The 142,213-nt window shown below is 44.0% G+C and overlaps 7 protein-coding genes and 1 non-coding gene across 10 annotated transcripts; 3 read left to right on the forward strand and 5 right to left on the reverse strand.

Annotated features, from left to right (window-relative positions):
• Nucleotides 1-15,122: 15,122 nt before the first annotated feature.
• Nucleotides 15,123-41,159, forward strand: LOC114705422 (NFKB activating protein). Its single transcript, XM_028887318.2, has 9 exons — nucleotides 15,123-15,651; nucleotides 19,079-19,159; nucleotides 25,661-25,731; nucleotides 25,912-26,052; nucleotides 27,401-27,464; nucleotides 32,943-33,052; nucleotides 33,141-33,216; nucleotides 34,565-34,714; nucleotides 38,079-41,159. The coding sequence occupies exons 1-9, from the start codon at nucleotides 15,272-15,274 to the stop codon at nucleotides 38,251-38,253; spliced, it is 1,248 nt and encodes a 415-aa protein (XP_028743151.1). The 5' UTR covers nucleotides 15,123-15,271; the 3' UTR covers nucleotides 38,254-41,159.
• Nucleotides 41,115-66,967, reverse strand: Akap14 (A-kinase anchoring protein 14). Of its 3 annotated transcripts, none has more exons than XM_028887315.2 (6): nucleotides 66,754-66,967; nucleotides 52,599-53,487; nucleotides 52,417-52,508; nucleotides 48,768-48,971; nucleotides 42,004-42,056; nucleotides 41,115-41,315 (listed from the first exon to the last, which is right to left on the reverse strand). In XM_028887315.2, the coding sequence occupies exons 2-6, from the start codon at nucleotides 53,479-53,481 to the stop codon at nucleotides 41,222-41,224; spliced, it is 1,326 nt and encodes a 441-aa protein (XP_028743148.1). In that variant the 5' UTR covers nucleotides 53,482-53,487; nucleotides 66,754-66,967; the 3' UTR covers nucleotides 41,115-41,221. The 3 variants fall into 3 exon arrangements, with proteins under 3 accessions (XP_028743148.1, XP_028743149.1, XP_037055351.1); XM_028887316.2 differs by lacking the exon at nucleotides 66,754-66,967 and adding an exon at nucleotides 62,555-62,581; XM_037199456.1 differs by lacking the exon at nucleotides 66,754-66,967 and adding an exon at nucleotides 61,789-62,387.
• Nucleotides 66,968-67,068: 101 nt separating this feature from the next.
• On the forward strand, nucleotides 67,069-71,300 carry LOC114705442 (protein argonaute-4-like). Its single transcript, XM_028887335.2, is given in 4 exon segments — nucleotides 67,069-67,603; nucleotides 68,103-68,335; nucleotides 68,376-68,805; nucleotides 68,808-71,300. Coding segments are annotated over 4 exon segments (2,583 nt in total). The 5' UTR covers nucleotides 67,069-67,089; the 3' UTR covers nucleotides 70,214-71,300.
• Nucleotides 71,301-72,605: 1,305 nt separating this feature from the next.
• On the reverse strand, nucleotides 72,606-75,803 carry Ndufa1 (NADH:ubiquinone oxidoreductase subunit A1). The gene is made up of 3 exons (XM_028887332.1): nucleotides 75,562-75,803; nucleotides 73,664-73,753; nucleotides 72,606-72,751 (listed from the first exon to the last, which is right to left on the reverse strand). The coding sequence occupies exons 1-3, from the start codon at nucleotides 75,661-75,663 to the stop codon at nucleotides 72,731-72,733; spliced, it is 213 nt and encodes a 70-aa protein (XP_028743165.1). The 5' UTR covers nucleotides 75,664-75,803; the 3' UTR covers nucleotides 72,606-72,730.
• Nucleotides 75,797-77,035, forward strand: Rnf113a (ring finger protein 113A). The gene has a single exon (XM_028887331.2). The coding sequence runs from the start codon at nucleotides 75,957-75,959 to the stop codon at nucleotides 76,983-76,985; it is 1,029 nt and encodes a 342-aa protein (XP_028743164.1). The 5' UTR covers nucleotides 75,797-75,956; the 3' UTR covers nucleotides 76,986-77,035.
• A 20,085-nt stretch (nucleotides 77,036-97,120) lies between these two features.
• On the reverse strand, nucleotides 97,121-98,882 carry LOC114705425. The gene is made up of 3 exons (XM_028887320.2): nucleotides 98,377-98,882; nucleotides 97,783-98,113; nucleotides 97,121-97,522 (listed from the first exon to the last, which is right to left on the reverse strand). The coding sequence occupies exons 1-3, from the start codon at nucleotides 98,873-98,875 to the stop codon at nucleotides 97,447-97,449; spliced, it is 906 nt and encodes a 301-aa protein (XP_028743153.2). The 5' UTR covers nucleotides 98,876-98,882; the 3' UTR covers nucleotides 97,121-97,446.
• Nucleotides 98,883-103,840: 4,958 nt separating this feature from the next.
• On the reverse strand, nucleotides 103,841-103,944 carry LOC114705446. Its single transcript, XR_003736389.1, has one exon. It is a non-coding gene; the product is annotated as a U6 spliceosomal RNA (small nuclear RNA).
• A 2,597-nt stretch (nucleotides 103,945-106,541) lies between these two features.
• Nucleotides 106,542-111,584, reverse strand: LOC119086662 (rhox homeobox family member 1-like). Its single transcript, XM_037199188.1, has 4 exons — nucleotides 111,421-111,584; nucleotides 110,795-111,242; nucleotides 108,327-108,372; nucleotides 106,542-106,743 (listed from the first exon to the last, which is right to left on the reverse strand). The coding sequence occupies exons 1-4, from the start codon at nucleotides 111,575-111,577 to the stop codon at nucleotides 106,693-106,695; spliced, it is 702 nt and encodes a 233-aa protein (XP_037055083.1). The 5' UTR covers nucleotides 111,578-111,584; the 3' UTR covers nucleotides 106,542-106,692.
• Between the last annotated feature and the right edge of the window lie 30,629 nt (nucleotides 111,585-142,213).

The following is a 142,213-nucleotide window of genomic DNA, read 5'->3' on the forward strand; positions in this document are numbered from 1 at the left end:
TAGCTGGGTGTGGTGGCAGATACCTGTCTTAGCAACTCTTCAGGCTACTGAACCAGAGTTGAATCATTCCTTCCAGCTCCAAGATTCTCAGGGTTCAAACTCAGAATTGGCAGCAGGCACCTTTATCCATATCTTGCCGGCACTTAAAAAAAATCTGTTTGAAAGTTTTACACATTGTGTGTATGTGCCTGCATGTGTGTTCTGAGTGGTGGAGACAAGATGGTCAGAGGACAACCTGTAAGAATTTGCTCTCTCTTCCTACCTTGTGGATCCTGGGTATTCAATTCACATTGTGAAATCTGACACCAGTCCCGTTTACCTGCCGAGATATCTTACCATCCCTTAAAACAAATCTTTTTGTAAAATACTATTTTACTTATTTAGTGTGTGTATGTACATTCATGCATGTGGGGGAGGGGGCTAGATGGGCCAGATGACTCCCTGACAGATTTAACTCCATTTTTCCATCTGTACTTTAGGGTACAAATGTCCTATTTGTGGCGGGCACCTTTATCCAATGAATCATCCCCTCAACAGCCTGTCCTCCCAGCATCCACCACTTTTTCATCTGTGTGTGTGTGTGTGTGTGTGTGTGTGTGTGTGTGTGTGTGTGTGGTGTATTTGTGTGTGAGAAGCAGAAGTCAGGTAGGCACGCTCCTTCCTTCCACTAGGTAGTTCACGGGGATGTGTTGACTTTTTGGCCCACCTGTGCAGATCTTGTCTGCTGGACCTGGCATCTGAGGACCTGAAAGAATGGGGTGGACTACAGTCTAACGGTGTAAATGATCTTACTTCAGTTTCAGGGTACTTTCGTACATAAATGTAACAAAGAATGCAATGATCCAAGTAAGATTCCTGAGTTCAGAAAACCATGATCAGAAAAACATGTAAATAAATCAGAGTAAGCACATACTTAAATAGTAACAGAGCAGCCCTTTCCCAGAACTTTCTCAGGACGGACCAATTTAAACACAATGCCTGGCATGTACTGTAGATTATATTTGGGAATGCACAAAAGCAAGGCAGAAGGCCCTGTCCAGAATCAGGGTATACTGAGGACAGCACTCAGCATATCTTTTCACCAGATTGGGTTTTACAGCTATGATCTGACATCCAATAAAAGTAAACGTATGCCTGGCGGTGGTGGCACACGCCTTTAATCCCAGCACTCGGGAGGCAGAGGCAGGCAGATCTCTGTGAGTTCGAGGCCATCCTGTTCTACCAAGTGAGTTCCAGGAAAGGCGCAAAGCTACACAGAGAAACCCTGTCTCGAAAAACCAAAAAAAAAAAGTAAACGTGTTATAAATTGAACGTAAATGTTTGTCACAGGAGGCATGAAGTCACGTCCAAGAACAGTCCAGGGAACAAAATGCACCCGAGGTAAAAGGCCCTCTGCCGTTTTCCCCGGAGCCTCTCTCATAGTTCCCCAAGGCACTGTCCACCGTGCGTCATTCTTCTGATGGTATTCAGATAAGATGGAGTTCAGATCACTAGGCTTAGTGGCAGGGCCTTTACCTGCTGAGTCTGAGTCATCTCATTAGCCCCCACACTTGTTTAAAGTACTTTAAAAACCATATTTTTGTTGGCGGTGTGTGTGTGTGTGTGTGTGTGTGTGTGTGTGTGTGTGTGTGTGTCTGTGTGTCCGTATGTCTGTGTGTCCTGGTGCCCAGGAGTAAGGTTAGAGGACAGGCTTCTTCCACACTGTAGGCCCTGGGAATGGAACTCAGATAGTCAGATTTAGCAGCAGGCGCTTTTGCTATCCTGATCCATCTCTCCTGACCTATTGCATCTAACATCATTTTGTAAAACATTAGTTGGGGTCTATGCATATGCCCTTGAGATTAGAAGACATCCTTCCAGAGTTTCTATTCCCGTTCCATCACCTGGTCCCCAGAGACATGATTCAGATCGTCAGGCACGGCAGAGGGCAAACTTAAAATATTTTTAGATATATTTAATTTTATGTGTATGAAGGTTTGCATGCATGTAAGTCTGTGCACCATGTACATGCCTGGTGCCTGGAGAGGTAATGATAGTTGTGAATCACCATGTGGGCTCTTGGAATAGAACCCAGGTCCTCTGCAACAGAGGCAAGTACTCTAAGCCCCAGAGCCATCTCTCCATCCCTAATCTGTTTTCAAACTTAGTTTTTAAAGTCTAGGCATGGTGGTATACACCTTTAATCAGAGGCAGAGGCAGGGGGAATCTCTGTGAGTTCAAGGCCAGCCTGGTCTACATAGTAAGTTCTGGTATAGCCAGGGCTATCTATGTAGATAGATCCTGTCTCAAAAAAAGTGAAGTTAATTTTTATGTAGCGCGCGCGTGTGTGTGTGTGTGTGTGTGTGTGTGTGTGTGTGTGTGTGTGTGTGTGTTCCTGAGGGGCACAGGGAGGGGAAAGTGTGATGACACTCACCAGAGTTGACTCTCTCCTTCAGTCAGAGGGATCCTGGGGATTGAACTCTGGTTTTCAGGCTTGTTAGCAAGCACCTTTACCTGATGAGACATCTTGCTGGCTCCTTTGTTTTCCTTTCTTTCTCTTTTCTGTTTCCATTTTCTTATTTCTTTTCTTTTCTTTTTTTTTAAAAGATTTATTTATTATATATACAGTGTTCTGCTTGCATGTATGCCTGCAGGCCAGAAGAAGGTGCCAGATCTTATTACAGATGGTTGTGAGCCACCATGTGGTTGCTGGGAATCGAACTCAGGACCTCTGGAAGAGCAGTCGGTGCTCTTAACCTCTGAGCCACCGCTCCAGCCCCTCCATTTTCTTTTCTTTCTTTTTTTGTGAGCTGAGACCGAACCCAGGACCTTGTGCTTGCTAGTCAAGCACTCTACCACTGAGCTAAATCCCCAACCCTCCATTTTCTTTTGTTGTTACTTTTTGGACAAGGGCTCACTCTATAGCCCAGCCTGGCCTCAAACTCATGGCAGTCCTCCTGCCTCGGATTTCCAGTTGCTATGATTATAGGTGTGATCTACCACAGTAAGTTCAGTTTTCCCATTGAAAATGCTCTTTTAAAATTTCCCGGTCATCAAGACTAGGTAGGTTACTCCCAAATAAGCTGCTGGCCAAAGGGGTCACATGCAAATCCCCTAACAACCCAGGCTGTTGCCAAGACAATAGGTTGCTCTCCACAAACTGACAGCCAGGCCCCATTGCTAAAGACAACACACATATACAACTCATTGAACATGGAGAGGTTGAGTTGGTGCTGACATAGAACACCCACCCCTATGTTGTGATGTCTTTGATACAGGAAAGTTCTCTACAGGCTACCAAGAGAGAAATGTAAACACCAACCAGCCACAAAACCTTTGACTTACAATACTGTTCTGCCCGAAAAATATGCTTGGGCAACGGTATCACAAAGCTTGTGGAAGAAACCAACCAATGTATGATTTGACTTAAAGCCCCCTCCACAAGATAGAAACCTGACACTATTTGGGTGACCAAGAACAAGAGATAGCCCACAGACCTCAGATAAAACCAAACACTACTGGCCTTTTAAAAAGTGATAACATGATGCCTAAGGATGTTCTGCCATACTCATAGATCAGTGCCTTGTTCATCTGTCATCCGAGCAGACAGGAAGAGGTGCAGAGGCCACAGCCAGATGTTGGAGAGAGAGAGAGAGAGAGAGAGAGAGAGAGAGAGAGAGAGAGAGAGAGAGAGACAGAGACAGAGAGAGACAGAGACAGAGAGAGACAGAGAGAGACACACAGACACACAGACACTTTGGAACACACAGCTTTAAATGGGATGTCTCCCCACAGAGCTCAGGGAACCCCACAGAGGAGGCAGAAAGAGTCTAAGAACCAGAGGGTATGGAGGACACCAGGAGATCAAGGCCCTCTGAATCAACTGAGCAAATCTCATATGAAGACACACAGCCTGAGGCAGCATGCATAGGGCCTGCCTGGGTCTGTACTGGGTCCTCTGTGTATATATTATAGCTTTCAGTTTAGTCACTTTTATGGGACTCCTGGGTGTATGAACCAGTGGGTCTCTGACTCTTGTGCCTTCTCTTGGGCCCCCTTCCTTCCGTTGGTTTGCCTTGTCCAGCCTTGATGTGACAGTTTTTGTTTTATTTTATATTTTATTTTGTTATGTTTTTGTTGGTATCTCTTTGAAGCCTGTTCTTCTCTAGTGAGATACACAAAGGCAGTGGACCTGGATGGGAGGGGAGGTACTGGAACTAGTGGAAGGGGGTGAAATCTGTGATTAGACTATATTGTATGAGAAAAGAATCTATTTTCATTAAAAGGGGGAAATTCCTGGTCATATATAGTTGTTTATGCCTTTAATACTAGCACCAGGTAGGCAGAGGCAGGTGGGTATCTTTGAGTTTGAAGCCAGCCTGATCTACATAGTGAGTTCCAGGCCAGTTAGGGCTATGTAATGTTATCCTATCTCAAAAACAAACAAACAAACAAACAAACAAGAAAAGGAAGAAAATTTTTCCAAAAAAGTCTCATTCCAAGTTGGGAGACATGAACAAACACGTACTCACTGCAGGTAAGAACTGGCAACAGCCCAAAGGATACCATCAAAGTCCAACTTTGGGCTTATCCAAAGAGTTTTATTGGGGTTACTCACAGCATCAGAAATGACTCAGACAGCTATGTCACCAGTCTGTGTGGTAAGGGAGGGGCTTAGTGTATCTGGTCAGTTTCAGGGACTTTCTACAGCTTTTGCATTGCTTACTTCCTGAATTAACTGAGTTTCTTTGCAGGATGGAATGTTTCAATTCCTTTAGAACAGTGGTTCTAATGCTGCAACTCTAAAGGTTCCTCATGTTGGGATGATCCCCAACAATAAAATTATTTTCAATGCTACTTCCTAACTGTAATTTTGCTACTGTTATGAATTGTATATCTGATATGCAACCTCTGTAAAAGGGTCATGTGGCCCCAAAAGGGATCAAGGTCCACTTGTTGAGAACTGCTGTTTTAGAACATCCTGTGATTTAATGAGCTTCCATCCAGAATGGAAGGTTTTAATCTTAGAGGAGTCTGCTACACAAAACGTAGTTCCACATCATCCTGGTTTGGGCCTTTGACCTCTGACTAATTTTTTTTCATAGAACAAACATAAGGTTCACTCTTCCCATTTAACATTTCATACAACTTTCTCTTATATTTCAAAGTGTGATGAGTTACTGCTAGACCTGATATGTAATTTCCATTGCAAGTCTATGTGCCTTTAAAAATCCAAATTAGAGCTGGGCTGACAATGCTCCTACAAGAGCCATATACTATATGTAACAAAACTTCAAAATCAGGTGTGTTAGTCCTGGCTCTCTAGAGTAACAGAACTTATAGAATAAATCACTATATATAGAAAGGGGATTTGTTGTAGAATATTACTTTAAAGTGTGTTACTTTTGTTTATGTTGCATTTGTTTAACTCTGTGAAGCTGTGCCTGACTAAAACACCTGATGGTTTAATACAGATCTGAATGGCCAATAGCAAGGCAGAAGAAAGGATAGGTGGGGCTGGCAGGCAGAGATAACATATAGAAGGAGAAATCTGGGAAGAGGGATTGAAAAAGCAGCCAGAGAAGGAGGAGGGCTCCAGGGGCCAGCCACCCAGCTACACTCACAGCAAGCCACAGTAAGAGTAAGATACAGAAGTAAGAGAATGGGAAAAGCCCAGAGGCAAAAGGTAGATGGGATAAGTTAAGGAAAGCTGGCTAGAAACTAAGCCACTTACACCGGGCGGGCATTTGTAATTAAGAATAAGCCTCCATGTGTAAATTTATTTGGGAGTTGGGTGGTGGGCTCCCCAACAAGAGTAAAAGAGTAAAACAACAAAGGGATTTATTAGATGACTTACAGGTTACAGTTTATCTAATCGAACAATGGCTGGCTGTGAATAGAAAGCCCAAGAATCCCATAGTTGCTCAGTCCATGATGCTCGATGTCTCAGCTGGTCTTCAGTAGACACTGGAATCCTGAAGGAGAGGGCTCTAATGCCAGTGAAGGAATGGACTTGCCAGCAAGGTGAGGGCAAGCAGGCAAAGGGCAAAAAGTTTCCTTCTTCCACATCCTCATGTAGGCTTCCAGCAGAAGGTGTGGCCCAAATTAAAAGTGTCTCTTTCCACCTTAAGACCCAGGTTATCATTATTGTTTGTTTTTTGGAGACAGGATTTCTCTGTTTAGCCTTGGCTGTCCTGGAACTCACTCTGTAGATCAGGTTCGTCTCGAACTCACAGAGATCTTACTGTCTCTGCTCCTGAGTGTTGGGATTAAAAGAATGCGCCACAACCACCCCTCAAGACCCAGATTGAAGGTGTGTTTCTTCCTACCTCAAGATTCAGATTAGACATGAATCTTCCTACTTCAGATTAAGCAAAATTCCCTCACTGGTGTTCCCTCCATTTTTGGATTTGAGTCCATTCCCGATGTAGTCAGGGTAACAACCAAGAATAGCCATTACACCAGGTAAGAAGCCCCCTTTTGAGTTATTGGTGAGGGGAGTCCCAGAGACTCTTCAAACATTATAGGCTATTGCTGTTGCTCTTTGTTGCCTCTCAGAAGTTGAAGGTAAGTCCTTATTTTGAAGACACCATATACCAGACAAGGACCTGGAGGATCCAAGCTGGATCTGACCTGAAAGCTTCCCCCATGAAGATTAGTATTTGTGATACTAGAAGGTGCCATGCAAGCTTCTGGACCAACCAATAGTCATATCCTGCTATAACACCTATGAACTTCAACATCAACCAGCATAGAATGATATCCCTAATGGTGCAGTAGGGGCATGAATATCCATCCTGGAAGTAACCAACAGCTCTCTAATTGGCTGCACCCTGTCTGGCTGCCTTTGAGGCTGGCTTGTCATTTTTTTTTTGTTTGTTTGTTTTTAGTTTGATTTCTGCCTGCCTTGCAACTTTATCCCCTTCTTCATTCCACCCCACAACTATTTTGTTTATCCATTTCTTCCTTATGTTTCCATTCATCCCCAGACTCCTTTACAAATTAAGGCCTACTCAACAAGAGGTAAATGATGCCTGGTATTAGAAACCTTGCCAACCCAGGACAGTTAGGTCATTGATCTTTGCAGATAACCCACAACCACCACGTTACTAAACCAGCATAATTTTTAACTGCATTCTAAATATTTATCCTTGTACCCATAAATACAAGTGTAACTGTCACCTCTCAAAGAAACCTATCTTTGCAAGGATAGAGACCATCACAGAAAATCAAATTGGCGGTGTTGTTCCTACAGCTGCTCAATGAAATATGTTCTGTATTCATCACCAAGAAAAATCCTGTGGTGCCCAGGACCAACTGATCCATCTGCAACCCAACTCTTGCACCTAAGCTTCAGGGAACATGGAGGAAGTGGGGCAGGAAGATTGTAAGAACTAGAGAAGCAGGAAGTCTTCTCTCAGATTGCATCCCCTAGAAATGTCAGGGGCTGGATAGATGATGGTTGCTCTTCCAGAGGTCCAGAGTTCAGTTCCCGGCAGCCATCTATAATGAGCTCTGGTGCCCTCTTCTGGCGGGCAGGAATACAAGCAGACAGGACACTGTATACATAATAAGTAAATCTTAAAAAAAAATTAATTAGGCCGGGCAGTGGTGGCGCACGCCTTTAATCCCAGCACTTGGGAGGCAGAGGCAGGCGGATCTCTGTGAGTTTGAGGCCAGCCTGGGCTACCAAGTGAGTCCCAGGAAAGGCGCAAAACTACATAGAGAAACCCTGTCTCGAAAAAACCAAAATAAACAAATAAATAAATAAATAAATAAATAAATAAAAAATAAAATAGAATAAAAAATAAAATTAATTAAAAAAATGTCAGTGAAACTATGAAGTCTCAGCTACATGGCTACTTAAGCAAGACCTGAATAAGGAGGACACCAACAGAGATAATGGTAAAGTGGAGGAATTCCTGCTGAGTTCCTGGCTTGGCTTCAGAGAGCAGCACCTAGCCCTAATCCTTCCTTTGTTCAACCTTTTGTTTCTCTTATCACCCTATGTGAATCTTGTCTGAGAGTCAAGGATCAGAAAGTCCCCCAAGGATCAAAGGCCTATGCAAAAGTTGGTCCAGGAAACTCAGAAAACCGAGGTACCTGATAATTCAAGTAATTTGCACCTAGCATTTGGTCTCTGGGAGCTCCTTTAAGGTTGCTTTGGAGGTACGGAAATTGACTCTCTAAACTGTAAAAAAGAGTAAATAAATATGCCCTGGGTGAAGGGAAAAGGGCTTCAGTCCTTCGAGGCTGGACCCCCCTGCAGCCGTCAAGAGGCTAAAGACATTCTTAAGGTGCCTCTGAGTCTTTATTTATGGATCCTCATGAACCCACACACCCGTGTCACAACATAGAGCAACAGTAACATGAAAGGGGGAAATCACAAGAAGCTACAACCATAGACAAAGATCTGCAGGCAACTGAGTGTGGGGTATTTACCCACCAACCCCACAGTTCCCCAGAGTGCTCTTGAGTGAGAGTAGCAGGAAGTATTAGATAGAAGGATTTAGATTGTGGAGATAAACAGAAAATACAGGATAGCCTTGAGAGGGCCTGAAACCTATTCCAATGAGCCCTGACTGTCTCTGCCCTAAGGTATTTATAGAAACAAAAGACCTCCCCCAGCACAGCCAAGTGCAGACCATCTCAGACACCTGCACTCAGGCCCGTGGTCCAATCATCCTCACACTTAACATTTACACTTTTTTACAAATTCACATATAACATATGCTTATTTATATACTTATTTACTTATATCGTTAAGGAAACTCTATAAGACTGACTTAGTAAAGGTACTTTGGACTTACATCATGGCCATTTATTACATATTTTTACTCCTTACAAGCTTATTACTACATGTCTTAAAGAAATTCTATCGATCTATTTTACACACATACTATTAAGCAAACTAGGGCTAACAATAGCATATACTTCTTACAAGCTTATATTCTTTAGCATATATCTAACTTAGCAAACACCTAAAGATTTCTTTTCTTTCTTTTTCTTTTTTTGGTTTTCTCTGTGTGAGACAGGGTTTCTCTGTGTAGCTTTGCGCCTCTTTTCCTGGGACTCACTTGGTAGCCCAGGCTGGCCTCGAACTCACAGAGATCCGCCTGGCTCTGCCTCCCGAGTGCTGGGATTAAAGGCATGTACCACCACCGCCCAGCTACCTAAAGATTTCTTAACACTTAGAGATTTAACTTTTTCTAACAAGACAGAATAATTTTCTACTTCTTACTCTTTTTTTTTTAGATTTTTTTTAAAGGTTTATTTATATGTATACAGAAGATGGCACCAGATCTCATTACAGATGGTTGTGAGCCACCATGTGGGTGCTGGGAATTGAACTCAGGACCTCTGGAAGAACAGCCAGTGCTCTTAACCTCTGAGCCATCTCTCCAGCCCTACTTCTTACTCTTAATTATCATCACTATCTCTATTAGAAAGATTCTCTAAACTAGACAGGAAGTACACAAATTATTTCTAAAGTTCAGAGCTTATTCTGAAAGTTCTTGAGACACTAGAGTTTAGTTCTTTAATGGCTCTCTTAACTCTGGGACTTAGTGACTTCTGTTGCTATGCATTTCAGATGTTTTATAACTCTAATAAAAGCTATGTCAGTTTACAGCAAACCCAAACAAAAGAAAAGAGAAGAGAAGAGAAGAAAAACCTTGTAAGGAATATCCTGTTTCTGAATTATCTAGGGGGCAACTCAGCAGTCAATTTCCCAACAGGAGAAGATAGTTGTCTAAATTGGAGTGGGGTTCCAGACCTGCAGCTTTCAGCAGGTCTGAAAACATTGCTGAAACTTAGTTACAATTGTCTCAAACTCCTCAGCAGTCTGGAAGCCTGTTTATTCTTCTACTATCCCCAGAGTGCAAGATGGAACCTTAATATCAAGAGCTTTGTTTTAGCTGCTTTTTACATTCATCACCAAACTCTGATACAATTTTCCCTCTTCTTAATTATTTTAAAGCTGTATTTGGCATGAGCTCTTTTAACAATGCTGGTGTTTCTGATAAATTATTATTAGTCCAATATTTTCACCAAAACTGCTACTATTCAAAGGAGTCAAGAACACAGATGTTCTTTCATGTTTCACTTCACTATCTTCTGAACCCTTGATGTTATTGTTAGCAGCTGTTATATTTAGCATTGATTTCTTTTTTTAAAGATTTATTTATTTATTATGTACACAGAAGTGGACACCAGATCTCATTACAGATGGTTGTGAGCCACCATGTGGTTGCTGGGAATTGAACTCAGGACCTCTGGAAGAACAGCCAGTGCTCTTAACCACTGAGCCATCTCTGCAGCCCCGCATTGATTTCTTATAAGGAATTTTCAGGTGAAGCAACTCTATTTTGTAAGACAGCTAGATTTTCTGAAGTTTGTTCCCATCTGTAAAGCAGTCATTTCTTTTTGAATGTCTGTTTCCTTATTCTCCTTATTAGATTTGCAAAGGAATCATTCATTGCAGGTTGTTTGTTCAAAAGGCCAAGAACATTTTTTGCCCTAAGTTTCTTCATATCTAAAACAATGTCCAGTTTATGGACTGCTTCCCCTTGTTTTAAGGATTTTAAAGTGGCTTGTTTGCTCTTATAGGTAGCTATTTGTCATCCAACTACCGTAAATGCTTTGCACAGCTATTAGGATAAATAAGGCATTTTCTCAAGGAGCTGGTAAAGCCAAAAAGTGGCATAGCTCCGAGTTTTGTATTCTTACAGTCTTTCCTTGGAAGTAATATTCAAGGACTCTAGATGATTTTCCTCCTTCGTATTCTTTTAAAAGCTGTATTTTAAGTTTACTATGAATATCTTTTTGAGCTGAAGTGTTTTCAATGTCGCCACCTTTAGTGGAAAAACTACCCTTCCCAGAATGCATTTCTCATCAGCTCACTATTATGAGCTAGTTTATGGACTCCATTTCCCACTGTTCTTTCCGGGTCTGAAAGTCAACTTCTAATTCTCTGTTACTGGGCTTGCTTTCAAAGTTTTCTCTTTTGCAACGGGAGATTTCAACTAAGCATTTTATGTTTTCAATTACGGGACATTGGGAGATAGAAAGACCAACTTTTCCCAAAATTTCTGAACTTTATAAATTTTTTGGCTTCTTACACCTGCATTTTTGCATCAGGGAGAAATCACTTTCTCCTGCTGCTTGCACTTAGTATTTTAGCTGTCCCCAGGCCAAAAGCTTCCATAGGTGTAACACAAATTTTTAGAAGGTCTTATTAATAAAAACAAACCCAGTGCCAGTTATTGGGGTGAATGCTGGAAGATCAGAACCAGCCACAGCTAACCTCACCTCACCAATTCCTCAGCTGATCCTGTTTCCTCAAACTGGAAGCCTCTGTGTCCTCATCCAGAATGGATCTCAGCTGAACTACTGCTCAAAAGCCTAAAAACTTAACCAGGCTCTAGTTCCTGGTCCTCACGTCTTATATACTTTTCTGCTTCCTGCCATCACTTCCTGGGATTAAAGGTGTGTGTCACCATGCCTGGCACTTTCCAGTGTGGCCTTGAAATCAGAGATCTGGATGGATCTCTCCTCCAGAAGGCTAGGATTAAAAGTATGTGCTACCACTGCCTGACCTCTCTTTAATATAGTGGCTGTTCTGTTCTCTGACCACCAAATAAGTTTATTGGGGTACACAATATATCAACCACATTTCCCCTTTTTGGTCTAAAAATTTAAAAAGCTTATAACTAATACAAGAAAAACTATATCCAATAAGTATATACAATATATACAGTCAAGAATTACATTAACAATGTCTAGTCCATTAATATTTGACAGCTTTAGACAAAAACTCCATTATATATATTAACAATGTCTAGTTCATTAACATTTGACAAATTCAGACAAAATTTTCATTACTTATCCTATTTAAAACAAGTAGTTCCTTTTAAAAAGTAGATTCAATAATCTCCCTTTTATTTTATATCCATATACTTTTTTTGAGTAGATCCAAAAATCCACCTTTTCTGTATTTTCCTTTTTCAGAGTAGATTCAGAGTAGATTCAATGATCTGCCCTTTTCTATATCTTTCTTTTTCTTTTAAACAAACCCTGTATCTAATTTCCTTTGTTTAGCTTTTTTTTTAACCATTAACAATTAACTTGTAACGAACCATTGGTAAACAATAACAATTATCCATGAGCCATTGAACGACCAAAAAACACCCACCCCACCTCTTGAGAATGCAGGCATCGTTTTCTTAAAATTACTTACTGCTTTCTGGGGGTGAAGACATCTTTAGGGGATCCTAAAAAGAATTTTTTTGGGTTCATTGTCAAGTCCTGGGAGAGGTAGCTGTATCATTTGTTGTTTAGTCTCTGCATAATGGGAAAATGTAGGGCTTGTTTCAAGTCCTTGTTCAAATAGTCTGTCAGGCTGGATCATCTCAGCTAGCCATCTTGAAATTGTCCTGAGCAGTTTGTAGTCCAAAGCCGATCTTTCTGTGGTGTTAATCAGTTTAATGGCTTTACCATAGTCCATGTGGAATCCTGTCATCCTTTTGAAGATTTCAAAGTTGCTGTTAGGTGTGGTCATGGTTCCCTGTAGAATTTTGTGTGTGTGTGTGTGTGTGTGTGTCTCCTCTGTGGTTTGGAACAATCACAGTGTGATAAATGTCTGTCTCTCGGAACCACGAACGTTCTTCCCTAGAAGAGAATTTCTCCCCACCATTTGTCTTGCTAAACTTTCCCACCCTGACCTTTGCCGATGCTTTCTTGTAACACAATGGTCCTGGCAATTTTACTCTGAACAAGCAGCAGTCAACAGTTTGTCCCAGGTAGCAGCATCACCGCAGTCACCAACACGATGAGAAGCAGCCAGCAACTCGGAGCAGCAGATGCTGCCTCCATGGTCCCACTGCCACTGTTTGTGGCTGGGCCCCGGCCAAAGCTTCTCCTTAGCAAGCCTCCTAGACTGGCCTCAAACTTGGGATCCTCCTGCCTCTGCCTCCTTCAGTAAATCCAACCAGTGTGCGTCACCACAGGTGGAAACATGTAGTTCAGGTCTGAGCTGGGGCCCACAAGGCCCCAGGCAAGTAGCTTTTTCCCCGAATTCGTACCACAAATGTTGGGTGCCAGATGTACTTTCAGTTCATTTTTTCCTTTTCTCTCAAGGATAAAATAAAAACATATATATATATATTCCATTGCAACACTGGACATATCCCTTTTTTCCACTGGCAGAACCTAATGTAACACTTTCACCAAAAACTCTGTATAAAACTATTATTATTTTCCTTTGTCTTTAGTCCCTGTTCAAGGAGCCATTCTGCAGGGTATTTACCCACCAACCCCACAGTTCCCCAGAGTGCTCTTGAGTGAGAGCAGCAGGAAATATTAGATAGAAGGATTTAGATTGTGGAGATAAACAGATAGAAAATACAGGATAGCCTGGAACCAATTCCAACAAGGCCTGACTGTGTCTGTCCTAAGGTATTTATAGAAACACCAAGGGTGGAGCAAAAGACCTCAGCACAGCCAAGTGCAGACCATCTCAGACACCTGCACTTAGGCCCATAGTCCAATCATCCTCTCTATGCAGACCTGCTGGGTAAAGCCACTAGGAACCTGAAAATGGTCACCCACAACTGAGTAATGCTGAGAGCTACGAGAAATAGTCTTCCCCAAGTTAATTATCTAATACCAAGTGGCCTGCCCAGAAATATACATACAGGTAATAATATATGCACTGAGTAGGTAATTGAAACAGGGCTCCAGACCTTAGTAGGCCCCGAGACCTTAGCACAAGTGACTCCATGACAGACGTACCATTCAGGCTGTAAAACTCAGCATGAAGACAGTACCACCTGTCAAAACAAAAGACCTAATCCATCAAAGTACATAGTTCTGGGAAAGTCTCTAAATGAACTAACCTTGTCTTTTGGCTTCTGTAGTTCCATTTCTGGCTAACTGTTCTTGTTAACTGAATTTGTTTGTTCTTAAAAGCTCACCCTGAGAAAGTCTTGGTGCTAAACTGAGATCCCGAACACCCAGTGTATTTGCTGGTCGTCTAATAAAGACTTTCTATTGGCTGAAATGCATGTACAAGCAGTCTTCTCTGTTGAATACTCAACAACAGTTAAACAGTTATATTTACATACTTAGGAATATATATATGTATGTATATATATAGATATATAAAACAATATATATATATATATAAAACAACAATTTAAGAGAGCAAGGAGGAGGCATATGGGAAGGGTTAGAGGAAATGATGTAATCATATTTCAAAAGAGATTTTAAAAACCTAATCAAAATTAGCATTTGGATGCTCTTTCACTTAAAAATAGTACTTAATAAATACAATTATGGATCATTTACCATATAGTGCTGGGCTAGTGTATGATGGACTAATTTAAGGGGCTGACAAATTCGTTTTGTGGGACCCTGGTAGAGATGGGTTGCTGGAAGCTAAGTTCTAAGATTTTCCTCTGGGCTACTAGTTTAATCGGAGTGTTAACCGACTGAAGTTATCAGAATGCATGCCTTCTAAGCAAACTGGACAACAAGGATCTTAGATTAAAGCTTAACCCTAATAGCGATAAACCCTCTTTAGTTTGTTGTTGTTGTTGTTTTCCGAGTCAGGGTTTCTCTGTGTAGCTTTGCACCTTTCCTGGAACTTACTCTGTAGCCCAGGCTGGCCTCGAACTCACAGAGATCTGCCTGCCTCTGCCTCCCGATTTCTGAGATTAAAGGCATGCACCACCAGCGCCCGGCGATAAACCCTCTTTAGTTAAGCATTTCAAAGAAAAAAGGAGCGGTGTGTGTGTGTGTGTGTGGGTGGGTGGGAGGTGTGTGGCTGTGGCTGTGGTTGTGTTTGTGTTATAATACACACGTAGATTCATAAGTTCACACCATACAGGCAAATATAATCGCACAGGAAGCCCATTGAGAATTGGCAGTGTTGTTCATACAGCTACTCAGTGATTCATCGTAACTTTCCTTCAGGTTTTAGAGTTACAGACTCAGCAAAGGGTTAGTGTTCGTGTAGTTTAGCTTTCAGAAACCTCACTAGGAACTGTATGTGTCCGTGCTCCAGTTTCCTGACCGGCTTCTATATACTAATACACACATCCCTTCCTGTTGGCTGCAAGGAGCCTGGGTCCAGGGGAAGGGGTTTACCGTCGTACCCGGAACTGCTTCCAAGATTTTTTTTTTTCTGGTTTGATAAACGCTGCAGGCTCCCGGACCCTAGGCATCCTAGACCCTTGGGGGCCGCGAGAGCGCCCCCTTGTTCCGCCCCTTGGCGGATTCAGCTTCCACCACCATGGCTCCTGTGTCAGGCTCGCGTAGCCCTGAACGGGAGGCCTCCGGGGGAAAACGTCGCAGTTCGTCGAGGAGCCCTAAACCCAGCAAATCTTCCCGCTCCCCGCGGGGTCGCCGCTCTCGCTCGCGCTCTTGTTCTCGTTTCGGTGACCGGAATGGGCTCAGCCATTCGCTCAGTGGCTTCAGCCAAAGCTCTCGAAATCAATCTTATCGCTCCCGCTCTCGATCGCGTTCTCGAGAGCGGCCCTCTGCGCAGCGGAGTGCCCCTTTTGCTTCTGCATCCTCGTCTGCCTATTATGGCGGCTACTCGCGCCCCTACGGGGGCGACAAGCCATGGCCAAGCCTGCTGGACAAGGAGAGAGAGGAGAGTCTGCGGCAGAAGTGAGTGAGATCGCCGCACCCTCTTGGACGAGTCCGCCTGCCTTTGAGTCCGGCTTGTCGTTCATTGTTTCTGTTTGTATTTCGCTTCCCACCCGCCTCGCACCTTTTTCATCCTTTTCTTCAATCCACCCCACGACCTTTTTATTTATCCTTTTCTAACTTATATTTTCATTCATCCCCAGACTCCTTCATAAAGTACCCTGTTTTCCCACCACCCACTCCCCCCCTCCTGTCTTTGCAGGCAGATATCGCTAAGAGCCTCAGCTCTATTGTATTTCCTTGGTTGCGTCATTATCCGTGAGCTTGTTTTATTCTACACTAAACCGAACTTGTGGAGGTGGAGGTCCTATTTCATCGATCACAGAATTAGTAGTGCCTGCCTCTTGGGAAGCATGCGACGGTTGCTTGTTGCATGAAGGAACAGATAAGTTGGAGATAACAGGATATGTCAGTGGGAAAGTTTTGCAGGGAATTGGAAAGGATTGTAATTAGGATCTGTATTGCATAGGAGGAAACCTTCCTCTATGCAAGATGATTAGATGAATGTAAGAAAAATGCTCTGCCAAGCTGTAGGTGGGGCTACATTAAGGAAGAGTTTTGTAAAGTGGTCCCAGCCATCTTGACCATGAAAAACAAACGCAGGAATGAGATCAGATCTCCTCTAATGGAGTTCTTAGTTTAAAAGACGCACAGACCTGTAGTTGCAACAGCTGTGAGACTCTGGAGGGAAGTCAGATCAGTGTCGTCTTCATTTACATAGCAAGTTTAAGGCCATCCTGCTATACATGAGACCATGTCTCAAAAAATAGTTAAATTAAAAAAAGCTGGGCATGATGGTTCACTCCTTTGATTCTAGATTCAGAAAGCCGAGGCAGAATTGTCGCAATTAGGCCAGCCTGAACTACCGAATAAATTTAAGGTCAGCCTGAGGGAAAGTGAGACTTTGAGAGAGAGGCTTATATTACTCCATTAGTCATCTAATATTTATGAAGTTTATTATGTTTGTTAAACGTTATGTCTTAGGCATTGTACTAGGCTTTGTACCATGTGTTTAAAAAGGATAAAACTTGAAGCATTACAGGCATGGAGGGGCAAGTTAACTTTCCAACTGTTGAATTGTTTTCATGATTTTTTTTTCTTCCAGCAGGGGAGGAAATAAAGTATAATTATAAAAAGGGCAGGCTTCACAATTACTCTGCCTGAGTTTGAAGGCGTTGTTTTGTCGTGAAGCAGGGTAGTTTGGGGCAAGTTAGTGGACCTCTCCGAGCTTCACTTCTTCACCATTAAAAAAGGAGAAGCCAGAGTTGTAACTCAGTGGAAGGGTACTTGCCTAGCAAACCTGAGGCCTTGGTTGGATCAGTACTCCAGAAAGGCTTGAGGGAAATTAGGAACAAGGCTTTTAAGGTTGTAATAACTTCCATAAGTGCATGGGAACAGAAACGGTAAGACAGTTCTGAATTGTTAGAGACTTACCTATCCAATTTAAATTGTTCATCGTGGTATAGTACCCACAGAGTATGACAGTCAAAAAGCAAATAGTGAGCCATGAGTTTTGTGAGGTCGTGTCTCTAATCCCAACATCTGAGAAAGGGTCAGAACCATCAGGAGTTGAAGGCTAGCTAGACCCTGCTACATGAGATCCAGTCTCAAAAAGAGGTGGAGAGGATTTACTGGAATGTTATAATTGCTATGATGAAATTTGCACTTGTACTTTTAGACGATATGAAGTTTATTGTGTCTATTAAACATTATGTCTTAGGCACAGTGCTAGGCTTTGTACTGAATGTTTAAAAATGAGAAATTTTAAAGCCTTACAGGAGCAACAGGTTTGAGACTGTTTATGTTCTTTGTGATTGGGCAGGCATTTTCCCCCAGCAGTTATAAACAGATGTATCCCTTTTTAAATTATCTTTTTAATCAAATAAAACACCCTCTAAGTCTGGCTCTGTGTAGTTACAGATACCTTTCCCCATGATTAAAGAAGTTAAAAGAAAAATCAAGCCCATTATATTTCTTTTGTAATTGTTATGCTTTAAAAAAAACTGTGAGTTTTAAGCCACTATACTTTAAGGAATAAGGATTTCAGGCTTCCCCCCTTCAAATAATTATTTTTATTTTATTTATTTTTTTCAGGGGGCAGTTGAGACAAGGTCCCTCTCTAGCTGTGCTAGAACTTACTATGTAGACCAAGCTGGCCTCAAACAGAGAGAGAGATCTGCCTGTCTTTGCCTCCCAAGTGCTGGGACTGAAGGGATAAACCACCATACCTGGTGTTATTTTTATTATATTTTTAATTATGTGTATGCATGTATGTCTGTGTATGGATATGTACATGTGAGCATAGATGCCTTGGGAGACCAGAAGCATCAGATCTCCTGGAGCTGGAATTAAGGCAGCTGAGAGCCAACCGTCTTGGACGCTGGGAATCAAACTCCAGACCTCTGCAGGAACAGTATGTGCTCTTAACCACTGGGCCATGTCTCCAGCCCGGAGTTTGTATTATAAGTTTATGAGTAGTAGTAAGTATTAAAGCAGAATTAGTGACATATGTAAAATGAAAAAAAAGTGTCCTCCCCAAAGTAGAGAATGTACTCCTTCTCCAAAAAGGATCTAAAAGAAAAACTGGTAATAAACCTTAATAAGGACAGTTTTTGTCAAAGAAATATTTTCTTCCTTTTCAGAATCCCCTTTATTTTCATTTCATGTTTATCTTCTTCACTAATTCCTAGGTTCCTGAAAACTGAAAGTTTGACCAAATCAAAAGATTTCCCTACCTTTATAAATATACATAAACAAATGAATTTATTTTTAAATATAATACTTCCTTAGCCCGGCAGTGGTGGCACACACACCTTTAGTCCCAGTACTCAGGAGGCAGAGGCTGGCGTTCAAGGCCAGCCTGGTCTACAGAGTGAGATCCAGGACAGGCTCCAAAGCTACACAGAGAAACCCTGTCTCGAAAAACCAAAAACCAAAACCCAAACCACTCCTCCCCAAAACCTTTCTGTTACACTTGACAGTTAAATGGGTAGTTAGAAGCATGCCACACATTCAGCAAAAGGGATACCCTTGACAGTCTGTCTGATTGCCATTTCTTCCACTGCTACTGAGGCACTCTGTAGTTTATGCAAGTTTATGATACTATCAGAACATCAAATCCTACCTAATGAGTTTATATTTAAACCAAGTTTTTATTAATTTTTCAAATATATAGATAAATCCAGGTGTTCCTGTAGCCCCAGCTTCTTGGAAGGCTGGATCTCTTGAGCCCAGGAGTTCAAGGCCAGCCTAGGCAACATGGTAAGAGCCTGTCTCAAAGATATATGGGGAAAATAATACTAGAAGACTTGATTCCTGTTGAGTTTTATTATATGTTTAAGAAACAGTTCACCCATTGAGTTATAATTTAAATATTTATCTCTTTCAGGAGATTAAGTGAAAGAGAGAGAATTGGAGAATTGGGAGCTCCTGAAGTTTGGGGACTTTCTCCAAAGAATCCTGAACCAGAGTAAGTGATTTAAACATATCATTTTACAATGTTAATAGCATTTGTTTAAATCCTGGTCTGCAGTCAAAAATTTTTTAATTATATTTTCTCACATTTTATTTATTTGTACATGTATGTATGTGCACAGGTGGAGGTCAGAGGACAACTTTCAGGAGTCGGTTCTCTCCTTCCACCATGTAGGTCCCAGGGATTGAACTCAGGTCATCAGGCTTAGCAGCAAGCACCTTTACCTACTGATCCATCTCGCCAGCCCTACTGTCAAAATTTTTAAGTGAAGAGCTTCAAGTACTTACCAGATTTTTTGATTTCTTATGATTTGTGCTATTTTACCCTTTATATTAAAAAAACATGAAACATGGGTAATGATTACAGATACTGCTAGTAGATTTTAGCACATTCATTGTATGTGGGGGTTTGTTTTGTTTTGTATTGTATTTGAGACATGGTCTCATTCTGTAATACAGGCTATTTGGAACCCACTGTGTAACAACCAAGGCAGGACTCCAACTCACAGCAATCCTCCTGCCTTAGCCCCCTGAATGCTGGAATTACTTGCATAGATCACCATGCCCAGCTTAATTGCTATCTTTAAATTATAACTCTTGAAGCACTAATTTCCTACTCAGAAAGATTCATTATATTTTATATTATGTTTGTATTATTTTTTCATTTTTTTGAACTAACTCACTATCAGACTGCTAGGTATTAGTATAAGTGATAAAATAGAGGTAATTTGCTAAGAAAGAAGGCTCTTTTGAGGGTGGAAATGGGCTAAAAAATTAGTGTATATTAGTGATTGTCTACCTTACTTTTAAAATTTACATTTCTCTCTCTTTCTCACTTACTCACTGTGTGTGTGTGTGTGTGTGTGTGTGTGTGTGTGTGTGTTTTGTACATGTCCTCACTTATCACATGTGGAGGTCAGAGAACAACTTGGATGGATTGGTTTTCTTCTTCCATCATGTGCATTCCAGGAGATATAATTCAAGTTGTTAGGATTGGCATTTAGTGCTCCCTCCTGCTAAGGCATCTTGCTAGTCCAGTGCCTTATTTTTTGAGAGTTTTTCAATGAACCTGGTGCTGATCCAGTGAGCTTGATTGATTGACCAGTAAGCCCTAGGGACCCTCTTGTCTCTGTGTCTCCAAATGCTGGAATTACAGGTGAGTGCCAGCCCACCCATCATTTTTCTGTGGCTGCTGGGGATCTGAACTCAGGTCCTTGTGCTTGATCAACTGAGCCACCTCTCTGGCCCCTAAATTAAAAAAAGTTCTGAGCCGGGCGGTGGTGGCGCACGCCTTTAATCCCAGCACTCGGGAGGCAGAGCCAGGCGGATCTCTGTGAGTTCGAGGCCAGCCTGGACTACCAAGCGAGTTCCAGGAAAGGCGCAAAGCTACACAGAGAAACCCTGTCTCGAAAAACCAAAAAAAAAAAAAACCAAAAAAAAAAAAAAAGTTCATAAGACATAACATTGTTTATTGCCCACAATGCCTGCCCCATGCGTCCCTTTGTTCCCCTAAACAGTTTCATTTCTTCTTTCATTTTACACATACACACATGCTTTTATGTGACTATATGAAATCCGAGAACCACAAATTGAATAAAACATGAAATTTGTATTCCTGAGACTGGCTTAATTTACTCAATAGGATTATTTCCTATTGCATCCATTTTCCTATACATGATGTAACCCCAGTCTTCTTTTTGGCTGAAAATGTTTCTACTGTGCACATACACTACATCTTTAAGTCTATTCCTCTGTTGTTGATACCTAGTTTGACCCCATAACTGAGCTACTGTGAATAGTCTGCGGTTTATATTTCTGCGTGAGTGTCTCTGTGATGTGATGACTTGTAATCCTTCAGGAATGGTATGGCTAGATTCTGTGGAGGATCTAGTTTTGTGTTTTGAGAAACCTCCATATGACTTCTCCAGAAGCTGAATTAGTTTACATTCCAACTGGTTGTATATAAGGGCTTCCTGGTCTCTACATCCTCAACAGCATTTGTACTTAGTTGCTTTCTTAATGGCTGTCATACTGTCTGGGGTAGGATGGACTCTCAGTGTATTTTTCATTTGCATTTCCCTGATGGATAGTGAAGTTGAACATCTCGTGTGTGTGTGTGTGTGTGTGTGTGTGTGTGTGTGTGTGTGTGTGTGTGTGTTTATTTTGTCTTTTGAAGGAATGTCTGTTCATTTCATTAGCCCATGTGTTTGTTTGTTTGTTTATTTGAGACAGGGTTTCTCTGGGTAACCGTAGCTGTCCTGGAACTCACTCTGTAGACTAGTTTGGCCTCGAACTCAAAAAGATCCACCTGCCTCTGCCTTCCAGTGGTGGGATCCACCGCCACCTAGCTTAGCCCATTTATTGTAGTGGTTTCTTTAGTTTTTTGGTTCCGTGTATATTCTTGGTATCCTCATCTGCCAGATGTAAGATTTTCTCCCATTTTTTAGGTGCTCTCTTCACTCAATTGTTTTTCTTTGCTGTACATGGGGTTTTAATCTCACAAGGTCCTATTTGTTGATCTGGGGATTTATTTAGTAAACAACTGGCATCCTATTAGAAAGTTCTTGCTTATGCCTATCTTTTTTGAAAAAATATTTATTTTATTTTTTAAGTGTTTTGCCTACATTGTGTGTAAGTGCAGAGGTCAGAAGAGGGCATTAGATCCTCTGAAACTGGAGTTACAGATGGTTGTGAACTGCCATGTAGGTGCTGGAAATTGAGCCTGGGTTCTCTGCGAAGAGGAGCCAATGTGCTAAACCACTGAGCCACCTCTTCATCCCATATCTTGAAGGCTTTTCGCTCTTACAGTTTCAGAGTTTCAAGTCTACAGTAAGGTCACCAAGAATTTTTTAAATTCATATACTGCCATTTAAAAAGTGTTTCCTGTATCTAATACTCTGAAGGTCTACTACTTTTTTATTCCATATATATTTTCATTTTAAATGTTGATATTTTATGGGGGTGTCATTTGTGTGCCACAGCACACAGGTGGAGTTGCTCTCTCTTTCCACATAATGGATTCAAAGGATCAAACTCAGGCCATCAGGCTTGACAGCACCTTTAACTTGCTGGCTCCATATTTTTCTGTTGTTTGTTTTGGTTTTGTGTAGCCCTGGCTGTCTTGGAACTCTCTTTGTAGACCAGGCTGTCCTTGAATTCAGATGCACCTGTGGGGATTAAGGGCATGAGCTACCCTGCCCAGCTCCACTCTTGGATATTTTTTTTTTTTTGAGACAGTGTGCTTAACAAGAAACTTAGAATTTGTGTCTGGGTGATAAAGCAGTATTATCTGAAACTTGTTCCTCTAGATACTTGAACTCATTTGTTTTTGCTCTTTTGGGGGGCCCACCATTCAGCTCCCAAATAAAATAAATCACACATGGAGGCTTATTCTTAATTATGAATGCTCAGCATTAGCTTGGCTTAGTTTCTAGCCAGCTTTCCTTAACTTATCCCATCTACCTTTTGCCTCTGGGCTTTTCCCATTCTCTTACTTCTATATCTTACTCTTACTGTGGCTTGTGAGTGTAGCTGGGTGGCTGGTCCCTGGAGTCCTCCTCCTTCTCTGGCTGCTTCTTTTTCAATCCCTCTTTCCAGATTTCTCCTTTTTTTTTTTGGTTTCCTAGAACTCACTTGGTAGCCCAGGCTGGCCTCGAACTCACAGAGATCTGCCTGCCTCTGCCTCCCAAGTGCTGGTATTAAAGGCGTGCGCCACCACCGCCCCACCAGATTTCTCCTTCTCTATATTCTCTCTGCCTGCCAGCCCTGCCTATCCTTTCTCCTGCCTTGCCATTGGCCATTCAGAGCTGTATTAGACCATCAGGTGTTTTAGACAGGCACAGTATCACAGCTTCACAGAGTTAAACAAATGCAACATAAACAAAAGTAACACACTTTAAAATAATATTCCCCACCACTCATTGAATGAAACCCTAAAAATATTTTGATAAATAATACATAAGTTATTTCATGTGTGATGTGGAGGCCCACAAATGTTCCCTAGTGAGATCTGGGCTTGCTTTACCCAGCAGTTAGAAGATTGCTTGACCATGTGTGTAGTTACCAGGTGATTGGAAGGGTCTGCACTTGGCTGTGCTAGGGGGAGGTTGTTTTGCTCCACCCCTTGACATTCCTATAAAAGTCCCCTTAGAAGAGACAGAAGGGGGCTGGTGGATATTGATCCAGGCCCTCCCAAGACTATCCCGTGTTTCTGTTCTCTCCCCTCTGTCTTTCTACCTAATATCTCTTATCCCTCTTTCCTCAAGAGTACCCTGGGGAAAAAGTGGGAGTGGGTTCCCCCACAATATGATCTTTAAAACTTTAAAGGAAAGCATGATAGATTATGAGAGCTTTCCTTGGGTACCATCAAAGTATTTTAATTTTTTAGAACCTTTCCCAAAGTATTAAGAAAAATTTTGTTTTAGATTTATTTACTAGTTTTGAGAAGGTCTCACTATGTGGCCCTGGCTGGCCTACTCACTGTGTAGACCAGGCTGGATTTAAACTCACAGAAATCCACCTGCATCTGCCTCCTAAGTTTTGGGATTAAAGGTGTGTATCACCATGTCTATTTTTATTATTTTTAATTATGTATATTGTGTGGGTTTCCATGGGTATGCACAGCTAGGTGTTAGTGTCCCCAGAGGCCAGGGATATCAGATTTCCTTGGAGCTAGAGTTATAGGTAATTGTGAGCCACCCAGCATGGGTGCTGGGAATCAAACTCAGGTCCTATGCAAGAGCACTGCACACTCTATTTGCTGAGCAGATAACAGCTGGTAGAATGCTTATCTAGAATTTGTAAGACCCTCGGTTTGATCTCTAGCACCAAATAAACCAGGCATGGTGGTACATGATTTATAATCTTAGGATTGAAGAGGTAAAGGCAGGGGTGTCAAAAGTGAAAGGCTGTCCTTAGCTACATAGAGAATTCAACCCCAGCGTGGGCTAGAGACCCTGTCTCAAAAGAAAATTATCCAGGCCAGTGAGATGTTTCAGCAGGTAAAGGTGCTTGGTACCAACTCTGACAACTTCAGGCTGATCCATGGGACCCACAGTGGGTGGAAGGAGATAACCAAATCCTGAAAAGTGTTCTTTGACCTCCACAGTAGTATTCTTGTATTAGTTATAAGTTTTCTTTAATTTTAGACAAAAAGAGAGGAAATGTGGTGGTAGTGTGTTCCCCAAAATATTGTGTACCCTTATAAACTTATCTGGGGTCAGAGAACAGAAAAGCCACTAGATACTTAGGATAGGCAGTGATAGCACACACCTTTAATCCTAGCATTCCAGAGGCAGAAATCCATCTGTTCAAGGAAACTGCCAAGCATGGTGACTCACGCCTTTAATCCCAGAAAGTGAGCCTTTAATCCCAGGGAGTGGTGGTAGAAAGCAGAAAGGTATACAAGGCTCGAAGACCAGGAACTAGAAGCATTTGGCTGGTTAAGCATTTGGCTGGTTAAGCTTTCAGGCTTCTAACAGCACAGTTCAGCTGAGAGCCATTCGGATACAAGGACACAGAGGCTTCCAGTCTGAGGAAACAAGATCAGCTGAGAAGTTGGCCAGGTGAAGTTAGCTGTGGCTGTTCTGTCTCTGATCTGCCAGTGTTCACCCCAATAACTGGCCTCAGGTTTGATTTTATTAATAAGAACTTTTAAGATTCCTGCTACACACCAGTCTAGAATCAGACTTGTGAATTTGCCGGGAGAGGAAGGTTTACGCACGCACGCACTAAATAAACTAAATGTAAAAAAAATGTATTTAAACCCCCAGACAAAAACTTACTTTCATAATTTATTTTGCAGATTCTGTAGTCTGTTAGGTTCTGGGAGATGGGAGTTGTTCTAGTGTGTATCCTTCACCTGCTTAGAATAAAATTCTGGCGCTAGGATATCTCTCAGTGATAAAGCAAAATTGCCTAACATTTTTGAGGCCTATGTTTGTTCCCCATAGCCAAAAAATAATAATAAAATCATGAACTCTTCCATCAGTCTTCATGTTTGCCTTTTCTTGATCTTTCCTTATGTTTTCTATTTCTCAACTTTTGTCTTGTGAGTTTCTTCTGAAAATATAAATCTTGCACATTGCTTTTTTAACAGTACTGTGTAAACTCTAAAGCATTATGTAAATATAAGTCATTTTATTATTATGATAGTAGACTCCTGAATATACTCTTGTCTTTGGGGGCTAGAGAGAGGGTTCAGTGGTTAAAGGCACTGGCTATTCATCTGGGGAACCTGAGTTTGATCCAAAGCACCCACATAGCACTTCCAGAGGATCCGATGCCTTCTCTGGCCTCTGTGGGCACCAGGCACAGTCATATGTGTAGGCGAATGCCTATATACTTAAGATAGTAATAATAACGACAATATTAATAATTATTTTAAATGCTGTCTTTGAAGGTTCCTTAGGCAATGAGTGCTGTTAACTGAAAAATTTTAGGTGCATATTTTAATGCTCTATGTGGATATTTCTTACAACTCTTTTCTGTAATTCAGCTCTGATGAACATACACCAGTAGAGGATGAAGAGCCAAAGAAAAGCACTACTTCAGCATCTAGTTCAGAAGGTAATTTTGTAAAATAAAGAATTTATTAAGTCATAAATTTAAAAAGTATGTTTATAAATAATTGAACATTGGACCTTGCTTTTACTCAGGATACCAAAGTTCTTTTTAGTATTTCAAGTATAGTGAGATATTCGGGAATACTTCTGTAGAAGTTAATTTTTTATTTGTACTTAACAACAGATGAAAAGAAGAAGAAAAGGAAATCTAGTCATTCAAAAGAAAGATCCAAGAAAAAGAGAAAGAAAAAGTCATCTAAGAGAAAACATAAGAAGTATTCTGAAGATAGTGACAGTGACTCTGAGTCTGACACAGACTCCAGTGGTGAGAAAGCTGTGTCATTCTGTAAACCCTAGAGTGCATTTTAACTGTGAAGAATGTTATGTGTGTGCGTGTTGTGTCTGTGCACCGTGTGTATCCCCTCTGCCTGTGGAGGCCAGAAGGGGGCGTCAGATCCCCTGGCACTGGAGTTACAGACCTTGGTGACAACCATGTGGTTGCTGGGAATCAAATTCAGTCCTCTGAAAGAGCAGCCAGTGCTCTTAACTGCTGAGCCGTCTCTCCAGCCACTCAGCTTTTCTTTTCTGCAGTTACATATGTGTCACTTGGTACAGCAGGCCCTCTTGCCTTCAGAGCCTGTCCCTCCCTGCATCCACCTTGGCTTATGCAGTGCAGCAATGGACATGCACTACTTTTGTAATAAACTGATTTCAAGAACAACTAGTTACCACTTCCAGGTCAACCATTCCTTAATTATCTTCCCAAATCAGTTATGTTTTTAATTATACTTTTATTCATTTATTTTGTGCATATGTGTGTATATATGTGGACGTGCACACCACAGTATATGTGTGGAAGTCAGAGAGTAACTTTGAGGAGTTGAAATTTCTCTTCTTCCACCATGTGGGTCCTGGGGAATTGAACTCAGGTCTTCAAGCCCAGCAATAAGCACCCTTACCACTGAGATTCTGGAAAGCATTCTTCTCTGCCACACCACACAGAGTTGTTTCTTTTTGGTTTTGTTTTTCTCACTATGAAACTTTAACAATTCCTAGGAAAGTAAAGGGAACAATGTAATTATTATTATTATTAGCTTTTATAAGTATTTTGATATTTAAAATATAGGGGTGGGAGAAGTTGCTGAGCTATTCAGAGTACGTTATCATTCCTTGACTAAATATTTCTATATGTAACTCTTTGAAATAGGATGTTTTCCTATTTAACCAATGCCATTAACTCAAAGAATAAATTAATAGCAATTCCCGATATTACTAATCCTTAGTGTGACTTTAGTTTTTTTACATTCATTTGTTTATTGTGTGTGTGTGCGCGCGCGCGTACACTCATACATGCCACAGCCACTGTGTAGAGATCAGAGGACAATTTATAGAAATTAGTTCTCTCATTCTACCATGTGGTTCTGGGGCTCCAGTTCACATCATCAGGTTTGACAGTAAGCATTTCACTCATTGAACCATCTTGCTGTCCATGACTTTAATTTCTTCGATTTTTGCCCCTAGTATAATTCCTGGCAAGTTTCAGTAAATGCTAGAATGAATAAGTTTCTCTGTAACAACAAATGAATATTTGCAACAATACAGTATTTATCTGTTAAAATATTGGGATTTTGAACTTCAAATTTTTTTCAATAATAATGTGCTTTAATTTTCAGATGAAGATTCAAAACGAAGAGCAAAGAAAGCTAAGAAAAAGGAAAAGAAGAGGAAACGGAGAACGTCAGTTTTTCTTTACTTTTTTTTAAATGAAAAAGCTTAAAATGTATAATGGTCTATACATATACCAATTATGGGTAGTCTCTATCACCCTCCAATTATTTTGGTACTAATGAAAGTTATCATTCCCTCCATAAATAATTCAATAATTTAGTACCTTTCTCTAAAGGTATTCCTTAAAAAAAATATAGTAACTTTTATTGTGCTTACAAATTTAACAGTTGCTGGGCAGTGGCGGTGCATGCCTTTAATCCCAGCACTCAGGAGGCAGAGGTAGGCTGATATCTGTGAGTTCAAGGCCAGCCTGGTCTACAGAGCGAGTTCCAGGACAGCCAGGGCTACACAGAAAAACCCTGTCTTGAGAAACCAAAAAAGAAGTTAACTATCAATTCTCTGTAGTTTTTTTTTTCCTACAGTTTATTCATATCAGAATGCTAATACTGTCCCTAAATTATATTGGTTATTTGGAGTGATTTAGCATGTTTTTCTGTCTTCTCTATTTCCTGGAGAGTTGGGGGTGTCTCTTGAGTTTGGCAAGGTTCAAATTGGAACTTTGGCCAGGAATACTTTCTAGGTGGTGCTGTGTACACTATCAGTAGACAACTAATGTCTTGTCTCTTTTTGTCATATTAGCAAACACTGCTGGTCTTTGTCAAGATTCAGTATGTCATTGAGATTGAACAGTGGTAGTTTACTTTGAATGCTGCTATTTAAACATTTTTGCTATATTTTAACCCATTATACTGAAAATTTTTATTAATGCTTACACTGGTGAGAACTTGTTTTGTGGGATTTTTTTTTTGTATTTGGGCTTGTTCTATGTATTTTTAAAAGATGCATCCGTGTCTGTGCCATGTACATCTACAGGTACCTGGAGAGGCCAGAAAAGGGCATCAGATCCTCTGGAGCTGGACTTACAGGTGGTTGTGAGCTACCTGATATGGGTGCTGGGATATGAACTATAGTTCTCTGGAGCAGCAAGCACTTGTAACTGCTGAACCATTTCTTTAACCCCTGTATGTTTTTTGAGACAGGGTCTTATATATCCCAGGCTGGCATCAGGCTCACTAGATAGGATAGGATGGCTTTGAACTCCCGATTCTCCTGCCTCCAGCTCCCAAGTGCTAGGATTACATGTAGCTAGTCTTTTTCTGTCCTGCCAGCCAGCTGCCAAATCACAACATGAAGACTTTATTAATTATGAAAGCTCAGCTGATAGCTTAGGCTTATTTCTAACTAGATCTTATAACTTAAATTAACCCAGTTCTATTCATCTACATGTTGCCATGTGACTTGTGGCTTTTACCTCTTGTCCTGCGTGTTTTGCTCCCTCTGCATCCAGCTGGCGACTCACCTTCTCAGTGTTCTCTCTGCCCTGAAAATCCTGCCTAGCTATTGGCCCTTTAGCTTTTTATTAAACCAGTCCAAGTGACACTTCTTTACAGTGTACAAAAAGATTATTCCACATTTCCCCCTTTTTGTCTAAATAAAAAGGAAAGGTTTTAATTCTAACATAATAAAACTATGCATAATAAGAACAATTATCAGGTAAGAATTAGTCCAGTCCATTTGTATTTTGACATTTGGGGAAAATACTCCATTATTTTTTCTATCTTGATGAGTTCAAAGCTCTGTACCTAATTTACTTTTTATCATAACTATAACTACCTAGTCACCACCTCCATCAAAGACCCCAGTGTAAGCCACTTCCAAACATATAGAAATGACAGAGACAGCTGGCTGCCTAGACAGTCACCCAAGGTTCCTCTGCAATGTTGGGGCATCCATCTTTGGCCTATGGCCTAGAATATCTAACAGACATTTTTATGAAGCAGGAAATTTGAAGGACTGTCATATCTAGGCTTGGCAAAGTTCAGCAGTCACTTTCCTGTAGCTTGTCTGGCAGACTTTTCTATGAAGCAGGAAATTTAAAGGACTGTCTTGTCTTATCTTGGCAAAGTTTGACAGTCTTTTTCCTTTGTGTCCTGCTTGTCCAGTTTCTCATCTAAATGGTTAGTTTTGCCACATTGAAAGCAAACTCCATCTTCTCTGAAGTAAATTTTACTGCAGTAACAGATGTATCTCATTGTCATGAAAAGCCCTATGTTAACAAAACATTTTAAGTGCCATGTTTTTATTAAATTTTTTATTTTTTAATTTATTTTAGATACCAACCACAGTTTCCCCTCCCTCCTCTCCTCCCATTTTCTCCCCCTAACTCCCTTCTATTCTCTCCCCAGTCACTCTTCCTCTGTCTCCATTCAAAAAGGGTAAGGTCTCCCATGGGAGTCAACAAAGCATGGGAATCAACAAAGCATGGCACATCAAGTTGAGGCAGGACCAAGTCGAATCCCCCACCCCCCAACTCCCGCTGCATCAAGGCTGTAGGCTGAGTGAGGTATCCCACCATAGGAAATAGGTTCCAAAAAGCTAGCTTATGTGCCAGGGATAGGTCCTAGTCTCACTGCCAGGAGCCCCACAAACAGACCAAGCCACACAACTGTCACCTACATCCAGAGGGTCTAGGTTGGTCCCATGCTGAAATGCCATTTTCTTTAGTCTTTGAAGTGTTTGAAGACCATCTGTCTGTCTAAAATATATCTCTGTTTGACCTTGAAAATATGCCTAACATGCCTAACATGACTGCTTGCTATGGGTGACTACTAACCTATATTTATTATCCTAAATATTTTGTAATAACTTTCAAGGACTAGAAATTTGCATTACATTGTTAAATGAGCTGCATAGGTACAATACCTTAAACAAGAGTAGAAATGTATGTATAGTATGTTCTAACAAAAATAACCTTCAATTTGTATCAATATACAAAAATCCATACCAATGTAAAATATTTGAGACTAGTGCTTGATTTTTTAGTTTGAAATTAGATATAGTAATCTATCCTTTTATCATATCATTTCTATATCCCCCCTTTTTTTTCCTTTCAAAAAGAGGTCTCTGAATCTAATCTAATCTTTGTTTGGCTTTCTCTCTGACCATGATCAATAACAACTTGTAACTAACCCCCCTAAACAATGACAAACATCCATAATCCACCTCATGGCCCAGAACCACCCACCCTCATCTCTTGGGATTGTGAGCATTGTGTTCTCTAGACTGCTTTCTTCTAACATCTTTGGAGGGCCCTGAGAAAATTAGAATAATGATCAAGTCCTGGCTAGAATTGTCTGTGAGGCTGGACCATCTCATCCAGTAGCCTTGAAGCTGTTCTGGATGCAGAACTCTTAGGAAATTACAACAGAGGCATTCTGAGAGGCTAGATCACCTGGGCCACTCATTTTTGTTGGTGTCTGTTCTTGCTCTGAAAACACATAAATGTTCAAAGGTAACAGACATATCTGCATTAACACAAGTATGGACTGTGTGTTGTATAGGTAAAATATACATTACCTGTCTTGTAGTTTTTCTAGGTTTATTTCTTTATATCTGTAGCTAGGATTTTCAGAGGGTCTCTCCAGATCAAAGCTGATCCTCTTTAACCTTGAATAAATCCACAGCCTTTTGTTTTCTGTGGAAATATAAGCATAACCTCTTCTCCAACACAACATTTTTTGGCTTCCATTTTGAAGTTAAGACATTTAAAAAATACATATGATGGTTTAGTTTAACCGTTTCCATAATTCAGTGTTTCTCAGCAGCTATCATTTGTTCATCAGCAATCAGAAGATTAAAACAGCACAATAACATACAGGATCCAGACTGCCTGTATACTTCCCATCTCTACATGGCTTCTTTTTTTATTACTTTTTCTTTAAAGACTTTATTATTCTTAAACTATTTTTATGACTGTCTATACCCTTTTTATTAAGCCTACACATTGTTAAACACAGTGTAACCTGTTTAGAGGTTTATTTTTCCATCTGAACCTGTTTTACTGCATATCTGTAACTTTTTGTGTCTGCATCAGTAAAATCTTAAACTGCTGCACAGCTTAGCTCATGGCGAGCTGGCAGCTCAAGCCTGTAGACTGCAGCCAGAAGATGTGTCCCTGTACTGCAGCCTGGATGATGAGAGTCTGCAGGACTAGGAAGCCATGTTTTTTGTGTGTTTGGAACCTTTTTATTTTTTAAGCTTTCTCAGGTCTTATGTGGAAATATGTGCCTGGATGTTGGATGCCATTTGTAGCTAGTCTTGCTCTGTCCCACCAGCCAGCTACCAAATCACAACACGGAGTTTAGGCTTGTTTCTGACTAGCTCTTATAACTTAAATTAACCCATTTCTATTCATCTATGTGGTGCCACGTGGCTCATGGCTTCTACCTCGCATCCTGCATGCTTTGCTTCCTCTGTATCTGGCTGATGACTCTGCTTTCTTCATCGCATTCTCTCTGCCCCCCAAATCCCACCTTGCTCTTGGCCATTTAGCTTTTTATTGAACCAGTCTGAGTGACACTTCTTTTTTTTTTTTTTAAACATTTACTTATTTATTATGTATACAGAAGAGGGCACTAGATCTCATTGCAGATGGTTGTCAGCCACCATGTGGTGTTGGGAATTGAACTCGGGACCTCTGGAAGAGCAGTCAGTGCTCTTAACCTCTGAGTCATCTCTCCAGCCGGAGTGACACTTCTTTACAGTATACTAAAAGATTGTTCCATAACAATTACAAACATAAGCTATTACCTCCTGCCTGACAGTTAGTTTTTTTTTTTTTTTTTTTTTTCGAGACAGGGTTTCTCTGTGTAGCTTTGCGCCTTTCCTGGAACTCGCTTTGGAGACCAGGCTGGCCTTGAACTCACAAAGATCCGCCTGCCTCTGTCTCCCAAGTGCTGGGATTAAAGGCGTGCACCACCACCACCCGGCGAGAGTTAGGTTTTAACCTATTTCATTTCTATTATGTTTCTACACGATAACTGTATTTCATTGATCTTTTAGTCATTTCTTGTTAATAGTAAAATACTACTTGGTTAACTGAGAAGATTGAATTGAAAAGTTTGAATAAGCTGGGAATTCAGATAATTATCATTAACCTTTTCATTCCCTTGAAAACTGAGGATGCCTGGGGCTGGAGAGATCTTTCAGTGGTTTAGAGCACTGGCTGTTCTTACAGATGACCTGGGTTCAATTCCCAGCACCCATATGGCAGCTCATGACTATCTGTGACTCCAGTTCCAGGAGATCTGACACCCTTACACAGACATACATGTAGGCAAAATGCCAATGCATATAAAATAAATCTTTAAAAAAATTCTTTAAGGGGCTAGAGAGACGGCTCAGAGGTTAAGAGCATTGACTGCTCTTCCAGAGGTCCTGAGTTCAATTCCCAGCACCCACATGGTGGCTCACAACCATCCGTAATCAGATCTGGCGCCCTCTTATGGCCTGCAGGGATACATGCAGGCAGAACACTGTATACATGATAAATACATCTTTACAAAATTTTCTTTAAAAAGAAAAGAAAACTGAGAATGCCTTTTAACACGAGAATACTTAATTTGTATTAAATTATAATCCCTGTAGGAAGAAATATAAGAAAAAGAAGTCCAAGAAGAACAGAAAGGAGTCTAGTGATTCGAGCTCTAAAGAGTCCCAAGAAGAATTTCTAGAGAATCCTTGGAAGGATCGATCAAGTATGTTCTTGCAGCTGACTAACTCAGAACATGAAACATTAACTGATTAGTCAAGATGTGAATGTGTTTCTTAATATCTTTCATGCAGAGGCAGAAGAACCATCAGATCTCATTGGCCCAGAGGCTCCCAAAACACTTGCCTCCCAAGATGATAAGCCTTTGAAGTAAGTAGCAGCGTACAGTTGTGGGGTTTGGGGTTTTCTTTGTTTTAGGTTATTTGCTTTGTTTTCTGCAGTGCTGAGTATGCTCATGCTAGGTTAGCAGGCTGCCACTGCTGTGCCTTCAGCAAGTAGTAGTGTGTTTGCAGTATTTAAAGTACTTTCTTAGCTTGGTATGGTGCTTATGCCTGTAATCCCAGCATTTGGGAGGACGAGGCAGGGAGATTGGGAATTCAAGGACATTATAGGCTACATTGTGATCTCAAGGCCAGTCTGGGCTACATGATAAACTGTAGCCCAGTTTCTACAAAATAAAAACAAGATCTTCAACTATCCTTCAAAGCCCCTTTCCCAAAGAAGGAGCATATGGTGAGTCCCAATGCTTCTCTGCGATTTCTAGCCCTCTTGAATCCTCATAGCACTTTCTGTTTCTTTTATGCAGTGTAATTTTTAAAGTTTGTATTGGTTTATCAATTTTGTATCGGGGAGGGAAAAAGGAGGGAAAGCATTAGAGGACAACTTTTAGAACTTGATTCTCTCCTTCTACCATATGGGTACCAGGGATTAAACTCAGGTCAACAGACTTGACAGTGAATGTCTTTACCCTCTGAGCCTTCTTGGCAGCCCATGCAATCTATTATTTATGTTTACCTTAATAGTGTGGTGTAGTCATCTTTATAATTGTATAAATTTTGTAAGCTTCAAGTTTAATAGGAATGCAAGAAACCATCACTGAACTGCTTTTAAAAACTTATAATAAAAGACAAAAGGTAATTTTTACTGTATGGTATTATTATTGTTTGTTACAAGTTATTTTGAGATCTATTATATATTGGGGTTTTTTTAAATTTTTTATTTTATTTTATTTTATTTTTGGTTTTTCGAGACAGGGTTTCTCTGTGTAGCTTTGCGCCTTTCCTGGAACTTGCTTTGGAGACCAGGCTGGCCTCGAACTCACAGTGTGCTGGGATTAAAGGCATGTGCCACCACCGCCTGGCGATATTATTATTGTTTGTTACAAGTTATTTTGAGATCTATTATATATTGGTTTTTTTTTTTATAGAGAATGAGCTGAGGACAGAAGCAGTAATAGTAATACCTGATGAATTAACCCACAATTATAAAGTGTGAGTCTATACTTGTGATCGTTAGTTCTTTTGTTCTTCCAAATTATTTATACATTTCTAGGTTAGTAATACACCTCATAGTACAGTGTTCTCTAATAAAACATAAGTAATTCACATCAGGCACAATACTGCTCAGCACTGTTGTTCTTACTGCTATCTGAGGGAAAATGATTTGTGCTCTCCTTTTCTGTGGCGATAACTATTGTGAATTCTGAATTACTTTGTAGCTATGGCCATGCTCTGTTACCTGGTGAAGGTGCGGCTATGGCTGAATATGTAAAAGCTGGAAAGCGAATCCCACGAAGAGGTGAAATTGGCTTGACAAGTGAAGAGATCGCATCATTTGAATGTTCGGGTTACGTAATGAGTGGTAGCAGGTACTTCCTTGACATTGAGTCAATTTCCATGATTAGCTCTCTTCCTTCTTTATTTCTACTAGGATTGCATTTGGTGATTTGTTTTCATTAAGTGACTATCTCCTAGTGGAAAGAGAGTGTACATATACACACAAGTGGGCACACGCAGTACTGGTTTCATTAGAAGAAACATACTTAAAAAAGGTTTAACTATGTATAAAACTTAGCCTCAAACTCTACAATATCTCCAAGTTTAAAGAAGCAATAGTTTCCAGTTTTATTTCTTATTCATATTTTAGTTTAATTTTCTTCCTGTAAAATAAAAAATGAGTTAAATTCAGCCATCTATCATAAAGGAATATAGGATTCTAGAAGTGAGGAAAGCATTGTCACAAGGTAATCTTCCTCCAGTTCTCAGAGGACCAGAATTTGTGGAAAAGAATATCAGTTACGGGTCATGAAAGATGTCAGATTCAGCATGAGGAAATAGGACTCTGGAAGAATCAGAAAATACTTGACTAATCAGGGAGAAGGCGGCCAGGAGTACTGAACTCACACTGAACTGTGGATTCTTTAAGATTACAAACTACTTATTAAAATAGTTAACTATTTTGAATTGATACCAGAGACAAATATTTGCTGAACCTCTGAAGCATCCCTGAGAATCTTAGATTTCTGAAAAGCAGCATTACTTTGGAGGATGACAGTATAAGGACGAATCATTAGAGATGTAGTGATCAGTAAGGAGGGTTCAACATAACCATTTTTGTGATTGAGATGATTGTTTACATAAAAGGTCCCAAAGACTCTTCAGAGGGTTAACAAATGGTTGTATATAAAGTTATTACAGAACCAATTGTTCTACAGACAACTAGAAAATATAATTTAACATATCATTAATATATATTAATATAATTAACAATGTATAATATATAAAGAATTACAACTAAACAGTTATAGTTTAATATATTATAAAGTCTCAGAATATGAATGATTTAGAAATAAATCTTAACAAAAGAATTCCCAGACAGGGAAAAACTATAGAATGTTAAGAACCATTAGGGGTATGTACACATTGCTCAGTGTTAATAGCACTGGCTGCTCTTTCAGAGGACCCAGGTTCAATTCCCAGCACTCACGTGGCAGCTCTCAACCAGCTGTAACTCCAGTCCCAGGGATCTGAAGTTCTCTTCTGGCCTCTGCAGGCACTACACATATGTGATGCACAGATATACATTCAGGCAAAACACTCATACACATAAAATAAAAATTTAAAAAATTTAGCTGGTCGTGGTGGTACACATCTTTAATCCTAGCACCTCGGAAGCAAAGGCAGGCAGATCTCTGAGTTTGAGGCCAGTCTAGTCTACAGAGAGTTCTAGGACAGCCAGAGCTACACAGAGAAACCCTGTCTTGAAAAAAATCAATCAATCAATCAATCAATGAAACATTAAAGAAGACATATCAAAGGAGACAGACCATGTTCAAAGATAGGCTAGCAATATTGTAAAGTCAGTTGTCTCAAATTTATCTATAGATTCAATAAAATTTCAATTTAGTAAAGCTGTCTTAAAGTGTGTTTGTTAGACTGAAAGGCTAAGAGTAGCTGTGTTAGTTCTGAAGAAGAGTAGGCAAATAAGATGTGACCTACGAGAGATGAGAGTTAAGGCACGTAGGGTTTAGGAAGTATAGGGAATAACCTAATTATTCAGTGGATAAAATGCAGAGTCCAAGGACAGTTATACATGTGTGGAATTTTATGTATGAAAGAGATAGCATGTCAGATCTGTGTAGAAAGAAGTATTCAGGAAATGGGATAGGAAAAATGTCATCCGTACATTAAAAGAAGAATGCAGAACAGTGAATCGCCAGATATAAAAAGCAGTGCCACTAGATTACATACTTTCAGAGAGGGTGCCTTTTAGATAAAACTGTATTTTCTAAACAAAACAGAATGTGCTACCCAGAAGTTTGCCTAGGCTGAAACTATGAACTTGTGTCCATTAAAATGTGAAAATTCTAGGCTCAGATAAGTTTCTTGGGATACACACAATCGATAAAGTATTGGTAATGAGAATATTGAAGTGAACAACTATAAAAGAAATGACAGAAAGGACCATTTATCAAAAGAATACATATGTCCTATACATAAACTAAATGATGTTCATTTTTATTGGAAATGGAAATCAAGACCTCAGTGAAATACTGTTTTGTATCCATTTAATAGGAAAAGGTTCCAAGTTCTGACAGTGCCAGCTATTGAAAGGGTATGGTGCCATAGGAACTCCTAAACAATGCTGGTAGTATATCCATTAACAGTGTGACAGCGTGCAAAGTTGGACTACACTGGGGTGGGTACCCAAGAGAAAATCTTTCCCGCAGACTAGAGACAGGCATGTGGGCATTCATTATAGCATCATTCTGTATTGCTTTCTGCTCCATGTATCTGCACAGGGCACTCACTATACTCTAAGTGACCTAAATATATTGCCATTTCCTCGACTCTCCCATCTTATCCCTAGATACCGTCACACTAACCTGAAATGATTCTCTCCTCTTCTTACCCAGTCTTTCCTGGTTTTTCTAGAGATAAGTCTCTTTAACTAATTATGTAGGGTTGGGTACATATGCACAAAAGAGGTCATTCATTTTTCTCTCTGAATAACAGACCTTTTGAATCCAACATCATAGTTTTCCTCTATCTCTATATATTACTCATCTAACTTTTAGACTGAATCCCCCTTTTCTTTGTGACACTTCTGGGTTCCAAGGAAATTAAACTATCCACAGATTTCCTCTTCAGTTACAGATTTAGACTTGATTCTCTTCTTTGTATCAGTAAAGTTGAACATTGATGTACCACTTGATTAATTAAGATAAATCTTTCATTTGCCCTGCTATGGACTCCACAAAGACAAAAACCACTATTACTGGCTGGGCATGGTGGCACATGCCTTAAATTGCACCGCTTGGGAAGCAGAGGCAGGTGGATCTGTGAGAGTTTGAGGTCAGCCATGTTAGCCAGAGTTATTTAATGAAACTCTTTCAAAAACAAAGAACCCTCACACCCAAAATACACATCACCTAAACTGTTTAGTAAGTTTCCCATTTCAGTTTATTAGAGATAAGGAAAACAGAATTATGTCTTTAGTATGTGAAGTGAATGATAATATCTACTATGTTGACAAACATTGGAGATCATGAATACTAGCAATAGGTTAAAGGAAAAGGGGGCATCACTAGATAAAATGTAGAGTCATTTGATGACCCATCTCCAGCTTCTGTTGTCACCTTTTCAGTAGATTCTATGTTAAGAAAGGATTCATGAGGATATACTGTAGAAATTATTAGTAAGAAATTAAGTCGAAGATAAAATTGTCTTCAGGCATCGCCGAATGGAGGCTGTGCGGCTGCGGAAAGAGAACCAGATCTACAGTGCGGATGAGAAGAGAGCCCTTGCATCCTTTAACCAGGAAGAAAGAAGGAAGAGGGAGAACAAGATTCTGGCCAGCTTTCGAGAGATGGTGTACAGAAAGACCAAAGGGAAGGACGACAAGTGACAACTTCCTGACTTCACAAGCAGGCAGTTTTAACAATGAGGAAATTGTGGGTTCTAGACATAAAAGAAGGTTATTGTTTTGTTTGTGTTTGGGGTTATTTTTTGATGTATGGTTTCAAGTAGTCCAGGTTGGCCTCAGGCTTTGTAGCCAAGGATACTCTGAACTCTTGGTGTCCTGCCTCCACCTTCCAAGTGTTGAGACTCCAGATGTGTGCCACCATGCCCAGCCAAAAGGCTGCTGTGCTCTGAAGTGGCTTCTCAGTGCTTCTGTGCCTTCGGAATCCTTCAGTCCTTCAATAACAGATGCTTGTTGATATAATTAGTAAGTCATTTGGGGCTTTTTAAGATTGACCCTAACTTTCTGGTTTGAAAGTCCAAATTCTGAAGGAAATCCTGCAATGTTAGGAAGGCAGCATAGAGAGAACGTGTCAACAGAATAAGAAGTTTCAATCTCACTCTGTGATTTGGTGTGAATATTTTTAGCTCCATCCAGTGTCTGCTCCTACCCCAGCAGAACTTGGGAATTCCATATCTCTGTCTTGAATGTGTTACAAATGGGCTAGACAGAGACTATGTAGGAGGCTATTTCTGCTAACAGAATGACGGTGTTGCTGTAAAAGGCAATGCTGGAATTTGAAAACTGACTTGTTTCTACAGTCAGCCCTAGAAATGTATTTCGGGCTAAGTCTACCTCCGCTCTAAAAACAAGCAAACCAAAAGGCTAACTCACATATGTGTGGAATAGAAAATGTGAACATTAGATGTTGTAAGTTCTTAATAAATTACTTAAAACAGTTCTTTCCGTGGCCAGGGTATAGCTGAGAGTTAGAACATGTGCTTAGCATGCATGCGGCCCTGAGCTGCATCCCCAACAGTGCAAAAAATTGTTTCAAATACAGTCTTGGGAAGTCTATTGTTGTGCCAATATAAGAGTACTATTTCTATCTAAGCTGATATTTAATGGTAGGATAATATGTAAAAGAATGAGTGTCAGGAGTGCTAATGAGGGAAAACATAAGAAGTCAGTATTTTAATTAGCTGTTAATTTCATGATGATGGAAGTAAAATAGTAAACGTTTCAATTGTGTCCTTTATGGAGTCAGATTTCTTTTTTGAGACAGAGTCTCACTATGTAGCCCTGGATGGCCTGGAACTCATAGAGTTCTGACTGCCTCTGCCTTCCTGGTGCTAGGATTAGAGGTGGGTGCCACTGCACCTGGCTATCAGATTTGATTTTAAACATTGTTAAGCTCTTCAGCTTTTTTTATATCTATCAATGTCTTTAATCCTTAACTTTGTAGAAACCCTCCTCACTTTATCACTGTTTGAAAAGTTTAATATATGTTCTGGGGAAGTGTGTTTTTTAACCCACAACTGCTGAACTGGTCAGCAGTTAGCATGCAGTAACATCTGTGATCTTTGAACTTGAAACTGTTTCACTGTATCTATACTTCTCAGTCTAGTAAGTCTGTAGTTTCCTAAAGTTTAATGGAAGCTAGGTTCCAAAGTTGGAAGTCTTATTAATCCATACACTTCCTCCTGTAATTCAATGTAAAGTTTATAATCCCTACTTTAAAATTTATTCTGTAGGGGCATTATTTTTTGTTAACTGGCTCCTAGCAACTGGATAAATATGTTTTTATTTTTCATAGGCAATGTAGTTTAAATGTGACAATTTTGTGGTGTATAAGTATTATGGGTTTTATTTTGATTCTTTTTCTCCATAGAGTAGATATAGTCAATGAAAGAAAAGGTAGGAATTTATTTCAAAACCTACCATTCCTTGCATCGGATTCATTTGGATAAGATCTGCAAAAATAGTGTCAACGGCAGATCCTTAAAAAAAGTAGAAGGCTAAAAGTATTTTGTTTTCAGCTGATTTGTGTTATTGCTTCAAACTGTGTTTTGTCACCTAAGCTCTAAGTCAGCCATTGTTTCCCAAAGCAAATCTTCCTGGTTTACCACACACACACACACACACACACACACACACACACACACACACACACATTTCTAATCAAACAAAACATTGAGCTAGGAAATTTCTTCTTTGTTACATTCCCAGTGAACAAGATAGTGGCTAGAGTTCTGTCTGTATCCTTCCTAGTTCTTTAGGCCCATGTAAAATCTGTGTAGAACTATTGTAATTGAAATACTTTATTTTGTTCTCTAAAGAGACAAGCTAGTTTCTCACCTCTTCACCAGTTGTTCGTGGGATTTTCTCTCCTTTTTTTGAATTTGTTGTACAAAGATAATAGTAAAAAATAGAAAAGTTGCTCAGTCCTACCACATGTATTGTTACAAGTATTCTGTGTTCCTTGTATGTCTTTGTCACTCAAAGTGTAGAGTAATTTTGTCTTGAGTATTTTAAAATTGTGTGACCAGGCTTAGGAGTCTTATTGGGAAAGTAGGAATACATGATGATCCAGTGTGAAGGTAGAAACAAGACCAGAAATAAATATGGGTGGTAACCCGTCTCTGTTTCATTGTAATAATAACCATGATGAAGTGTTCTAGAAGCCAAAACATTCGCTTTCAGAGTTTGGCATTGAGGCTTACCTTATAGTAGAAGAGTTCTGTGAGTAGGAGAACCTTTCAGACTGGTTAGGATGAGCTACAGAATTGTTGCCATTTTGTTATCCAGCTACCCATAAAAATATGTATCAAGCCTGGAGGTAGGCACAGAGAAGGACCAAACAGCTAAGGGCCAATGGGTAAACTTTAGCAATGTTTGAAATTCAACTCTGTACTTGCCAGACTCCAAAATCATGATGTAGTGTTGAGAAAAATCTTAACAACAACAACAACAACAAAAAACTTATTACAGAATGGATAATGAATAAAAGCAAAAACGCAGTTGGGTTGTGTACTACAAGTTTATTATTCAATAAATATTATGTGGTTTGATGTGCTGTTTCATATTTTTAATATATTGATTGTTAAAGGAGTCCTCAAATGTGACACAAGAATCAGACAACTTTAAAAGGGATCGACTCCAACAAAATTTGTTTGGTTTCAGTGATGTCCCTCAGCCATTGTTCTCGAAATCGAATACTTCCTGGTCTGTAGAGGAAAGGAAAAACACATGCCCACAATGTTTTTATAATCAAGCAAAATGTTGAGGCAGGAATTCCCTCCTTACATTCCCAGTGAGCAAGATTCTGGCAGGGTTCTAGCTCCATTCCTTACTGTCCTTTAAACCTATGTAAAAAGGCTTTTAGAGAGCTGTAATGCAGTAATAGGGGTTGCTACATGTGAGCGAATTCAGCGTGAGTTTCCTGTGGATCTTTATCGGAAGGGGGTCCTGAAGCACGATTTCACTCTATAGTCCAGACAAGTCTGAAACTTACAGCAATTCTCCTGCCTCAGCCTCCCAAGTGCTGGGGTTATACACATGAATTACAATGCCTAAAAGGGATTATTAGTCATAGTAAATTCAGTATAATTCTGAAGTTTTTCTGAAGAGGGCTAGGGCTGTAGCTCAGTGGTAGAGTACACCTGCCTAGTGTGTGCAAGGCCCTGGGCTTGATACCCAGCAACACACACACACACACACACACACATACACACACACACACTCTCAAGCTTTAAAGGAGGAAAACCATTTTCGAGACTAATGCTAGACTCTTACTTTCAGCCCATACTGTGGGGTAAGCGGTCAAAGGTGAGGTGAGCCCTACATGAACTGTCTGTGGCCGTGGGCCTGCTGGGTTCCTAGAATGTGACAACCTTCCCTCTAGATTTTAGTTACCTTTGAATTAGTCCTGAATTCTCAAAGACATAAGAGACTTCAACAGGCATATCCTAAGAGAGAAGGACAAATGTTAAGCCTGGAGCAGCACACCGACGCTTACTTCACCCACTCTTCCCTTATCCATAAGTACATATTTGCATTTTCAGGACCCATCTTCTTCATTAACTGGGAGTCCATGAATTGGTTCTGTGTCACTTCAACCTGATTCTGCCAAAGATGTTTTTGCTCACAGATACCTTAAGCTACACCGCAGGATTGGAGACAATTGCTAGAGGCGTGTGTTTCTCAGTAAGAGCACGATTCGGTCTTTTGCCCTCTTTATTACTTTTGTTGGCAGGCAGGGGGAGGGGCTGTGCTTGTGGAGTGTTTTTGTATCGAGGTTTAGTTTTGTTGTCTTCTTTCCATACTCCAATTTAGTCAGCTGTGCCTCTCACCTCTTAGGAATGGAACCAGAAGGGATTGACAGATGAACAAGGTTGGGCAATTTTCATTGAAGCAGGGGTTTTGCTATGTTACCTGTACTGGTTGTACATACCTGCTGAGGCAGGAGGATCAATAGCTTCAATAGTAAGACCCTGACTAAAAAGGAAAAGAAGCCAGGCATGATGGCACCTGTCTGTAATCTCAGTACTCTCGAGGTAGAGGCAGAAGGATTGTCACAAGTTTGAGGCAAGCCTGGTCTACCAAGTGAGTTCAGTGTCAGCCAGGGCTACACAGCAAGACTCTGTCTCAAAAAGGGGGGTGGGGTTGGGGATGTAGCTCGGTTGGTAGAATACTTTTCTAGCATGTATTAAACCAGTGTCACATAAATTGAGAATAGTGACACATGCTTGTCATCCCAGCACTCGGGATGTAGAGGCAGGAGGATCAGAATTTGGGGGGGGGGTCAGGGGGAGAATCTTGCAGCCTGACGGACTAGCAGCAAGAGTGCTTTTTTATTTATACAAAATTTAGTAAGTAGGGATACATTCATGTTGTTCCAAAACATAGATCACATTATTTTTGTGTTTGGACACGTGTTTCGCTTTTTCTTGTTCATTTTTTAGTCATCATTGGTAAATTAAGACAGAACAGAGTTATCATTTCCAATCATTTTCCCTCAAGTTTTGACATCATTGATGAACAGACTTATCATTTTTACTCATTAACCCATAACCCAATTTTTATGAATCTAGAGGCATATGACAGCTTGTTCTCAGGCTGGTAGCTTCGATTGCTTCAAGGATGCTAGACCAAAACAAAATCTTCAAGCCAGCCCACACATATTGCCATGTCCCAAGCAGTGGATTATTAACTCTTAAAGATCAGAGTGCCAAGAAAAATCCTCAGGCCAAAGCTGCTGCACTTACTATTCCAATTCTGACATGGTAACTTCAGCTAATCTAGCTTTGTTACTGTATATGCCACATAATTGGAGTGTACAGTGGGAAGAGGCTTGCAATCTGAACTGTGGCCAACTCCTCTAGCCCACCGAATCTTGTTGACCTTTTTGAGTGTACCTTTTTGATTATCTTGTTCCTGAGTAAGTATGGGGATGGATATTCAAGAATGTCTCACAGCCTCATAAAGAGACCTCTGTCTTCTTTATGTGTGTCACAACCTTCAGGGCGTGAGGAAGACCTTCAAGTAGATAAGGATATCTCCCTAAAAGTGGGAGGGGTAGTGTGTTCAGGACTTTCCTTGGGGGTCTTAGAAGCAATACTCCTGGAAGAATGCATAAATGATTCGTAAGAAATTTTCCATCAGCCGGGTGGTGGTGGCGCACGCCTTTAAATCCAGCACTCGGGAGGCAGAGCCAGGCGGATCTCTGTGAGTTCGAGGCCAGCCTGGGCTACAGAGCGAGTGAGGATCAGAATTTCAAGACCATCCTCAACTGCATATCGAGTTGGACTATATGAAAGCCTGACACATAAAAAAGGAAAAAAGACAGGAAGGAAGAAAAGAAGGGAAAGGGGAAAGCAGTAGAGAGGAGGGAACAGGCAATGCACGTTTCGGGTTTACTGGAGGAATAGCAAGATCAGAGTGGCAGAAGCAGAATAAAGAGGAAAGGGGGTAATAAAGCAGAAATAGCATATATATATATATATATATATATATACATATATATATATGTATGTATACACATAAAGACATACATATAGGCTAACAGATACTAAATATAGCTCATAGGCCATTGTTACTCAGACATAAGCCTCTAGGTGTGCGCTGTCAGGATTACCTAGGAGTTTGTTAAGAATGCATTATCTCAGCTGGGTGGTGGTAGCCTACGTCCTTAATCCCAGCACTCACGAGGCAGCCAGAGGCCTGTGGATCTCTGGAGGCCAACCTGGGCCAGAACCACACAGAGAAACCCTGTCTCCAAAAAACCAAAACCAAAACCCAAAACCCCAAAAATGTATCATCTCCAGACCTACCCAGACCTACTAAATCAGAATCTTCATTTAACAAGATTTTCTAGTAATTTCCATGCACTTTGAAGTTCCATAACTACTTGGGGGACGTTTTAAACAAAGGACTGGTGGTTAAAGAGTGCTCCTCCAGAGGACCCATGGTAGGCAGCTTACAGACTGCTGAAACTCCAGATCCAGGGTATCCGAACCCTTTTTTGCTCTCTGTATGTTAGCTGCACTCATATGCACATACACACACACACACACACACACACACACACACACACACACATATGCACACACACACATAATAAAAATAAATCTTGAAACACAGGACTGACGGAAATATACTTTAAAGGTCTCAGTCTAGCTGGCTACTACATGTGGGCAAGGACGGAAGGAGAGAGACCAGTTAAGCTATTGAAATAATCCTGAGGAGAGAGAGAGGTGGGGGGGAGGCAGTGGGGAGGGATGTGGGATCCTGTATGTCTTTTCTTAATGGTTTAAGGGAAAGAGAAGAGTCAAGGAAGAGGCATCAACTCAGAGGCAAAGACTTGGAGTGGGTTAGATGTGGGATGGGGAAATCAAACATTCAGTTCCAGGGCGGGGGAGGCAGCTCAGTGGTCAAGCACTTGCTTAGCATTCCAAGGTCCAAGTTCAACCTCCAGAAGCACAGCAACAAAATCAGTGTTAAAAACAGTAAGTGAGATGTTCGTTAACTCTCAAAATATGCTAGAGATTTGGAAATCATATGGTCTAAGTGACATTAATTTTTCTTATTTTTGAGCTGAAGGAATCATACTATGTCACCAAAGCTGGGTATAAACACTTTTCAAAAAAGTTCTTTTCTAGGTATAAACATTTTTTTAAGTTTCTTTCCTTTTTATTTTATTATTTATGTGTATGTGGATATGATAAGATAAAAAGATAGATCATTGAATCTATTTTTTAAAAGGAACTACTTGTTTTAAATAGGATAAGTAATGAAAATTTTTATCTGAATTTGTCAAATGATAATGGACTAGACATTGTTAATGTAATTCTTGACTGTATATATTGTATATGGTTTTTCTTATAACTTTATTTTAGAAAAAAAGGGGAAATGTGGTTGATATGTTGTGTATCCTAATAAACTTATCTGAGGGTCAGAGAACAGAACAGCTAGATAGATAGACATAGAGGACACACGCCTTTAATCCTATCACTTGTCTGGATCTCTTGTCAGTTCAAGGCCACAGTAGCACACACCTTTAACTCCAGCATTTGAGATCTCATGTCTTGCTTGGGAAAGACACATGCCTTTCATCCCAGGAAATGATGGCAGGAAGCCAAAAGGTATATAAGGCACGAGGACCAGGAACTAGGCTTTTAAGCTTTGAGCAACAGTTCAGCTGAGATCCATTCAGATGAGGACTCAGAGGCTTCCAGTTTGAGGAAACAGGATCGGCTGAGAAGTTGGTGAGGGGAGGTTAGCACTCACCCCAATATCTGGCTCCCAGGTTTGTTTTTATTAATAAGACCTTCTAAAGATTTGTGCTACATGAATGAGTGTTTTGCCTGCATGTATGTTTGTGCACCCACTCATGTGCCTGGACTGGAGTTACAGATAGTTGTGAGCTGCCATCTGGATGCTAGGAATCTAACCCAGGTCCTGTGCAAGAGCAGCTAGTGCTCTTAACCACAGAGCCAGCCCTGGATTTTATTTTTAAATTGTGTGTGTGTGTGTGTGTGTGTGTGTGTGTGTGTGTGTGTGTGTGTGTGTAGGAAGGTATATGCTTATGAATATCCAGAAGCTAGAGTGTAGTGTGAATCCTAAATTGGTCTTTTAATAAAAATCCCTGAGCCAGATATTGGGGTAAATGCTGAAAGATCAGAGAGACAAAGGAACAAGCCACAGCCACCTCTTACCTCTAGGACTCCTCAACCTGAAAAAGCTTCAGTTTCTGTCTCCTCACGCTTTATATACCTTTCTCTGCCCAGCCATCACTTCCTTCCTAGTGCTGGGATTAATGGTGTGTGTGCTTCCCAAATACTTGGATTAAATGTGTGAGATCTCAAGTGCTGGGATTAAAGGCGTATGACTCCCAAGTACTGGGGTTAAAGGTGTGTGCCACCATTGCCTGGCATCTATTTTTAATCTAGTGGTTTGTTCTGTTTTCTGATCTTCAGGCAAATTTTATTAGAATTTATACCCAATATATTACCACATTTTCCCTTTCTGAATAATAAAAGAAGGCTATAAGTAATATAAGAAAAACTATATACAGTAAGTACAATAAGTATATACAATATATACAGTCAAGAATTACATTAACAATGTACATTCCATAAAATTTGACAAATTCAGAGAAAATACTCCATTATTTATCCTATTTGGTGAGTTCAAAGTATACCTAATTCATTTTCTATCCTAACTTGTATTACCAACCAAAACTATCTTTAGATGTTTTTCAAACTTACACACTTTACACCTCTTTGTTGAGTTTCTTTTTGAATTTGTTAACAAGGAAAACGATAACTATCTAATCTTCAAACTTCCTCAGAGACCCAAGAAGGAAATAATGTTAGCTGAGTGAGCAGGAAGTGCAAAAAGTGACTTCCAAAAAATGTGAGAAATGACAGAAACAGCTGGCTGCCTCGACAGTCACCCAAGGTTCCTCTGCAACGTTGGGGCATCCATCTTCGGCCTACAGGCCTAGCATATTTGACAGATTCATCTGTGAAGTAGGATTTTTTGAAGGGCTGTCCAACTTTGTCTTGGCAAGATTCGGCAGGCAGTCCTTTCTTTTGTGTCCTGCTTGTCCATTTAGACAGCATACTGTCAGCAGTTGAGGTAAGGACATTTTCTTGCCCAGTGGCTAACTTTTGCCACAAAGAAACTCCATATGGAGTTTTTTTCAATGCCCATCATTTTCTCTGAAGTAGATTGGTGCTGCCAGGAGCAGACATGTCTCATTGTCATAAAAAAAGAATCTGTTATTAAAACATCTTAAATGCCATATTCTGTAGATCTCTGAAGTGTTTGAAGATGACCTATCTAAAATATATCTGTTTGACCTTGAAAACATACCTAATATGACTACAAATTTTATTTTATTTAGGTGACTAACTACTAACCTGCACCTCTTCAGATCCTAATTAGTTGGTAATTATAACTTTCAAGGACTAGCAATTTGCATTACTTGTTAAATGAACTGTATAGGTACAATACCTTAAATAAGATTAGAAGTATATGCACAGTATGTTTTAACAAAATTAATCTCAAATTTGTATCAATATAAAAAATTTGTATACAAATAGAAAAACCCAACCCAATGTAAAATATTTAGAGCCAGTACTTGCTTTTTAAAAGTAGATTCAATAATCAAACTTTTTATCTTATCATATCCATATCCTTCCTTTTTTCTTTTCAGAGTAGATTCAATAATCTACCTTTTTATCCTATCATTTCTATGTAATACATTTCTATATCACTAGAGGTCTTAGATCCTATGGAGCTGGAGTAGTTATGAGCCCTGTGACTTGGGTCCTGGGAACCAAACTCAGCAAGAGCAGCAAGCGCTCTTATCTGCTGAACTACCTCTCCAACCCTGCAGTAAACTCTTGGGTTCAAGTGATTCTCAACCTCCCGACTGGAGTGCTAAGAGAAAACTGTGTGCCACTGTGCCTAACTTGAGGTTTTGCTTGTGTTTGAAATGTAGATCTTGCTGTTGCTCAGGATGGTATGTGAATTCAAATGATCCTCCCACTTCAGCCTCCTGAGCAAGTGGGACTAGGCATGCATCTACATACTCAGCTCTGGACCAGAGTTAAAGCCATATGACTGGATAAAATAAGTACAGAGAATGGGACTGGGTATTAGGACATTTCACCGTGAAGTTGTTCATGTGCGGCAGGCACACCAGTACATGCTGCGAAGGAATGGTGAGTGAGGCACAAGGCACCCCAGGAGATACAAAGTGTTGTGGAGGACAGAGTGATCATCATTAAGTGCTGCAGCTGGACCAAGTAAGATGTGCTGGAGATATAGCTCAATGCAGAGTAACTGCCTAGCACATACAAGGCCTTGAGTTCGATCCTCAGCACCACGTAAATAAATAAGTAAATAAACAAATGGCTTGAATTTGCTAGAGCGAGCATGGTGGTACACAGCCTGTGATCTCAGCACTGGGGAGGCTGAGGCAGGAGGATCAGGATTTCAGGGCCATCCTTGGCTATCTAAGTAGTTAAAGATCAGAACCTGTCCCCATGAAACCCCAATGTTTTGCAATGTGGGGGCGGGGAGTCAATGCCCATGACTAAAGATGTCATCATTGCTGAATTCTCACTGAAGGGACCAGGATGCAAACAAACAAACAAAAAAGAGCTTACCGGAGGTTTGCTCTTGTTGAACTTGATGGTAAAGTAAGCGAAAGCACTGACTCTTGCCAAGGGTCTTACAGCCGTGGGGGCACTCCAGCACACACGGTAGATATAGTGGAAGGAATGAACTAAGTCTTTCTTCTCAATAAAATCTGCATAGTACACCCAGCGATTTTGAAGCCCCGAAGTCTTTTTCGATGGATTTAGAGAAACCTCACCAAGAAAGAAAAGCAGAATCAGTTCAGTTCAGCAAAGGTGATACATAACAGTCAAGGTTACAGATTCTGAATTCTTAACATTTTTGTTTAATTTTGATTCAGCCTAGGAGCAGCACTCAATTATTCCCACAGTAGAGGAGAGATGGAATAATCTGAGAATGTAAAACATTTGAGATGAGCTTTGGACTGTGGTGGAAGCAGAATGAGACAAGGGTTAAGGTGTGTATGGACATACCACACTTCACATCCTCACTTGGGAGGCAAGTGTGGGGCTAAATTGGAGAATAATTAGTGATTGGAATAGCTGTTTTGCTTAGCTTACCCCAGGAGACCTACATAGACGACTAGAAGGTAATGAACCCAATTTCAAGTATCTGTAAATTTGGACTTATTTCATTTGTTGTGATATGTGGTTTAGAGAAGAAGGGAAAAGTTCTGGGGGAGATTTCTCAGTAAAGGCACTTGCTATGCAAGCCTGAAGACTTGAGTTCAACCCCCAGGATCCATGTAGAGATAGGAGATATGAACTAACTCCACAAGGTTGTCTTCTGACCTCTCTACATGTGCACTGTGGCATGTGCATGACCCCACCTCCTACTCACACAATAATAAAGTATAAATGTAAAATAAGCTCAGAAGAGGAATAAGTCAGGCAACTGGGTTATTCACATGCCCTCAAAAGGGAGGCTGGGGGTGGGGAGGTGCATCTCAGTAGCAGAGTGTTTGTCTCATGTGTGTAAGGCCTTGGGTTTGATTCCCAGCACGGGTCTTCTTGGCTCTTTGAGTCAGGGTCTCACTATATAGTCCAGGCTGGCCTCAAACTCAAGAGTTCTTCTACTCCTCCTTCCAAGTGCTGGGATTACTGGTATGTGTCACCACACCTGGCTGAAAGAGCCAGTGTGCAGATATTAAGCTGAAGACCTTGGGGTATCTCCTCTGTCTGAACCTATTTTTGCAGTCACGATGGGAATGGCCAACTGAAATGAACTATACCACTGACAGCATCAGTATCCATTCAGAGCCTGGTACCGTGGTATAGGACTGTAGCCCCAGCCCCTAGGAGGTGAAGGGGAGTAGATTGGGAGTTCAGTCATCCTCAACTACCATTCCAGGCCAGTCTGAGCTACATAAGTCTCTGTCTCAAAAAGGGGAGGAAGGCTGGGGAGATATTTCAGTCAGGAATGTGCCTGCTGCGTAAGCATGAAGACCTGGGTTCAATTCCCAGCACCCACTTAAAAGGCCGTGTATGGGGATCTCTGTGAGTTCGAGGGCAGCCTGGTCTACAGAGTGAGTTCTAGGACAGCCAGGACTACACAGAGAAACCCTGTCTTGAAAACAAACAAACAAACAAACATTGCCATCTGTGGTGCTGCGGAGGCAGAGACAGGCAAATCCTGTCAGAAAGTCTGGCATAGTTGGTGAGCTCCAGACCAACCAATGAGACGCCCTTTCTCAGAAAAAAAAAAAAAAAGGTACAAGTTGGACAGATCCTAAGAAATAACAAAAAGGTTAGCAATTCCACATAGGCATATAAAGGAGCATATTGTTCATTCAGTCCTTTTGGTCCTGCGTAATATTGCATTAACTTTCATTCCTGTGTGCCCTCTCCTACTGTGGCTCTCCATCTCTCCACTCCTCTCGGATCCTGGTACCACTATTCCACTTTAGCTTTTGTTAGTGCTCACCAGCCCCTGGGCGGCAACCTCCTATCTATCCTGTGTTTTCCTCAACCTCATTTCTCCTGGCCACCCCGTGCTGTGAAGCCAGGGCTACTTTCCTCCAGCCTGGCTTCAAACTTACAAGCTTAGCTCTGAAGGCCAAAGAAAGGGAGAATGTCTCATTGTGTCAGGTAAGATTTCCCACGGTCTAAGCTGGGCTGTGATGGCCCATGCCTTTAATCCCAGCACTTGGGAGGCAGGGGCAGAGGCAGGCAGATCTCCGTGAGTTCAAGGACAGCCTAGTCCATAGAGTAAGTTCCAGGACAGCCAGGGCTACACAGGAAAACCCTGTCTCAAAAAACAAAAACAAATTCCCAGAGTCTGGATTAAAAACCAGATATGACTTTTTTTCAGGATGTTCAATCATCAGTTTCAGCACTCATTCCCAGAGTGCTCTAGATGCCCTTCCTACTGGAAACTGTGCATGGTGCCTAGTGGGCGAGAAGTCAGCCTTTCCTACGTTCTCCCAGGACTACCTGCCGATAGTGGCCAGGACCTTGGAACGATAGGCTTGGACTGGGCTAGGGGAGCTCACCTCCAATTTCAAAGAATCTCCCTTCAGAAAAAGTATATGAGAAGGGATTTCAAGCCATTCTCCTTTATCTACCCTACTCATAATGCAAAGAAGTGTGCTTCTACTGCCCAGAAGCCACCTGAAAGAGTCAGAGCCAGACACAAGGTGTAGGTGGGGAGAGGATTGATGGGCACGCATATCATTGGCAAAGACTGTTGATCCTGCGTGGAGAAAGTATCTCAGCAATAGGAGCATTCGTAGTGCAGGCAATGCTGTCAGTTCAGTCTCCAGTACTATATATGAACATAAAGATAGTTGACCCGTCCACATCCCCTCTGTTAACACGAACATACTAACATTGTTGGAGGAAGCTATTTTAAGATGCTTCTCTCTCCTTAGGCTAGCTCGCCCACTGAATAGGGCAGCATGGACAAAGTATTTAAGTGGAATTTCCTTGGGAAATGTACAGTTAGGATGATACAGATGCGCAGCAATATGACTGCACTTTTCTCTTTCAAAGATTGTCCTACCTTGGGGCTGGAGAGATAGTTGAATGGTTAAAAATGCTTACTGGCTGGGGAAGCGGTGCACCCTTTTAATCCCAGCATTCGAGAGGCAGGGGCAGATGGATCTCTGTGTGTTTGAGGTCAGCCTAATCTACATAGCAAATTCCAAGCTAGCTTGGGCTACATAGTGAGAGCCTGTCTCAAAAGATTAAAGTAGGGCTGGAGAGATGGCATACTAAGAATGCTGGCTACTCTTTCAGAGAAGCTGGGTCTAATTCTCAGCATCTACATGGCAACTCATAGTCACCTCTAACTCCGATTCCGGGCCATCTGACACTCTCTTCCAGCCTCCACAGGCACCAAGCACACACACGGTGCACATACATACATGCAGGAACAAACACTAGTACACATAAAATAAAAAGATCACTTTTAAAAGAAAAGAATATTACCTGAAGGGTGTACAATGCTTCCATTAAAAATATAAAACAAGTAAGCAAAACTTTTCAATTTTGATTTTGAATCTCACTAGAAAATTATGTTTACTTATTCTAGGTGTCTTTGACACCACCCCTTTGGTTTTCATGACGTCAGACTTTTGAACAATGGAGGACTTGTTTGTTTGTTTGTTTGTTTGTTTTTATTGTTGATGTTGTTGCTCACACCCCGGAGTACCAAACTGGAGGGATCAAAGTCACTTACTGAAATAAACTCCTCAATTTGCTTCCGACCCTTTTCTACCGTGAATTCCCCGTGAGAGATCCACTTGATGTTCTTGATGGGGTTTCTAGCTTCTGCAAACAAGGCATGGGTGTGTTAGTTGCCTGGTGCCGTGCTGTTACAGTAATGAGACAATCCTCTAGGCAAATAAACCACAAGCTTACCTTCTACGAATTCGACAGCTGCAGCCACGACGTTCTCAGCTATAGTCCGAGCTAGCTCGCTCGTCTCGTCGTCTACTTGTTCTACTATGACAAGCCTTTTCTCTTTGACCTCTGGCACAACTTTCTTCTCTTTCACTTCGGCCGGGGGTGCCTTCTCTTTGGCCTCGGGCACAGCCTTCTTCTTTTTTGTCTCCGGTACGGCGTGCGAAGCTTTGTGTTTCTTTAGCTCGGGCACAGGTGGCACTTCCTTCTTCTCCTTCACCTTTGGCACCGAGATCTTCTCTTTTACTTCTGGCACAGCGGGCACGACGGGCACAACGGGCGCAACTGGCACGACGGGCACAACTGGCACGACGGGCACAACTGGCGCGGCAACGGGCACAACGGGGGCAACAACTGGCACGACGGGCACGACGGGCACGACGGGCACAACCACCTTTGGGCTCTCTTTCGGTTCCACCGGCGGCGCAACCTTCTTTTCTTTTACTTCGGGCACGACGGGCACAACCACCTTTTCTTTCGTCTCTATTGACATAATCTTGTTTTCTCTTGTGTCTGTCACAATCCTCTTGTCTTTTAGGTCCGTCACAAATGTCACCATCCTCTTGTCTTTCGCCTTGTCTTTGGGATCTGAGATCGTCACGGTCTTCTTTTCTTTGGGCTCGGCCACACTCTTTTTCTCCTGCGGATCTGTAATGATAGTCACAGTCTTTTTCTCTTTCTGCTCTGTCCCAGGCTTCTTTGGGTCTGCCACGGTCTTACTGTCTTTTGACGCTGTAGCAACATTCTTGGGATCTGGAACGTCCGGTTTTTTTGTCTTGGCTGTGCTAGCTTTCTCCACAATCTTCCCCTTCGGGGCTGGGGGCTTTTTTTTGTTATTCATTTTTGCCTGGATTAAAAAACAAAAACAAAAACCAACAACGTCAAGAATTGATTCTATGTGTGCAGGGTTACAGGGCACAAACACACTCACATATGTACACACTCTCTCTCTATTTAGAAAAATGTTTTTAGAGTTATTTATTTATGTGCGTGAATGTTTTGCTTGCGTGCATGTCTGTGCACCAAGTGTATGCCTGGTGCCTGTAGGGATTAGAAGAGGGCATCGGATCCCCTGTACCTGGAGTTACTGACAGTTGCATGCCACCATGTGGATGCTGAGTATCCAACCCGGGTCTTCCATAAGAGCAACAAGTGCCATAAAACACTGAGTCATCTCTCCAACCCCTACATCCTGTTTGCTGGAGGATCAAAACACTCAGGCAACACTGGCTGCCTCTTGAGAAGAGACTAGGGGTAAAGGGAGTTGGACCTTACTTACTGCTGACCATTTTTTATTTGCTTGCTGAGATGGACCTTTCCTGAAAACCAAGGATCTTCCATTGTTCAAGCTGAGAGGACTTAAATAAAAATGTAGTAGAGAAATTCCTAGCTTCCTTGAATACTAACTTCAAATACTGGCTCTAAATGACCCAGTCCATGCTTTGAGCAACAAAGGGTACGTGATTATTTTTTAAGATTCCATTTTTTATTTTTAAATATATGCATGTGGGTTTGTGCATGTGGACACAGGTGCCTAGAAATGCCAAAGGAAGGCTTTAGATTGCCCTAGACCTGTGGTTAGGAGTAGTTGTAAGTCACTTGATGTGGGTGCTGGGAACCAAACTTGGGTCCTCTGGAAGAGCAGTATGTGCTCTTAACCACTGAGCTATCTTTCCAGCCCCAGCATGAACTTTTTTTTTAAGTTGTGAATTGAGATAATAGAAATGTATTCCAGTAATAGTAGACCACTCATCTAGCCTTGGGAAGGCTTGGAGTTCATCTCTAGCAACTCTCTCTCTCTCTCTCTCTCTCTCTCTCTCTCTCTCTCTCTCTCTCTCTCACACACACACACACACACACACACACACACACACACACACACACGCACACACGCACGTGCGCATGTATTGAATCAAGAGCCATGGCAGCAGATCAGTGTTCCCATCTTGAGTTTTCCAGGCATATAATTCTATTATCTCAAAGAAACTATTATTTTTACCATCTCTTTACCTGAACATATGTGTTGTTGTGTTTATTAGCTTTTGTTAACCCTTTCAAAAATGGTAAATGGAAGTCAAGGTGATGAGTATCCTCCTTTGTATCTGGATTCAGTGGGCACTGCTTTCTGCTGGCTTATGGTCTGAGATTTGAAACTGGGAATAGTGGCAAATGTCTGTCATCTTAGCATTTGGGAGACAGGAGGATTGCTGCAAGCTCAAGGCTAGTCTGGGCTACATAGTGTATGTTAGGTTAGACAAGGGCTGCATAACAAGACGCCCCCCCCCTCCCCGCACCTGTTGGAGCCCACTGAGGTTTCCTCGTGGCTTTACCCAGCAGGTCTGTATAAAAGGATGATTGGACCACGGGCCTGAGTGCCATGGTCTGCACTTGGCTGTGCTGGGAGAGGTCTTTTGCTCCACCCCTTGGCATTCCTTTAAAAGCCCTTTGGCAGAGACAGTCGGGGTCCCATGGATTGGGATCCAGGCCCTCTCGAGGCTATCCTGTGTTTTCTGTTTCTCTCCCCTCTAAATTTCTATCTAATATTTGCTGCTGCTTCTGCTCAAGAGTACCTTGGGGGAAAGTGGGGGTAGGGTGGCCCCCCACACCCGCCAAACAAAGAATATGGATAAGCCATGTGTGGAACTACATGCACACCTGTAATCCCACCTGGGAATGAGAGGCAAGGGGATCAGAAGCTACATAGGAGATTTAAGGCCATCCTGAGCTACATGAGACTGAGAGAGAGAGAGAGAGAGAGAGAGAGAGAGAGAGAGAGAGAGAGAGAGAGAGAATATTTGAGCTGGGCATTGTGATATGGCATATGCCTGTCCTAGTATTTGAAAGGCTGAGGCAGGAGAATTGTCAGTTGGAGGCCATCTTGCACTACATACCGACACTCTGCCTTTAAAAAGAAAGTGATGGCTGAATGGTTAAGAGCACTGGCTGCTCTCCCAGAGGACCAGAGTTTGATTCCCAGCTCCCACATGGCAGCTCATAACTGCCTGTAACTCTAGTTCCAAGGGATCTGATGCCTTCTTCTGGTCTCTGCAGGCACCAGGCACAGACATGTGTAGGCAAAACACCCATACACATAAAATTAAAATTAAAAAATGGAAAATTTTTGTTCCTGCTCGAGTTTTTCAAATACCTTTGAAAGACCCCCGCTCCATTATGAGGACATGGGGCGTTGGGCCGATGAAATGTCCCCCCCCAATAACTTAGCCTAAGAAACGCCATTCTGAAGGAATCAGAAAAACAGGAGTTCACAGCCGTAGCCAGCCACCCGGCCTTGAGAGAGATAACTATGGCCAGCCATCCAGCCTTGAGAGAGATAATTGTGGTCAGCGGCCTTGAGAGAAAGACAGTTGAGTTAAATTAGGATATTTTATGGCGGGCCCCTGGCCTTGAGGAATAAGCAGCTGGCCTGGGCAAGGCCAGATCAGCCACACACATACGACCCCAAGTTCACCCTGGCCTTCTTTGAAACAACCAATAGGGACCCTGTAACTATGCTTCTTGCTTCTGTAACCGCGCCTCTGCCCTGGAATTCCATAAAAAGTCCCCTTTGCCCTAGGAAGGCGCGCAAGTCCTCCGAGAGACTTCGCCCCGGGTACCCGTGTATCTAATAAACCCTCTTGCTTTTGCATCTGAAAAAAAAAAAAAAAGTCCTGGCCACTGTAATGTCTCAGGGACAGGTCAGAGAGGGAGTTAGGACTAGAGATCTTGACAAAGACTAGTGTGCTTACTGTGAAGAGAGAGAACATTGGGCTCGTGACTGCCCAAAGAAGCCTCAAGGGTCTCGGAGACCTAAGCCAAGGGCCAAGGACCTCCTCAATCTGGAGGATTGGGGAGGTCACGGCCAGGAGCGCCCCCCCCCTGAGCCTAAGATAACTCTCAAGATTGGGGGGGCAGCCAATGACCTTCCTAGTGGACACCGGGGCTCAACATTCAGTCCTGGGCCATACCGGAGGCTCTCTCGGTGACTGCACAGCTTTGGTCCAGGGGGCCACAGGTAGCAGGAGGTATCGATGGACCACCGAGAGAAAGGTTCAGCTGGCATCTGGACAGGACCCAAAGGGACCCCCCTACAAGTCCTAGCCTTTTGAACTGTTCGTGGACGAGAACTCAGGCTTTGCAAAAGGAGTGCTGGTACAGAGACTGGGGCCATGGAAGAGACCTGTAGCTTATCTATCCAAGAAATTAGACCCGGTAGCTACAGGATGGCCCCCCTGTCTGTGCATGGTAGCCGCCCTTGCTGTTTTGCTCAAGGATGCAGGGAAACTGACTTTGGGGCAGCCATTAACTGTGTTATCCTCCCATGCGGTGGAAGCTCTGGTCCAACAGCCCCAGATCAAATGGTGTTCAGACCAGTTGTCTCCCTCAACCCCGCAACCCTGCTGCCCTTGCCAGACCCATCCAAGGAGCACAATTGCCTCCAGATTCTGGCGGAGGCCCATGGCACCCGCTCCGACCTAACAGATTTTATCTGGTTCACGGATGGGAGCAGCTTCCTCCAAGAAGAAGAACGGAGGGCCGGAGCAGCCGTCACCACCGAATCGGAGGTAGTTTGGGCCTCACCACTGCCACCTAAAGCATCAGCCCAAAAGAGCAGAGCTGATCGCGCTGACCCAGGCCCTCCGGATGGCGGAAGCCCAGAGGACCAGGAACTAACAAAGAAAATGGGGGCGGAATGGAGCCCCGAGCGACAAGCTTACATCATGGATGGACAGAGGCCTTCCTTACCAAGAAGGAGACTGCTAACGTGGTAACCAAGAAACTCCTGGATGACATCTTTCCCAGGTATGAAATGCCCCAGATATTGGGGTCAAACAATGGGCCCGCCTTCGTCTCCCAGGTAAGTCAGAAGGTGGCCAGGCTACTGGGGATTGATTGGAAACTTCATTGTGCATACCGCCCCCAGAGCTCAGGACAGGCAGAACGTGCAAATAAAACCATTAAGGAGACTTTAACCAAATTAACGCTTACAACTGGCACTAGAGATTGGGTGCTCCTACTCCCCTAGCCCTTTACCGAGCCCGAAATACTCCTGGGCCTCATGGCCTAACCCCATTTGAGATCATGTATGGGGCTCCCCCACCAATTGTAAATTTCCTTCACCCTGATATCTCCTCTTTTGCCACTAGCCCTACCCTAGAGGCGCACCTCCAAGCCCTCCAATTGGTACAAAAGACGGTGTGAAAACCCCTGCCTACCGGGAGCAACTGAACCGCCCGGTGGGGCCTCACCCATTCAAGATTGGGGACTCTGTCTGGGTCCGACGTCATCAATCCAGGAACCTAGAGCCGAGGTTGACGGGATAGCGGCTTGGGTCCACTCGTCGCATGTGAAGGCTGCCAAGGAACCCGACGAAACTGAGGGCACCGAGACATCTAGTTCAATGCTCTCTAAACCCACTAAAGATAAGACTCACCCGGGGGTCCCCTTGATCCCCCTAATAGTCCTCCTGACATTAGGAGGGGCATCACCAGAGAGCCTGTTTCCCTGACGCTGGCCCTGTTACTGGGAGGAATTACCATGGGCGAAATAGCTGCCGGGGTAGATACAGGGACCGTAGCTCTTATGGAGACCGGCCAATTCAGACAGCTCCAAGTAGCCATGCTCAACAGAGATGGTTTAAAGGATGGTTCCAAAGGTCACCATGGTTTACGACCCTTGTCTCCACCATTATGGGCTCCCTAATCATCCTCCTGCTCGTTTTATTGTTCGGGCCATGTATCCTCAATAGATTGGTGCAATTCATCAAGGATAGGGTTTCTGTTGTCCAGGCCTTGATCCTGACCCAGCAATATCAGAGGCTCAGACAGTCAGAGATGGAGCTGACCCTTATTCTCCATCCTAAAATGAAAGATTCCATTTGGTACAAAAGAAAATGGGGGAATGAAAGACCCCCGCTCCATTATGAGGACATGGGGCGTTGGGCCGATGAAATGTCCCCCCCCAATAACTTAGCCTAAGAAACGCCATTCTGAAGGAATCAGAAAAACAGGAGTTCACAGCCGTAGCCAGCCACCCGGCCTTGAGAGAGATAACTATGGCCAGCCATCCGGCCTTGAGAGAGATAATTGTGGTCAGCGGCCTTGAGAGAAAGACAGTTGAGTTAAATTAGGATATTTTATGGCGGGCCCCTGGCCTTGAGGAATAAGCAGCTGGCCTGGGCAAGGCCAGATCAGCCACACACATACGATCCCAAGTTCACCCTGGCCTTCTTTGAAGCAACCAATAGGGACCCTGTAACTATGCTTCTTGCTTCTGTAACCGCGCCTCTGCCCTGGAATTCCATAAAAAGTCCCCTTTGCCCTAGGAAGGCGCGCAAGTCCTCCGAGAGACTTCGCCCCGGGTACCCGTGTATCTAATAAACCCTCTTGCTTTTGCATCTGATCGGTGGTTTCGGTGTGTTCCTTGGGTTTGGGGTCTCTCCTGAAGGAAGATCTCCTCTGGGGGTTCTTTCACCTTCAGCATCTATATTTTATTTTTATTTTTTTAAGAAAAATTTTTTATTCATTTTACACACCAAAGATCACCCTCTTTCCTCCTCCCACCCCTCCCAGCCTCCCCCTCCCAATCCACCCCCACTCCCCCCACAAGAAGGCAAGGCCTCCCATGGGGAGGCACATTCAGTAGAGGCAAATCCAAGCCCTTCCCCCTGCCTCAAGGCTGCACGAGGTGTCCCATCATAGGTAGTGGGCTCCAAAAAGCCTGCTCGTGCACCAGGGATGGAATCTGATCCTACCGCCAGGGGTCCTCCCAAGCAGATCAAGCTACACAATTGTCTTGCCAGCTTCAGCATCTATTGATACCTTCAGCAATAATTGAACCTTGGCTTTCTCGGGATTGTGGACAGGTGTCTATCACATAATAGGGATATGTCCATCGGGAGTTCTTTGTTCTTTTTTTCTTTCCTTTTTACATCATTTCCCTTGAGGCTTGGGCTCACTTTCCTTGCTACTGATTAAAACTCTTCAGTTCTGAGAAATCATTTCTAGCTTGTGAATCATTTCTTTCAGGCAAGCTTTTTTTTTTTTTGAGGCTGGGGTCTTATTCTGTAGCCTTGGCTGGCCTGGAGTTCAGAATGGCCTTGGACTCATAAAGATCCATCCACCTGCTTGATTAGGTGTACAACACCCAGCCTCCTTGCCAGCAAACCTTTACATGGAAGGATGGGATGGTAGTAGATGTCTTTCCAAACTGAGCTCTTTACTTTTCTACAAATAAAACTCCCAATTTTGGGATATTTAATGTGCCATGTTTCACTTAACTACCACAACCCTATGAATGAGATGGACACTGCTACCGTCCACATCCACTCTCCTCTATCTCCTGCTTCACTGGAAGGCCGACTGGAATAGACCACATGAAATGGCTCTCTAGTATCCTAGGGAGGGCACACACTAAGAAGAGCTTGCTGACAGATGTGTGAAAGAGAAACTACATTCCCTGATGCCCCGCCCCCTGTGTGGGGCACCTGTGACTGGCTGCTGTCTTACACAACTTCTCAGTCTGCTTCTCTCCAACTCCTACAAGCCTCAGCAAGCTGAACTCTGTCTCTCTCTACTGTGGCCACATGTTTGTATTTCCTTGACCAACTATCCTAATTTTAGTATGCTAACTTTTTTTTTTTTTTTTTGAGACAGGGTTTCTTTGGTATCCTTGGCTGTCCTGGAACTCACTCTGTAGCCCAGGCTGGTCTCAAACTCACAGAGATCCACCTGCCTCTGCCTCCCGAGTGCTGGGATTAAAGGTGTGCACCACCACTGCCCAGCTAATAGTACACTAACTTTAAAAAATGTTTATTTATTTCAGTTTATGTGTGTATGCCTTGACTGAGTGTATGTAAGTGTCTGTTCAGGAGCCTGTGGAAACTAGAAGAGGGTTGGATCCCCTGGAACTAGAGTTACAGGCAGTTGTGAACCAGCTGATATAGGGGAAAAAGAGGTTTCCAGGGATCTGCTCTCATTTTCGTCTAGTCCAGAACATGTTCCTTCTTTCTGCAAGCCTCCTTTTTAATTTATATTTTTGCATTTATTTCCTCAATTGGGAGAGGTATGGGTACCCCAGCACACACGTGGAGGTCAGAGGACAACTTGCAGAAGTTGTAGAATATTATTTTAAGGTGTGTTACTTTTGTTTATGTTGCATTTGTTTAACTCTGTGAAGCTGTGTTACTGTGCCTGTCTAAACACCTGATGGTCTAATAAAGAGCTGAATGGCCAATAGTGAGGCAGGAGAAAGGATAGGTGGGACTGGCAGGGAGAGAGAATATATAGAAGGAGAACTCTGGGAGGAAGAAGTAGCCAGAGAAGGAGGAGGACTCTAGGGACATCCAGCTATACAGCAAACCATGGAGTAAGAAACAAAGAAAGGTATACAGAAATAGAAAAAGAAAAGCCCAGAGGCAAAAGGTAGATGGGATAACTTAAGGAAAGCTGGCAAGAAACAAGCCAAACTAAGGCCAGGCATTTATAATTAAGTATGTCTCTGTGTGTAATTTATTTGGGAGCTGGGTGACGGGCCCCCCAAAAGAGTGAAAAATCACCATCACCAGTTCTCTCCCTCCACCACGTGAGTCCTGGGGAACACCTTTATGCACTGAGTCATCTCACTCTCACTGCAAGCCCCATTCGTTAAAGATAATCGTTTGTTTTCTTTTTCAACATTATTGGTTCAAGGGTAGGGTGGACACTACACAAATTCCCATGACCATCAATCAAAAAAGTATGCATACCCTTTAAGCATCCCTGTAATAATTAGACTAATGCTCATTTAAGCCTTGATATTTTCATTTTCCACTCGGTTCACCTCCTCCTCAGTTTTCCTCGTACTACAGCTGGCGGCAAACAGGACTGTCTGCTGGAAGACACAGAGTCTTCCCAAAGCCATTTTTTGGCTGTATAGCAAGTTTGAAAGCAGCCTGGGTTCCATAGACCCCTCTCTCCAAAACAACATCAACAAACCAGAAAGGGAGGGACCGAGGAAGCAAAGAAGGAAGGAAGTTTTGTGACTTCACCCATCTATGGACACACATCATTCTTCGGTGTCCCTCCCAATGGCGTCTTTGAGGTCTGGGTGATTAACAGAACCATGGCAGGTCCCATTTGAGGCCTCCCCCATTGCAAAGAAAGCCCAGTACCTAAACAAGCAGATTCTTGTTTGAAGCAGTAGCAGAGGTAGCTAGGGAAGCCTTAGCAGTCTCTCAGTGCTTTGCCCCAAGGTTCCTAAAGAGAATGTTTACAAATGCTGCCATAGCAACGGTGGCACTTAACAACAATGGGAAACTAAGCCCATGTGCCCCTGTCAATAAAAGAGAAGAAAGCAAGAGGAGGGAAAGAGGACACCTGTTCCACCTGCCATTTACTTCAGTAACAGAAGTAAGCTGTGTGAGGTAAGCCTAGCTTCTTCCCGGGAGATGAGCCTGCAGGGCTGTGCCTGGAGGATTGGTGATGTGACATTCCTCAGCCAAGAAGCACTGGGCATTTGCATGCTGTGCAGGTCACTGCATAACATCAAGTTGTTTACTTCTTGCAATGGTATCAGGTAGGTATCAGTGTTTCATGTTATATTTGAATGAAGTGAAGCACAGAGGATGTCATGCAAATTGCCCGGAGCTCACACTCAGAACTATGGGGATAAATTGTGTACCCTAATAAAATTTGTGTGAAGATCAGAGAACAGAACAAGCCACTAGATTAAACACAGATGCCAGGTACTGGTGACACCCACTTTTAATCATAGCCCTCAGGAGGTAGAGATCTGTCTGGATCTCTGTGAGTTCAAAGCTACCCTGGACTACATGAGATTGACTCAGTCTAGGAGAGAAACAAAGCCAGGCAGTGGTGGCACACACCTTTAATCCCAGTACTTGAGATCTCATGCCTTTGCTTGGGAAGCGCACATACCTTTAATCCTAGGAAGTGATGGCTGGACAGAGAAAGGCATATAAGGCGTGAGGAGACAGGAACTAGAGGCTTTTTTGGGCTGAAGAGTCCTAGAGGTAAGACATGGCAGTGGCTTGTTCCTTTGTCTCTCCAATCTTCAGGCAAATTTTATGAGGGCACACAATATATCACCACACAGAACTGTCTGACATCATTGACTACAATCTCCCCTTCTCATGTGCACATTCTGAGGTTAGGACTTCTTTATATGCTTGACTATTCTGAAAGATGTCTTTTGTGCATTGAGGACAAGAGAGTAGAACAATGATTATCTGCACAGACTCAGAGACAATTTGCACTTTTCTCTCTCCGTTTCTTTCTTTCTTTCTTTTTTTCTTTTTTCTTTTTCAAGACAGGGTTTCTCTGTGTAACAGCTCTGGCTGTCCTGGAACTTGCTTTGTAGACCAGGCTGGCCTCGAACTCAGAGATCCACCTGCCTCTGTCTCCCAAGTGCTGGGATTAAAGGCGTGCACCACCACCATCCAGCTTTTCTCCATTTCTTGTCTACAAAATAAAGATGATCATGGCTTAGAATACAAAGTTTTGTTCTTTTTTAGACAATGTCTTTCTATAGAGCCCATGCTGGCCTCAAACTCATGCCTCAGCCTCCTGAGTGCATCATTGTGCTCAACTTTGAATAGGTTTCCTTTTGTCCCTCCTATCCTCTCTCTCAATCTCTCTCCCTCTCCTTCTGTCCCCCTCTCCCCCCAAGCAGAGACTCATGTTTTCCAGGCTGGATGTGAACTTGCTATGTAGCAGAGGATGGCCTCCTTCTGTCACTTTCTGAGCTATGGAATTACCAATGTGCATCATCACACTGGGGCTTCAAGCATGGTGGCAAGAATGCTGCCAACTGAGTTGCATCCTTAGCCCTGAATAAGTTATTGGATTTGTTGGTTTTTTTTGTTTTGTTTTGTTTTTGCTTTTATTTTGTTTTGTTTGTTTTTGAGATGGGTTTTCACTATGTTAGCCCTGCCTGGCCTGGAACTTGCTATATAGACCAGGTTGGCCTTGAACTCACAGATATCTGCCTGCTTCTGCCTCCCAAAAGTTGCTTTGTAAAAATGATAATTAACCTCAATTATTCATACAAAGATTAAGAGCAGTGCCAGATACATCATATACTTTATTTATAATGGTTGATAATATTCCTAGTATCATTATTAATAATAATGGTATGTTTCTAAGATTTATTTATTTTATTATTTTATGTGTATAGGTGTTTTGCCTGGATGTATGTGTACCACATGTGTGCTTCCTGTCCATGGATTCCAGGAGAATGTGCTAGAGCCCCTGGATTTGGAGTTACAGACGTTGTGAGTTGCTGTGTGGGTGCTAGGAACGGAAACCGGGTCCTCTGCAAAAGCAATAAACACTCTCAACTGCTGAGCCATCTCTCCAACCCTATTGTAGTGATATTTTTAAAAATATTTTTATTAATGCACCCCAATTCCAGTCACCTCCCAGTCCCTCCATATCCTCTCCTCATCCCTGAAGTGGACCTCCCAAACAAAAATTTAAAAAAAAGTCAAACCAAAATATCAAATCAAAACAAGCAAACAAACAAAAAGAAAAAGAAAAACACACAAAAAATAAACAAACAACAACAACAAAAACCAACCAACCAACCAACCAACCAACCAAAACTCCTCCAACTTTCCTGCCTCTCCACACCTCTTCATTTGTCCTGGTGGCATTGGGAGCCGAGGTGTTGTCCAATCAGCTTTACTTGCAAATGTTTATTGCAATAAGTCATTGGTCAGGTTCAAGGCCTCTGGTTTCTGGTACACTATCATCACTGGACCCCCAGCGAAAGTCTTCTTGGATATCCTGCGGCTGCTCTGAGTCACAGAGATCCCGTGGTTATCGTTCCACAGAACCAGTGCCTTCACGAGCTCCAGCAGGTCCTAGGTGGGGTAGATGTTAGGGTGGGCCAACCCCAGGCCTGGCTGTGGGCTTGGGTGGTAGTTGAGCTGGTCATTCCAGGCCACCAGGGCTGCTCCATCAGGCGAGGGGCAGAGCTAGCTCCCCTACACTCAAGCCATCAGGGTCAGCTCTCCCCCACCCATCATGAGGGTTGGGGGCCAGCATTTGCTGAAGTGTCTAATGAGGGGCAGGGTCAGCTTTCCCAGGGCCTGCGAAGGGCAGGGTCTACTCAGCACGGTCCTCTGATTCCATCACACATGGTTTCCATGGCCCCTTGGGGCAACATGGGCCACAGACATCAACACAGACCCCAGCTGCAGTAGGACCATAGAACAGACATGGCTCTTGGCAGCAGCTTGGGGCTAGATGACATCTTGGCTCCTCCTTGAAGCACTTTCCTATAACCCTCCGCGGCAACTCAGACTCTGGCTGCAGTGGGACCACAGACCTAGAATGGTGCTCAGCATCAGCCGGGTCTGGATGTCACCATGGCCCCAGGTGGCAGTGCAGGCCACTCAGATTGGCACAGTGCCAGTGGCATTGTGGCCCATGATTTCAGACATTCTCATGGCCTTCAATGCTAACAAGAACCTTGGATATCAACATAGACCCTGGCTGCAGTAGGGCCACAGACCCAGACATGGCCCTCAGCAGTAGCTCTGGCCTGAATGTCACCATGGCTTTGAGTAGCAGTGCAGGCCACTCAGATCTGCATGGCACCAGTTGCAGCATGTCTCTCAGCCACCAACATGAACTCAGGTGGCTGACCTCACCCCGGGCATCCACATGGCACTGGGTGGCAACATGGGCCATGAACTTCAACACAGATACTGGGTGCAGTAGGACTGTGGACCCAGACATGGTCCTTAGCAGCAGCCTGGGTCTGGATGTCATCATGGCCCCAGGTGATGGCGTGGGCCACAGACCGGCATGGCCCCTGTGGTAGCTTGGTCCTCAGAAACCAACACAGTTCCAGGTGGCAGGCCAGACCCCAGAAATCTGCAGAGTCCTTGATGGCAACAGGAGCCACGGACATCAACATAGACCCTGGCTTCAGTAGGGCCACAGACCCAGACATGGCCCCCAGCTGAAGCCCTGGCCCGGAGGCCACCATGGCCCCAGGTAGTAGCACAGGCCACTCTGATCTATATGTCTCTGGCTGCAACATGGCCCCTAGACTACAACAAGGCCACAGGTTGTGTCTCAGATCCAGGGCCTCCTCATGGCCCCTGGTTGCCACATAGGACACGTACTTCAACACAGACCCTGGATGCCATTGGACCATGGACCCAGACATGGTCTTCTGCAGCAGCTCAGGTCTGGATGTCATCATGGCCCCAGGTGGCAGTGCAGGCCACCCAGATCAGTATGGCCCCAGGGGTAGCTCCATCTTTGGACACCATCATGGTTCCAGGTGGTTGTCCAGACCCTGGGAATCTGCATGGCCCTCATGGCAACAGGAGCCGTGAACATCAACATAGACCCTGGCTGCAGTAGGGCCAGCAGCTTGAGCCTGGATGACACCATGGCCCTGGGTGGCAGCATAGGCCACCAAGATCAGCATGGCTCTGGTGGCAGCACAGTTCTTGGACACCAGTGGCAGCCCCAGATACTGGGAATTCTTGTGGCCTTTGGTGGCAACATGGATGGCGACACAGACCCTGGCTGTGGTACCAGACATGACTTTAACAGCAGCAGCCTGGGCCTGGACATCACCATGTGAAACATTTATTTAATTATTCTTTATCAATAAAAACTCAGGAGTCTGATATCGGGGCAAGAACCTGAATGATCAGAGAAGTGACAGAGAATTGGGCAGCTCCTCTTCAGTTTCATAATGCAATGGTGCGGTAAATTCTACTCCATAAACTCCTCTGTGTGTGAATATTTTTCTTAGTTTCATTAGTAGGTCTTTCTAAGGACTGTATCTTACTAGTCATTTTTTTTTTTTTTGTATTTGGCATGGATATCAAACAGCTTTTTAAAGGAAAAAACACGAATTACCAAACTGATAATGATTATAATTGACATGTCAATCCCAGCTAAGGTGATTATCCCTTCACTTAATTTTTCCATTTTCAAACCATCCATTATGGAACCATACAGAGACCTAACTCCCTGCATCATAATATTGTTATTTCCCCTTTTTGTCTAAATAAAAAGAGAAGGTTTTAGCTCTAACACCGTAAAACTATATACAATAAGAACTATTATCAGGTAAGAATTACACTCACGCTCCCGCTCCAGCTGGCGGCGGCGGCGGCGGGGATTGTTTTTGTTGTCGCCGAGGCCGGAAGAGGCGTGAGAGAAGCCGGGTCCCTGGCCCTGGGGTGGGCGCCGCCGCTGCTGCCGCTGCTGCCCCCTGCCCAGCGCCCGCGTCTTCGCGGCGCCGCTTCTGCGCCAATATTCCCGAGAGCAAGCGTTACGCGGCGGCGGCGGCGGCGGCGGCGGCGGCGGCGGCGGCGGCGGCGGCGGCGGCGGCGGCGGCGGCGGCGGGCGGCGGCGGCGGCGGCGGCGGGGCCCGGAGCGGGAGGCGCCGGGGACCGGAGTGACGCAGCCCTGTCGCCGCCATGGAGGCGCTGGGACCCGGACCTCCAGCCAGCCTCTTCCAGCCACCTCGTCGTCCTGGCCTTGGAACTGTTGGGAAGCCAATTCGACTGTTAGCCAATCATTTTCAGGTTCAGATCCCTAAAATAGATGTGTATCACTATGATGTGGATATTAAACTAGAAAAACGGCCTCCAACAGGGACTATGGTGCGACACTTCAAGATGCAGATATTTGGGGATTGGCAGCCCGGCTATGAAGGCAAAAGAAACATGTACACAGCACATCCACTGCCAATTGGACGGGACAGGGTTGACATGGAGGTGACCCTTCCAGGTGAGGGCAAAGACCAAACTTTCAAAGTGTCTGTGTAGTGGGTGTCAGTTGTGAGCCTTCAGTTGCTTTTGGAGGCTTTAGCTGGGCACCTGAATGAAGTCCCTGACGACTCAGTACAAGCACTTGACGTTATTACAAGGCATCTCCCCTCTATGAGATACACTCCTGTGGGCCGTTCTTTGTTCTCACCTCCTGAAGGTTATTACTGTTATGCCAGATTAGGACCCCCAAAGAGACCACCAGGAGACCAGATATGTCCAGAATGCAATAGCAAGGTTTACTTATTGGCGCAATACGAGCTAGCAAGGAACCCTCGTCCGCAGTGCCCGGCGCAGTGAGGCAGGGAGGAGAGTTCCTCTTTCTTGGGGAGATTAGCTTTTGAAGGCAAAAACCACAGAATTCTTCAGAGAGGAGGGGGTTAGTATGGGTCCACCCTTGATTGGTCCAGTTTTCCTGAGTTTGGACTTTTATTTTTTGCTCTGTCAGGAGTTTTACAGCCCATCTCCAAAATTTGGTCATGTTATCTCAGTGGAGGGGGGCGTCTCGTGGTTAGCTACCACCAGACAGTCTGATTTTGTACTTTTAAAACTTCTGACTTCACCCTGTCTGGGAATGGGGTACTGACTTGGTTCTGGCTATTTTAAGATGTCCCTTTCCTCAGCTCTCCGGGCCTTAGGGGGAACTGGGGTGGGGTCTCTCAATTACCACCCTCTGGGAGGTGGCAGAGAGGTCTGGTTCGGCTTTCACCAGTCTGTGAGACCTGCCATGTGGAATATGATGCTCAATATTGATGTATCTGCAACTGCTTTCTACTGGGCCCAGCCTATCATTGAGTTCATGTGTGAGGTTTTAGATATTCAGAACATCAATGAACAAAGGAAACCTCTAACGGACTCCCAGTGTGTCAAGTTTACCAAAGAAATTAGAGCTTTGGTCCTGTATTAAATTATTGACCTTTTGTGTGTATGTGGAGAAATCTTTGTTATCTGCAGTAGGTCTCAAAGTTGAGGTGACTCACTGTGGACAGATGAAACGAAAATATCGAGTTTGTAATGTGACAAGACGACCAGCCAGTCATCAAACCTTTCCTTTGCAGCTAGAAAACGGTCAGGCTCTGGAATGTACAGTAGCTCAGTATTTTAAGCAGAAGTATAGTCTGCAGCTGAAGTACCCCCATCTGCCCTGCCTTCAGGTGGGACAAGAACAGATGCATACATACTTGCCACTTGAGGTCTGTAATATAGTGGCAGGACAGAGATGTATAAAGAAGCTCACAGACAATCAGACATCCACCACAATGATCAAAGCCACAGCAAGATCTGCTCCTGACAGACAGGAGGAAATCAGTAGACTGGTAAAGAGCAACAGCATGGTGGGTGGGCCTGACCCATACCTGAAGGAGATTTGATTGTTGTCCACAATGAGATGACGGAGCTCACAGGCAGGGTCCTCCCAGCTCCCATGCTGCAGTACGGAGGCCGGAATAAAACAGTAGTCACACCCAACCAGGGTGTCTGGGACATGCGAGGAAAGCAGCTTTATGCTGGCATTGAGATTCAAGTTTGGGCAGTGGCTTGTTTTGCGCCTCAGAAACAATGTAGGGAAGATTTGCTAAAGAGTTTCACTGACCAGCTTCGTAAAATCTCCAAGGATGCGGGGATGCCCATCCAGGGTCAGCCATGCTTCTGCAAGTACGCACAAGGTGCCGACAGTGTGGAGCCCATGTTTAAACATGTGAAAATGACATATGTGGGCCTGCAGCTGATAGTGGTTATCCTGCCGGGAAAGACACCAGTATATGCGGAGGTGAAGCGTGTTGGAGATACCCTTTTAGGTATGGCCACACAGTGTGTCCAGGTCAAAAACGTTGTGAAGACCTCACCCCAAACCCTTTCCAACCTTTGCCTGAAGATAAACGCAAAGCTTGGAGGAATTAACAATGTACTTGTACCTCACCAAAGGCCTTCAGTGTTCCAGCAGCCTGTCATTTTCCTGGGAGCAGATGTCACTCACCCGCCTGCTGGGGACGGGAAGAAACCTTCTATCGCAGCTGTGGTGGGCAGCATGGACGGCCACCCCAGCCGGTATTGTGCCACAGTTCGGGTGCAGACGTCTCGGCAGGAGATTGCTCAGGAGCTCCTCTACAGTCAGGAGATTGTGCAGGATCTGACAAGCATGTCTCGGGAGCTACTGATTCAGTTCTACAAGTCCACGCGCTTCAAGCCCACTCGTATCATCTACTACCGTGGAGGGGTGTCCGAGGGACAGATGAAACAGGTAGCTTGGCCGGAGCTATTAGCAATTCGAAAGGCCTGTATAAGCTTGGAGGAAGACTATCGGCCTGGAATAACCTACATTGTAGTGCAAAAGAGACATCACACTCGACTCTTCTGTGCAGATAAAACAGAAAGGGTGGGGAAAAGTGGCAATGTCCCAGCAGGCACTACGGTGGACAGTACCATCACACATCCGTCTGAGTTTGACTTTTACCTCTGTAGTCATGCAGGAATTCAGGGAACCAGCCGCCCTTCACATTACCAGGTCTTGTGGGATGACAACTGCTTCACTGCAGATGAACTCCAGCTGCTGACTTACCAGCTTTGTCACACCTACGGAAGGTGCACGCGCTCGGTCTCCATTCCTGCCCCTGCATATTATGCCCGGCTGGTAGCATTTCGGCCAAGGTATCATTTGGTGGATAAAGATCATGACAGTGCGGAAGGCAGTCATGTGTCAGGCCGGGACCCTCAGGCCTTGGCTAAGGCTGTGCAGATCCACCACGATACCCAGCACACTATGTATTTTGCCTGAGAGTCTTGGAAAAGAACTCAACCAATTTGGCATCCCACACATCCTCAAATGTTTCAGATGCCTACTGCCTCTAGATAGTGCCACATTGATCTCAAGTGGTCCCTACCAGCAGCTCGGAATAGATAGTTGCACTGAATCTGTACTTTGCAGCCCTGTCTGATACATCAACAAAACTGAGCCATTTAAAAAAAAAGAAGAAAAGAAAAGAAAAAAAAAGGAATGGAAACTCATAGATTATGTTTTCTGATGCACTGGACAATTTTTACCTCAACGTGCAAAGGCTGATCAGCCTTTACTTTCTAAAGGACTTACTTTCCAAGGAGGGTTTCTATGGGATATTTTGCTAGCTGTGGTATTCACCGCATCTAGTCTTATAAGAGGAGTATTTCCTTTTTCCTGTGTTCATTGAGTGGGGTGTATGCATAAGTGGGAGAGAAAAACCAAACGACCTGTTTCATTTCCACGCCACTTTTTAACTAGGTGGGTTTTTAATGGAGATTTCTGACTTCAGCACTGTAAATGCCTTTAAGGAGCACTTAATTTTTGAAAGTTTTACAGAATTTTATTACTTCCACTGCTTTATCTTACTGATCTCTTCGGGCCTGTGCTGTGCAGAACAGGCTGCCTGACAATTGCACTATATTTGGCTGCAGATTCGAACAGGCAGTTCTCTTACTTGGCTGGCATTGGTGACTGTGACATGAGCAGGTGTGATGCATGTCGCAGGGACACCTGACACTGCCATGGTAAAAAGTAAAAGCTCTCCTCCCTATTTGGAAAAAAAATTAGCTTTTAGTATTTTCCCAAGTTTTTGAAAGTGCCCATTTTATGCTGCTATGTGGTTGGTTAGCTCTAAATGATTTTTAGACTTCTCTCATAGAAAGTTAACTTTGGCAATAAGTGTTTTTAAGGCCCCCCCTCCCCTCTCTCCCCGACGAGGTAGTTTTCTAGATGAAATTTTAGTATGATTTTATCAACTATTTCTTAATATATCATAACCTGAATATTCTGAAACACATATATTTCCATGCCCTTTAAAATAAAAAAAAATTACACTCACAATGTCCAGTCTATTTGCATTTGGCAAAGTCAGAGAAAATACTTTGTTATCTATTCTATCTTGGTGAGTCCAAAGTTTTCTGCCTAATTCACTTTGTATCCTAACTTGTATTACCAACCCAAAACTATTTTTTTAGACCTCAAAATATTTTCTTAGATAAGCAATTTACACTTTTATGTCTCTCAACCTTATACACTTTACACTTCTTTTGTGAGTTTCTTTTCTGAATTTGGTAACAAGGAAAACTATAAATATTTAGTCTTCAACTCCATCAGAGACCCGAGAAGGAAATAATATTAACTAGTTAAACAGGAAGTACAAACAAGTGACTCCCAAAAAATGTGAGAAATGACACAAACAGCTGGCTGCCTGGACAGTCACCCAAGGTTCCTCTGCAACGTTGGGGCATCCATCTTCGGCCTACAGGTCTAGCATATCTGATAGACTTATCTGTGAAGTAGGAATTTTGAAGGACTGTCATGCCTTGTCTTGGCAAAATTCAGCAGTTGCTTTCTTTTGTGTCCTGTTTGGACAGCATACTGTCAGCAGTTTTTTGCCCAGTGGCTAACTTTTGCCACAAAAAAAGGAAACTCCATATGGAGGTTCTTCAATACCCACCATCTTCTCTGAAGTAGATTGATGCTGCCAGGAGCAGACATGTCTCATTGTTATAAAAAGCCTTATGTTATTAAAACATCTTAAATGTTATATTCTGCAGGTATTTGAAATGTTTGAAGACCACCTATCTATTTAAATATATTTCTATTTGACCTTGAAAACATGACTACAAGTTTGATTGTTATGGGGAACTAGTTACTAACCTGCATTTCTTTATTATCCTAAATAGTTAGTAATAATAACTTTCAAGGACTAGAAATTTACATTACATTTTTAAATTAGCTGCATAGGTACAATACCTTAAACAAGAGTACAAACATATGCACAATATGTTCTAAGAAAAATAACCTTAAATTTTGACCATGCATAGAGTAGGACCCCCACTGCTCTATGCTCTGGCATTTACCTGCGAGAAGGTGAAATCTGTCTGTACACAAGGCATGGTGCCTTGAAATTCCATGGGATTCTTCTTCCCTATTCTAAGGGAAGCTGCCATTGTTTCTGGCAGGGCAGGCCAAGCTAAGTCTGTGTCCCATTGGATCTCAAGGACTGTTGCACATGCCCTGCATGAAGCCTACACCCCACTCTAAACTATGTGTTTAGATGTATCTTCGTTTCTTCAGAGTGCTTCTATTTCTCTCAACAATATATCAAAATACCTTTATTAAACCCCAACTTTACTTCATAAAAAGGAAAAATTACTTTAGTTTTTTTTTTTTTTAATTTTTATTAGGCATTATATAACATGCGCATAGTATATAATATGCTGCATTTGCCTTTTAGCAGGAATAGGTGACCATAGCTGAGTAATTTTTTTCATCAGCCAGGAAAATGCTTCCTTAGTCAATATTCTCCAAGCCCTGTAAAACAATTTGAAAAGGAGAATGTGAGAATTCTGTTCCGATAAAAAATTGTACCACACTGCTTATTTCCAGTGTCACAGAATGGCATTCTGTTATTAAAGCAAGTGATTTCACATCCCACATTTCTCTAACTGCAACAATATAAACTGAATTGGTTTTCATAATCACTAAATAAAGACCTTTGAGACAATGTCTCACTCCACAGTCCTGGGTGACCTCAAAGTCTGGCTTTTTCTTTTGTCTTGGACAAGGTCTCATGTAATCCAAGTTCATCTTAAACTCCCTATGTACCCAAAGGTAAACTCCTGATCCTACTGCCTCCATGTCCCAAATACTAGGATGCTAGGGTGCGAACTATACCTGGTTCACTTCATTTTCTGACAGCAGCAAACACACACACACACACACACACACACACACACACACACACACACACACACACTCGCCTTTTCTTCACCCTAACTGGAATTACAGTGAAGCAACTATTCACTTCCTGGATCCTCATACATAGGCCCCTCCATGAATTAGAGGACAAAACACTAAACTGTCTCACAAAACAGCACCAAACAGAGGTAGGCTGATCTGTGAGTTCAAGGCCAGCTTGGTCTACATTAACAGGTTCCAGGCAAGGCAAGGCTAAATATTGAGACCCTGCCTAAAAAAATAAATAAAAACAGCTAACAAGTAAGTAAATAAATGGGAAAGTGTCCTGTACATGCACATTCATGAGAAGTGTACCCACACATGTACAAATGCACACTACACACACATAAAACACACCAACAAAGATCATTATATGTATAAAAAACTGCATACTTCACTAGTAAAAAAACATGCAAATTAAGTAAGTACTGAATGAACTTAGGCAAGGCATTACCAGAACCCACCCCCATCTTTCAGTTATCTTACCCTGGACTCATAGTAGCGATTGACTCCAGAGACACGTCTATCTCTTTCCATCAAATACCACTGGTAACGAAGTCGAACAACTCTTTTTTCCTTCAAATAAAGGACAATGTAGTTTATAAATATGAGCGACTCAATAAAAAGATATATGTACAGTTTTTCTTAAATGACAAACTAGGGGCTGAAGAGATGGCTCAGTGGTTAAGAGCACTTGCTATTCCTGGGTACTCAATTGGCTTCTCAGCACCAACAATTTTTACTTTGTTTGGGGGCCGGGGTAGACTCAGAACTGCCTTTAACTCCATTCCAGGGGAGACTGCATAGTCTCTTCCACTCTCCATGGTGCACACAGACAGAAGCAGACACACATACATGTAAATAATAATAAATTTTTACAAAAATAAATGACTCACTAGAAAAACAGAGTCATCGTTGAAACAACAGCTAAGTGGAAAACACAAAGCCAAATCTCCTAAATAAAACCAGACCATTAATATTTAGGATTAAGTTGGTAACTTTTTTCTTTGAGACAGGAACTCACTATACAGCCCTAGGTTGACCTCCAGTCACTATCAATCTCCCTGCCTCAGCTTCCTGAGTGCTATGATTACAGGGTAGAACCACCAAGCCCAGCTCTGTTTTGCTGGTGAGCCACTGAAGACTTGAATTAGATCCTTGCTACCACAAGGTAGAAGGAGACAACTGATGCCTGCTAGTTGTCTTTAGATTTCTGAAAGCTTGCACACACTAAAGAATTTAATAAGTTAAAAAATGGCAGCTGGCTGTGGTGGCTCATGTCTGTAATGCCAACACTCTGGAGGTAATAGCAGGAGGATCCACAAATTCAAGGCCAAGCAAGCCATGCCATACAGAATGAGAAAAATGAAGGAAAGGAAAAAAAAAAAAAAAAGATCTAGCTGTTGCTTTGGGACCCTAAGAAACAACAAAGGTAGATTACACAGGAAAGAAAATTACAACACCAAAACAAAAATCAAATTATAATCTGATAGTACTCTAAAGCCGCTGGGGAGGCCCAGAAGAGGAAAAATTAAAGTCATGATATGAGTTCCTTAAGGCTTGCAAATTCAGAGGGAGGTTTAAAAGGGAGGCAGGATCAATTAAGGACACAGAGCACATAGCTACAGAAATGTGGGTGTGAGAAATTAAACCAACAGAGGGAAAGCTTCAGATGGGTTATCGGGTGAAGGCCCTTGCCCTAAGCCTAAGGACCTGATTTGTATTCTCTGGACCCATATGGTGAAAGGAGAAACGCAATTCTGGCACGTTGAAGTTCTGATCTCCACAGGTGCGCCTTGACACGCCTGCACCCACATACATACACACAAACACGTAAAAATAAAAATGACCAGGGGTGGAGAGACTGCTTAAGTGCCTGTTCCTCCTGCAGAGGACTTAAGTCCGATTCCTGGCACCCACTTCTGGTTCCTCCTAACCTCCTGTAACTCCAGATCTAAGGGACCCGGTGCCCTCTTCTGATCTCCGCAGGCGCCTACACTCACGTGCACAAACACACCCACCAAGTCAATTAAACGATTTCCACGAGGAGATGAATGATGATGGGAAGAAGGGACACGGCTAAACACCTCTCTCGTCAGCCTAGGAATTAGGGCCCGGCTCTTGTAATCTACCTTGCTAACTGCCGAATGGATATTTTGCCGTTGGGGCCACTTTTCCCTCAACCAAAAAACTAGCTATGTTTTGTTAAAGTAAAACGTGGAATCCGCAAGTCTCCGCTTTGAGGCAACACTAAGAGGAGGACCCACTTACAAGTCCTTACCCTCACAGAGCGGCTGCGCATCCAAACGGCCACCGTACCCCCCACCATCCCTAGAAGAACACTGGTCCCCAGAGCCCAACCGCGGCCGAGTAGGCAGCCTTACCTTGCCCCCGTTGGTGAACTTGTGGATGTACGCAGTGGACACCCCAGGAATGACCAAGCACACGCCCATGATGGCGAGGCCAGGGAGAATCTCGAACCACATCTCCTCACCGCTACTCACGCTCCAAACCGCAACCGGCTCCGCAGAGGTGACCGGGTTTCACCTCCCTTCCGGTAGCAGGCAGGAGGGGCGGTGCCCTGGATGACTCAGGAGGAAGCGACGGCGGCCGCGGGGGCTCAAAAGAGACTGGCGTTCTCCGTCTGGCAATCGTAACCAGCCAGTATCCCGGCCGTCTCTTTTTCTCCTGTCCGCATCACCGCCGCAGAGAATACTAAGTGTGACGACGCGAAGAGGTCCGGTACGCCGCGGCAGTTTCAGAGCTTTGGTGATCTCAAATGTCGGAGCAACTTTCTCCAGGGAATTCGGCTGGCCAGGTATGCACCTTCCTTTTCAAAAAGCCTGGGCGGAAAGGGGCGGCGGGCCGCCGAAAGCGCCGGCTCTGTGATGCGGAGTCCGGGGACAGCAGCAGCAGCAGCGACGAAGGCAGCGCTGTGGTCCGACCCGAGAAGAAGCAGGCTACCCACAATCCGATGATCCAGAAGACGCGCGGCAGTGGTAAACAGAAGGCGAACTACGGCGGCTTGAGTAGCGAGGACGAGAATGAACAGGAGGGTCTCGGCGTGGTCTATAAGTCGACCCGTTCGGCAAAACCCGTGGGGCCTGAGGATATGGGGGCGACAGCTGTCTACGAACTGGACACTGAGAAGGAGCGCGATGCACAATCCATCTTTGAACGGAGCCAGAAGATCCAGGAGGAGCTGAGGGGCAAGGAAGATGACAAGATCTATCGGGGAATCAACAATTATCAGAAATACGTGAAGCCCAAAGATACATCCATGGGCAATGCCTCCTCCGGGATGGTGAGGAAAGGCCCCATCCGAGCTCCGGAGCATCTACGAGCCACTGTGCGCTGGGATTACCAGCCTGACATCTGCAAGGACTACAAGGAGACTGGATTCTGCGGCTTCGGGGACAGCTGCAAATTCCTCCATGACCGTTCAGATTACAAGCACGGGTGGCAGATCGAACGTGAGCTTGATGAGGGTCGCTATGGTGTCTATGAGGACGAAAACTACGAAGTGGGAAGCGATGATGAGGAAATACCATTCAAGTGTTTCATCTGTCGCCAGACCTTCCAAAACCCAGTTGTCACCAAGTGTAGGCATTATTTCTGTGAGAGATGTGCACTGCAGCATTTCCGCACCACCTCTCGTTGCTATGTCTGTGACCAGCAGACCAATGGCGTCTTCAATCCAGCGAAAGAATTGATTGCTAAACTGGGAAAGCATCGAGCTGAAGCAGAGGGAGGTGCTTCTGATTTCTTAGAAGACCCTGAGGAGGAGAGTCCAGTTCCCATTATTTAGATTTTCCATAATTCCCAGTCTCAAAATAAATATTTTGTTGTTTCTTAAAATCTTTTGGAATCTTTCTTTCTTTCTTTTTTTAAAAGGGAAGTGGCAGAGAAGGCAGGTGATGGAGTGGGGGCCCAGATGAAAAGCTTCAAGATAGGTATTATCTGGATTTTTCTAGCCTTCAAATAAATACTTCACGGGTGAGTATTTTCAGAGGCCTGTGTCACAAGTTGGGTGGATGGGAGAAGTTCATGAAAAAAGCTAAGATTTACTTGGGGGAACCAAAGTTTTGATGAAGTCATGAACTGGCCCTATTTATCATATCACATTTCTATATTACTTAATAGTTTAGAAATTACTTTGATGCATTATGTTTCGGAGCAAGTGCTGTTTTAAAATGCACATTTGGAGGGTTTGAGTTGGTCCTTGATCTGTTTGAGAGTGTTCCTTGCAAGCTTTGGAAGATGGTCCATGCTTTCTTTGAAGCACCTATAGGTAACTCCCATTTTCACAGATGATGGTATATGATAGATACTGTCGAATATGATAGATACTAGCCTCATGTAGCTGTCAAGTGCTTGAAATGTGCAGATGGCCACTGAATTGGATGTTGCACTTAACTGAATTTGTGAACTTGGAGATGGTAAAAAGCCTAATGTTCTATAATCCGTGATCTGAAACTATTGGTGTTCTCATAGACTCCAACAGAACTCATCACTCCTTGTTAAAATTAGAGTGCCTGTATTCAAAATTGTTTGGGAACTAGCTTAGTGCTTGGTGCCTGTCTCTCGTTCTGTAGCCCAGGCTGGCCTCAAACTCACAGAGATCCGCCTGGCTCTGCCTCCTGAGTGCTGGGATTAAAGGTGTACGTCACCCCCACCGCCTGGCAAGAAGAGAGTTTTAAGAGAGGGGATTTAGACCAGAGCTTCGAGTCCACACCGAGGAATTTTAAGTTGTATTCTGTAGGGAGATGAGAATGGCAAATACATTTATTTAACATTACTGAGATGCGGAGAGGACAGGTCAAATGATTAGTCAGTATTTTAGTGATATAACTAGAATTGGGTTGCTATAAGGAAACAGATGAATGTATAAATTGAGTTAAAGTGGACTTTAATCATATTTATTAATCCATTTAAAGATATTCTTTTGGGGTTGGGGATTTAGTTCAGTGGTAGAGTGCTTGCCTAGTAAGCGCAAGGCCCTGGGTTCGGTCCTCAGCTCTGAAAAAAAAAGATATTCTTTTGTCTCTCTCTCTTTTTGGTTTTTTGAGACAGGGTTTCTCTGTGTAGTTTTGGAGCCTGTCCTGGAACTTGCTTTGTAGACCAGGCTGGCCTCCAACTCACAGAGATCCGCCTGCCTCTGCCTCCCAAGTGCTGGGATTAAAGGTATGCACCACCACCATCTGTCTGAACAGACTTTCTTAAGCATTGTGTTTAGGATAGGGAGCTAACAGCAATAAATAAAACAGACACAGACCCCAACTTCATAAAGCTGTATACTGAACAGTATTAACAAATGTGGTAAGTGTGGGAAAAAGAGTATACTGGATTGATCTCAGAATTAACCTAATCTCTTGGGCTGGTGACATGTCTCAGTGGGTGGAGGCACCTGCTGCCAAACCTGACCCACTGAATTGGACCCACATAGTGGAGGGACAGAGTTGACTTCCATCTTCAAGTACACGAAGAGAATAAAATAAATAAAATATAAAAGAGAAAATAAGAATTAACCCAATCCTGGGGCTGGGGGAATATGGTTCAGCAGAAGAGCAAGTGCCTGGAATGCCCCAAGGGGGGAAAAATAGAATTGAAACACAGCCTAGGAGTTCACAGACATGAAACCACGTTTTCTTAGTATTTATTTGGTGTGTGTGTTTGTGCCTCAGTATATTTGGGCATCATGTGTTTGTAGTGCCTTTGAAAGCCAGAAAAGAGCACTGGGTCCACTGAAACTGGAATTAGGGGCAGTAATGAGTTCATAATGTGGGTTCTCTGCAAGAATAGCAAGGACTCTTAACTGTTGAATCATCTCAAAAGCCCCAGGAACTCACTTGATAGAATAGGATAGATTCTGTAGTAAAGAGTACATGTAACATAACTGAGGTATATGAGCAGTTTATTAGAAAGGGGGCTTGAGAACACATAGAAAATATTTAAGAGATGAGCAGAACAAACAGTTAAATAGAGAAAAGAGGATATTGTAGAGAAAAAGGAAGAAATGTCATAGAAATAAATACAACAGGGGTCGAAGAGATGATTCAGTGGGGAAGAGTGCTTGCTGTGAAAGCTTGAGGACGTGAGTTCAAATCCCAAGCACCCAGGTATAAAAGCTGGGCTTTGTGGGAACCAAAACAGGAAGCCTGGGAGCTCATTGGCCAGTGAGCCTGGTTAAAATGGTGAGCTTCCATTACAGTGAGAAAAAAAAAATAATGTGAACAATAAAGCCCAGTGGGTAAGAGTGTCCTCAATTCAAGCCTGATGACCTGAGTTCGGATCATTGGAACCCAAGTAAAAACTTTACATCGGTGTTTGAATCCCAACAGTTTTATAGTGAGATGGGAGGTGGAGGCAGGAGCATGTCCCAGAAGCTCAAGGGCCAACTAAACTGGAGTACACAGAACAACAAACAGTGATACCCTGCCTCAAAAACAAGAGGGGAGGGCTGAAAAGACTGTTTAGCAGTTAAGAATGCTTTCTACTCTTCCAGAGGACCCACATCAGGCAGTTCACATCTGCCTGGGAACTCCAAGGGATCAGCGCCTTCTTCTGGCATGCCTGTGAGCAGACCTCCACAGAAGCAGTGTTCCACCTATGTGTCACCACACAGAAACATGTACACACACACAAATGAATGTTTTTAAAAGACGGACACTAATGCTTCCATCATACATAATAATAATACACAATAAATAAACAATGTAATTTTTGAAAGAGTGAAGAGGGCCAGCAAGATGGTTCAGAAGGTAAAGAGGCTTGCAATAAAGTCCACTGACCTGAGTTGGATGCCTCAGTCCTCATGGTGAAGGGAAGGAACTAGCTCTCACGGGTTGTCCTCTGAACTTCACATAAGCACCATGACAAGCTACCCCTACCCTCAGCACACAAACAATAAATAAATGTAGTTTAATTTTTTTAATGGAGGAAAGCAGTAGAGGAAACCATCTGAAATCAAACTCTGATGAAACCTCTACACACTCACACATGCGTGCGTGCGTGTGCACAATATGTAAATAAATAATGCTTTTAAATTTTATCTATTACGTGTAAAGGTATTTTGCCTGTATGTACGTCTGTATGTGCACCACGTGCATGGAGTACCTGCCAGGCCAGAGAGGCCATCAGATTCCCTTGGATTGAAATTACTGATGGTTGTTAGTTACCATGTGGGGGCTGGGAATTGAACCTGGGTCCTCTGGAAGAGCAACCAGTGCTTTTAACCACAGTGCAATCTCACTAGCCCCAAATACTGTCTTTTAAGTCTTTAAAATAGCCCTATAAATAGCTGAGTAGTGTGTAAAAGGCTTTCTGTCCAGCCTGAAGATCTCAGTTCAATTACTGGAACCTACTTGATGGAAGGAGACAGCTGATTCTAATGGAATGTCATCAAACCTGACACACACACACACACACACACACACACACACACACACACAAAAACCTTAAGGGGCGGTTCTCCCATCGCCCCTGTGGCAGGTCACAGCAGTTCGTGCGGTGGCGGCCGAGGCGGTGTAGCTCCGGGACGGGTTCGGCCTAGCACGCGCCTCCCACCCAGCGCCACCATGATGCCCAAGAGGAAGGTTAGCGCGGATGGAGCGGCGAAGGCGGAGCCCAAGCGGCTCGGCGAAGCTGTCGGCCGAGCCCTCCCCTGCCAAGGTGGATGCGAAGCCGAAGAAGGCCGAGGGAAAGGATAAACCATCAGACAAAAAAGTGCAAACAAAAGGGAAGAGGGGCCGGGCGGTGGTGGCGCACGCCTTTAATCCCAGCACTCGGGAGGCAGAGCCAGGCGGATCTCTGTGAGTTCAAGGCCAGCCTGGGCTACCAAGTGAGTCCCAGGAAAGGTGCAAAGCTACACAGAGAAACCTGTCTCGAGAAACCAAAAAAAAAAAAAAAAAAAAGGGAAGAGGGGAGCAAAGGGCAAACAGGTGGAGGTGGCTGACCAGCAAACCACAGATGTGCCTGCAGAAAATGGAGAGGCTGAGAGCCAGAGTCCAGCTTCTGAAGTCAAAGATAAAGAAGCCAAGTCTGACTAACCATCCATCCTGTCAGTGTCCCTGCCTCCCTTCTTGTACAATCCAGAGGAATATTTTTATCAACTATTTTGTAAATGCGAGTTTTTTAGTAGCTCTAGAAACATTTTTAAAAGGTGGGAGGAAGTCCCGCCTCATCCCATTTTTTAAGTGTAAATGATTTTTTAAGAGGTTAAATCACTTGCTGGTTGTTTATTTTTTGGTACAACCAGAAAATAGCAGAATACTCAATCAGGAGAGGCTGTGACTGTCTCGGGGGTCACCATAACATTCCGTAGGGGGGGCTAGTTTTATATCCTACAACACAAAGCATACTTGGAGTCTTGGTCGTGCATTTGTGTTTGGGATATTTTCAGTTATTTCTGGTCTCGTGTTTCTAGTAGAACTGTATCCTAAAAAACCACTCCTCGGTCCTTGCCCTGTCAGAACTGTCTGTGGTCATGGCAGTCCATTTTCCTAACAATTGTGATAATGTGCTGTGAAAGATTGAAATTTTGAATATGTACTGTATGTGGCATAAAATTGTGAGTCAGTGGAATTAAGGATTGTGAGCATTTGATTATTATGTGAGGTCTTAGGGAAAACTTGCCAAGCTTAGGATGGAATATCACTGGAATAAGTTCAAAGAGAAACAATACTTGGCTCTTTTGGGTACGTGAACACAATGTATGACTCTTAGAGTTTGGGTCCATGTTTTAAGAATTGAAATGTCTGTGTACTCAACCAATAAAGTCTCAGTTGTGAAAGAGTAAAAAAAAACCAAACAAACAAAAAACAAACAAACAAACAAAACTTCTTAAGTGATGTTGACATGGCTCAGCAGATAAATTCTGAGGACCTGAGTTCCATCCTCCAATCACATGGCAGAAGTAAAGTGTTCATTCTCTAGCCTTGCCTTTTGACTTCCTTGCCCTGGCAAATACACGTGTGCACGTACAAAACAAAGAAATGTTTTAAAATTATTAAATTTATTCATTTAGTGGGTGTGCGTGGAGGCCACATCATTCATATGGAGGTTAGAGTATATCCCATGGGAGTCCATTCTGGCCTTCTGCCACATGGTCCCACGGGTCAGACTTAGGTCATCAGTTTTGGTGATAAGGACCTTTACCCATTGAGCCATCTTGCCAGCTCAGTAAATTTTTTAAGAGCCAGTGAGATGTATCAGCCAGTATAGGTAGGTACTTGCTACCAAGTCTGAAGTTCTGCATTGGATTCTGGGACCCATGTTGTGCAAGGATTGAGCTGATGTGGGTGAAATGTCCTCTAATCTCCTGGAATTCCTTTACCTGCACATACACGTATGTACAAATACCAAATAAGTAAAAAGATTCAAGTTTAAAAAATTATTATTATTTTTATTTTCTGTGCTTAGGTGTTTGGTGTGTATGTATGCATGTGCACCACCTGCATGTAGAGTACCTGCAGAGGCCACAATAGGGCCTCAGATCTCCTGGAACTGGAGTTGTACAGATGGTTGTGAACTGTCACATGGATGCTGGGTTCCTGCCACAGGTACAGAAAGCAGAAGCACTGCTGTCAAAATGACTGTCTCCTGTAGACTGATTTTTCTTTGGGCCACCAGCTCACAAAAAATGACACGGAGACTTCTTATTAAGTATAAAAGCTCGGTTTAGCTTAGGCTTGTACCTAACTAGTTCCTACTTAAATTAACCCATATTTTTTACATTTACATTCTTCCACATACTTGTTACCTCATCTCCATTTTGCCCAACCTGCTCCCTCCGCATCTGGCTGGCGACTCTGCTTTTTTTTTTCCCTCCGAGTTCTCTCTGTCCAGAAGTCCCACCTATACCTCCTGCCTAGCTATTGGCCATTTAGCTTTTTATTAAACCAATCACAGTGACACATCTTCACATAGTGTAAATGAATATTCCACAATAGTTTTCCAGACTATGGAGTCATTAAAATGAAGGTTTCATTGGCCCTGGATCCTTCCACTTCCTGCCCCATCTACCTCCTCCTGAGTCTTGTGTTTTGTCCTATGACTATGAACACAGGGGCATGCTTCAAATCCCACCCCCTCAGGCCTGGATCAGGGAATTACTAAGATAAATACTGGGGAGGTGATAGCCAGTGTGCCTACAGACCAGCAATCTATATTCATCTTGACCTTTGCTCACGGATGCCCACTTTAAGTGTTTGCTTGTATTGGAGAAAGGAAAGATGCAGGAGTTTATATTTTGAGATAAGAATACAGAGTTTAATGGGGCTGGAGAGATGGCTCAGGAGTTAAGAGTACTGACTGCTCTTCCAGAGAACCCAAGTTCAATTCCCAGGACCCAAATAGCTCACAACTGTCTCTAACTCCAGTTTCAGGGAATCCACAACCCTCTCACACACACATGCAAGCAAAACACCAATGCATATAAAAAATACAGAGTTTACAACTCTATGCATGTTCTACAGGTCTACCCCCTGTAGTAATTTGAATGTGATTGGCCCCCATAATCTCATAGGGAATGGCACTATTAGGAGGTGTGGCTTTGTTGGAGTGGGTATGGTCTTGTTGGAGGAAGTGTGTCACTGTGGGAGCAGGCTTTGAGGTTTGCTATGCTCAGGATACTGCCCAGTGTCTCAGTCAACTTCCTGTTGCCTGCAAGATATAGGATTCTAAGCTACCACTCCAGCACCGAGTCTGCCTGCATGCTGCCATACTTCATGTCATGATGATAATGAACTGAAACTCTGAAACTGTAAATGAGCCACTGCAATTATATTCTTTCTTTCTTTCTTTCTTTCTTTCCTTCCTTCCTTCCTTCCTTCCTTCCTTCCTTCCTTCCTTCCTTCCTTCCTTCCTTCCTTCCTTCCTTCCTTTTTTGTTTTTTCAAGACGGGGTTTCTCTGTGTAGTTTTGTGCCTTTTTTAGAACTCACTTTGTAGACCAGGCTGTCCTCGAACATTCTTAGGGTCTATAAACATTCCCCTGACATACAAGAGCTTATTAATATAGGAGAAAAAAATCTTTTTTTTAAAAAAATATTTATTTATTTATTACATATACAGTGTTCTGCCTGCATGTTTACATGCATGACAGAAGAGGGCGCCAGATCTCACTACAGATGGTTGTGAGCCACCATGTGGTTGCTGGGAATTGAACTCAGGACCTCTGGAGAGCAGCCAGTGCTCTTAACCTCTGAGCCATCTCTCCAGCCCCCGGAGAAAAAAATCTTAAACGAAGCCTTTCACTCCACCTCTACCTGCCCTAAGACCCCCTGAGTGCTTTCTCGTCTGCCTTCGGTCTGTCCCTCGTATCATGACCTGCGCTCTATGGAAGAGGGGATGCTCATGACTTTTAAACCTAAGAATCCCCAGGAGTCCGCTCCTGCCCATCTTTATCCCTCTGTTAATAATTTTACCTCTAACTCCCCTCTAGACCCCACCGAGGAGGCTTCCCTAGAGAAAGGGCGGTCCATTACCATAATCCAGACTGGCCCCCCTGCAAAAATCTCCCCTTAAAACAGGAGTCCTTGGGCCCTTTTATACCACCTCAAAAATCTCCGACGGTTCCCTGTAGCTAGAGTTTTCCTGCCTTGACCACAGTCAGGACAAATCTTTGTCACCCGCCAGTCCCACATCCGCTCAGACCTGACCAAGTAAACACAGAGACTTATATTGGTTACAAACTGTATGGCCGTGGCAGGCTTCTTGCTAACTGTTCTTATAGCTTAAATTAATCCATTTCCATAAATCTATACCTTGCCACGTGGCTGGTGGCTTACTGGAGTCTTCACATGCTGCTGGTCATGGCGGCAGCTGGCAGTGTCTCTGCCTCAGCCTTCCACTTCCCAGCGTTCTCCTCTCTCCTTGTCCCACCTACTTCCTGCCTGGCCACTGGCCAATCAGTGTTTTATTTATTGACCAATCAGAGCAATTTGACATACAGACCATCCCACAGCAGTTCTCCCTTCCGCAATGCCCTCTCCCTATGTTTCTCTGTCTTCCCACTTTTGCCGGCCCATTATTGATGAGTTGGCTCCCCCTGTCCCAGATCTCGGCTCACTGCAAAGGGCCCTCCAGGCTCGCAGGGAACATGTTGAGCTTTTAAGGGAATTGAAAACTCTTGACAAAGAACTTAAAGATCTTACCCTTGAAGTGGTGGCTCCCGGCCCGCTAAAACCATCTCAAAAATCTAGTAAATCAAAAAGTAAGCCTCAGCCTGTCCTGGCATTTCCTGTTACCCGGAGCCAGACCTCTGTTAATCTTTGGGGAAGGGACATACTTTCACAAATGCAAGTAATCTTATATAGCCCAAACTCTACAGTCACACAACAAATGCTACAGATGAATTATATCCCTGGCACAGGCTTGGGCAAGGCAGCTCAGGGGAGAGTCCAACCAATTCATCCCGTTCCCAAGGAGGATAGACATGGGCTGGGATATTCGGGTTTTTAGTAGCAGCCACTGACCCTCCTGTACCCCATGCAGACAAAATTACCTGGATGACCCAGACCCCTGTCTGGGTGGGTCAGTGGCCCCTTACTCAAGAAAAGCTACAGGCCGCCACTATGCTTGTACAGGAGCAGCTTATGGCTGGCCACATTGAGCCCTCCAACTCCCCTTGGAATACACCTATATTTGTTATCAAAAAGAAGTCAGGAAAATGGAGGCTCCTTCAAGACTTAAGGGCAGTAAATAAGGTAATGAGGCCTATGGGGACACTTCAGCCTAGATTGCTTTCGCCTGTGGCCATTCCTGCTAAATTTTACAAGATGGCCATTGACCTTAAAGATTGTTTCTTTACTATTCCCATGATCCCCAGGACAGAGCCTATTTTGCATTCAGCCTTCCCCGCCCCAATTTTCAGGGACCATGCTTCGATACCAATGGAAAGTATTACCCCAGGGCATGGCCAACAGCCCTACTCTCTGCCAGAAATTCATGGCTCAGGCTGTGGACCCTGTTAGACTTAATTGGCCCCTGATTTATATCTTACATTATATGGATGACCTTTTCCTCGCTGCACCTGACCCCATCTCCCTTGAGCGATGTTTTTCAGAACTCAGTAGAGCCCTTAATGGATTAGGACTACACATTGCTCCAGATAAGGTCCAAACCCAGGACCCTTTCAATTACCTGGGGTTGGAACTCCATTCGAACCGGGTCCTCGTTCCTCGTGTTCAGTTACGCACTGACCATCTCCATACCCTAAATGATTTCCAACAATTGCTCGGGCATATCCAATGGCTTAGGCCTTATCTTAAAATTCCTACGGACTCTCTCCTTCCCCTCTACGAGATCCTCCGGGGCGACCCTGACCCCACATCACCCGTGTGCTTTCCCCTGCAGCCAATGAGGCTTTGATTCAGATAGCCATTGCCATTAACCAACAGTCTTGTTTTCAGATTTCCTATGGCATACCTCTATATTTTATAGTTCTGCCCACACTGCCCCCCCCACAGGAGTCTTTTGGCAACATGCTCAAGAACCAAAACTTAAAGGCAAGATACTCCTCTGGGTCCACATGCCTGCTGCCCTTTCAAGAGTCATTTCCGTCTACCCCGAACAGGTGGCCTCATTCATTATGAAAGGATGACAGACCTCTCGCCAATATTTTGGGAAGGACCCTGATACCATACTCACACCCTATTCCAGGGATCAAACCCAGTTTTTGTTCCAACCCTTAGATAAGTGGGGGGTTGCCTTGGCAGGGTTTATGGGGACCTTGGATAATCACCTCCCAGATGACCTCTTGCTCCATTTGCCCGACTATATCCCTTCATCTTTCCAAAAATTACAAAAACCGGTCCTATTTCTCGTGCACTTACAGTCTTTACCGATGGTTCCGCTAATGGTGTTGCAGCCTTCGTGGCCCAAGGCCGCCCTACCTCCTTCCTAACGCCTTTCCGGTCAGCGCAGTTGGTTGAACTTTTAGCAATTTTAAAGGTTTTTCAGACCTATTCTGGTCAACCTATTAATATCTACACAGATAGTGCCTATATTGCCTTTTCCATCCCCTTGTTAGAAACCTCTCCAGCCATAAGGCCCTACCTCCAACGCCACCCCACTTTTCTCCCAGATTCCACAGCTTGTCCTGACTCGCCAACACCCATTTTTTATAGGCCATATTAGAGCCCATAGTGATCTTCCTGGACCTTTAACCGATGGCAATGCACAGGCTGATGCCGCCACCAGGCTAACTTTCCCTGTCATGGTCCACTCAGTCCTACAGGTCCAAACTGCCTATAAGATCCACCATTTAAATTCTCAGACCCTCCATCTTCTTTTTAAGATCTCTAAACAACAGGCCCGAGAAATTGTCAAACAATGTCCCTCTTGTGTTGTTTCTCACCCTGCCCTACACTTGGGAGTCAACCCTAGAGGCCTCCTTCCCAACCAAATCTGGCAGACAGATGTTACTCATTGCCCCGAATTCGGCAGACAAAAATTCATCCATGTCTCTATAGACACCTTTAGTGGCTTTATCTTCGCCTCTCCTCATGCTGGGGAAGCCACAAAGGATGTTCTTTCTCACCTGATTCTTGCCTTTTCTGCCTTGGGAAAACCAGCTAAGATTAAGACAGACAATGGCCCCGCTTATACCAGCACAGGCTTCAAAAAATTTTGTGATAGTCTACAAATTATTCATACCACAGGGATACCTTACAATCCCCAGGGACAGGGCATAATAGAACGAGCCCACCAGACTCTAAAGACCTGGTTGGCTCGCCTCAAGTCTTCTAACCTTCATTTTACCTCCCCCAGAGATCAATTGAGCCATGCTCGGTTTGTTCTCGACTTCCTCACCTTAGATGCTGCAGGGCACGCTGCTGCTGACAGGCACTGGCACCCTTCTCCAGATGCCACCTGGCCACTAGCCATGTGGCGAGATCCCCTCACGGGGCGTTGGAAGGGCCCCGACCTGGTCCTTATATGGGGACGAGGTTCGGCCTGCATTCTTGACCAGATACACTCTGCTCCCAGATGGTTACCAGAACGCCTGGTTAGAGCTGTAAATATACCTGATCTGCTCAGGAGAGATAGCCCCTCTCCTGAGGAAACTTCTTCTGTTTCAAATGCTGTCCCTCCGGCAAGCCATCCAGGCTGTTGTCCTCACCCACAGCAACCCCCACCAGCCCTTTAGCTCTGTTATCACTCTGCTCAGAGTTCCTGTGGGGGGGACAGTGGGAACTTTACAGCAAACTGTGTTTGAGACCTTTCACACAGCACATACAAGTCCCATAGTCAATCACATTCTGGGCTGAGCAGGGACACTGCTTGTCACAAATGGAGTCTGACAGCAGGGGTCATGTTTCCAAGGGTAGTGCTGAATTTTCATCTAAAGTGTCAGAAAGGCTTGTCGGACTTGCTGGCCTTGGTGTCACAGGTGGACATGGCCATGTTGGGCCAGCTTGACACAGCCTGTGGCTGGCAGGCAGCACAGCAAACAGGGCAACATCAAAGAGAGGGCACCCATGAAGGACCAGCGGGTACAGCAGTTGGAGCGGGAGCAGGAGCAGGGGTGGTCAGCGCAGGAGCCCTCATCATCCTATTTGGTGCAATGGTAGAAGATGCCTTGTACTAGGCACATGCATGTGCCATAGTCCCAAATCTTCCTTGCTCAGTTGATTCTAATCTTCTGCTTGTAAAGATACTCTTTTAAAAAATCCTGTAACACTGATGGCAGAGGAAGCCCACCGATCCCATCATATGTAGTGCACCTGCAGATCACTGGGTCAGGTCACTGTGTTGCCACTCAGGGCACTTAGGTCCCTTCCACCTAGACTAACCTATTATTCCTCAGATCAACTCCTAGATCTCTAGGAAGAGAAGCCATGCTGAGATGACTGCCTTGACGGGAGCCTGTTACTGCCATCACCTTAGCAGTCCTTTTGGGGGTTGGAGCAATGGGAACAGGCACAGGTAGTTTTACAGAACAGGAGAGGCCTGGATCTCCTCTTTTTACAACAGGGTGGCCTTTGTATTGCGCCCAAAGAGGATGTTGCTTCTTTACAGACCACACCCGGGTAGTCAGGGACAGTATGGTAAAGGTTAGAAAAGGACTAGAAAAAGAGAAAAAGAAAAGGAGAACAAGAGTGTGGATGGTTCCAGAATTGGTTTTCCAAACTCCCCTTGGCTAAGGACCCTTCTTTCCTCCCTCCTAGGACCTGTTGTAGGCCTGCTCCTGGTCCTTGCCTTTGGGCACTTTCCTGGCTCACTGGGTTCATCTGAAGCCAAATAACAGACCTGTGGGCCAGGCAGATCCAGGTTCATTACCACTGCTTTGATATGCAGGACTCCAGGGTTGAAATTTCCCCTGACGAGAGATGCCCCACACAGACCCCTTCACTCAGGGGAGGCTGCACCTGTGTGTGGGGAAAAAGGCTCACTTAAGGCATGATTGGAGTGCATTTGGGACTGCACAGGCTGGGGACCATGGGACCCCAAAATCCCGAGAGCCTGGATTATATGCCCTGTTGCATAGCGGTTATGCAGTAACAGCCTTGTGCTTACCCATTTCTGCTCCTTCAAAAAACTGCACGGTCCATTGATTCCCGCACTATGGGGACGCCTGTGGTGCTTGAGTCTGGAGAGACATTCCCTCTCGGACCTTTTCACAACCTTTAGAGGGACAGGGCCTCTGTAATCCTCCATGCAAAGCCTCTTTCAGAGCCCTCCTTTTAGACCATTCAAACCTGGTTTATGTTGGCCCTTAGATTTATTACTAAGAAGGGGGAGATGTCAGGGACAAGGACAGAATCTCTAGTTAGTGGAAAAATACAGACCCCCAATAAGACCGGGAACTAGATCATCTTACAGTCAGGTTGCCTAGTAACAGGACATTGAGTCAGAGTCCTTGACCCTTTCACCCTGTAAACATCCTATACAAAACAACCTGTTAGCTTGCTCCACCTTATGCAGAGATGACAGCTTCTTGCTCCCCCAACCCTGCAGGAACTATATAAACCCTCCTGGAGAAAAATAAAGTTGCACCTTGATCAGAATCTTGACTTGGTTTATTTCCTTTTTTTGTGTTTTTGAGACAGGGTTTCTCTGCATAGCTTTGCACCTTTCCTGGAGCTCACTTGGTAGCCCAGGCTGGCCTCGAACTCACAGAGATCCGCCTGGCTCTGCCTCCCGAGTGCTAGGATTAAAGGTGTGCGCCACCACCGCCCGGCTGGTGTATTTCCTTTGTATCTCCTGTCTCTACATTCTGTGGTCGAGTACTCATTAAAGCCCTGCAGGCCGGGGCAGACACACATACACATAAAGCCCCCTCCCAAAGAATGCATAATAGGAAAATGTAACCCAATGACCATAAAATTAAAGGTCTAGAAATTCCTTAAGAAAGATTCTGGCCTATGGGAAACAGCGAGAACCTGGGGAATCAGACTCTATGTCACAGGAAGAGACCCTGGGGATAGTTTCCTATCCAGAAGCCACTGCCACTCACTGGTCCCCAGATTTCTCCTTTCCTATATTCTCTGTCCGCCAGCTCCACCTATCCTTTCTCCTGCCTTGCTATTCACCGTTCATTTCTTTATTAGACCATCAGGTGTTTTAGACAGGCACAGTAACAGCTTCATAGAGTTAAACAAATGCAACATAAACAAAAGTAATACATCTTAAAACAATATTCCCCAATACCAGACAGATAGAATAAAGATTTTTAATCAGCTATAAACTGTGTCTGAGTAGTCATCTCTGGTGGGCTCTCTGCAACAGTAAATGAATATTTTAATAGTTCTAGAAACATTTTTTAAAAGGGGAATCCTAGTTCATCTCATTTTTAAGTGTAAATGTTTTTAAAATTTTTTAATTAAAAAATTATGTGTATATACATGTGTCCATGTGAATGAATACCACACACGTCTGGTTGCTCTTGGGGGCCAGAAGAGGGCATGGGATCCTCTGGAGCTGGAGTTACAGATGGTTGTGAGCAGTCTGTCTTGGGTTTTGAGAACCAAACTCAGGTCCTCTGCAAGAGCACTGTGTACTCTTAATCACTGAGCCATTGTTCCAACACACACACACACACACACACACACACACACACACACACACACATACACACACACACAGTTGTGTGTATAAATTAAATGTCAATATGTAGCCTTGGCTGGGCTAGAATGTGCTGCATCTACCAGGCTGGCCTCAAATTGATAGAGAGATATGTCTGTCTCTGCCCCCTAAGTATTGGGATTAAAGGTATGTGTCACCATGATTAGCTCATAAATGATTTTTTAAAGATGCAAAATCATCACTTTTTTTTCTTTTGAGACAGGGTCTCACCATGTAGCCCTGGATGTCCTGGAACTCACTCTGTAGACCAGGGTGGCCTTAAACTGATAGAGATCTGCCTATTTCTGCCTCCCTAGTACTAGGATTAAAGGCATATGCCACCATACCTCCCCTGGTTGGCTATTTTCTTAGTGCAACCAGAAAATACTAGGATATTGAATCACAGAATGCTATGACTATCTTGGGTGTTGGCTTAAAATTCCATAAAGAGCAGTTAGTTTTATATCGAAGAATGCAATGTGTGCCGAGCAAGTGTACCTCTGTATGAATGTGTATCATTGGCATAAGCACCACCATGTCAAGGATCCCAGTGCTTCAGACCCATGGGAATGGCAAGGCCTTACCCCAATCTAACTACAGTGTTTACAAACATTGACTTTTATCTAAAACCACTGGGTCCTGGTTGACTACAGCCTGAGACTGCTCTCCTACAGACATCCCCTACTGAGATTAGCTAACGTGCCTCCTCTTGGTGTTGTACATAATAAACAAGCTTTAGTTTCCTGGCTACTGCTGGTGCATCTTCATCAGAGCACACAGCCCATACCATCTCAACCTTTTCTGTCTTGTCCTTTCTTCATTTTCTGTTGCCCTAACCCAGGCCAATTTCAAAGCCATATAGGTCTCCAAAACAAAGCATACTAAATGGCAATTTTGAGTCACTGTCACGCAGCTAATGTGTCTTGAGTATTTTAAATTACTTCTAGTCCTGTGCTTTTAGTAGAACTATTTTCTAGAGGAAACAACTCCTTGGTCATTACGTGTCAGAACTGTTGCCCTCTGTAACATCTCTGGTCCCGGTAGTCCAGTTTTCTAATGATTTTTTAATAATGTTCTACAAAAGATGGAAATTTTGAGTGTGTACTATAATGATTAAAAAGTAGCTCCATTTCAAAGTGAGTTTCAAATTAAGTTACCATGTCAAAAAGGAAAAACCTAGGAGTCATCAGTACCTTATTCTTAGCTTAAGGGTTGTTAACCATGAGATGTCTAGACCATGACCCTAGTGTCAGTCATGTCAACAACTGAGTCTTGACAGCAATCTGAAGAGGAGACTGATCTTAGAGCCATCTGGCTCACTTCTTATTGTGTAACTGTTTTCCTAAAATATTAACCAGATTCTGTAACCTTCCTTGACCACTTGCTTGCTCAGAAAACAAAAAGACTAACAAACATAACAATTTCTCAAGTAACAGAAAATCCCCAGAGTTAAGGCAATTGTGGCTTGTTCCTTTAAAAACTCCAGCTCCTGGTTTTCCCCTTTGCAGCAGCTCTCAGACTTGCAAAGAAGGTGGTTGTTGCAACATTGCTATAAATAAAATAACCTTGTTTTTTTATCTTTTAAATTTAATTTTGTTTGGTGGTCTTTCCCTGGTTATCTTGGAGTCCACAACAGTGGTGTGTATGATATAACATTGTGAATCAGTTGGAGTTAAGTAAAGTGCTATTGGTTTTAGAACATATCCATATGTGAGCTCCTCTACAGGAAAATTTGCTGCCAAGATTGAAGCTGGAATAATTCTTTCAAAAGAAACATAATACATGGCTCTTTAGAGTTTTGGTGTGTGTATTAAAAATTGTACATGAATTGAAATGTAATAATAAAAATAATGATAATGATAATAATAATAATAATAATAATAATAATACAACCCACTAACAAACAAAATCCCTGGGAGATGGATATGGTTGTACTCCCTTCTAATTGTAGCTCTCTGGAGGGTAAGGCAGGAAGATCACAAGTTTAAGGCCAGTCTGGGCTACATACTGATTTTTAGGATCCCATAGGCTGAGATCCTGTATCAGAAAAAATAAAATAAAATAAAACAGAACAAAAATGAAGAGCATTACAAAATGACTGATGATGCCAGCTGCCTATTTCAGGCAAATTGAGGCCAGGAAAAGGAAAACAAGAGCGAAGGGGGTTGGGGAAGAGAAGGCATAAATGGCATAGGTGGTCCAGCTGACAATGACTTCAGCAGCACCCCATCTCCAATCAGACTCCAGAGCAAGGATGGTATTACAGAGCCCTGGGATATGGGGGAATGTTTCTGGGTGTTAATTAATGTCGTCTGACACAGGCTCTACTGTGACCCTCTGGTTCTCAAACCAAACCTGAAATCTGATGATAATAGGGACAATCAATGCCAGTAAAGGAAAGTGTACACCATATAATTCATTATAGCTTTGAGAAGCTGCTTCTTATTGGTTGTAGTAGGATAGGCTCATAGGGTCGAGGAAATTGGCTCAAACCAGTTTCTAAGGCATGCGCATAACATACTTCCTTATGAGCCAACTTGGAGTCTGCCTGAGGGCCTAGCAACAGGTGCTGTCAGAGTTCCTGATTGTGCCCAGCCAATGAGGGATGACCATGCAACATCACCAGATTAGGACACAGCTTGGGTGCTGGGAGGAGGGTACATAAGGCCTTCCCCATTACTGAATAAAGGAGTCTGCTGTTTGCCTTCACCTGACTCCTGGTGTCTGTGTCATTGACACCGAGCCTTCTCACCCCCTCCCCTGAGGGAGCCGTTAGGATCCAGCAACAATTGGTAACTATTTTTGTGAAGTTATGGGTTCCCTCCATTCAGTTAAGTTGTGGAGCATTTCACAGCCTGGTCTCTCTCCTACCATGTTTGCTTTTGCCCACCCCATTGAGACATTTCCCTCTAACTTAGGTTGAAGAGGATCTTGAACTCCCATTCCTACTGCTTCCATTTCCACTTGCAAAGTAATGGGATTATATACGTATGTCACCATGTCACACATAATCTTTTTTAGGATAGGGTCTCATGTATCTCAGGCTTGCCTAGAACTGGCTTTTGTACCATAAGATGACATTGAACTTCTGGTCCTTCTCTTTCCACCTCCTGAGTTCTGGGTATTGCTTGTGTGTACAACCATACTCAGTTTATGCTGAGGATTGAACCTAGGGTTTTATGCACACTGTTCACTCTAGTGACTGAGCTGCATGACTGGTCCCATCCTTTTTGAGAGAGGATTCTCTCTCTCTCTCTCTCTCTCTCTCTCTCTCTCTCTCTCTCTCTCTCTCTCTCTCTCTCTCCTCATTTGGAGGTTGTTGAATACAGTATAATGTGGTCCCTGCTTTAAATGATACTAAGTGGAACAGCTTCCTATTTGAAAATCCCATCTTCAGTCTGAGGTAAGTAGACTATAGAAGTGAGACAGATATTACTATTTTGAGACAAGGTATCACTGTGTAGCCCTGGCTGTCCTGCAATGCAGGCTGGACTCAAACTCACAGGCATCTGCCTGTCCCTGTCTCCTTAGTGCTGGGATTACAGGTGTATGCCACTGTGCCTGGATTTAATTTAATTTTTTTACACTTATTTGTGTATGTTTGTGTGCATGTACACATACTATAGCAAATGTGTGGAGGCAAGAGGACAACTTGCATGAGTAGGTTCTCTCCACCAGCTGTGATTCAGGGATTAATTCAAGTAGTCAGGATTAGTGGCAAGCCCTTTACCCAGTGAGCCATTTTGCTGATCCCAGGCTGGGTATTAAATAAGTTTTTCTTGAAGATGTCCAAGAGTCATTCATCCTCCAAAACTTGTTGAATTAAAAAAAAAAACAACTGACAAAACCTTGGACATGTGGGGCCCAGAGCTTCTGCCCTGCCTAGCTGCAATAGGACAATTACTGAGTTCCTTAACACTGATTTGATATTTCAACCTATAGTGTTTACGAATATATATTAATATGTGTGTTAGATTAAAAATTTATTTGTGTGTGTGTTGTGTGTGTGTGGGCACATGCATGTGCTTGCTGGTGTCTGAGGAGGCCAGAAGAGGGTATAGGATCCACTTGAGCTAAAATTACGGGTGGTTGCTAGCTGCCCGACGCTGGGACCTGAACTCTGATCCTCTGCAAAAGCAGCAAGCACTTGCAACCTCTGAGCCTTCACCCTAGCCTCAGTTTAGGAATCTAAACAAACTGGACCCAAATTCACTAAAAATCACCACCACATCTGCAGCTTCTTCCCATAACTACACACTACACGCACTGTAGAGAAAGCCCGATAAGCTCTCCCTAGAATGAAATCCTTGCTGTGTGAAGTGTGAAGATAGGAGTTTGGAACCCTAGAACTCCCGTAAAAAGCCGGGGAAGCATGGTAGTTGTCTGTAATTCCTTCACTCAGGAGCAGGCCGGCTCATTTGACTAGCAGGAGTTGGCAAGTTCCAGGTTCAATGAGAGATCCTACCTCAATAAATAAAGTGGAGAGTGACCTGAGGAAGACCCAGTGTGGGCTCTGGGTCTCCATTTCCATGTGCACACACGCGCAAACACACACACACACACACACACACACACACACTACTACTACTACTACATAAGCATCGTGATAAATCCGAGCACCTGGGTACCTCAGACAGGAGTATTGGTTGCTGTGCATTCCTAGTCCAGTCTGGGATGCACAGTTACTACCAGGGAAGCCAGGGCTATAACAAGCCTGTCTTAAATACAACAAAGGGAAAAAACCCCTAAGAAGATAACCTGAAAAAGTCTTAAACACTGGAAATTTCTGGAGAATATTCAAAGTTCAATTTGTGCCCTATCTTCAAGATATTTAGTTGTCATCTAATTCATTGTTATCCTTTATTCTAGATGTGTGCATGTGTGTGGGTATGTGCACAGGAATGCAGGAGCCCTTAGAGGTCAAAAGAATAAAATTTCCTGGAGAGTTACAAGGGCTTATGAGCCACCTGACCTTTGTACTGGGAACCAAAGAGTTCTCTGCAAGAGCAATACACCTTGCTCATTCATAACTGAGCCAGTTTCTCTAGGTTTTTTTTTTTTTTTTTTTTTTTTTTTTTTTTTTTTTTTAAATAATTGTGTGTGTTCTGAGTGCATGCTGCGGAGGACAATTTTTGGAGTCTACTCTCTCCTTCCATCCTGGAATTGAACCTGGGTTTTCATGCTTTTGGGCAAACACTTTTATCCTCTGAGCCAACTGCCCCAGCCCCTGGACTGTTCTTTGTTCTAACTTTAGAGAAATACCCAATTTGTCGATGTTTTACCCACCCTCCAGCCTGATATATTTTGGCAGTGACTTCAGATGACACAACTACTCTAGAAAGATGAAAACCCAGAGTTAGGACTTTCCATACTACATTACTATAGGCTAAAATCAGGGCAATTAGACACTTTGTCTTTTGAGCTACCTCCCTCATCATATCTAAATATATATTGTTTATATGGCGTGTTCTGGGTAAACTTTTTTTTTTTAATTTACTCCAATGCTAAAACATAAACTCATTCAATGAACTAAATCTATGTATTTTCATTAAAAATTATTTGTATGGATGTTTTGGCTGTATGTGTCTGTACACCACGTGTGTGCCATGTGCACAGGGAAGCCAGAACAGTATCAGATTTTCTGGCACTAGAGTCACGGACAATTGTGAACCACTGTGTGGTTGCTGGGAATTGAACTTGGTTCCTCTGGAAGAGCAGCTAGTGCTCTTCACTGCTGAGTGGTCTTTCCAAACCTGTTTGGAAACCTGTTAGGAATTACAAAGTTAAGTCCCGGTGAACTACTTTGCAAATTTCCCAGGTTAGAATGGTACGGAACGCAACTCCACCCAGTATTCCCTAAACAACAGCAGCAGCAGTGTTAAAACAGTTAAATTTTATTTAGTCTTAGACAGTAAACAGGAGGAGCAGGTTGGTTCCTTTTCTTTTTTCCATTAGCAAGTTACTATTCTTTTTGTGAGATTCCCATTTGATGTTATTCCATTTTATTTTAATTACCCCAAATGCCAATTTTAAATTTTAATTGACAAATATTAGGTAGGTAATAAAATATGATGAAATTTACTTATTCCATTTCTTACTCCTCCCAAATTTTACTAATTTCACAAACATGGGGCAGGTAGTCAATTAATATAAGGATAACTAGGAGAAAAATGTGAAGATCCTTTTGCGGGTTTGAGAGAGACTACTTGGACACTTCATCTTCAGGTTCACAGGGCTCAGCATTGGCTTCAACTTTCACCGGTATTTCGAGCTCCTTCCTAAGGGGAAGAAAACAGCAAATGTTCAAGATTTTGTTATAGGTAAAATGAAATGCATTAAACTGGTGGTGACCCTCCTGCCTCTGCTTCTCAAGTGCTAGGATCCCAAGAGTTGGGGACACTAAGCTTGGCAAAGATGATTGCTCCCACCCAGTGGGCCCTAGAGCTTCTGACTACGGAGGGGAGAGAAGGAAACTGGGAGAAACAAACCCAAGGCATCCCTGGAAGAAACTTCCTGTCCCCTAGAGCAAGAGATTTACCGCACAAACACGTCGGGGAACTGAGTGCGCTGGAAAATGCGTTCCAGCTCGCTAAGCTGCAGCCTGCTGAAGGCGCTGCAGATCATGTGGAGATTAGCATCATCCTCGAGTTGCGGCATCCCGGCCGCAGCCTCGAGGGCTGGCTGGTCCTGGTCCTGCACACCATAGCCCTTGTTTTCCTCATCGGTCTTGGTGCCAGGTGCTCCCGCACCGACATCTACGAAACCAAAAGCGCTGCCCTCTCCCGCAGCTACTCCCAAATCGGGTTTGGGCCAGATTTGGTCACCACCATCGCCTCCTGCCCCTACATTGATCTCAGGAGGCTTGGCTTCTGAAAAGGAGGATAAAGAGAGAACCGAGATGCCAAGAGATTGAGAGACAGACTACTGACAGAAACACACAAAGGCGTTCGGCCCCACACCCCACATCTAAGTGCCACCACCAAGGAGTGTCGTTGGTAGGGTCCAGTACCACCCTATCCACCTATGTCCCCCACAGAGCTTGTTTTTTGGGGGCTTTAGCCGCCAAATTCCCCTAGAGGTTTCTCTGTGGGGAGAGGTCCTTCAATTTCCCAATTGTAGGCCAAGCACCGACCTTTGGCTTCTTCCAAGTAAGCACCAACTCCCAGGCTCTGGTAGCCGGAGTCCTCGTGCTCAAAGTTGAGGGGACGATCCATTTCGAAGGTGTCTTCGAGCTCTCTCAGTAGGTCTGCTCGGCAAGATGGCAGCGGGACGACCGCTCGCTGTGCCACCGCCAACCGTTCTGCTCCAAGCTTTGAGAAGCTAACGAACTTAAGGGAATTGTACTGACTATGACGTTCGCGGAGATGGGGATTGGACGGCTGTGAAATGTTCGATGTCGGGGATTGGACAATTACAGGTACTACTACACTGGTGATTGGACAGGCTAGGACGCGGAAAAGGTTTGTGATTGGACGGACTGTGATACATTTGACGCTGCAGATTGGACAGTCTAGAGGTGCCCATCCCGGTGATTGGATGGGCTGGGACACATATACACACAATGCTAGGGATTGGGGGACTGGAATGTACATACACACTATGCTGGGGATTGGGCAGACTACAAAGTACATGAGATTGTGGGGACTGGGTGGCTGTTGGGAGGGCAAGCTTGTGGGGGGAGGGGCAGAGGAGCGAGAGTGAAATCTCGCGTGAACTTATGAGCCTATGGTAAAAGCCCCTCCCTCCCCCCCCCCCGCCCCAAGGTGCTCATGCGCATTTGTTGTGTGATGTCTTCCTGCCTCAAGTGCTAGAGTGATGGAGACTGGAAGTAGTCTCTCAAAGCTCAGTTATCTCAGAAGAAAGGCAACATTTCTTGCCCTAGGGGCCTGACCCATTCCTTTCTAAAGTCCCTAAGTTGTAAATAAAATCAATCAAGCAGTAGTTTACACAATATGAGTTTGCCCAACCACATACATACAAAAAGCTCAGTGAGCCATGTATGGCAAGGTGTCCGTGTTGCTGGAGTTTGGGATTCTGGATGCTCACATTGTTTGGGTGGAACTCCACCTCAGCCCCTACCTAAAGAGTCTGGAATGTTTGGAAGGAGTCTGGTAGAAGATCCTCCTCGGCTCCCTTCACCGTCTCTTTCCCTAATCCCGCCCCTTCAAAGCCTGCCAAACACAGCTCCTCCCCAAACCCGCCCCTTCAGAGTCCACCAAACACAGCTCCTCCCCAAACCCGCCCCTTTAAAGCCTGCCAAACACAGCTCCTCCCCAAACCCGCCCCTTTAAAGCCTGCCAAACACCGCTCCTCCCTGAAAGGGAGGCTCAGGACAACTCCACAGGGGATGTATAAGTGGCTCCCAGAAAACAGACTCATAATTCTTCCGGTCTCATGTCCCTTTCTCCTCTCTGGGGGCCAGGGAATTGCCTGGGATCGCTTTACCCATTAAACCATTAAATTGGCTTTCCAATTCTATCTGATTTGGTTTGCTGCCTTGATGGAGAGGCCTTTAGGAGGCCTAACACTTATCATCTGGAGGTTCCACCGAGGGGGGATTGAGTTTTCCCCACTGTCCCAGGGCCGCTTGGTGGGAAAACACCCCTCTCCCCCACATCTGCTAGGCTAAGATCGGCTCTTGGCTGGGTAAGTTGCCCTTTCTAAGTTCTTGCCTAGGAGGCCCAGGGCCTCTTTGTTTTTCTGGGTGTCTTGCCGGAGTCGCAGCAGAGCCAGGTCCTTGACCCATTCTGGAGCACAGGGCTGCCCCCGCTCCACCTGACCGTTCTGGTGCAGAGGACTGCCCCCGCTCCACCCAACCCGTTCTGGTGCAGAGGGCTGCCCCCGCTCCACCTGACCGTTCTGGTGCAGAGGACTGCCCCCGCTCCACCTGACCGTTCTGGTGCAGAGGACTGCCCCCGCTCCACCTGACCGTTCTGGTGCAGAGGACTGCCCCCGCTCCACCCCGCACTCCCCGCTCCACCTGACCGTTCTGGTGCAGAGGACTGCCCCCGCTCCACCTGACCGTTCTGGTGCAGAGGACTGCCCCCGCTCCACCTGACCGTTCTGGTGCAGAGGACTGCCCCCGCTCCACCTGACCGTTCTGGTGCAGAGGACTGCCCCCGCTCCACCTGACCGTTCTGGTGCAGAGGACTGCCCCCGCTCCACCTGACCGTTCTGGTATAGAGGACTGCCCCCGCTCCACCTGACCGTTCTGTCAGAGGACTGCCCCCGCTCCACCTGACCGTTCTGGTGCAGAGGACTGCCCCCGCTCCACCTGACCGTTCTGGTGCAGAGGACTGCCCCCGCTCCACCTGACCGTTCTGGTGCAGAGGACTGCCCCCGCTCCACCTGACCGTTCTGGTGCAGAGGACTGCCCCCGCTCCACCTGACCGTTCTGGTGCAGAGGGCTGCCCCCGCTCCACCTGACCGTTCTGGTGCAGAGGACTGCCCCCGCTCCACCCAACCGTTCTGGTGCAGAGGGCTGCCTTTGTTCTGTGGGACCCCTTCTCCAGAAGACGTTCTGTTGAAGGGAATTTCCCACCCCCACCCACCCCCGTTTTTGACCCAAGACTTACCACAGTGGACACATTGTGCTAGGTTTCAGGTCTCAGCATAGACTTGAGAAATGGCACTTGCCATTCAAAGCCTGATTCCCAAATGCCCCTGTGGGGTCTTTTACAAAATCTATTTAAATTGGGGCTATCTGAGATAATTGGACAGAACTGCCCTACGTCCACGGTTTTTGGGTTCTACGTTCCCACTCTCCCTACAGGGGCCAATGTCTCACAGCACTGATCCATTCACTACTGGAGACACTGATCCCTCTCCCACTTCCCCCAAACTCTACCTACCCAACGTCCTCCTCCGTGACCAAAAATCTAAGACCAAATTCCTCCTCCTTACCCTCCTTCCGGTCCTCCCCTCCCCCCATTGCTCCTCCCTATCACCCAATACCTCAGCCTATACACTGACCTAACGCCCCCAAATCTTCCCCAGTTTCTTCTTATACTCAGTCTCACCAGACTCCTGCCTTCCCACCCATTTCATTTCTCAGTTAGCACCAGATATTAGAAAAAAATTAAAAAGGCTGAGGAAGGCCCCCAAACTCCCCTACAGGAATTGGTGAAAATGGCTTCTAAAGTTTTTAATGCTCGAGAATGACAGCGGAGTCACCCCAACAGACAAGGCTGCAACAGAACACGCTCCAAGTCCAAGCCTTAGCAGCTGCTCTGAGGCCACCAGGCCCCCACAAGGGGTCCAAGGGAAGTCTGCCACAAGGCTCCATCCCACCAGAGCTCAGCCCAAGTCAACTCTGCCAAAAACTTGCTTCAAATGCGGCAAGCAGGGCCACTGGTCACAGTATTGCCCCTGACCCCCAGCCGCCGACAGCCTGGGCACTGGAAAACAGAATGCCCCCTTGCAGGCTCATCCTCTATGTCATGCCATGGAGGTCTCACCAACTCTGGCAACTGAGAACTCCTAAGCCTGGCGGAGAACTGACATGGCCTAGACCTGCTGACTCCCATTGCCCTCTCGAGCCTAGGGTGACGCTGCAGGTAACAGGTAAGTCAGCTGACTTTCTTTTGGACACGGGAGCTACCTATTCTGTTTTGACATCTCACTCAGGTCCTACGGTTCCCTCACCAATTTCTGTCATGGGGGTGGACAGGATCCCTTCCTTCCCACTTAAGACCCTGACACTTCCCTGCATTCTTGCAGGGCGGTTCTTCTCACACTTTTTCTGGTCATTCATGCTTGCCCTGCACCTCTGCTTCATTGCAATGTTCTCAGCCTTTTGGGGCCACACTCACCTTGGCTGTCACACTCTCCTGAGTATTTCACAGGTCCATTCGCAGGGGCCCTCCAGATATGTCAGCCTCTGCATCAGCTTCCAGGACACCAACCAGGAAAGGTTGAGGCAGCCAATGGACTCATCAACCAACAGCTCACCAAGCTCTCCATTGAACTCAGGTTATCTTGGCCCTCCCTTCTCCCCACTGCCCTTACCGGCCTCCAGGCCACCCCATGCTCTCCTACAGGTTTGAGCCCTTTTGAGCTCCTTTATGGAAGGCCCTTCCTCCTCAATCACCACCTCCCAGCCCAAACTCCCCCACTGGCCAGGCTCCTCCCCACCTCTCTCTTCTGAGGTCCCATCTCCGTTCACGTGCTGACAGCTATCTCCCTGCCCCAACACCAACAGACCCATCTGTCTCTGAGCCTGCCTCACTCTCCCCAGGGGACAGACTACTCCTCCAACAGCTAGCTCCTAAGTCTCCTGAGCCCCGATGGACAGGACCTTATACTGTGGTCCTCACCACCCCCTCGGCTATCTCGACATCTATGCTGGTACCATCTCTCCAGGCTCAAGCGGGCACCTATTCAGGATACATGGTCTGTCCAGCAGCTGGGACCCTCCACCCTCCAGTTTTCCAAGATGTCCCACTAAAGGGCCTATCTGCTCTTCTGCTCTGTGCATCATCTTTACAGTACAACTAGGGCAGATGTTAATAATCTATTTTTTTCCCTTAAACTTGCCCTCTTTGATTCCTCAAGAAATAGATGCCTGAGGTCTCCAGGATGAAAATTAACTGGATGCTCCTCCACTCACACCTCCTGTTGAATGTGAGCTCACCAATTCCTGACTCCTCTTTCCCACATTGCCCAATGCCTGCAGGAAGTAGTCAGACTTGAACTGGTGTCCCTATCCCCAAAGAGTCTGGAATGTTTGGAAGGAGTCTGGTGGAAGATCCTCCTCGGCTCCCTTCCCCATCTCTTTCCCTAATCCCGCCCCTTCAAAGCCCGCCAAACACAGTTCCGCCCCAAACCCGCCCCTTTAAAGCCCGCCAAACACAGCTCCTCCCCAAACCCGCCCCTTCAAAGCCCGCCAAACATAGCTCCTCCCCAAACCCGCCCCTTCAAAGCCCGCCAAACATAGCTCCTCCCCAAACCCGCCCCTTTAAAGCCCGCCAAACACAGCTCCTCCCCAAACCCGCCCCTTCAAAGCCCGCCAAGCAAAGCTCCTCCCCAAACCCGCCCCTTTAAATCCTGCCAAACACAGCTCCTCCCCAAACCCGCCCCTTCAAAGCCCGCCAAACACAGCTCCTCCCCAAACCCGCCCCTTCAAAGCCCGCCAAGCAAAGCTCCTCCCCCAGAGAGGCTCAGGATGACTCCCACAGAACATATATAAGCGGATCCAGAAAGCAGACTCGTGGCTCTGGGGGCTGGGGAACTGCCCGGGAGCTCTTTACCCATTAAACCTGGGCTTAGCCGGGCGGTGGTGGCACACGCCTTTAATCCCAGCACTCGGGAGGCAGAGCCAGGCGGATCTCTGTGAGTTCGAGGCCAGCCTGGGCTACCAAGTGAGCTCCAGGAAAGGCGCAAAGCTACGCAGAGAAACCCTGTCTCGAAAAACCAAAAAAAAAAAAAAAAAAAAAAAAAAAAAAACCAAACCAAAACAACAACAACAAAAAACCCTGGGCTTTTCTTGCAACGGTGGAAAGGCCTTCAGCAGGCTTAAAACTTATCACACACGAAAGCTTCCTGCTTTATTATTTTTTTCAAAAGGAAGTAAGAAATAGTTTATTCTGAAACAAAAAAAAAATATGGAACACTTCACGAATTAGCATTTCATCTTTGCCCAGGGGCCATGCTAATCTCTGTATCATTCCAATTTTAGTATATGTGCTGTTGAAGCTAGCACTCCCTGCTTTATTTTTAATTTTTTTTATCTTCTATTATGTTTGTTTATGTGTGTGTTTGTATGGTAGTGTGTAGAGGCCAGCGGACAACTGTTACTTATTAAGCAGCACTGTTTACCATGTGAGTGAAGTCACGAGGCACAACAAAACCCGCTGTAAGAGTTTATTAAGGGAAGGGAATAGAAAGGGTGTGCATTGGCCTATGGAATGACCATACAGGAAGAGAGAGACGAAATAGGTGGAACCTGCTTTTATAGGTCCCCCCCCTGCCCCGCAAGCATGCACATATGGATTTACATAGCTACACCATGCAGGTGCATAGATTATGGGACCACGCAGTGTACGGATTATGTAGGATGTAAGAGCTTAGTATGACTAAGCATCTTGCCTGGCTACTGGACAGAGCATGTGCAGTCTTGTAGCTGGGGGAGTGGCTAGGAATTCTAACAACAACTTCTACAAGTCTGGTCACTCCTTCCATTATGTGGGTCTTAGGGATTGTACTTAGGTCTCCAGGCTTGGTCGCTCTTTGTTGGAGAACAAGTCTGTGGGGAACTCGTGAACTGCAGGATCTGTGCAGTTCTTAGCTGGCGGAGTTCCATTTATCAGTGCCAACAACTTTCTATTTTGCTACATGTCTGGCAGAACATGTTTGCTAGCACAAGCTGTTTTGTGGCTCAAGCTTCTGAAGAGGCCTCGTGCACAGCACACCAGGACCAGCATGGAGCACATGAAGTCAACTTGCTGTGGCAGCATCTTGCTTCCTGTGAACTTTGTGTGGCAGGAGAGGTTCGCAGAGCACAATCTCCATGCACCGGGCGTCCCTGTCCCTGGGAGAAAGAAGATCCTGAGCTTGAAGGTCGGAGTGCTGTCGGTGGTCCAGCGGCTCTGGGGCTGCAGTGGGGCGATGCGCCGCTCTGAAGGAAGGTGCCCCAGGAGACAGAATCATGGTCCATGAGCAAGGCAGGCTCGGGATACTGGAGGAGGGAGTGCGCGGCATGGTCGGAGCTCAGGGTTCCCCACAGGGCATGCGCGCAGGCCATATGCGGGAACAACGCCTGCCTGCACGGTGGTGCTGTTGGCCTTGGCTGGTAGGTTTGGCTCAGTCTGGGTGCTTGGAGTCACTACCTGCCTACTGCGCCTTGGCACGCTCGGAGCCTGCTGAGGTTGCTGCTCAGGCTGCTGTTGATGTGGATACTACTACCATTCGTGGCAGCAGCAGGGGCTGCGAAACCCTCACCCTGTTCCCTGGGCACACTATTTTGGAAGAACTTTTTTTTAAGTTGAAAATATTTTTTCCCTTTTTTTAAAATTAAGATTTTTTTTTTCATTTTACATATCAATCACAGATCTCTGGATCTCTGGAGGGAAGAACTTTTTAAAATCCACCCCTTCATCAACCTCCTCCTTGGTTCCAAGGATTAAAATAATTTAAGCGGAACGTGAGGGAGATGCAAGCACATGGATGAAAACAGTGTTCCCCACGGGGCGGAAAAAAAGGGAGGAGGGGGAGATTTTGGGGTGGATTTTGTTGTTGTTTCCTTAAAAAAAACTGTAAAGATGGAAGGGAGGAAAGCGGGTGTTAATCAAAAACACCCTTGTCTTCACAGTGTGAGTTAGAAAACGCAACCTGAGCTGGGAAACCAGAGACTGTAAAAGAGCCACTGAGGGACTCCGCCAGAGTTACAGACCTTAGGCTACAGAGTGTCAGCTAAGAGAGTAGGAAAAACAGTGGGGTATCAATAGGCCCCACTGGTCTTCAGGCTGTTTTCCAGGCAGGCAGGTCAGAGGCCTGGTTACCTCCTGTCTCAGGAGAATCATTTTTTTTCAAGGTCCTCAACAGTGAAGGATAGCAATTTGTAGGGAAAGCCAAATAGCCTCCAGGAGGGTCAAGATTTTCTCAATTTTTTTCAGTGTGCTTTTCCTCAGTGGTGAGAAGCCCTCATTCATACTGTGGACATGTGTGGTAGTTAGCATAGTGACTCTCTTTGTATATGGTGATGGACCTTCCCCACCTGAGAGCCTGGCTTAGAGTGATCACTTCGGCTCTCTGGGCTGAGGTACCCGGTCCTAAATTGTTTCAGTTACAATAACTACTGATAACTCCACATACCTGGCTCCATCTTTAATGAAGCTGCTCCCATCCACAGAGAGTACTACCCTGGGATCTTTCAGGGGAATGTCTGTTATTTCTCGGTGGGTCCTCTGAACCACCATTGTTACCTCAAGACAGTCGTGGATGAACAGCTGCAGGTTGTCATCAAGCAGGATTGATGGCAGTTGGTTTCTCAAAGGGTGGTCCAGTAGTAGGGTCTGGTACTGAGTCACTGTCTTTCCCTAGGGACTTGCACTGACTCTCTTGCACATTATCAAGGGTGGGGTGAGGACAGCATGGTAGGGGGACAAAAAGAATGTGTGAGTCAGTACAACTCTATTCTCACACTAGGAAAGCTCCTGCAATATACAGGGCCTACTGATGATGACTTCCTCATGGAAGGAGTCCCTGTCATCCTGTTTAAAGGCCTTTCCCTGATAACTTACATCAGTATCTTACTATTCTAGAAGACGAATGAACAAATATATTGAGAATTCACTTCTTTATTGAAAATGCAAGTGCTTAGGAGAATATGAGTATAACAATAAGTTGTTGGTAACAGAAAGAAAAGCATCTGCATCTGGCTTCTGGGCCCCTCCATAGACATCAGGGTAATGTGGTCTGCCTAGCAGGAGGAGCATCTCTGGGCCTTTATTTATGGCTTTTGATATTTCCTGTATTGTTCTCTCTTCTTCTTAAACCAGTTCTATAATGGGAGAAAAAAAAATTGGTTTACCATATAAATAATTAAGATAATAATTTAAAACACATCATGTCCTTTATCTGCCAGAAGACCTTTCTTCCGTACTGCTCTAATTTATGAGGGGCTGAGAGTGTGGAACATGGTACAGTATCCCTAGTACTGAAAAATAGTCCCTTCCCCCCTCCCTACAGTAATTCACTCTGGAGGAAGTCAGCAGAATTTTCAGGCAGATGCGCCAGCGTGATTCAGATAATTACGAAGCTGGGTGTCCTTATCTGTGTGGCCTCACCAGATGCTTCAAAACAACAGAGGGACCAGGCATTTGGACTCTATGCTTTCCCATTCCCTTCAGTCTCTGTTTAACCAAGCTTACATCAACATTATCAGTGCCGGGTTCTGCCTGTCCATTATCCACACACCCAAATTACTCCTGTAAGGATAAATCTATGCTTAGTTTTCAGTATTTCAAACATTTTAGGATCATGGAACACCTAGCTACACTAATTTGAATCCTTTGTGTGTCATAACCACAGTGAGATGTTTCTACAGAGACATTCTACTTAAAGGATACTAATGTTAAAAGGAGTTGTACAAGATATATACATGTTTATGTATCTTATTTATATATAGTACAACTATGTGTGTATATACTGTGCATGCACTTTTATAACTCAAGCACATATTTATAATTTATCCATAGGATAAGTGTGTATAATATATATGTATTTAGGGAGTGAAGGTAGCTTAGTTCTCACTCCTTTTTTTTTCCTTCAGGAAGTTGTGTTCCATCTTGAAATGAGCCATTTCTGTATGGTAAGGCTATCTTATTCCCCTTTCTACCTTTTCTACAAAGATCACAAAATTCTAGGGAGAGGTTTCAGTAGGCAAGAACACTTGCTGCTCTTGCAAGGGTCCTGTGCTTGGTTCCGAGCATCCAGACTGTGAGGCTCACAACTACCTGTAATTCCAGCTCCGGATGACCTAATGCCCACAATATGGTGTATACACGGACACATACATACATGTAAATGAAATAAAAAGAAAATCTGTCTTTAACAAGGTAGTTTTGGGCTGGGCAGTTTTGGCGCACGCCTTTAATCCCAGCACTCCTGAGGTTGAGGTCTACAGAGCAAGTTCCAGGACATCCAGGGGTACACAGAGAAACCCTGTCTTGGAAAAACCAAAATAAATAAATAAAAAAGTTAAAAATAAATATAAATGTAGTTTTGATGGTTGGAGAGATGGTTTAGCAGTTAAAAGTGCTGGTCCTCTTCTAGAGGACCTGGGTTTGATTCCTAGCACCCATATGGTGGTTCACAACCATCTTTAACTCCAGTTCCAGGAGATCTGACACCCCCTTCTGGTTTCTTCAGGCACCAGACAACACACATGATTCACAGACATAAACGCATGCAAAACAACCATGAAATATAAAATATCACAACAACAACAATATTTTTTAAAAGGTAATTTTTTGTAAGAGTGTGAAGTCAGCAACAAGGCAGCAACTTCATGGACAGAACAAAGCTGTCCTAGACCTGAAGGAAGTCCTAGCACGGCATTCCATCAAACTTCTGTTCACTCACCTGCACTTTGGCTTCACTCACACCCATGGATGCTGCCAGTTGTTTCCTGAGGGAAACAATGACAGATGTTCAGTATTTGACATCATGGCTAGAGTAAAATATGGATAGGACATTTTATCTTTCTTTTTAAATGTTTGTCCCATCCTCCCCCTTTTTTTGTGACATGCACCTTGGAGATTTTGAGTTTAACAAATTCTACCAGTAATTTTATTTTACCAACCCATCATTGACAGGCATGAAAAGCCAAGCATGTCCCTAATAAGCAACTTGAAAAACACTAATATAGACAGCAAAAACCTAAAAAAAGGAGGGGTACTCCTAAAACTGAGTGTGGTAGTGAAGGGAACTGTCTATTAAAAAAAAAAGCAGAAGCTAATAAAACAAATTCACACAGGAAAAACTCATGTGGGCTCTTTGTCAGGACAGAAGGATAAACTCAAACAAAAGAAGATAGATTAATGGGAAGCACCTGTAACATGAATCTTAAAGGGTCTTATTAATAAAAACAAACCTGGAGCTAGGTATTGGGGTGAATGCTGAAAGATCAGAGAAGCAGAACAAGCCACAGCCACCTCACCTCACCAATTCCTCAGCTGATCCTGTTTCCTCAGACTGGAAGCCTGTGTCCTCATCCAGAATGAATCTCATCGGAACTGCTGCTAAAAGCCTAAAAGCTTAACCAGACTCTAGTTCCTGGTCCTCACGCCTTAAATACCTTTCTGCTTCCTGCCATTACTTCCTGGGATTAAAGGCTCTTGTTACCATACCTAGTTGTTTCCAGTGTGGCCTTGAACTCACAGAGATCCAGGCGGATCTCTGCCTCTGGAACGCTAAGATTAAAGGCATGTGTGCCACCATTTTCTGGCCTCTATATCTAGTGGCTGTTCTGTTTTCTGACCCCAGATTTATTAATATTAGGGTGCAATATTTTGTAGAACACAATATCACCACAAGCACCCTAGGATTTCTAATGTCCTTTTAATATAGGAGGGTGTCAAACCTTCAAGGAAGTGATACGGTACATTTATTTTATTTATTTGATGTGCCCGTGCCAGGGTGCACCTGTGCAGGTCGGTCAGAGGACAACTAATAGAGGTTAGTTCTCTCCTATTGTGTGTACTGATGAATTCAGGTTCTCAGACTTGGTGGCAAGTACCTTTGCCCACGGAGCTATCTCACCCACCCCAGAAAATGAAATGTTAAAAGCATAACAGACACAAAGTGAATGCTCTTTTTTTCCCCATGATACTGGCTGCCCAGTTCTGAATTTTCCCAGTGAAGTAAGCTGGGGAATGACGCTCCTTGTATGATCCAGTTCAGCTTGAGCTACAAAGTGAGTTCCTGTACCAGGAAATTCAGGAGAAAAACAACACTGGCAAGGTAGAATATGTCCAAGATTCTTGCATAAATGGACTCACAGAGACTGGGTTGGCTTGGAATTCATTATATAACTGAGGACAATTTTGGACTTCTTTGCACTTTTTATCTATCTGTCTCCGCCTCCCAATTACTGAGATGACAGAAGATTTTTTTTTTTCTGTTTTGAGACACTACCACTCTGTAGTCCAGGCTACCTGGAACTCACTTCTGTTGTCTGATTGGCCCATCCAGTGCTACAATTATAGACAGAAGCCACTGTGTTCAATATCGAATCTTGTTTTTATGGAGAATATATTTTTTGGAGGGAGTAGAAATTTTAATGGGAGGCCAAAAGACAGTAATTGGGAAAACTGTACTAATAGCTGTATTTATGCAACTTAAGAAATATATGATGCACAGATATATAAAAATTTTTTTAAAATCATTTACTTCATGTGTGCGAATATTTTGCCTGCATGTATGTATGTGTATCACATTCTTGCCTGGTGCCCTAGGAGATGATCAGAAGTTGGAACTGGAGTTACAGATGGTTGTGAGCTGCTATGTGGCCACTGGGAAACAAACCCAGGTCCTCTTTAAGAGCAGAAAGTGCTCTTAACCACTGAGACATCTTGCCAGCCCCAAAGGTATGAAAATTTTAACAAAGGCCTTCCATCAACAGACACTGCCCAATTTTTTACAATTAAATATATGAAAATTCCTTCTTTCCCAGTTTGACTAGCTCTCATCCCTCAACCCGGAACCCTAGTGCCAGAGAATGGGGTCTGGCAGCCTGGATGTTGTAGGTGGCTTTTGTTCAAGAGGGCAAGAGAGAGGCTGAGGAGATAGCTTAGCAGGAAAAGGTACTTGCTGGCTAACCTAGTGGCCTGAGTTTGACTCTGGGAGCCACATGGTGAAGAGAGGACTGATTCCCCTCGTTGTCCTAGCACCTAAGTACATATGACATGGCAAACACACAATAAAATAAATGAATACAAATAAAATAATTTTAAATAGAGGGTAAGAGGGGCACCAGGGGAAAAAAGCAGCAACAACCCTGGACCACATGCTCCCAGCAAATAGGACACCAAGCCAGGCTATCTGCTCACCTTACGTCTGCCGTGATGTAGTGAGTATGCTGGAAAACACTCTCCAGCTCGTGCCGCTGCCAGTGGGCGAACCTGTTGCTTGAGGCGCGTTTGCACCTTGGCGCTGGCACGGGCGCTGGCACGGGCGCTGGCACGGGCGCTGGCACGGGCGCTGGCATGGGCGGCGGCGGGGGCGGCGGCGGCAGCACACCCTCGTTGCCCCCCATGCCCTCGTGCACCGGCTCCCAAAGAAGCTGCTCATTCTCCCAGGCGCCGCCATAGGCGCCATAATCCTCTTGGTTCCCGCCATCCTCGAGGCCTGCAGCACCAGCAGCCGAGGGGCCTTCTCCACTTAATTCTCCTGCTCCTTCCCATTCCGCTGCTGCGGCTTCCCGCCCAGGCTGGCCCTGTCCACTCGCTTCCTCATTTCTCCCCTCTCCAGCCGGCAAGACCATGGGTGCCCTCGCACCTAGAAGTGGGGAAACAGAAAGATTGGGTGACCGGGCCCAGGGTGGTGCGAAGTCGCTATGGCGCCAGGGAAGGCGAAGCCGGCAGTGCGCAGCGCCCGTCCGTCCGTCTGGCCACCTCTGAGGGACACCAGTGCCCTCACGGACGTCACCAACCCACCACTCCTAGCATACACTGACCACTCCAGTTTTCCTCGTCCTCGTCAGGTCCCACGTGAAGCGGGGGACGCTCCATGTTCTGAACACTGTCGAAGCCGCTTGCCGCTTGCGACTCGCCGTCCTTAGTGCCGCTGAAGAGTCTGAGGCGGAGCCCTCGGCTGTTCTTAAAGCAGAACATCTCAACCAACCAGGGCTGTCTTCCGGTCTGGCACCCTAGTACAGCGTGTTAACATGTATCCAGTCATGGGCGTGCTATCCTTGCTTCCGGTCGACTCCTGTTGCTATGGGCTGAGCCCCCGAGAAGCAAACTGGTGGCACTTTGGAGCTGCGATGAGCAGGCCGGTTGCTGGGAAGACATGGCTCCTGGACAAGCAGGCTGTAGACGGGGCCTTCCAAGTTGCGTCTGAGTTCCCTGGCCTTGGTGAATTTTCTTCCTAGGGAACGGATGGGGTCAACTATGGAACAAATCTGCAGTGAGTAAGAAAAAAAAAAAAAAAACAATAATTCTGAGACCTTGTGGAAATGTGTGGACCACATCTCTTGGTCTAGTACTCCATGCCGGGTCCCTGGTACTTGGCAGAGAATGGTTATTAAGCTAATGTGTTTATGTGGGAGGTTCTTCTTTTTCTTCTTCCTTTTTTTTTTTTTTTTTGTTTTTTCGAGACAGGGTTTCTCTGTGTAGCTTTGCGCCTTTTCCTGGAACTCACTTGGTAGCCCAGGCTGGCCTCGAACTCACAGAGATCCGCCTGGCTCTGCTTCCCGAGTGCTGGGATTAAAGGCATGCGCCATCAACGCCCGGCGGGAGGTTCTTCTTCAGGATTTCACACAAAGTGAAGTTAGAGCCTGTCATGCTTCCATGCTCTGCCTTTCCAGAGCTTGGGCAGGGTTGCAGGGCCTGCTGGTCCTTCAGCAGGCAGATCAGAGGGCTCATCTTCACCAGGGCTACTGGGGAGGAGTTTAGTAGTACTGTTCAGCCTTCATGAGTGCTGGAAAACGCTGTGAGAATTGTCATACCTGTGCTCAGGTTCCTCACCTTTCTCTTGTACCCCCCCCCCCCCACACACCACCACACCCCCACCACTTCTGGTGTCCTCTCTGAATGGTCAAAGTGTCAAGAGCAGGCCTTTACACCCTGGTCTCCATCCCAGAACTGTCAGTCAAGCAGCCCCTTCGCTGCCATGTGGTCAGACTGGTTCCAAGGCAGCCAACTATTCCCAACATGTTCTGGTCACTCTTGGAATAGAAGGGGCCCTAAAACACTAGTGTATCTCCATCAGTTCCATGTCTGAGCTGGAATATTCAGGAGTCCTGGTACTGAAGTAAGAATCCTGTTAGGCAATGTGGCACAGGCCCTTAATCCCAGCACTCAGAAGGCAGAGGTAGGCATGGTCTACAGAGCGAGCACCAGGACAGCCAGGGCTATTACACAAAGAAACTCTCATCTCAAAAAAAAAAAAAAAAAAAAAAAAAAAAACAAAAGAAAAACAAAAACAAACCCTAAGCCCGCCCCCCCAAGAATTCTCCCAGAAAAAGACTCACCTCCCAGTTCTGATATATACTAAAGCTGCACATACATATTTCCTGCCCTTTGCTCGTCTTTGCTCTAAATCCTGAAACTGTGGTTGGCAAGGTGCTGAGAACAGGAGAATTTTTCTGTCTAGTCGGGCCAGTCATAGAGATACTAATGTTTGGACAGGCATGTAGCTTATTGACAGTGTCCTCGTGTCACCTGAATAATATCATAGGTTAGAGCTCCCAAACTACATGAGGCTGATCTGGTGTTTTCCAGTCCTGTAATGCCTGTTATCTGTGAACTTGGGGAGGAGAGGCATTAAGATCAGAGCTTCAGAGTAACCTCGGCTACAGATGTGCTTGTGATCAATTTGCAACACTTGAGTTTTTTTTGGGGGAAAAAGACTTTATTTCTTTTCTGCAATTTCTAATTTTTTTCTGTAAAGCAAAACAATGGACTGATTTAATTTTAATTTTTTCTTTTTTAAATTAATGGCTGCTTTAAATATATAAACTTTACATATTATATTTCTATAGAAATGCAAATAAGTTATACATGCATCAGTGGTATGGCCTACCTGTTTTTGTTATTGCTGTTCTGTTTTTTTTTTTTTTTTTTTTTTTGATATGAGGTCTATGTAGTTCTGACTGTCCTGGAACTCACTCTGTAGACCAGGCTGGCCTCAAACTCACAGAGATCCACCTGCCTCTGCCTCCCAAGTGCTGGGATTGAAGTCATGAGCCATCATCGCCTGACTCTTTTGTTTATTTTTGAGATATTAATTTCATTTCATTTCTCCCCTCTCATGCCTCCGTCTAAGTGGTCCCATAGACTTCTCTTTGCTCTCCTTCAAATTTATGGCCTTTTTCCATCAATTGTTATTGTATGCATATATGTATTTGCATATACATATGTGTTCCCAAATATAATCTGTTGAGTTCACCTAAGTTACTGGTATGTATGTTTTTAGGACTGACCATTTGGCACTGGACAACCAGTTGGTGTGCTTTTCCCCTGGGGGAGGACCGCCTCTCCCGTCCCTGGCTTTACTCCGTTGCCTGTAGTTCTGTGTGTAGGGTTAAGGCCTCCTGGGCTTCTCCCTGTGAAGTTTGCCATGCTCATTTATGTCTTCCTTGTTCAGCTTGCCTTCGGATGGGCATATTGGTTAAACTTCACCGGTAAAGTTTCTGGTGTTACTAGGACATAATCCCACAACAAACTCTCTGATCCTCTGACTCTTAGAATCTCTCTGCCCCCTCTTCAGCAATGTTCCTGGAGTCTTAGGTACAGGAGTGTTTTGGAGATGTGTCCACTGGGACTGGGCTCCACAACTCTTCATTTGATTGGTTGTGGTTTTCTGTAGTGGTGTCCATCTGTAATAAAGAGAAGTTTTCTTGATGAGGTGTGAAGACTATACTTATCTGTGGGTATAAGGACAAATGTTAATAGATTTTTGTGAGGGATTATGCTGGTGTAATAAATTAGTGGTTGCAGTTATTCTCTTCCAATAACCATGACTTCACAAGCCTAGTCTAGGTTTCTAGTACTTCCCCTTGTTGAGTGGGTCTTAAGTACAATTTGTTACTGACAAGGTATGCATGCCACCACTTCATCCTTAGGGTTATTGTGTCATGCTGGCCATTGATGTGGTTCCTAGGCATCCTAGCTGGGTAGGGTAATGTGTTGTCTCCATCCGCTGAAGCTTGCATGGCACCTTCTGGTACAATGAAAGTTAGTTCTTAGGGAGGGGGTATTCAGGTCAGTTCCAGCTCAGGGGTCTCTGGGCCTGTTTCTGAAGTGCATAGTGTTTTCAGCAATAGGGACTTACTTTCCACATTTGGGGTGTAACCAAGGGCATAGGCTGTATGTTTTGGGAGTCTTTTGGACAACCCCGTCCAACAGCTCCAAAGGGAGTTTCTCAGGTCTGGGATTGGGATTTTTGTTGGGTGGTTTTTGGCTCTGTGCCTTAAGGTGTTTAGGCATGGCTACTGGAGAAGGTTTTTGCTAGATTTAGTCATTTTGCTGTTATTTTTTAAAATGCTCTTTTTTCTCCTTTCTCCATCCCTTCAAAGATCTCCGGCAGTTACTCAAGTGTCCTCATGATTCATGGTGTCTTGTGCTGATATTTTTCAATAGTTTTCTTGTCCATTCCTCAGATGTAATAATCTCAGTTGACTCCTCTTCAAGATTACCTTCTTTGCCTACTCACACATGCGAGGCCCTCCCTTCAGTGGTTTTTATTCAATTATGTTATTCATATTTGTCTCATAAATAACTGTTGTAATATATATTTTTATTCATCTGTTTGCTCATGGGTGGCTGTGCATGCCATGGTGCGTATGTGGACATCCTGTGTTAGTTCTCTCTTCCCACCAAGTGAGTCTAAGGTGTATGGAAAGCAGGTTGTCAGGACTGGTAGGAAGGTCTTTTATCTGCTGAGCCATCTCACTAGCCCAGATGCTATTTCGTACCTGTAGAATTTTTATTTATTTTTTTCTTGGTGTGATGGCTATCTTTTTACTTAAAAATTTCCATACAATGTATTTTAATCATGTTTTCTCCCTCCCTCAACTCCTACCAGAACCTGCCCACCTCCCTCCCCATCCAACTCTGTGTTCCTTCTCTCTATCATTAAAAAGTCCTATCAGCACTGCACCTCACCTGGGCAGCACAGTAGAGCTGACCCTCTTGGTGGTGGTGCAGGTGAGCCAGCCCAGAGCGCATGAAAGCAGGAGAGAGCTGACCTGCCCCCTACCCCTATCAGCCATGTGGTGGCATGGGTGAGGGAAAGATGCCCTTCCCCCATTGCCCCTTGCCACCTATGACTCCAGGGGGAATGAGATCAGGAGAGCAGGCCCTGCACTTCGCCTGCGGAGTACACTAAAGTTGACCCTGTTGTCAGGGGTGCAGGTGAGCTGGGCCTGTGGATGTGAGAGTATATGCCATGTAGTGGCACGGTGGGGGAAATATGCCCTCCACCCTCCATGGCTTGCCAACTGCAGCAGGCAGGAGAGCTGTCATTGGGACATGAGAACAGAAGAGTTAGCCTTGTTCCTCACCAACTGGGCAAAATGGTAGAGCTGGCCCTGGCGGTGTGAGTGGGTGAGAGCCGGACCTGATGGTGTGGGAGGAGGAGAACTGGCCCTGCTCCTTGCTGCCTGCAGCATCGGGTGAGCTATCCGATGCAGTGCAGGAGAGCTTGCCCAAGTGCTGCTGATGAGGGAGAGCTGGCAGGCTGACCAACCCAGCTACCACCCAGGCCTGGAACCAGGGCTATGAGTTAGCTCACTCCAACAGCCATCTCATTTAAGAACTGCTGGAGTATGTGAAGGGGATGAACCTACAGATCCAAAGCTACAGGATCTCCGTGACACAGGACAACAACAGGATATCCAGGGGAAGTCCTAGTGAGGGCCCAGTATCAATAGGGTAGCAGGAGCCAGAGGCCTCGAGCCACACCAACAATCCACTGTAAAGACCACTTACAGCCGGGCGGTGGTGGTGCACGCTTTTAATCCCAGCACTCGGGAGGCAGAGCCAGGTGGATCTCTGTGAGTTCAAGGCCAGCCTGGGCTACCAAGTGAGCTCCAGGAAAGGCACAAAGCTACACGGAGAAACCCTGTCTCGAAAAAAAAAAAAAAAAAAAAAAAAAAAAAAAAAAAGAGAACACTTACAAGTAAAGATGTATGGACTCAGGGGTAAACTGTGTGACTCACTTGGCAACACTACAGTTTCCACACCAAAATTTTATTTCTCTGTTTTTGTTTTGCCTTGTTTTTAGGTTATACTTTTAAATCTTGTTTTGTTTTGGGGTGAGATCACAAGGGCAGAGGACAGAGGTGAGGAGACGGTGAGATGGGTGGGATTGAGATGCATGATGTAAAATCCACGAGGAATCAACAAAAAGTTAAAAAAAATCCCCACAAAAATGAAAATCAAAACAAATAAGCAAAGGACCAATAAGACAAAAAAACAACAAAACAAAACAAAATGTACACACAGACACAGACACACACAGACACACACACACACACACAGACACACACACACACACACACACACACAAAGAGACACACACCCTCAAACCAAACCAACTAAGCAAATAAAAACAAACCATGGAGTTCCTTTTGTGTTGGTCAACTACTCCTGGACACGGTGCCTGCCCTGGAGTGTGGTTGATAAAATCAGTGACATTTCATTAGAGAAAACTGATTTTCCCTTTGCCAGTGAATATCAATTACAAATAGCTTCTTGGGTAGGGGTGAGACTCCATGTCTACTTTCCCTTCTCAGTGCTGGGACCCCATCTGGCTTGTGCAAGTCTTGTGCATGCTCTCACAGTCTCCGTAGTTTCATATGTGCTTCATACCTGTTGTCACCTGGACACTTACAGTCTGTCTCTTCTTCCACATAGATCTCTGAGCCCTGAAGAGAAGGCTTGATAAAGACATCCCATTTAGGATGGAGTGCTTGAATGTCTCTCACTCTCTGCACTCTGACCAGTTGTGGGTCTCTGTGTTAATTTATATCTACTGTAAGAAGAAGCTCCTGTGATGTAGGTTGACTGATACACCGATGGAAGGGTATAGCAGTAAGTCATTAGGAGTCATTTTATTGCTATGTTATTTTAGCAGAATGGCTTAGGCTGTCCCATAGGCCACTTTAGCAGTGTCAGGCGATATTCCATCTCATGCAATGGCCCTTAAATTCATTAAAAATGTGGTTGGTTATCTCCATAACATTTGTGCTACCATTGCACCAGTACATATTTAAACTTTTTTATTTATTCTTTGTGTCTTTCCGTTCAGGCATCTTGATCCCATCCATCTCCCTGTGTATCTGCCTTCTGCCCTTGCAGCCTCCCCGCTCCCAAATGAAATGAAATGAAATTTAAGAGAAAAAAGAAAACTCTCACCATAGACGCTGCAGTGTGACACAGTGAGTCATGCAGTGAACCTTTTTGCCCATATATTTTTACTTGCAAGTGTTCATTGTAAAGAGTCATTGGTTTGGTTTGGGCCTCTGGTTTTGGTTACACTATCGATGCTGGGCCCTCACCGGGACTTCTCTTGGATATCCTGATGTTTCCCTGTGTCATGGAGATCCTGCAGCTTTGGGTCTGCAGGACTGGCCACTTCATGTGCGCTGGAAAAATCACAGATGGGGTGGATGTTGGGGTGGACCAACTCATAGCCTGGCTCTGGGCCTGGGTAGTTGCAGGGTTGGTCAGCCCACCAGCTCTCCCCCATCTTCACCACCAGGGTGAGCTTTCCAGCATTGCTCTGGCTCGTTTATCCCTGATGAGCAAGAGGCAGGGCCCATTCTCCTGCTTTCACACTCTCAGGGTTGGCTCTCCCACACCTGCACGACCAGGGCCAGCTCGACTATTTTGCCCAGGCAAGGTATTGGAGCCACTCTCCTGAGTGCAGCAGCTAGTGAGGGGCAGGGAGCTCTCCCATGCGTATGACCTCAGGAGCAGCTTTCCTACCTGTCACAGGTAGTGTGAGGCCGGGGGGGGCATCTCCACCTGCCATATGGCAGGTGAGGGGTTGAGCCAAATCTCCTATGCTCACATTCTCGGGGCCAGTTTGCTCCCACCCCCACCCCTGTCAGCAGGGCCAGCTCTACTGTGCTACCCAGGCGAGGGGCGGGGCCTGCTCTCCTGAGTGCTGCAGCTGGTGAGGGGCAAGGGCAGATTTCTCATTCTTATGACCTCAGGGCCAGCTCTCTTATCTGACACCAGTGTATCTTATAGGCAGGCAGTTGTTGTAGGTTATAGTTTGTAGCTGGGTAATGGAGATAATTCATTTTTTTCCTCTCGTAGTTTGTAATAAAAAGTAGTAAATTGCCAGGGTAATTTATAAAAAGTAAATTACAAAAAGTAAATTTTGAGGAGAAAAAAAGAGCACCAGGAAGTAGAATGGAGCTAAATCCTGTGTTCAAGGAGATAAACGGACTAAGAAATGGAATAAAGGGAATGGTGACCTCAGGGCAAGATCCCACCCAGCTAAGTTTCCAACTTGTTGAAAGAAACTAAAGAAAAGCTTAGAGCTGGGCATGGTGGTGCACACCTTTACATCTTTAATCCCAGCACTGGAAAGGCAGAGGCTGGTGGATCTCTGAGTTTGAGGCCAGCCTGCTTTACAGAGCAAGTTTCAGGACAGCCAATCTTAGGCAGTGAAAGACAGAAAGCTGGGAAAGATGTGATTGAATGAGGGGCTGTGTTCCAGCTGTAGTAAGCAGAGATGGGATACCTGTTAGCATTCAGGCATCTGTACTGGCCTGCCCTTGGGGTCCTGAAATGATACATCTTTAGCTGCAGTCAAAAAGAGCACCCCCCTGTGTGCATTTGCTACGTTCCCTTATAAAAAGAGGCTCTTTCTCTTTTTCTTCCTTTGCTCTCGTCCCCATGGACTGTTCTCTGCCCCCTTCTCTGCCCCTTCACTACCCTCCCCTCAATAAGCCTCCCACATGGGCCCTGTTGTATGATGTGACTCCTTTCTCTCACTGCTTTTAAAATACAACATTTGGTGCTGTGACTCTGGTAGGTTGTCCTGGAAGTCTGAGATGTGCCAGGACCCTGGAGGCTGGTCTTCGGGCAACAGTCCTACTTTTTTTTTTGACCAGAACAGAGATGGCTTTATTGACAAGAATGACCTGAGGGACATATTTGCTGCCCTAGGTATGTGGCACGGACCCTGTATAGGGGTTGCGTTCCTGCACCAAGGTAGGGGGTAGAGGGTATGGGCACCAAAGAAGCCAAGAGCCCATCTGTCAGCTGCCACTGGCCCAGCCCTACTTTCTTACCTAACAGATTGCTGGGACTCTCCATCCAACACCGATGATTGGTAAGTCCACCCTTCCCCCTTTTCACTTCTGGCCATTTCCCACGAATGAGGCTCTATTTCTCAAGCACAGTCCTCGCCTTCTGGCTTTTCTAGAAGTCCTGGTATCAGGCAACTGTGTCTCACTGGGGTTCTTAGCCAATCGACCCCTGCTTTTTTGGATAACGGTCCACTGAGCAGCCTGTGCCTCTTTGTTGGTCCTCCCTGGATTTCTGGGACACTAGAGATTCAGCCCTTGGATCTTCTATCTCACTCATGGAAAATGCACCTGCTTCCATATCTACACCTGACTTAAGGGCTTAATTTATCCGCCTTTGCCCCAATACCCCTTAGATATCAATTCAAGTGGCCACTTACAGGCACCCCATATCCTGGTATTTAATAGGACCTTTGCAACTTCTGCCAACAATCTGACAGATGGAAGGAGGTACCCTGTTTTCAAGCTTTCTCTTATCCAGTCCCTACTCCGACACAGCCTTTCACTCTTTCACTCTTTTTCTCTCCCCCTTCCTCAAACCTCTTGTACTAACTTTGTTGCCTGTGGCATGTTTGTTTAATGGTACACCTTGACAGGGCCTGCCAAGATACCTACTTCACACTGGGACCCTACATGCCTGCTCCACCCACTGGTGATTTCTCTCTACTACCTGTAACAAATCTGGTTTCTGATTCACACACAGCTTTGCCATTCAATACCAACAATCGGGGCTCTGGTGGGGCTACCCACCTCTGACCATTCCCCTGAATGTGAGACTGGCCTCAGTATTCCTTGGGCCAGGCAGTCAGGGAACTGTGAAAGAATTGTCCCTTCCTTCCTTCCTTCCTTCCTTCCTTCTTTCCTTCTTTCCTTCCTTCCTTCCTTCCTTCCTTCCTTCCTTCCTTCCTTCCTTTCTTTCTTTCTTTCTTATGTTAGTTCTTTCTTTCTTTCTTTCTTTCTTTCTTTCTTTCTTTCTTTCTTTCTTTCTTTCTTTCTCTCTCTCTCTCTCTCTCTCTCTCTCTCTCTCTCTCTCTCTCTCTCTCTCTCTCTCCCTCCCTCCCTCCCTCCCTCCCTCCCTCCCTCCCTTCCTTCCTTCCTTCTTTCTTTTCTAAGAACCTGCTTGTGTCAGTTTGATCTTTCTCTTGAAATGTTCTGTTTGCTGCAATGTGGGAATCAGAGATGGAGAAGGCAGCTTTATCTTGCCAGCACTCACGGTTCTCCCTTTCTATTTACTCAACTCCTGTTTAATTCTGTGTGTATGTGCATGTAACTATTAACAGCAACCATGTGGCTCTCCTCCATCCTGGCTGGTGACCTCATTACAATTTCTTGGGAGTCGACTTGGATCCATCTGAACAGCATCTTGCCAGGTTCAAGCAGTGCCAGACGGTTCCACAGAGCCTGGACAGCAAAGTGAAACAGCCAGCTACCCCAGGACATATGAGGTGTTTCTTGTATGCAGCAGAAAAATGGATACTGTTTTCTAATCCAGTGCATTAGTCTGTGTCTCTTTGTTGGGGGAATTGAGACCATTAACACAGTGTTTATTGATTCCTGTTATTTTGTTGATTTACTTTCCTTGTATTGTTTATTTCTTGTGTTGTCCTGGGTGTGATTAACATCTTCAGATTGAAGTTTTCCTTATAGTGTCTTCTGTAGAGATGGATTGGTAGGTATAAATTGTTTAGGTTTAGGTTTAGGTTTAGGTTTTTTTTTTTTTTTTTTTTTTTTTTTTTTTTTTTTTTTTTTTTTTTTTTTTTTTTTTTTTTTTTTTTTTGTGGAGTATCTTTCTTTGTCCATTGATGGTGATCGATAGTTTTGCTGAGTAGTCTGGGCTGGCATCTATAGTTCTTAGAGCTTGTAGCATGTCTTTCCAGACCTGTTTTCAGTTTCCATTGGAATGTCAGGTGTTGTTCTAATGGGCCTGCTTTTATATGCATCTTGGTCTTTTTTTACTTGAAGCTTTTAGTATTCTTTCATTGTTTGGTACATCTAGTATTTTGATTATGTTTCGTAGGGAATTTCTTTTTGGTTCAGTCTATTTAGTGTTCTGCATACTTGTACCTTGATAGGCATATCTTATTTTTTAGATTGGGGAAATTTTATTCTATGATTTTGTTTAAAACATTTTCTGGCCAGGCGTTGGTGGCGCATGCCTCTAATCCCAGCACTCGGGAGGCAGAACCAGGCGGATCTCTGTGAGTTTGAGGCCAGCCTGGGCTACCAAGTGAGTTCCAGGAAAGGCGCAAAGCTACAAAGAAAAACCCTGTCTCGGAAAACCAAAAAAAAAAAAAAAAAAAAAAAAAAAAAATTCTGTGTCTTTGACACAGATTTCTTCTCCTTCCTTTATACCTATTATTGATAGGTTTGATCTCTTCATAGTTTCTCAGATTTCCTTGATGTTTGTGCCTGGATTTTTTTTTTTAGATTTAATATTTCCATTGCCTGTTTGATCCATTTCTTCCGCCTTGTATTCAAGACCTGAAATTCTCTCTTCCATGTCTTGTAATCTGGTGGTGAGGCTTAATTCTGAGCTTTTTGTTTGACAGTCTTAAGTTTTTCATTTCAGTTTTATTTCAGATTGAATTTTCTGTAGTGATTGTATTTCTTTGTTAAATTCAACTTTTGTGTCTTTAAATGTTTTCATTATTTCATTCAACTGTTTGTGTTTTCATTAAGGTAGTTATTCATATTCTCTTTAATGTCCTTGAACATATTTATAATTGCTATTATGAAGTCCTTGTCTCATGCTTCAGCTGAATTGCTTTTCTCAGGACCCACTGCAATATGGTACTGTCTTCCGGAGGAGGCATATTGTCTCAGATGTTCACGTTTGTATTTTTGTGCTGAGATATGGGCATCTGGAGTTATGATGTTTGAGTCCTTCTCAGTGTTGATATCCTGTCTTTGCTTTGCCTCTGCCCACTGAGGATCCTAGGCAAGTATGGTGGGTGTGTGGTTCTTGGTAGAGCATGTTTCTGTGGATTGATGCATGGCAGAAAGGAAAGGAGATTGGCTAAGAGGAAAGGCTGAGAGGGGCAGCAAGAACGAGCTAAGGGGTCCCTGAGTCCACACGAAGAGGAAATGGAGGTCAGGAGGGAGCAAGGGATCCTGCAGGCAGGCTGAAACAATACTAAGAGTAAGTGTGAAGAGACCACATGGAGGAGAGGAAGGATAGTGAAAATTGCCTACCTGAGTCCCAACCCAGTGTGGCTACTGGGGTCTCTGGTAGAAAGTGTTTCTATTAGTCAGTAGATGACACAAGGGAATGGAGATGGGCTAGATGAAAGGGTAGGGGCCTGTTGGCAGGAAAGAGAAAGCTGGGTCTGCACAGAGGCAGAGTCACGGGGGAATAGGATGGGAGGAGGGGCTCTGCAGGGAGGCTGTAACAGGACTAAGAAGATGTCTAGAGACACAGGAATGAAAGAGCTAGGGGACCCTAGGCACAGATCAAGAGTGCATTCGTGATTTTTATTTTACTTTTACTTTATTTTTTTAAAAATGTGTATCTTTTGATGTTCTTTGTGAACACAAGTTTCTCCTGGTTTGCTGTAATTCCTTTCCTGTAATGTAATTTCCTTTAGCTCTTTGAGCACATTTAGGAAAGAAGTATTAAAATCTTAGGGTAGCAATCCCAACACCTGGTTGACTTCTCTCTTTTATGAAAAACAATTTTCAGTTCATTTGTTTGTGAATGTGTAAATGTTCTTAACTGCTGAGCCATCTCTCCTCCTCCTCAATTTTTATTTTTCAATTATCTATATATGTGTATATGTCTGAGTGTGATTTGTGAGCATATGTGTCGATGATTGAAAAATGAGAAGAGAGAGTCAGATCTCATGGAGCTGAAGTCACAGGTGATTGGGAGCCAAACTTAGGTCCTCTGCAAGAGCAGCATGCACTCTTAGCCATCGAGACGTCTCTCCAGAAACCCACTCTTGCTGCTGGCCATATCAGAAGTGCAGAAGGTAGCAATTGACTTCAGGAGATCCACCCATCAGAATGCAAGGCGCTAATGGGTGAATCTTAGATAGACAAGGCTCCGAGGGCTTCGGCCTGCTGTGCCTTTACATGTTTGCCGCTGTCATTTTTCTCTGTGTGAATGGGTGTGGGGAGATCCCCACTGCCTGTAATGTAATGTGATTATCTCTTGGATAATCTTGCCTGTTTTACTGGGTATTTTTACCTGTGGATTATTATGAAGATGATTTCCACCTAAGCTGTACTGTTTAACTGAAGCAATGATTTTATACAAAAATAGTGTCAATTTAAATAGGATTTTGATGATTGAGGATCTTTAATAAATACAGTAAGCAATTATGACAGAGCTTAGCTTAGTGGGAAAACTAATATAAGTTAAAGCAAGATGTGGTGTTGCCGCCACCCCTGATAAAGCAGGGGCTGCAGAGGATAGAAAATAAGAACAGGGAAATGTCATACAGCTTGTTTCTCTTGTGGAGTCATATAGACTGTGGTTTAGGTTAATGATTAAGAAGCACAACTGAGTCCCAGAAGCCCAGCTAGCTCAAGTTCTTTTAATCTTAATGTTGGGAGATATGTTCAGAGGTTTCAGTGTGCACCATAGCTAAAACAAAGCTTTAAATATGACTAAAGGTTAGGTTAAGATATTTTTGTTAATGGCTTTGAGATAGAAAATCTTGGAAAACAATTTAAAGTTTAGAAAGGTACATAATTGAGCAAGGGACTCATTGAGGTCAAGAAACAAGAACAAAGACAACCCGGTTATTATTAGCTGGTGTGCCTTTCTTGCTAGGATGGGTTGGTTATAAAAAGTGATGATTAATTTTTTGTACCCATTTCTGCTCTCAGCTTCCTGATATAAAAACTGTTGATGAATGAGTATGCACCCTGAGGATTTAAAATAGAGCTGACTGATTATTTTTCATATATAAAAGTTTAGATTTGTAAATATTTTAAGATTTTTTTTATAAGAGATAAATAATAAAATGATTGGCCCTTTCTTTGTAACCGCAAATGCAGCCTGCCAGCAAAAGAACTGACTGAGAAAAATACCTTGCTTGCTTACACTTTGTTAATCTATAACAAATTGCTTGGACATGAATGTATGTGGATCCTTGGAGATATTTGTTTTTCACCTGTAATACATAAAATGTTTAATCATGTAAGAGAAATGAGAATCACAATGTTTTTTTACTTGTATTCATTGTAATCATTCAATTGAAAAATAAAATGTAACCACATTGTAATTTTATACTGCTTAAAAGATTTTGCGCCAGGCGGTGGTGATGCACGCCTTTACTCCCAGCACTCGGGAGGCAGAGCCAGGTGGATCTCTGTGAGTTCGAGGCCAGCCTGGGCTACCAAGTGAGTTCCAGGAAAGGTGCAAAGCTACACAGAGAAACCCTGTCTCGAAAAAAAAACCAAAAAAAAAAAAAAAAAAAAAAAAAAAAAAAAAAGATTTTGCTGGCGTACGTAAGCTGTAAGGGAAAAAATAAATTTAGTTATAAGGAAGACATCAAGAGATACATCTGGATAGAGGTAAGAAAAGAAAGAAAGAGATGACAGAGAGATGATAGAAAGATCCTGGAGGTGTGTGTGTGTGTGTGTTCGCGTGTGCGCATGCGTGCGTGTGTTTTCCTTTTTTCCCCCCACTGGCCACAGATAGTTAAGTTTAGCTCCTCTCTCCAGCCCCAGAGAATTAAGTTTTACTTCCTCAGATAGAAAAGTCAAATTGAGCGATTCAGTTCACCAACTCCGTGGCTCCCCACTCTATTCCTGAGCTGCTGAAGGCTGGTCTTCACAGCAGCACACTCAACCTTGTTTTTGAAACAGAATCTGTCTCTAAACCTGGATACCATAGTTACAGCTAGACTGGCTGGCTTTTCTCTGTTTCAGAAGCCAGGTTTAAATGTTTGCCGCTGTGCCTGCTTTTACATCTATGTTGGGGATCAAAATTAGATCTTCATGCTTGCTTAGCAGCCATTTTCACTACTGAGCCCTCTCCCAGCCCCACTTTTAAAAATTGAGATGGAGGCCTCATGTAGCACAGGATATCCTCCTTGCTGTGTAGCCAAGGATGAGCATGAAATTCTAATTCACACACATTCAGCTACATCACATATATCATACATCAAGTTCTGTGATAACAGGCCATGGCTCTTATCTGTGATTACAGACCTTCGCTGCCATGTTCAGCTCTTATTGTTTCTGCTACTCCTTTCCCTATGAATGGGCCCCATTGTCTGTATCACTGCCTGATGACTTTCTTTCCTTTTCATTTAAAAAAACATTTTGTTTCAGCCAGCCTGAGTCCTCAAGGCCTGGGCTGGTGGAAAGACATCCATAGACCTGCCTAATAGCATTCTGCTCAGGTGGGTGATAGCCACCCACAGGCCAGCCTGGGTTCTCAAGGCCTGGACTGGCAGGAAGACATCCATGGGCCCACCATGCAGGTGGGTGCCATTATGATGAGCAAATGTGTGGTGGAGAAATGGGAGAAAAAGAGAGGCAGAATAGTTCATGTGCTGTGGAAAGAAGTGGAACGGAAGAAGCGAGCAGGCTGATGGTGGGTGGCCTGCTTGTCACCCTGGTCATGGAGATGTCTAGGCCCAGGTTGCCGCCAAGGCCATGTCTGGGTTTGTGGTCCTGCTGCATCCAGGGTATATGTTCACATCCTTGGCCCACGTTGCCACCAAAGGCCACAAGGATGCCCAGTGTCTGGGCTGCTACCTGTGGCCACGTAGGTGTCTGAGGGCTATGCCACCACAAGGGCCATACTGATCTGAGTGGCCTGCATTGACGCCCAGAGCCATGGTGTCATCTGGGCCCGAGCTGCTGCCAAGAGCCATCTCTGGGTCCATTGCCCTACAGTAGCCAGGGTCTGAGTTGATGTCCATGGCTCCTCTTACCGCCGAGGGCTGCATGGATTCCTGGAGTCTTGTCAGTCACCTGAGACCACGTTGGTGTCCAAGGGCCATGCTGCTGCCAGGGCCATACTGATCTGGGTGGCCTATGCTGCCACCCGCGGCCATGGGGACATCTGGGCCTGAGCTGCTGTTGAGGGCCATGTCTGGGTCTGTGGTCCTGCTGGAGCTGGGGTCTGTGTTGATGTCTGTGGCCTGTGTCACTTCAGGGAGCCATAGGAACCATGAGTGATGAAATCAGAGGGCCATGCTGAGATGACTCTGCCCTTCATTGGCCCTGGGAAAGGTGGCCCTGCCCCTTGCTGGACATTGCAGCAAGATGGCTGGTTTCAATTCTCACAGTAGAGCTGCCCCTCCCCTCACACTCTGGAGAGATGGCCCCACCCCTCACCATGGGTGTGGGTGTACTGGCCCTGATGCCATGGGCATAGGAGAGCTGGTTCCACCCTCACCTGAGGGGGCAGCCCTAGTATCCAGAACTGACCAGCTCAACTACCACCCAGGTCCATATCCAGGTCCTTGGATTGGCCCACCCTAACATCTACCCCATCTAGGACCTGCTGGAGCATGTGAAGGGACTGGTTCTGCAGATCTCCATGACTAGGGGCAGCCATGGGATGTCAGAGAGGAGTTTCAGTGAGGATCCAGTGATGACGGTGTACCAGAAACCAGAGGCCTTGAACCAGACCAATGACTCATTGCAATTTTCATTTTCAGGTGGGGCTGATTGAACAAAAGGGTATACTGCCGGACACACCAAGGATCCCAGTGCCACTCAAATGAATGAAGAGGTGTTGGAGATGTGGGAAAGATGGAGGAGTGAAGAGGCTTTCTTGTTTGTTTGTTTGGTTTGGTTTCAATTTTTAAATTTCATTTTGGAGGACGCTGCAAGGTGAAGGTGGATATGAGGGGACTAGGAAATGAGTGGAATTGAGATGCATGATCTGAAATTCTCAAAGAATCAATAAAGAAATTATGTAAAAAATACTGTATTTCATTTTAAAAATTAAAATTTAATTATATTGCTTCCTTTCCCCTTCCTCCCTCCAACCCCTTCCATGTGTTTCTCACATCTCACTCCCTTCCAAAATTATGGCCTATTTTTTGAGAATTTTGTGTACACACACATATATAATGTATATGATTTCAGGGCTAACCAATTGGTATTGGGTAACCAGTTAGGGAGCTCATCCGTGGTGAAGACTAATTTTCCTCCTCTCAGCATTCCTCAGTCCCCTGTAGCTCTTTGTCTAGGGCTGAGGCCCTGTGAGGTTTCCTCCTTACATCTTAGCAACTGTATTGCTGTTGTCCTTTTTCAGGTCTGCTTGACAATTTTCTTGATGGCTGCATGGTGTCATATGACTAAGAATGTGTCCCACCCATGACAATTAGGAATGAGTATTTACGTCTAATTACATGTCAAATTGAACATAGAACAGAAATACTGTAACCTGGGCTAAGGAAGACACCACAGGAGGACCGTATGTGACCACCTGTGGAAATCTGTAGCCCTGACTAGGGAGTGACAGGACACCTCAGTACATCTTCTCATTACACAGACAGCAGTCGGGGCCTGAGGCCTCCTCCAGTGTGCAGTCATGGTGTCACTGATGAGTGCAGCCTTGCTGTAGATGTGAGTGGGGTAGAACTGCACGGCCAGTGTCTAAGAGGGAGACGCTTCAGAGAACTCCTTGAAGGATAGCTGTTCAGGATTCCTGAATGGAAGAGATGTTTTATAGCTGCCCCCGTGGCTCTGAGATAGTGTACTGTCGTTATCTGAGTGTCCTATATACCTTGTGCTTAAATGTCCTCAGCCATGTGTTCTCCCTTCCTTCTTTCCAAATGTGAAGCCTCCCATCACATGGAGGTTGTAGCAGGAGCTGAAGAGAAGCCCCTGCTTATCCAACCTGAGTCTAGAGAAGCCGCAGCTGCAGCAGATGGAGAATGAGGAGGGGGAAATGTTTGTAAGCCAAGTGGAGGTCCTCTGAACTGTCAGCACCAAGAAAAGACCTGCCTACATTGCCATGACCTCTGACATGTCTATGGTCCCTTGCCACCTGTGGCTTCAAAAGTTCTGCTGTTGCTACCGGGTGTCCCCTGACAAGACAGCGATGCCCATGGGTCAGTAAAGGATGCAGAGATAAACCACCCAGGAGACAGTTTCAGGGAACAGTGTCTGCTTTATTGCACATGAACAATCACTTATATAGAGGAAACCTATCGACTTTGATTGGTTAGCACATTACCTCAGATTGGACAGTGAGCGCTCACACTGCCACCGTCTCTGCAGAAAAAGCATATTAAAGGAGACTATGTAGAGAGTGCAGACTTGTCTGCAGGCCAGCTACTGTCTAGTCACACTACTTCGGAATAATTCAGTGTTCTGACTTCTGGGAATTCCCAGGAGCATGGTGTGCAATGCTTATTTAGAACTGCGGTGTGCCAGGTAGGCTGGTCGCCAGGTCATGCTTGCATTTTTTCCTACAAAAATCTGCATCATAGAGACAGCCTGAATGTAACCTTTGACTCATCCCATGCTCCCATTTCATAACATCTGCATCTTGAGAACACTTTCCTCGGGCTGCACATCTGGACATGTTTGTGTACTATACAGATTCTCTTTGCCATGGCACATGGTTCAAGGACAGATCCAGGGTCACCCTTTACTTTCTCATCTGGAGTCTACTCTGTGTTACAGAACCAAACTGGGCTCAGTTGTGTGGGCACTTGTGGAACACTGGCAACCTGCACTCCAGAGTGGACACAGGGCCTTCTGGGACATCAAGGGAATTTTCCCCCTGTGGTTCTAAAACAGTGGTTCTCAACCAGTGGGCCATGACCCCTCTGGGGGTCAAATGACCCTTTCATTTCATTGCCTAAGACCATCAGAAAACAGATATTTACATTACGATTCATAACAGTAGCAAAATTACAGCTATGAAGTAGCAACAAAAATAATTTTATGGTTGGAGTTACCACATCATGAGGAAGTGTTAAAGGGTCACAGCATTAGGAAGATTTCAAACAGTCTGCTCTAAGGCAACAGTCTTTTATGTGCTTCTTAAATAGTGCAGGCTAGCCTCAAGCTTGGGGTGTTCTTGCCTTTCCTTGTCACATGCTGGGTGTGCAGGTGTGAGCGGCTACACCCTACTTGAATAGTTTTTGAGCATTTTTGTGAAAGTGAGCCAGTTGTGATTCAGCGTCCCTGAAACATAGGTTAAACTACCATAGATGTATTCAGATCACATACATATCTCTGGTCAAGACACATGACAATCTAGAAAATATCTGGGTACTTGCAATGCATATCCCTTGCCCCAAGAACACTTGTACTCTTTAGAGGCTAGTTTATTTTTAATTTAATTTAATTTAATTATATTTATGTGTATGAATGCTTTGCCTATGTGTGTCTGTGCAATGTCCATGTCCTTGGTGCTGGTAGAAGCCAGAAGAGGGTGCTAGATCCCCTGGAATTGGAGTTACAGATGGTTGTGAGCCATTATGGGGATGATAGGAATCAAATCCTGCTCTTCAGGAAGAGCACCCAGTGTTCTTCATCACTGGGTAATAGCTCCAGTCCCAAGAGGCTTAGTTTAAAGCATAAATATCCTTGAGATTTCCTTGAAGGAAATGATTTGCTTTAAGAACAGTTCCTAAAAAAAAGAAAAGAAAAGAACAGTTCCTGCCTCCTGTAGAATACTTAATTCCTGCTGAAAATAATTTTTTAAAAAAATTGTTTATTTTTATTTTCTGTACATTGGTATTTTGCCTGCACATATGTCTGTGTGAGGGTGTTAGATCTTGGAGTAAGACAGTTGTGAGCTGCCATGTGGGTGCTGGGACTTGAACTCAGGACTTCTGGAAGAGCAGTCAGTGCTCTTAACCATTGAGTCCAAAATGAATTTTTAAATGAAAGACAGTTCTCTGTGATGTGACTTAAAATGGAGGTGGGGTGGGGGCAACAGGGCTTTGTCATGATCATATTTCCCTCAAACAAGAGTGACATCATCCCTAAATATAGGCATACTGGCTGCTACGAAGCTTGCTGTCAGCTAGCTGTCAGGGTACAAAGTTGTCATAGTCCTCTCTCCAGGCAGAGTGTTCACACCAGAGAGCCATTACATTTCATCAACTGTGGAAGGAGACAAAACACCAGGGCAGTTCCAGAGTTCTGCTCATGGTAGGTGGTCACTAAGAAGAAGCTGAAGGATGACATGTGCTGTAAATCTTCTAGAGTCTGAACTAGTGTGTTCTGTTGTAGCTTTTAATCTCAGTGTTGTATAGATGTGCCCACCAGGGTTTGTTACTATGCCACTGAGTGTTCAATACAATAGACCAATGTTTTTCTTTCTCTCTCTCTTTTTTTTTTTTTAAAAAAAGATTTTATTTATTATGTATACAGTGCTCTGTCTGCATGTATGCCTGCAGGCCAGAAGAGGGCACCAGATCTCATTACAGATGGTTGTAAGCCACCATGTGGTTGCTGGGAATTGAACTCAGGACCTCTGCAAGAGCAGCCAGTGCCTTAACCTCTGAGCCATCTCTCTAGCCCCTGTTTTTCTCTCTTTGAAGGTTTAGAATAAGAATAAGGATGAATAGAGCCCATAAATCTTAGTCCTTGAAGCCTCTAGCAGGGTCTCCTGTGTCCATACTACTTATTAGTGTGACTAGTGACCATGTGATTCAAGGACTGAGAGCCCAGTCCAACATAGAAGAGGAGATCTTGGAATCCAGCACAAAGAGAGGCCTAGCTCAAGGTATGTGGCTGCGTGATCATAGGCTGCCACTACAGTGTTCAATCCTGCTCCGCAACCTCTCAGGCAACAGGCTAGTGCACTCTACAAGCTTAGGAATCCCAGACCATCTCAATCCCAACAGACAAAACTCCTTACCAAGCAGCTAGACCTGGCATTGATAAAATCATGGTGTCTTCCTGCAAGGACCTGCTATGGGGGGGTGGTGTGGGGCCTAGGCTCCAAGTCCTGATAAAGAAAACTAGGCTCTTTTAATGCCTTTATATGGATGCCAAATTTATAAATTCCTCAGGTTATAAAGGTATACTCAGGTTAACAGAAATTGGCTTAGAGATGAATGTCTAACAACTTATGCATTTGCTAACTGTTCCACATCAGACTTCTAGAACATTTTAAATAAACAACATTTTTGATGAATAAGGTATATTTTGTAAATAAGGCTTATAAATTTCTAAAGTCTCTTCAGGCTAGCAGACACTGACTTGAAGATACATGTCTAGCCTCTTTGCCATTGCAACTGTATTTATGGTTTAAAATTTTACTTTGATGCTAAAGTATCTTCAATTAAATCTACAATTCAAAAATTTAAGGTTAAAATTTAACAGGAGTAAAGATGTAAAATCCTAATCTTGTAAAATATACTAATTTGTTGTAAAATGCTAAAGATAATACATTCAAGTTAACGGGCAGTCGCCTTATAAATGATCAAGTTCTTTTATATATAATATATATATATATATATATATATATATATATATATATACACATACATATATACATACACACACACACACACACACACATATATATATGTTTGTAGTCATGCTAAGTAGAAATGTAATTCATTTACAGGGACAAGCTTTATTTAGCCTTCTGTATATGTTTTCAAGGTTAATCCTGAAACAAGTAACTAAAACCAAGTAGTTTTCTTAAAATGAGTATGTTTAATAGATCACAGTTCTCAAAACCTCTCAGAGATCTGCTGAATATGACATTTAAAATGTTTAATGAAGCCGGGCGTTGGTGGCGCACGCCTTTAATCCCAGCACTCGGGAGGCAGAGGCAGGCGGATCTCTGTGAATTCGAGGCCAGCCTGGCTCCAAGTCCAGAAGCGAAGTACACAGAGAAACCGTCTCGAAAAACAAAAAAAAATGTTTAATGAGCGCCTTTAATCCCAGCACTCGGGAGGCAGAGGCAGGAGGATCTCTGTGAGTTCGAGGCCAGCCTGGTCTCCAAAGCGAGTTCCAGGAAAGGCGCAAAACTACACAGAGAAACCCTGTCTCGAAAAAAAAAAATGTTTAATGAGGCCGCTATTTATTCGTGCTCGCTGTCCCTCTCGGCGCCTGGGAGCACTCCGCTGCAGGCATAGGGCGTCGGGGTGGCAGGGGCGCAGCGAGGCCGAGGCGTCAGGGCGGAAGGATGGGACCGCAGCTCTCACCGTTCCCGCCTTCCCCACCGCGGGCCGCTCCCTGCGCGCGACTGGAACCTGGGGCGCCCCGCGGCTCCCGCACCGGCTCTCGGGATCCCGCCTCCGCCGCCGCCGCACTTCGAGCGGCCCGGGCAAAGGCGGGGGAGACAGATAGACAGCGACCTCCCCCTTCTCCCTCCGCCCCAACTCGGCTCGCGCGCGCACACGAAGGAAGGAGAGGAACACGGGCGCTCCCGGCTGAATCGGCTCCGCCGGCTTGACAGCGCCTGCGCCCCTGGCAGCAGTGGGAGGCTGAGGACCACAGGGTGGGGACCGACCAGACAGGGAGCTTGCCCGGAGGTGCCGGGCACACCTCCAGGGACGCAAGGCGGGCCGAGCAACAGTGTACAGCGCTGCTTCCCGGGTTAGAAGGGGCTAGAGGGGTCTTAGGAGGAAGGTAGTGAGTGGGACTCGCCACAAGCTCTGGGCTCTGGAGCTGCCACACAGCGAGGGGTGGGGAAATCCAGATGGTGAAGGCGGAGTCACTGAGGACTAGGTGCTGGGTAGAAGCTGGCCAGGATGCCACTGAGGCTAGGGAGTGCCCCTTCCACCAACCTCCAACTTATCCTTTGTTGCTCTGGAGCCGAAGGTCCCTGCTCTGCCAAAGAAGCGTCTCCTAAGGCATCTAGGGAGCCAATCTGGCCACACTAAGTACCCCAGCCACTGGCGGGTCCGTGCCCAGAAAGTCCATTGGGCTTCTGAGGCTGGTCTTTAAAGAAATAGAGACATTTCAAAGGTGGCATCAGACTTACACAAAGAAAGAGGTCCTCTGCCCCTTGAAAAGGATCCCCACAAAAGACTAAGACTCTTCAGCAGGTGCAACTGTGTCCTTTCAGGATAAAGAACTGCCTAGGTGTGTGAGAGAAAGACTGGAGCAGGATGCCATCCCAGGGTGACTGCCCAACAAATGTCCCCACTCGTGGGTTGGTTTAAGGAAAAGGAGTCAACTTGCTAAAGGACTGAAGCCTGAGGGCCTCTTCAGTCACACTGAGTTGCATCTGCATGGTCTCCATTTACAGGACCCTTAAGACATCTGTCTGGGTAAACTGGATCCTGACGCTGCCAAGTCTCACCATTCCCACCTACTCTGGGTGGGCATGGCAACCATGGTGTGACTTCATCTGGAGCCCTATAGGGACACACACCTGCCCAGCATACCCTTGACCTCTCTGTGAGAACAGAACTTCCTGGACGCCCCTAGTTCAAGACACGACATAACATTTAGTTATTGGACTAGGGGTTGACGACGTTGCCCAGATCTTTAGACATGGCTACATCACACGACAGGACTGTTGCTACCTGGGCTTCAAAGAAAGCCAGCATCTGGGTTCCAACATTGGTTCTAGGATGTCAGCAAATGTCTTGGATTCAGGCTGTTTCTCCACTTCTATTAGTAGTAGATAATATGGAGTGATATATATATATATATTATATATATTATATATATTATATATATATATACATACATGGTCTGGAGCCCTATTGTAGCAGGCCTAAAGACTCTGTTCCAGGAGGTTGTAAGTTGTCCACCTGATGTATGGAATCGATGGTTTGAACAATGTTTGCTTTCTCTCTGGAGATCACTAACCAGTGGTGGCTTATTTACTGGGGAAATGCCTCATTTATAGCCCAAAGACTGTATCTTTTTTATGTCCCAAATGGAGCAGTAAGTGTTGGCTTCATTCTCTATTGTAAATCTCACAGAATGTCTGTTCTATTTGTGCAGATTATAATATTTGCCTTCACAGAATGCTGTGGATATCACTCTATGTAAATAAAACACTGATGGCCAATGACCAGCAGGAGTAGGTGGGAAAGGAGAGAGGAGAATTCTGGAAGCGAAGCTGGGGGGAGACACTGCAGCCACCACCAGAAGGAGTATGTAGAGACGCGGTAAGCACCAGCCACGTGGCAAGCTATAGATTTATAGAAATGGGTTAATTAAGATAAAAGAGCAGTTAGCAAGAAGCCTGCACGGCCATACAGTTTATAAGTGATATAAGCGTCTGAGTGATTATTTTATAAGTGGATTGTGGGACTGCGGGGCTTGGGGAACTGGAGAGAAGCCTCCAGCTACAAATGGGCCCAACGGCTCGAGTTTCCACTTAAACCTGAGAATATTTAATAACCAATTCTAAACAGAGCCAAAACCAGGTTCCTGCTTCTTGTCTCATACGGACAGCTAGATGCGGCAAAACGCAAGTTTGAACACTGGCGGGTTCCTGGCGGGTGTGTTTGACCGGCAGTATGGAGGAAATGAGGCATCTACCAGCGGCAAATTAAGCTGTATGGTAGATTTAGTCTTTACTAGTATTTAAAAAAAAAAAAAAAAGAGGTTTCTGGGCTACACGCTGCTTTGATAAAAGCTTAGACCCACTATTTCTGAGACTTGATGACTCCCAGAGCTGGTGAAAACGTACCACTGCATGTTGGGAAGCTGAAGTGGGCGGAGCCAGCAGCCACAGCGCCGTTTCAGGCTTACAATGGTACAGTTTAAAGCAATAGGCTCAAGGCTCAAGGTAATATAAAAAATAAGCCACGTAACGATGGCTACCACACAGAGAATCTGGATTATGTTGTCTTTGATATTCGTAACTGAAGAAAAACATTTGATTACAAAAGCTGTTGAGTTATGCCAAAATGTATATTTTAAAAGTACCTTGACTTCAAAATTTGGATATAAGGATATGTTACTTTGGAAAAGAAGTTCTGCTTTTGTCTCCACAGAAAGCCAGAGGCTGTGGATTTGTTCCAGATTAAGATACATCAGGTTTCACCAGCCAAGACCCCCTGAAAGGACTCCGATGACACCATGGCCCAGATGATCCAACATCCAGATCGGTTTCAAGGCAACTGGTTCACACAATACAGCCTCACGGACTACCCCATAGGTCTAAATTTTCTTTGTATCCCCATAAGATACAGTGCCCCCTCCAGCAGGAAGTAGTAAGACATGCTACGCCCAAATTCCCAAATATACCAAGCTGGCTTTAGAGGTGGAATTGGCTCACTCCCCTCTAAACCCAGACATATTGCTTTAAAAAAAAATGGTTAAAAGATTCTTGTGTCCCAAATCAGAAGAGCCCTCTGGTGTGGGACAGAGAAAAACCAATATTTTTATTTAAAACAGGTTGATTATAAATGTGATCTCTTTCTAAAAAAGAAAAGGGGATATAATATGATATATAGGAGGATATGGAGATGATAAGATAAAAGGGTAGATTAATGAACCTACTTTTAAAGAATAACTTGTTTAAAATGTTTTACATTGGTATAGATTTTAGTTTATGTTTAAAATGTTTTACATTGGTATAAATTTTTGGTTCATTGATACAAACTTGAAGTTAATTTTGTTATACTCTCTCTATATATGTATATATTTCTATTCTTGTTTGAGGTGTTGTGTTTATATAACTCATTTAAAATTGTAATGGATAATTAAAAAATAGATTAATAATTAGTCATCTATGATAATCATATCTGTAGCCATGTTAGTTAAGTCTTCTAGGTATACATAGATATATTTCCGATAGATAGGTAATCTTCAAACACTTCATAGACCTGGAGAATATGGCATTTAAATAACTTAAAATTCTGTTGATGTGAGACACAATTGCTCCTGGCTGCACCAATTGATCCCGAGAGAATGTTGGGCTTCTAAGACATTTCCATTTGGAAGTTTGTCTTTTTGGCACAAAATGGCCTACTGGGCAAAGAACTGCCCTTGCCTTGATGGCTGACAGTACAAATGCAATGCTGTCCTTTCTGGACAAGCGGGACACAAGGAAAGCGACCACTGTACTCTGCCAAGACAGGGTAAGATGGTCTCTTAAAATTCCTGCTTCTAAAATGGTCTGTCAGATACTCTAGGCCTGTAGCCAATTTGAATGCACCAACAATGCTGAGAAACTTTAGGTGACTGTCCAGGCTGCCAGCTGTCTTGGTCTACTCTTACAAGATTCCCGAAAGTTGCTTGCATCCATCTACCATTTCTCAGGTACCATTATGTTCCTTCTCAGGTCTTTGATGTGGTTGAAGACTAGATAGTCGTAATTTCCTCAGTTATGATAAAAAATAAGTTAGCTATAAAACTTAAACTCACAAATATAAGATAGATAGGACATCTTCTTTAATATTGTAACTATAATTCTTGCTTGGTAATTGTTTTGTTATATGTAATTTTACCATGTTAAAGTTAAAACCTTCCTTTTTAAAAAAAAGAAGAAAGGGAAGTGCTGTGGATATCACTCTATGTAAATAAAACACTGATGGCCAATGACCAGGCAGGAGGTAGGTGGACAAGGAGAGAGGAGAATTCTGGGAAGCGGAAGGCTGGGGGGGAGACACTGCAGCCACCACCAGGAGAGGAGCATGTAGAGACGCGGTAAGCCACAGCCACGTGGCAAGCTATAGATTTATAGAAATGGGTTAATTAAGATAAAAGAGCAGTTAGCAAGAAGCCTGCCACGGCCATACAGTTTATAAGTGATATAAGCGTCTGAGTGATTATTTTATAAGTGGATTGTGGGACTGCGGGGCTTGGGGAACCTGGAGAGAAGCCCTCCAGCTACAACAGAACTTTAGTAACAAGAACAAAGTGTGTGGGCTGGAGAGTTGGCTCAGCATTAAGAGTACCTGTTGCTCTTGTGGAGGACCTGGGTTCGGAGCCTAGCACCTACATGGTGGCTCACAAACATCTTTAACTCCAGTTTTAGGTGTTCCAACACCCTCTTCTGACCTCTGTGGGTACCAGAAACCCATGTGGTACACATGAAGACATGCAGACAAGACACTCATATAGGTAAAATAATAAAATAAATGAATATTTTTAAGAAAAAATAAAATGTTTAATGAAAAGTCTCCCCATGGAAGACAGAAATATCAATTCCTAGAGGCTACCACAAGGTCTCCAAAGAAGATGATGGGGGCACAGATGATGCCACTTGGATTGTGGTAATGTTAACAACTGGGGAAAGAATGCCCCATGCCTTGCCTGATGCTGGGGGCCTGCTCACTGTGGCGACTGCCTGGTTGACTGCCCTATTCTGCTTCATTGAGGTAGGTCAGTTTTCTCAAGTTCCTTATCCACAGGAAAGTCTCTGGGATCTTCTTGTTCTGGCAGCCAAAGGCCAATGCTGCCCTCTGTGGCAGCTGAGGGCTTAATGCTGTACTATGTGACAGCTGAAGACTAATGCCCTCTGCCCTTTGTGATCACCACGGGTGGGGGGAGCCTAGGGTAACTGTCCAGATAGTAGTTAAGTCTGTCATTTTAATTGATACAGAGGCCCTTTGGATAATAATTCCTGCTCTAATTTATTCTTCTCAGTTCTCCAATGGTGATTGATGGCCAACTGTAGTTCTATCAATTTCACAGCATCAAGGAAACAGCTCCTCCTTTCTCCCAAAGGCTGCAGCTGTCTGGTCAGTCCATTTCATATGTAAAAATCAGACTCACAGACAGTTTAGCTTGCTGGTAAACTTCACATAGAAGGAGATAAACTCATAACACAGGTTCCAATGTAACTTTTTGCTATTCTTTATTTGAATGAACTTGCTTTGCTCTCAGTAATCAACCACCTGTGTCTCATGGTAAATGATTGTAAGGAAAAAGAAAAGATTTGAAGATTATGTAAGCTGTGGGGGTCTAAGAAAGTAATTTAAGGTATGTAAATGCAAGTTGTAGAGGTCTGAGGATGTGAAAGCTTCAGTAAGTTGTTAGGGTGTCAGAAAGTGATTTAAGGAGTGCAATTGTAAGTTATAAAGATCTAAGGGTCTAAGGGAGTGATTTAAGGTGTGTTTCAGATTTTTTCCTCTTTATGCTATTGCTATATTAAGACTTCAAAAGTTCAGAGTTTTAACATTAATTAATGTAGTTCCAATAAGCTATTGATCTAGCCTTGGTAAAACATTGACTACTATTATAGACACAAGCTCAAAAATTTTAAATTTCCTTGGTTGTTTTCTAAATATAGACTTAATGGTATTTCTCATTGTGATAAAACATTTCTTTCCAATCCATATATCCAAGCCTCTGGACAGAGGAAAGACTGTTCATGCTTTTAACCCAAAACCATAGCTTTTGTTATGACTCAAAGATATGAGTCTACTCCAGCTGTTTATAGACACTTATTAATTGCTTTTTAATACAATGAGGATTTGAGTACAGATTACAGACAATGGTAATGCTAATGCTAACATATCTAAAACACTTATCTTTTTTTGTAAACTTAAAAAATTCACATAAGCTTCAGGGGGTCTCGACTTGGATGTACTTGTCACAGGTCAAATGGACTCCAGGTTAGTGCTCCTGTCACTCAACAGCTTAAGCTTTCCCTCCAACTAACTGCAAACCCTTGAGGGTGGGCTTGCCCTTCCCTGGGTCTTGGGACTCCTCCCCTTCCCCATCTACTAAGACCGTAGGTCTGGAAGTTTCAAATGTGCATCCAAGATAATTTTCCCCTAAGCTCCTTAACTTTACCTTTTGTTCCTAGTCTGTATCTGTTCCAACAGATTTACAGTCATTTGCAAACTGGAAACTACCTCAAAACTCCCGTCCCAGGTGGGTCCTTCAGAATCATTTAGCAAAAGAGATGTGCCTGAATCCTCTCCCCACTTCCAGCCTTTGACTGGCATTCCAGATTTCCTGGCCTCTGACAACTACACTCTAACTTCAGCTAAGAAGCAGTTACATAAGAGATTATATTGCCCCCTATTATCAACAAAAAGGCTTGAATTTCAGGTTGAAGAGAAACTCACAACAAATGGTTATTTGTGGTACCTATTAGCACACCAAGGCTCATGCTGGGCTCCAGACTGCCTCAATTTCACAACTATCTGTGGTTCTTCTCAGCTCATGTCCCCCCCACCTTAACCCTAAACTTCTCCAGCCTGTGGATTTCCCTCCCCCAGCTTCTCATTCCCATGTAGCCCTGCCATTTTTGCCATGCGCTCTCTTGGCTTTTTGCTCTCTTTCTTTTGTCTCCTCTTGGTTTTCCTCTCTTACTCTCCCAACCCTCTCATGTCCAAGTTTTCTCTGCTGGCCAAGTTTAGTCTACTACTTTCTCTCCCTGCTCTGGATTCTACCAGATGTCCCTGGCTGTACTCTCCTTCATATCTACAATAAAAATTTTCCCCTCAACAGACCTTAGAGCGGTCATGTCCTTACCTTTTGCTTCCACTCATTAAATGTTCAGTTCCCAACAGGACTATTTTTAAAGATTTTATTTGTTAATCTATTTTTTCTTATGTTAGTAATCCTTTGAGAATTTCATACAACACATTTTAACCACACCTCCCCACCTCCTCCCATATCCGTTCCTTTCATTACCCATCTAACACCGTGTCCTGTTTCTTTCTAATGCTCAAGTATTTGAACTTCTTGGTCCCCAGTTGGTGGAATTCTTTACGGAGGTCATGGCAAGGTGTAACCTTGCTGGAGAAGTACATTGCAGGGGTTAGGCTTCGAGATTTATAGCTTCCCTTCCCTTCCAGTTTATTCCTGATGTGTGTTTCCAGTTGAGGGTGTTATCTCTCAGCTTCCAGATTCTAATGCCATGTCTGCCACTTGCTGCCATATCTTCCCAACATGATGAGCTCTCTGGATATCTTTCTGGATACCTAAGCCAAAATAAATTCTTCTTCTTTTTTTTTTTTAAAGATTTATTTATTTATTATGTATACAGTGTTCTGTCTGCACATATCCCTGCAAGCCAGAACAGGGCACCAGATCTCATTAGAAATGGTTGTGAGCCACCATGTGGTGTCTGGGAATTGAACTCAGGACCTTTGGAAGAACAAAGAGCATTCTTAACCTCTGAGCCATCTCTCCAGCCTCTAAATTCTCCCTTCTATATGATGTTTTTGGTCATGCATTTTATCATAGTAACAGACAAGTAACTGATACAGAATTGGTACCTGACTGTGGGCTACTGCTGTGAAGAACTTGACAATGTTTTTGTTTTTGTTTTGAGGAATGTGCAAGACTTTGGAATTTTGGACTTGAAACATAGTTGAACACTGTAAACAGAGTCTAGGGGACTATCCTAGTGGGAGCCTGGAAGACAGTAGTGCTGGGAGCATTGCAAAACCATGGAGAGTTGGATCAAGAGGCTTCAGAGGAGGAAAATAGGAGCAACTGGGGTAGAGGACATTCTTGTGATATTTTGGCTGCCATCTGCTCATCCTAATAATTTGCCTGAGGCTAAATTGAAAAGTACTAATGACTAATGAGAGGAAAGTTCCAGATAGCATTATAGTGAATCTGCGGCACGGTTAGTAGTAATAATGCATTTGTAGCTCTGCAATGAAAAACAAGTGGGGCAGGAAGAAGAAAAACAAAGTGTTCAGTTTGGAGAAAAGAAGAGCTCTAGGGAGCTTGATGTTGCAAGCAAGGCTTGTTGTTGAGACTGTAGTTGTGAAGATTAGCAGCGAAGGTGAGGCCTCCTACTCTACTCTCGTGCAATAGGACAATAGGAAGGACTCTCAGGGTAAGACCTCCTGGAACTAAGCTTACAACTTGTGAAAGAGACCCTAAGTAGTTTTCTGCTTTTTGAAAGCAAACAAAAGCTGCTGTAAATGTGATTCAAGGGGAGAGAGTCCACCCCAAGCTGGCCTCTGAACTTAGTAGTGTTGTACAGTACATTAACTTTGTAGTAGGCTTTCCAGCTCAAGAAACCGGATAAAACGGCTTCGTTTTTCCAGGAAACAATATATTTAGAGGATTGATATCGGAAAACTAGAGAGCCCCAAATGGCACAAGGTTGAGGCATTAATACATCATTGGTGTCTTTGTCTTTTATATATGGTTACATACATTCTGGCTGAGTGCTTTTAAACTACTATAGGCAGTGGCTGGTAGAATGAGAAGGGAGGGGTAAGGAAAGAAGCTGCCGGGGCGATATGGTCAGTGTGAGGTCTAAAGGAAATTCCACTCCTCCAAATTCTGGTGTCTGTTACCCTCTCTCAAAGGAGCCATTTCCTTATCACTGTGGGAAAGGGAAAGATAGCAATTATGGAGCCTGTTAGCATACCAGAGCTCACGATAGCCTCCAGGCTTCCTCAGGTTTGAAACTACCTGTGGCTCTTCTCAGCTTCTCTCACCCGGCCCCTGCCCTAAGCTTCTCCAGCTCCTGGGCTTCCCTCCCTCAGCTTCTCATTCCTGTATAACCCAGCCATTTCAGCCATGCACTTTCTTAGTCCTCTCTTTTGTCTTTCTTTCTTGGTCCCCCTTCTCTTGTCTCTATTTCTTGGTCTCCTTTACCCGCACTCTTTCTCTTCCTTACTGCCCCCAACCCCCACTCTGGCCTGGTCCAGTCTACTGGCCATGTTTAATCGACTACTTTCTCTCTCTGCTC

The sequence above is a fragment of the Peromyscus leucopus genome, chromosome X (genome assembly GCF_004664715.2).
Source record: "Peromyscus leucopus breed LL Stock chromosome X, UCI_PerLeu_2.1, whole genome shotgun sequence".
Lineage (NCBI taxonomy): Eukaryota > Metazoa > Chordata > Mammalia > Rodentia > Cricetidae > Peromyscus > Peromyscus leucopus.

What these genes read in the sequence shown, in the direction of transcription:
- LOC114705425 (XM_028887320.2), bottom strand. Translation starts at nt 98,875, where the DNA reads ATGTACTTTGTAGTCTGCCCAATCCCCAGCATAGTGTGTATGTACATT. An exon ending in TTACTTGGAAGAAGCCAAAG is followed by an intron (nt 98,114 to 98,376) that starts GTCGGTGCTTGG and finishes CCTCCTTTTCAG; the next exon opens with AAGCCAAGCCTCCTGAGATC. An exon ending in TTCCCCGACGTGTTTGTGCG is followed by an intron (nt 97,523 to 97,782) that starts GTAAATCTCTTG and finishes TCTTCCCCTTAG; the next exon opens with GAAGGAGCTCGAAATACCGG.
- Ndufa1 (XM_028887332.1), bottom strand. Translation starts at nt 75,663, where the DNA reads ATGTGGTTCGAGATTCTCCCTGGCCTCGCCATCATGGGCGTGTGCTTG. An exon ending in AGTTCACCAACGGGGGCAAG is followed by an intron (nt 73,754 to 75,561) that starts GTAAGGCTGCCT and finishes CTTTATTTGAAG; the next exon opens with GAAAAAAGAGTTGTTCGACT. An exon ending in ATCGCTACTATGAGTCCAGG is followed by an intron (nt 72,752 to 73,663) that starts GTAAGATAACTG and finishes ATTGTTTTACAG; the next exon opens with GGCTTGGAGAATATTGACTA.
- Rnf113a (XM_028887331.2), top strand. Translation starts at nt 75,957, where the DNA reads ATGTCGGAGCAACTTTCTCCAGGGAATTCGGCTGGCCAGGTATGCACC.
- LOC119086662 (XM_037199188.1), bottom strand. Translation starts at nt 111,577, where the DNA reads ATGTTCTGCTTTAAGAACAGCCGAGGGCTCCGCCTCAGACTCTTCAGC. An exon ending in TACATCACGGCAGACGTAAG is followed by an intron (nt 108,373 to 110,794) that starts GTGAGCAGATAG and finishes TGTTTCCCTCAG; the next exon opens with GAAACAACTGGCAGCATCCA. An exon ending in TGAGTGAAGCCAAAGTGCAG is followed by an intron (nt 106,744 to 108,326) that starts GTGAGTGAACAG and finishes CTCCCATTATAG; the next exon opens with AACTGGTTTAAGAAGAAGAG.
- LOC114705422 (XM_028887318.2), top strand. Translation starts at nt 15,272, where the DNA reads ATGGCTCCTGTGTCAGGCTCGCGTAGCCCTGAACGGGAGGCCTCCGGG. An exon ending in TCCTTGGAAGGATCGATCAA is followed by an intron (nt 33,053 to 33,140) that starts GTATGTTCTTGC and finishes TCTTTCATGCAG; the next exon opens with AGGCAGAAGAACCATCAGAT. An exon ending in CAAGATGATAAGCCTTTGAA is followed by an intron (nt 33,217 to 34,564) that starts GTAAGTAGCAGC and finishes ATTACTTTGTAG; the next exon opens with CTATGGCCATGCTCTGTTAC.
- Akap14 (XM_028887315.2), bottom strand. Translation starts at nt 53,481, where the DNA reads ATGAATAACAAAAAAAAGCCCCCAGCCCCGAAGGGGAAGATTGTGGAG. An exon ending in TCAACAAGAGCAAACCTCCG is followed by an intron (nt 42,057 to 48,767) that starts GTAAGCTCTTTT and finishes CTTCTCTCTTAG; the next exon opens with GATATGCCTGTTGAAGTCTC. An exon ending in AATTCAGGACTAATTCAAAG is followed by an intron (nt 41,316 to 42,003) that starts GTAACTAAAATC and finishes TTTCCTCTACAG; the next exon opens with ACCAGGAAGTATTCGATTTC.